Here is a 128,336-nt window from a genome sequence, read left to right as displayed (position 1 = left end):
CGCCGTCGACGGATGATGAGAAAAAAAAAGAAGCAATTACGTTCATTCTGTGAGAGTTCCATTAAAAGGATGAAGAATGGGGACATGGAATTTTCAACTATAATATAAAAGAAATTAAAATGTTATAAAACAAATAACTAAGAAAGCGAAATTCAGCTCTCTTCAACTTCCTACTATCTTGACTTCCTTCAGTGAGCTACGGGTATCCCTGTTTCTCATTCACCTGCGAACAACTAGGGACAGCGGGGCCGTATACTGTGGAGCTCCGTCCCTATCTCTGCTTTCCTGTCTTCCTATCTTTCTGCCTATCTGTCTTTCCTCTTTCTGCTTTGTCTTTCTCGCTGTCGGTAGAGAGTAGTATTTCCTAAGTTGTCTGAGGCTGAGCTTCCCTACTTCTGTACTTGGTTGCCTGTCTCTAAGCTGTACTTCCTTGCCTGTATCTAAGTAGGTACGTCTCGCTTCGCTCCTCATTTCCTTGCCGTCTTTCTTTCAATTCTGACTATTGAGAAAGATCCATGAGTCTGTCCCCCCTAGCCCGAAGCGAGTAAATAAGCTAACCTTGGCTCCCCCTTCGACTGAGACGGACTTGAGCATTTACTTCTAGTCCCTGAACCTTAAACAAGTTATCAAAGAAGTGGATGCCCCGTGTTATATTTATGCAGAGTACGTTGTTTTAAATAAAAGAATTTATTTCATTATCAGATCATTTTACACGGCTGACTGCTAAGGAATACATGAAAGGTCGGATTGTAGCACATACAACTTCCTAAGAAAGAAGCAGCATGGAGGTACTTGCTAGTAGCGACGCACGCAGAGGCTCTATGCGAAGACACCAGCCCTAGGGCATCACTGCTTTATTGACTCGAGTCACATCTACTATGAGTTGTCTTTACTGGCTTCAGTCACGTACAAAAGGTACTGCAGTGGTTTTTCCTTTCTATAGATATGTTTAGTCGTTCACTCGTCTCTCTCTCTCTCTCTCTCTCTCTCTCTCTCTCTCTCTCTCTCTCTCTCTCTCCATTGTTACGTTTAGCGATTCAAACGATATATTTTCTTTAATATTATTTCGTTGATTTTCGTGGGAAAAATGTGCAAATATCCTTTTTTTTTTAAAAAGAAAATCTTAAAAATTTGTCGTATTATATTCGCCACATCGATCTATCGTTATATAAAATATATAATACACATATGCGTGTCTCTCCGCCTCTATTTTTGGTTCAAAGTTAACCAATGTAAAAATAAATTGAAGATGATGTATACGAAGGACATAAAGAAATAGATTTTGCACATAATACCGTACATTAGTTTTCGGCGTATTATTTTGGTCTGGGAGATGATAAGGCCGTACGTGGAAATGGGCAGATATGTGAATTGAGGTGCATATTAAATGCGGCTCGGATGATCGTGCATGGTTCCAAATTAATATTATATATATATATATATATGTATATGTACGCATGATATGACTCTTTCTTAAAATATGGACGGACGGGTACTGGTGGTGGCCGGTCATGACCAATTTGTCATTCTCAATTGCGAGGCTCTATCAAGTCGGACAAACTAACCTCTTTTAATTTGAAGAGGGCTGGGGAACAGAATGCAGGTGGGGAAAACGAAAACTTCACATTACTGATTTCCTGTAGCTAGCTAGATGGGAAATGGAGGTTTTTGGGGTCCCCCCCCTCTCTCTCTGCAGCTTTAGTTGGTGGGGATTAGCATATCTATGGTCGCTCTGGACATGTCATTGCCAATATTTAATATCTTTTCGATTTTCAAAAGAGAGGTAGAAAGGTCATGCGACTGGTTATTTTCACGGCTAACAAACAATTTCGATGATCAGCAGCTGAACCTAGCTGCAGGGAGATTTATTAAGGAAAGAAAAAATTTATAAATCTTATGATTTGATGTGATATGTTAAATTATAAAAATATTTTTATTATAAAATATATTTAACATATTATTGAAATCATATCAATTTATAAGATTTATTTGTGGTTATATGAGAAACGTTTCTCATTAAATAATACCTACTGCATACATGTATATTTGTATATACATTTGCGTGTTATTATCAGTTTTAATTAGTACTGTATACGTACATATGTGTGTGTATATATATATACACGGTCTTTCTATTAATAATTTTTATTCATACCTAGCTAATATAAAGAAAATTGTATAAACAAATTGAAGTTACTTTCATTTTGTTATATGGATGCATATGTTCATTTAGATCGGTAGGTAACTTATATTACTGCATATGTTTTAATTGCCTCCATATGTTTTTACCACGTACGATTGACAAGAAAAGAATTCACCGTACTTTTTTTTAACCTCATGAAGTCAATATTGATGAATTTAAACAGTTTAATTCTTTTTTTTTTTTTTTCCTCTCTCTCTCGGTATTAGTACGTATCTATTTTACTCAGTTTAATTTTGGAGTACGTAAGAGCTAAATATACGGCCGTGAATTGAATCATTGTCCATTGATTTATTGGTCGCAAGCCATTTTAGGTAGGGAAAATGCTTTGTCTCCCGAGAGAGAGTACTGAGAAAGTCTCCTGACACATTCTTTAATTTAGTGATTAAGAAAGTATTTTTTAATGATGTTAATGTGATCATTTTTTTTAATTAATGTTTAAGGTTATTAAAAAATGCAGGAAAAATGGATAAAAAAGAAGAAGATGAATTACACTAATCGGGACCCAAAATGGGTGACGGCAGTACTACCACCCTTTTTAGTATATATCAGTCTTAATATCTCAATTAGAACTTTTTTCCTTTTTAGGTTCAATTGCACCACATGGGGAAAGAATTCCTTGTACGTAGTACAAACAGTAGTTAATGATCGAAAATGCAAATCTTTTGAAGCGCACCACATACCAACATATATAAATTAAGATGTCACAGTATAAATGATGGGATTTTTGGTTAGCTTCGTTTTAAATCTAGGCACAATATATAAATTCATGTGAAAAAATGCAGCGAGCCTACTAGCGCCTGCAATTAAGCAGCTTCATATAACAGTTAGGCATGCAGGCTTTTAATCACGTACATACACATATTAAATGACACGTGATTTGAAACAGATATATTCATCATGTGATGTGTATCCATTTATATTATATAACGTACTTCTGCAAGTGATCAAGATGTATACTTTCTTGATGATCTCGAGATAACAAAATACGTACGTACATGTTCATGATCCAAACATAAAAGAGACGCTTTTCCTTTCTTCTACTCGTACATGCATTACCCTTTTAATTTCTTCCCGAGAAAGGCTAGGGCCAGGCCGCGAATATCACCAATATTTGATGTTAATTAATGGCATTAATTAACACCAATATTCAGATCATCAAATAATGAATGACGACCTGATCAAATTAATTCCAGGTCATGATGCATGGTACAACTTATAATCCAATTAGTTGTTATGATTACCGATCGAGTTTCGATATGTTTGTTTGAATTATATATATAGATTTGGATTTAAAAGAAAAGAGTTTTCCATACATAACGTATTATATACACATGATCTCTTCGATCTTGGTAGTTTGGGATCCAATATTATTGAGAGGGGATTTAGGAGGCTGCAGCCATGTATATATATACACACTGACCGACACGCGCGTACAAGTTGCAACACACATGATACATATATATGATACATGATCTCTTCGATCTTGGCATTGCTGTCATTTTCCATGTAATATTAAATGGCTGCTTCTTTGCACAAGGCATCATCATATATATATATATATATATATATATATATATATATATATATATATATATGCAGAGACATGAAGTACATATATAACCTAGGAATAGAATCCAAAGTTACACGATAGTGGGACAAAACCAAGCCATTGTTTGCTCTCGGAAAGACTAGGTATTAATTTGCAACAAAAAAATAAAATAAAATAATATATATATATATCTATATGAGTTGTACTAGGTTGCCGCCCAACTTTGACCGCTGGGGTGCCGCCTAGCATAAATGTGAGTTTTTATTTTATTCTCATTTTTCTTGTCATATTTTTTTAACATATTTAAATATTTTAAAACAAATACACTAATACACTAAAAATTATTTTCTTAATAATTAAGTAAAAAATAAAATAAAATAAAATATACAAGTGGTTAGAGTGAGTGGGCAAAGTGAGGGGCAAATTAGCATTTAATTCCTATATATATATATATATATGTAGGCATGATATTGTTCTCTACTTGTCAAAACATAAGCTATGTTTGGTTGGTTGAGTAATATTTTTAAATCCTCAAATCAATTGTTGGTGAAATTTAGTATTTTTTTAACTTTCTATAAAAAAAAGTTAAATTCATCTCAACTTATTTCATATATTCAAACACATATCTCAATTTATTTATATTCAAACACTTAATGAGACCCACAAAATATTACTATTTATAGATCAATTCAAATCATTTGAAATCACCTCAGCATCCCAGCACAGCCTAACTCCATAGAGGAAGATGCTCAATTTTATGTTGATTTTTTAGTAGCTCATCAGAAGTTAACAATGTCAGCCTGTCAGACATTTGGATATTTTTTAATTAGGTTTGGCGAAAGAAAAATAAAATTTTTATTGGATTGAAATTTTTGAGATGTGCTTTGTATTGATATTTGTGAAAATTGGTAGGTTGATTAATTTCAAAGGTTGTTTTGGATAAAAAAATTTAGAACAATATTGTTTGACTTTTGCGAAAAATATTTTTTTTTGTGTTTTTTTTTTCATGAAAAATATAGATAAATGGTTAGATGAGAAGTTTTGGTTTAGAAATTGGAAACTTTTTTTAAAAATTGGATTTTTTTTTTTTTAACTGGAGATCTTTTGAAATAAAAAACCATACAAGGCTGTGACGCAATTCTAGGCACCACGCCGACGATCATGCACGCGCTGGCTTGTCTACCCGACAATGAACTACTCCACTTTCATTTGGCATTTATGCAGCCATCCTACTAGGCACGTGAGATCCACACGTGATACGTGTTTTTGTTAACTTTTTCATCCGTGGAGGAGTGTTTGGCAACAATCACTCGTCAGAAAACTTGCTTCATGACGAAGATTACAGTACTGTCACTGCTGTCTCGCAGATTCCTGCTGATCCCCATATCAAGATTATCTTTTTCTTTTCTTTTTTTCACTCGTATTCTCGTTCATAACTTCATATCAGGATCGTTTACTTTAGGTCGTTAATTAGCTCATTAAAAAAACTAGCTAGGTTATAAGGAAAAGTTAGACACTTCAGAGATAGTTTTGGTTACAACTAGTTTTTGCACTAATATTACAACATCAGCATGCTGTACGTAGAGGAAAATTAAACCCAAACACGGGCTAAATTCATTCATGTTATTGGTTGTTTTTGTAATTCAATAATTGCTAAAACAGCTGCTAGAATACTAGTATTTGGTCATACACATCCCATATTAAAGCATGATTACAATATTTAAGAAAAGAGGAAGAATATTCGTAAATTAGGAAGCTTTTCCTTAAAAGTAAATTGGATACATCAGTACTGTATCTGATCAGACACAGAGCGAACATCTCGAACAATTCGGCCTACAGCGTAGGGATTGAACAAGAACAAATCACCCACTACTCAAACTCTACCATTAATTAAACTCAATTTCCCAAAACTATTGCATAATCACTATTCTAATAACGTACCCACAGATCAGAAGAAAACGATTATATATATAAATAATATGGTGTAGTACTAGCTAGAGACTTAAAAACCAAGAGAACCACATATATATATATATATATATATATTAATGTTATATATGGTGTTAACTTTAAGGAGCGGGGGGTTCTTCTTGGCTAGATTGTGCTTGTTGTTGTGCATCCAAACCTTGAGGACTCTTCTCTTGACTCCAATCTCTTGGCAGAACTGTTGCACCGCAGCCTCTTCCTGCTTCTGGATTTTCCACCCGACTTTCTCAGCGAAGTTCAGCATTTTCTCCTTCTGTTCCTGTGTGAACTTCGTCCTGAACCTCTTCTTTGCAAGCTGCGGAGGCCTGACCACGACTGCACCTCCGCCATCTTCCTGCTCATCAGACTCCGACGGGAGGGATCCTATGTTGTAGGGCATTATCATTTGGTGGGGCGCTCCTGGTCTTGAAGATATAAAGGTACCTGTAGCTGTAGGGTACCCTAGGGCCTCAGGCGGTAGTATATTTTTGTGATGGCCAAAGATGAATTTCCTTCCAACCCTGTTGAGATGTGGGCTATGGTGGTAGTCACACGAAGAGGGCTCACCCTCAACTTCTTTTCTGTGGAAGTTTCTGTGGCAGTTGCAGGCAGAACAATTGAGTGCTTCTATAGTACCCTCTTCACCATTGGGCATGAATTCACCACACCCATCAGTGGCATTCCCTCCCATTGCTGCTGCATGGTTCTTGAGGCATTCTTTGTACCTCACCACTTTCTTGTAGGGCATATGTTCCTCCAGGCTTGTGGGTAATGGGGGGCCATTGGAGGAGATCTGTGGTGCTGACGAAGGAATGATGTGAATATTGTGGGGTGCAGGATTATGGTGGATCATGTGCCCATGCCCATGTCCCCCACCATATGCACTGTTTATCGGGATTGGGATTTCTCCCTCATGACTTGAAAGTTCCATTTCTTGTTTTCTATCTTCTTTTTTGGTTGTTATTTTAGTTTGTCTGGCTGTTTTTTCGCTGACAAAAGAAGAAGGAACAAGACAGGATAATTAGGGAGACTAAATGATTGGTGTTTAAAGTGGTTGCTTTCTTGAACTCAGGAGTTTTCTCGACAGTTGTCCACGTTTAAGAACAAATAGAAACTATAACCTATTTATCTAAGAAACCCAAAAAGAAAAAAAAAAAAAAGAGAAAAAAAAAATCCACTGTGAGGAATTGCAAACGAAGTAACTAAATTGCAGTAGCTTTGAGAGAGAGAGGGAGAGTGAGTGACTCTGAGAAAGATGGTCAAACACCACGAGAGAGAAAATGGTGGATGGAGGTAGATGACTAGTAAGCTTTCTGTGTTCTTCTTTTCACTAGTAATGGAAACCGCAAGAAATGTTGGAGAAACTAAATGGCATACCCATATCAATCAATCTCTCTGTGATCCAAATCTGGAGCTTTAAGCACCTTCCATTTGTATTGAAGGTAAGGTTTTAGGATAGGACAGAAGTTTTGTCTCACAAGGTAGACTTAGGAGGATTTGGAATGTAAACTAGAGAGAGGGGGGGGGGGTGTTGAGAGAGAGAGAGAGAGAGAGAGAGAGAGAGAGAGAAGCTGTGTTTTTTTTGGAGGTGGGTTTTGCTAGCAAAGCACTAAACAAGGGCTTATAGAAATAGCGTGGAGGCAAGAAAGAAAAAAGACAGCATATAGAGAAAAGAAAGCAGATTTCTTACAGAAAGAGAGGAAAAGACAATGGATTACTTAAAAAAAAAAAAAAAAAAAAGCGAGAGAGAGAGATCAGAGAGAGAGGAAAACACAGCGAGTTTGGGGGAGGAAGATAAAAGAAAAGTGGGGTGCTTGCTTTGCTTGCACTGTCAGGCATCAAGTTTACGCCATATGGAGAGCAGTGTGTCAGAGAGTGGAGAGGACACAGAGAGAGAGAGAGAGAGCTAGCGATCAAAAGAAATGTTCTTCAAAAGAAAATAAGGAAAATCTGCTTTCTATAAGTTGGACTTGAAGCCTTCAGAAAGATATTTTGGGTCGACATGTTCGCCCGTACGTGCATGCTTAATTAGATGACTCTCATACCCCTAATTCCTAGTCTATTGTGAGTACTGTGTTGAGGGGAGGGGTTGCATATGCATGTACATTTGCTAATTGCTTATATATCATGTTATCGATACAATATTGCTTCATCGATCGCAACATTAATTTATTGGCTTGGTTTGTAAAATTCATACATGGACGTTGCACTTAATTTGCACTACGTGCTAGCTTAACATGCATATATAATTAAAGAACATGAGTACTATAGACTGCAACAATACCACCCATATATATAGTTGGTGGGGGGAGAGGGTGGAGCTTAACATGATAATGGAATTAAGACTTGTGAAATGTAGGAAATCTTTTATATGAACAGTACAGTAACATGAGTTAGTTTTGGTGCATGGTCAAAGCTGGGGGCAAGATCAGTGATTATTATTTAGGTCTTTAATTGGCAGAAATAGAAAGCTTTGTTAATTAGTGGATTCTTGCTTTAAGCGACAGAGTTACATGATGATTACTACTACTCGTGCTGGCCGGAGAATGCAACTTATATATTGTTTAATTACAAATTGACGCCCTCGATCCATTATTTCCTTGTGGTTCTGCTTCATCGATCAGAAAGACGTACTCAATTTGACAATGATGTCCCCTTGGAATTAATACTACGACTGACAATGCCATTCCAATTCATTCACACTCACCACATGATGAAAGGTTGGACAGAGAAAAATTAAAGGGACTACTTCGGGATGGATCAGTATATATATATATATATATATATATATATAGTTGAGACCTCATAATTATAATTAGAATAGTTCAACTTTCTAATTAATTAATCAAGTAGTAGAGCTAGCTAGCTAGCGATTGATAACATATATATAAATGACCATCAGAATCAATAACTGCATGCATGCATGGTACTTTTACGGAATAAAACAGTAAACCTTGTCAAGCCAAAGGTTTATTATATATAATTGATCTGATCTGCACGTTCGTTGGCTAAAACTGATCATCATGATCAACATCTGATCAAGTACTACTCATCCTGCATGTATGCATGATGCTCTCTCTCTGATCTCTCTCTCCCTATATATATATATATATTAATTGGTGTTTAATTTACTTAATTATAATATGCATGCATGCTAAGACTTAATTTAATTTGCAATATATATATATATATATATATTAAGGTTTAATTTCCTATATATATATATGTGTATATGTATCATGTAGATCATGCAGTCGCGTAGCAAGCAATTAATATGATTTGGGGCCAATATGACTTGCAACCGATGGCAGTCGCAGAAATTCATAAAGACTGATCATGTCATGGTCATTGCTTTTACGTACGTAGCTTTGTTTAAATTTCATGAGAAGCCAAGTATTTACTATATTCATCAATTTTGCGAGTGTTACAGTACGTACTACTGCGCGCTTAATTAATTAGCTAGGAAAATCATGTTACGTACTATATATATATATATGCTTAATTAATTAGAAACGAATTAATTAATTATTAGCGCATTTAATTATTTCAAACTGCATAATAATCATGTGTGATATATCCGCGGCTAGCTGGCTATGAATTTCTGGCCTTCACATGGTGATTTTATACATGCAGGCCGCCTGGCTGGTGGAGAAAAAGAATTAGACGTCCCTGGCCTTTATTAAATTATCCAAATCACTTTATTCTTTATTATCTTTGCCTTTATTCCTTCCTGACCCCCACATTTTAAAAGCAGCTCTCTCCATCTTTAGACCTTTGTTTTTATCTACGTTGTCTCTTCTTCGAGTAATTCTCTGCGTACGACGACTCTACTTTTCGCTTTGTTGCTTTTCTTTCACTTTTGAAGCTGTTTCACATGATGACTATATATATATTAATTAATTTCCTTTAATTTCTATATATTATAAAAAAGTTTCAGTAAAAAATTGCTTGAAAAGCAGAAACAATATAAATTAACTAATTAATTGCAAATTCTATATATAGGTACTTTTTATATATAATTATATATGATCATTATTGACATATATACAAAATTTACAACAAATAGATCGATCCAGACTCTGTTCATGCGCATATATATATATATATATATATAGTTATAATTCGGCCTGCATAATATATATATATATATAGATATTATTTCATATTTTTCAAGAAGACTTATATATATATATTAATTATGTAAAAGAAAGTTCACGAAATTAAACTGATCTGACAGACAGAGAGGAGAGCTAGAAATATATATAATTATGTTACTGCATGTGGTGGAAGCTAGCTAGCTAGCTAGGGCCACAAGAATAATAAATGTCGTTGATGACACATGACCCGCCCTTGAATCTTGATCACAATTAATTTTCAAAGATGCATCATGTTTCAGATCTAGCACAAAATTTTCTTCTAATTTATTTCCTTCCTGTAAATTAACAGTACGTACATGATATATATAGATCGCGGCATCCATCCCAATCACTGCCAACCCAAATTTTCTCTACTTTTAGGGTTTCGTGAAGCGTTACGTACAGACTTAATTTTGAGTTCTATTTTATTTTTGTTTTTAAAAAACACTACAGCTTATACCTTGATCGGCCAAATTAATATGCGCGCATGCAGTAAATTAAATGGACGGTAAAGGTAAAGCTTGTCCTGAACCTGCACTACTTAAATTACAAGAGAATATTGACTTAAACCAATTTTTTAATTTAAAATATCTTATCTTCATCAATCGATCACTGTATTATTACAAATTAATAGAAATAATATATATGACGTGTAATTAATGTTTATAAGGGCAAGCCATTGGCCCTGAGCACAAATTAAACGGGATGAAATATATATATATATATATATATATATATATATATGCATGCATGCATGAGAATTGATGGGAAGTGTAGTACGTACGTGCGTTTACTGCATGCAAACATAAAATAACAGTACATGACTTATCGATCCTAGAGATCATCGCGGGGAGGTGTGCAATATTACTACTTATTAAGTGAATTAAAACACGTAGTAGCTTGCAGTACTACGTACTCGAACGTCCAGACTTACGAAACATTGCCCTCTTTATAAGTTTAGTTAGGAGATCATGCATGTCAAGGAGTGGAGCCAGAGATTTCACGGAAAAATCTCCTCTTCCCAAGGAAGAGAGAAATGTTTTTTAATCTTTATTTATTTTTTTTTTTTGTAAAAAGAAAAGAAAAGAAAAGATCAGAGGTACGTATATAATATATATCTCTGTTTAGGCTTCCATAAAGTGGGACCCGATTAGGAACAATTACCAAAAAGCGTGAAATAAGCATAGGAGATCATGGCTTTAGTTGCCATAAGTTCCTCATTTTAGGGAAGGAAAAGCTAGCTAGCAACGTACTGATCTGGAATAACACGTGAACAAATGATTCAAGTTTTTTATTTAACTTCCAGCTTTTCCCAGCTTGTCTTTGTAGCAACCAGAGAAAGAGCTGAAATCATAAAGAGATTCATGATTCTATTATATATTCACTTATATATAATATTTTTCTCAACAGTAAACCTTTTGCATTCTTCAGTAGTACTAAAGGCAAGGCAAATTATTAATCTTGGTCAACTACATTTTGTCCTCAAACTGGTTAATCAACAGGCTGTCCCGCACATTTTACTTTTCCAGACACCGACTTTCTTATAATAATCACCAATCTCTTCCAAGGTGCCTTGTCTTAGGAAACCATAACTTCCTTTGAGGTGCCAATCATTTTCCCATTTACAACGTCTAAAAATTGCCTGAGTCAATCAGATTTTTGGGATCCCGGCTTTTCGATCGGTTCTATCTTAGACAGCTTGCTCCTCATCAAGATAACAACCCCTCCAATTATTAATTTTCAATTTAGAATATGATCAGGTACGTGTAAGATAATAGGAGTTCTTTTTCCTTTCCGTCTTTTTGTGTTTTTCTTTTTAATAATAACAATTGCTTATAACCCAAAAGATCAAGCTTTGGCTTTTTGTTTCAGAGGCACTTAATTCAGCTTATGTATATATGTTCCATGTAATGGAAATCAAATGAATCAGTACTAGCAAGGGTGGTCACCACCAAATACCACTGGTATCATTCTTGCCAACTTCGTACTCATGATGTTGCTTCTCTCTCTCTCTCTCTCTCTCTCTCTCTCTCTCTCTCTCTCTCGGGATAAGATCATTTTATTTCTTCTCAAGGTGTAGCAGCTCTCCAATGCTTTTGGTTCCTTCGGCTTCAATTTTGCAGAGTATAGAAATTTATCTTCTTGCGATTTTAGGATCTGAAACTGGCAGACTAACATGCTGCCTTATCCCACACTGATCATTATATTTGGATGATTTACTTTTTTTTCTTTCATGCGTATACCATATTGCCTGGAAATTAACCTTAATTTTCTTAATAAATTTCTTAAACATTAATATTTATTATGCATATCTTCTGTACTTCGATAAATGACATAGATTTCTACCCCCACACGCTTAAATGACTGTAGTAAATGTCATCCCCTTGAGATTTTTCCAACTGACACACATAAATGAAAAAATCGCTACATGTTCATGCCCTTACTATAATTTTTGATTATAAAGTTTCTGCTGCCATTTCTAGGTTTCACCATAGCCACTGATTTGACATCAGGTGGGCAATTAATGCTTTCTGTCCTTGGGCCCCTCCCTCCTTTAAATTTTCAAAATGCAAAGCAAATAAGTAGCCGTTGGAACATTCTACCCACTTTAAAGTTTTTGTCTGGACTAGAACCCAACATTCTCCTACGGCATGGCATTAGATTCAAAGCAAGGAAACTGATGAAAAGAAAAACGAAAAAGAAAAAGAACAGGAAAAGAAAAGACTGCCTTTCCTTTTGATACAAACCGTTGGTATATATCCATCCCCTTGCCTCCCTACCCCACCAGTACCACCTTCTAATGTAAGATCGCGAATGTGGGATCGATAAGGAAATTTTGGAAAAAGTAGAAAAGCAAATTGCTTTGCATTCATGACGTTTGTCACTCCTAGTTACTTTATTTTCTTGTATTAATATTCCTTACTATGCTGAAGATATAGTCAAGTTAATTATATGTAGTATCTATTACTCAAAATTTGATCACCTAATTGCATGGTAAGGTGTCCGTTGATGCATTTCACCATTTGGCAATAAACTTGCCAATAATATTGGGTTTCTTCAAATGGGAAGTCTTGTGTGATATCCCAGCCAAGCTAGGATCTTGAAGATAAGATGAGATTTGAAAAGTGAGTTGAGATGAGATGAGATAAAAATTGAAAGTTGAATAAAATGTTATTATAATATTATTTTTGTTTTGAGATTTGAAAATGTTGAATTGCTTATTGTATTTTGTTTGAAAATTTAAAAAAGTTATAATTTTTAGATGAGATGATATAAGATAAGGCCCTAAATGAATAAGAGCCTTAGAATTAATTAGAATCTGGTAAGGTAGGGTCAGTTTTTGCCCTTGCTACTTAGTAAAATAGGCGCCCAAGCCCAAAAGGAAGTCTTGGGTCATGTAATTTTCGGTTACTTAAGGAATTAAGGTTAGAAGAAACTCATTAGGGTTATGGGAATAAGAAGGAGGTGTCACATAGAGCCTGGTAAGAAGGAAAACTTTTGAGTTTCTAAAGCACAATCAAGAGGCACTAGGAAATGTGAGTTTCAGTTTTGCCAAGGGATTTGCCACTTGGCAAGCATGCAATGAACCATTAAGCTTCTAGAAAGTCATAAGAAGGAAGATGAAAGGGCAATAGGGTTTCAGCTGCTAGGGCACATGCCAACCCCATGCCACTTGGCAGTCATGCACTTCAATTCGATAGGTTCATTGTATGATCTATACCAAAAATGGAAGGAGAAAGGCTTAGGGTTTCGAATTCAAGGAGAGGGGGTGCACGTCAACCTCATGGAAGTCATCTTCCATGTTGCCTCTTGTCACACATGCATAAGGTTCTTAGAGTTTCTAGAGATACAATCATGAGGGAGAAGCGAATGGTCAGTTTGGACTAGAATCACACGTCACTTGTCCTTCATGCATGATAGTATCAGGCTTCTAGAAGATTTCAATAATGAATAGAAAGGAGTGAGGTTTTTGGCAATTGACATTTGGCAATCATGCATGTGATTTTAGGGTTTCGGCCATGGTAAGAGGCACCACTTGTCCTTCATGCATGAGAGTTCCTTAGGTTTCCAAGGGAAGCAATAATACGAGGAAGACAAATGGGTGTTTCGACTAGGGCAAGAAGAAAGGGATGCCACCCATGGATGGAAGGAGACAACAACTCTTCAAATTTTGCAGCAGAATAATGACGAAAGAGAGAAAATGAGTGGAATCAAGAGGACCTTTAAGTAAGGGCATTTATGGTCGGCGCCCACACAATTACTAGAGGAGAAATCAAAGGCCATTTGGTATTTTTTCAGATTTCTTCTCTCTTTTCCTCTCTATCTCACCCACCCTAAGAATAACCAAACATCATTTTCTCTCCATCCAAAAGCAAATTTCATGCAAGGACAAAAGGAAGATTCAAGAAAACTTTGTTGGAAACTATTAGCACACTTGCTTGAACATTGGAAAAATACTTTTTGGAGTCTTGTAAGTCAGCGCTTTGTAAGTTAGCCTCTAACTTACTCTTGGATAATATATTTATGTTTTCATGTAAACTTTGTGTTTGGTTACTTGTTTTAGTTATTGAAATATTATTTTTATTACATGCCATGATTGGTTTATACCTTGTATGTTCATATGATACTTGCTGGAATTTTTAGTTGAAATAACGTATTTGGAGCTTTCTTTGAGAAAGATACATATGTCATACTAAAGTCTTCACGTGTTATGTTCATATTATATATCTAAATGTTCTAATTATTTCAAGTCGTTCATGCGATGCATTTTTTGCATAAGTACATGACATTGTTATATGAAAAACTACATGGTTTTATCACAAGTACATGTCACATGATTTCAGGTTGTGTATTAAAAGAAAATGGTTTTGTCACTACCTCAAATGCTAGGATTGAGGAATATCCTAGTTGAATTCCTCTATCCACTCTGGAGTGCCTAAATTAGAGTGGTAACTCCTGAGTTGATGAAGTATAGTCAGCGGATTTTGAACGGATTCTTTTTAAAGAATTCTGGAGCGAAGTAGCCGTACCTAACGCTAGTGCGTGCAACATATTGAAAATATGGTGAATGTGAATTGTAAATGCGGTGAAGGTGAATTGCAAACTGCCGCATCATATATTTGAATTGAACGTACTTATACTCAGTCAGAGGGTCGATAATATGATGCAGTACCTAGTAGGGAGCCGTGAGGTGTCTACCCACATTGTTATACTGAAAATATTACAAGAGATTACTAAGAAATGGTACTTGGTTATATTGTTACTTTGTTACAAGGTTACAAGTTCTGTATTCTTTTGAAAAAGAATCTAGATAGGAGAAAAATGGGTTTTGTCAAAATTCATATCCATGCTCATGCATCATGTTCATGGTTTACCTTACACATGTTTATGTTATCTTTGTGTATATTTTTTGTTTAACTTGCTAAGATTTTTTGAAATCTCATTGTTGCAGTTTTCATTATCATTCCCCCAGAAATAATAGAAGTTGTTACAGGTCAATAATGTCATAATGGGGAAGCGCAAGGATCCCTTGATAATTAAGGAAGAATTTAGGGACGAGGATCCCCAAAGGGCTCAAGGGAGCTCGACCATGATAGTAGGAATATTAAAACGAGTCAAGGAACTCCAAAGGATACTAAGTCAGAAGGAAAAATGGAATGAAACAATGTTAGATGGTTCTTTTGAGATGATGGTCGAGGTTTAGACCCCTTTGCATTGCATTAGAAGATTTTTGAACTAATTTACTTTGGGATTATTAGTATTTTTTTTTTTTTTTTGGTACCATATTCAAATTGCTTAAACATTTGATTAGTTTGAACTTTTCTGTTACGATTATTGTATACTACTAGACACATGTTAAGTGCATTGTATATTAACTGTCATGAACGAGGAGTATGTTACCTTGTGTTACATGTCCTAACGTTTCAGTCTCTATCAAATTCCAAGCGGGGTCTGGGAGTGTCACATTTTGATTATATGGATTGGACTTCTTAGATAAAGAGTCAATTAATAGCTAACAAAGAATTAATTGAGATCAAGTTTTTGATAGACAAGCATGCCAATTCTACAGTTCTTACTTCTTAAATGTCGAAATTCTTTTGATAATGTACTCATGAAATTATATTAAATATTTAATAATGTTAACTGATCAAGTCCAATTCCCTAGATGCAATGGTAATTTTATTTCACTTTTCTGATAGTAAGTATATATAAAGAGGATAAGAAGTGATAGATCATGTAGATATCATTTTTAATTTTGCAGTATATTCAAGTATATATATGAATTCACAATAAAAGGATAATTTCATTATTATCGATCTTAGCTAAATAAATGGAAAATTAGTAAGGATCACGTACGCGAGAGAGAGAGAGAGAGAGAGAGAGAGAGAGAGAGAGGGGGGTTGGCCAATTGGTTTGGGTTTGGGACATTTAACCATATATGCATGTTGATACAACAGGCCGGGACCATACCGCTCGTGATAACCCAACACTTGAATGACCTCATTCTTCATCCTTATTATTCTATATATATAAAAATATATATATATATATATATATATATATCCAATAAAATATATAATATGACATTTGTAAAGAATGAGTACTGAAGTTGTAATATGCTTTGCTTGATCACTTCATTTCTCGAAAGTTAAAAAAACCCTCCTCTAGCAGAGTACTCATGAACATACATCTCAACCCTTAGTTCTCTGCTTGCCTTCTAGCTTCCAATTACAGTTTAAAGAAAGGATTTTGGTTTTGAAAGCCCCAAATTATGAAAAAAAAGTCGGCTATGTTTTGAAATGTACGTACACGCTTGCTAACTAATTCTGTGAACACTAATTTTTTTTTTTTTTTTAGATTTAAATATTATTGTATTAACCAAAGAGAATCTCACCAATATTAGAAACATGCATGAGAGAAAATTGTGCTTCAAACTAACACTACCCGTATGTATAAATTTGCAGCTTTTAAATATTAGTATAATTAATTGGTGTGTACGTTTGGGGACATAGATGGAGCATATATATATATATATATATATATATATATATATATACACGTAATTAACAATATTTATTGCAGGGCAAAAAGTTGATGATACGCGTTCCATTGTATGTCGTGGTTGGGTGTGTATATATTTTCTGCTTAATTGCCGGGAAGCAGTACTTACGTACGCAAAATGCAACACATGATATATGATGCTGCATGCTCAAGAATACATGATTAAAGAGGCCGGCCAGTAGCAGGGAAAATCAGATCAGTAGGGTAAATTGAGCTCACATACTGCATATATAATTAAATGCGTGTTCCAAAGAGTTTACACGAAAAATAAAAAAGACACTGATGTCAGACCGCATGCTATAAGCCCCCCGCCCCACCCCGCATGGTCATGAGCATGCAGTAGTAGTCTTAAAAAACCTTTTTGTCTCCTTCTCTCTCTCTCTCTCTCTCTCTCTCTCTCTCTCTCTCTCATCTTTAATTTGCTTCTTAATTTGTTGGTGTTTTCTTTTCTTCTCTCCACGTACGTACGGCTCTAATTTGCAACACTCGCGCGACCTTCTATATATCCTTTTCATTTGTGTTTGTGTTTAATTATATATGGTTTATCTTTTTCGGAAGACGAGCTTGCTGCATGCAATGAACAGGTCATTTGGAGATCAATTCGATGCGATTAATTTCACGATTTCTGTGGCCGCCAGAGCCGTGCTCGAGGGAGTTGTTAAGATTTCTCAAGTTGTCCACATATATAATTGAAGATTGCCGTCACCGCAATTAATTTTATCAAAACATGTTGTTGGACGTTGTTTCGAAATATATAGGTAAAGCCTGTAATAAACCATAGAAGGGCATGCAATTTGGTATAAAGTACCAATTAGCTAGCTAGGGAGAATAGATCAGAAATGTTACAATTTATGAGTTAATTAATTTATTTATTTTGGCTAATCATAAAGCTCGTGGCATAACTTGTCGTCCAGGTGTAAATCCCAATGTGTATGCATCACAACAATGCTACCAACACACAACTCTCTCTCTCTCTCTCTCTCTCTCTCTCTATATATATATATATATATATATATTGGGTTTTGCGTTTTAGCAATGGTTGTAGGGCAACCAAATTGTTTTTTTTTTTTTTTAATTTTAACTATTCAGTGGTGGGGGTGCATGAGTTAATTGTGGACGAGGAATTGAGGTGGCGTGTAAGAAAAGGCGAAATGAAGGTAGCTAAGCTAGGTACATGTATGATCTGCGAAAAGAAAGGAAGTTGCATTGTTTATGGATAGAGTAATGCTACATCTATATATATATATATATATATGTGTGTGTGTGTACACGTATATATAAAGCTTTTATCCAGTACTCCAGTACTGTTCGTTCACCCAGTTGACATGATCCCTTCCACAGACTATACTGTTCTCTCTCGCCTTTGCATGAGTTTTTGTTTTGGAAAATGCTAACTTTCAATTTCAAACGTGTCTATTCATATATTTAAATTTTTTCTTAATAGTTAGTGAATCTGTATTTTTTTTAAATTTTTTCTTAATAGTTAAGGATGTTTAAAAAATGCTTAAAAGAAGAAAAAAAAAGTCATTTACACTGATGTGCATGTAATTTAGAATGCATATTTGATATACACCCTAGTATTAATGTCCGTTTGTTTTTGTTGTTGGAGCATTGGTAACCAAAAGTCATCCGGTATATATATAGACGTAGCTTTCAGAGTTTGCATACACAATTTCAGAGCGTGCAAAGGAATAAGAAGAAGCCATCAAAATCAACAGTACCACTAACCAAACAAAAATGAAGCCACGCACACATGTATGTGTTGTTTTGGTTGGATATAACTAAGGTACATGCCAATTGATTGGGTTTCAGCAACCTACTGGCTACTTGTGCATCATCCAACCAACAGTACCTAAAATATCTTTTTCACCAAACGAGTGGGTCTCTCTGCACTATAAACGTAAGGTAATTATTTTACAAAAACATCAAAAGATTTTGTGTTTATTATTTAGTCATTGATCAAAAACTAATTTCATGATCTATTATTTCATTCACGCTACAAGCTGTGAACCACTTTATTATCATCACCTGGCCTGTTGGTCCGGATACTTGTTTTAATTAATTTTCCTTTCCTTATTACTTCTGTTGGGTCACTGACTCACTGGACTTCCTAAAAATTTATTAAATATAAACAATTATTAAAAGCAACTTATTTTTTAATGCTCAGACAACCTTTGTTTTATTCGTATTTATATAAGTTTAATTTAATAAAAAAAATTTGGTGAGATAGTTGATGATGTGGCTTCGCGAGAACAAAGTTTTATGTTTTGAAAATTATATAGATGTTGCTTCTCTCTAGTTGGAGGTTTCTTTCACGATTTTGCTATTGTACCCTTGGAGGAAGACATGGACAACAATTTCATGCCCTCGCTAATTCCATTGTGCAACTGCAGAAAGTGGTAAGAAGACGAATTGTCCATAGAACAAACACTTAACACAGTTAGTTATGCTCTGTTTCATCCTATAAAGAGAATTGTCATTCACTAAGTTAAATTTGTGATGTGACGCCAAGAACAAACCCTAGTTTTTAATGAACATTTTCCTGAACTCGTCATTGGACTTGGGCTTTCCATCTCCCTCAGTTTCTTGTTTGTTTGCAGACCAACCGAGTGGTTTAACATTTCTTGGCACTGCAAATGTGTTCTTCCCCATAATCTCGATATTGACATTTCCACGTCTACGATTAGCAGATTGTGGTGCCCGACTAGCTTCCTTGGATGTTTCAACAGATGCATTCAAGGCAGATCCCCAGTCGCATCGACTGCCATTTTTTAGCTCACAGAAGTCAGGGGAGGAAAAAAAAAAAAAAAAAAAAAAAAAAAAAAACAGCAGCTATAAAAAAAGGAGCATAGCGAATAATAGCATAGAAGTAAATATTAAGGCCAAACTAAATCAAAGGGAGACCCAACAATCAGATCATCACAACAATTCTAAGAAACAGAAAAAAGTCCGAACTGTAGTGTACAGATGCAATTTTTGTTTGACAAGTACAGAGATGCAAAAACATTTACCTAATTTTTTGGTGAGGGCACGTACATAAGCCATAAATTATAGTTATGTAAGTTAAAGAGGTTTAACAAAAATTATAAGAATTGGAGGCCAAGTTCGACATCAAAGTTCAAACAACAAAATAAAGTTCACAAAACATATTAACTTTAACACGATATGTGAACATCATATGTCTCCAAATGTTAAAATATACTCATCATCTGGAGTTAAAAGAACTTTAATAACCCTCCTTCCCAGATATACTACAAACTCTATTCATCCCTGTTCTCAACCCCTCTATAATTTTCTCCATCTTTCATAATTTTTCAATTAAAAATAATTTGATATGCTACTACTTTTACCATCTTAACATAAACATCTTTTGCCCCACTGGTCCATCTGATATTGGATAGTTGAACGTTTCTACAATAAAGCAACTAATGCAGGCAATACACAACCTTTGTTACGAAGAATAAAAAACTGGGCAACTATTGAAATTGGCACAAAGGTATGTGAGCACTGCAAGACACCTGAAATTTTTAATCTGTATTACGGACCAACCGCTTGGACAACCATAGAAATTCACGCAACATATTGCAAGCACACCACACAAGTCCACACACACAAGCATATTTTCCCTAACATGCATGCACAAAGTCAAGAAAAATACAATCCATTAGCCTACCATGCTCCATTTGACAATCATGGCCAGATAAATCTTTTCTGCTTTTCCTTGGATTTGATCGAGCAATGCTCAGCCTCTTTCCAAGTAACATCTGTTTGCTCTTTGCCACAGCTGCAGCAAGGTGTGCATCATCGGAGAAATCCACGTACGCTAGTCCCTTTACAAATAAAAAATTTAAACGCCACACTAAAATTTAAAGATCACCATGCAATGTTGTGGATAGAAGTTAAAAAAAAGTATGCTAAATGTGCACCACCATTAAAGAGATCTTAATCCGAACTTATACAGCATATTAAGTCTCGTATTCTGCACCAGCAGCAAAGCCCTTAAGCGGGGCAGGCCGGGGGTTGTTATTAAGAGAGGGCAGGCACCCAAAACTACATTCACGTTCCTGGTTACGTGGGACTAAGCACATTGCGCATACTTAGGGGGACAACCCCCCCCCCCCCCCCCCAAAAAAAAAAATAGACATCTGGCCAACTCAAGCTGGCTTGTACAGTCCATGAATTTGATTCTATCACCACAAATTCATATGACAAGATAGTTTTAATAAGCCCATTCACTGAAACTGGACCAACCACTGTGGATGAAAAGCCACCGATTTACTCGATCCATGTGATGTGGACGCATTACATGGGTCTGGGGTTTAAAAGGGTATAAGACATATTGTGTTTGCATGGTCCCCGGGTTTCCTTGTCATAAAAAATAGAAAGAATATATCCTATATACTTGGGCTACACCCTTGGCATTTTCTTAATGAAGTATTTGATTACTTATGAAAACAAGAGCAAATTTTTATCCCAAAACCTTTATATTCTAAAGCATCCACCCTAACCTTCCAACTTACCATTTATGATCACTTCAGCCTTGTGAAAAAATATTAAAAGCATACGCAAAGAACTTCATGCTTGCTTGATGGAGTAAACTCAGCCACAACCAATGCAAAAAGATCATGCATTAATACTAATTTTTTTGCCAATGCATGATGAAAGTAAACTTGCTTGTGATACCGCTGTAACCAAAACCACTAGATTGAAAGGTGCATTTGAAGATTCAAAGTGCATAATGCCATACATGAAGATTGAAAGAAACAAAAAGGTATAACAATGAGAGACAAACCCTTGATTTTCCAGTGAACTTGTCATGCAGTATACGGATATCATGTACTCCACCAACATCACCGAAGAAGTTGTGCAGATCTTCAGAGTTTGCCTGCAAAAGTTTAACCATTAATGGCAGTGCACTGGTCCAAGATTAAGAAGGAAAGGAGGGGGAGAGTTTGTACTTGCCTTAAGGTTAATGTTTGATATGAATGCAGTGCACTGGTCCTTGTATACTTTAGTTTTTCCAGTCATAGCATCTTTCATCTGTTGTTCGTTTTTGCTATTTTCGTTCTCAACCTCGGCATTGATTTCTTTCACTTTATTTGGCTCGACTAAGTTTGAGTCTTGGGCTTTATCCTTCCCATACAATTTCTTTGAAGTTTGAGCTGCATCTTTTTGCCTCTTTGCCAGAGACTGTTCTTGAATTAAGTCTGAACCTGGCTTTCTCTTTTCACGAGCATTCTTCTTAAGAGGATTTTCCCTTTCAACTATTGATTTGGATTCCTGCTGTAACCTAAATAACTGTAGCTCTTCCAGGCGAGGGGTAACCTAAAACGGCAAATTAGAGAAGATTGTATAGCAAGAAGGGAACTCCACACAGAGACCTATAATTTATATCGATAGAGAATTGATATGTGGGCGGGCGCTTCAGATATAGCACAGATCCAAAGAACCCAAACACAAAACAGGATCCATTTTGCAAAAAATGGTAGTGTTTAAAAACAAAGTAACCAAGGGAAGGAGAAACTCTTCAAACAGTTCTCTTCAATGAAGAAAGAATCAAAATATTATGATGATCATACTTTTCAGTTTTTTAACACATCCAGTTACCTTCAATATGCCTAAGCTAAAGGTACTAAGATGTTCCAGTTTCAACCCAATAAAGGATAATTGCTGTTTCAACCAACTGAAGTGGAAAATCCCATTCAGAAGGCTTAGGCACAATATTCAACTCGTTCAAGTGAAGGTGGCATCTGTCAATCTGTTAGTCATAAAGAATCAAGAGATTCTTTATTCTATCAGAATAAAGTAATGTGCCCTCATGACAATTTATGTGTGTAATTTGCTTTTCTTCAAGGCATTTGGAACTTTATATACACTAATAACACTACTTCCTAATCCAAAAACAATGGCAACACCATGGATAACACGGTACCAATAAACAGCAGCAGAAAGGAATTTACCTTTTGTACAGCATGGTCAAAATCTTCCAGTGTACCGAATTGCCTTTCAAAGCGTAACCATGAACGGCAGATGTCCTGAACGATTCTGTTTTTTAGGAAGGGGAGATATCATCTAATCCAAAATATATATATATATATATATATATATATATATAGAGAGAGAGAGAGAGAGAGAGAGAGAGAGAGAGAGAGAGAGATGAGTAGCAGAGTGCAAGAAAAGCTACCCTACGAGAGTTGGCAAACACCAAAGCATTATTCTTTGAATACTGCTTACTACTAGATTTATGAATATTTATGTAAAAATCTGCTACTGCTATTCATGAAGATCAAAATCCCTATTTAATTAAAGGAGTTAGCAAGCAAACTAAGCAAAAAAGTTATGCAAATGGTTTCTATAAAAGAAAAAATGATACCTCTGAACCAGTCCCAGGGAATCTTTTACTGTAGCATCTCTTATAGAGGGACCTAGCTTCATTAATATGACTCAATTCAATCTCCATTGCTATATAACCCTGCCAGGCTTCCAACATTGAACCGCTGTGAAAGCAAGCAGTAGGTTGACAGAAATGTTCAGAAAAACAGGAGGAAAAAAAGGATGACAGAAATTATATGGTAGAAAAAGATATGGTCAAACCAGATCCTGAGCAAATCCTCCCACACTCCACGAGCTGCAACTAAATCTGTACCCAGGCTTAGCTCTAAACGGGCCCAATAACCATGCAAATGCACCAAACCATTCGTGTTTTTCAAGTGTTGTAACAAGTACTCCGACGCATTCTGGAAGTAAAAAAACAAAAGAACTTTCTTTATAAGTAATAAACCAAAAGGATTTAAGGAAATTTCGATGAAAAATTCAAGCTTATTACTTCTAAAAATATCGATAACCATAATTGAAAATCTCACACTTCAAAATATCTGGTTATCTATATATCTACACACACACGCACGCACACACACACACTCTTAAAGTTTCATGAAGGCCAAAACAGCAATACCTTTTTTTTTATTAGTAAGAAAGTCTATCAAAACAACAATACTTTTGTCGCTTAATCATACAAACTACAATGAGAACCAACAGCGAAACCAAGAAGATGTACTAATATTTTTTTTATCGGTAAATAAGATTTTATTGATCATAAGAATAGGCAAGAGCCCAAGTATACGGGGCATATACAAGGGCAACGCCTAAGCGTGCTAGTTTAGTGATACAAGGAATTCATGAAAAGTCATGCCATGAAAATCAATTACAATTGACCAATAGAGTAAAGTATTGAAAAATAAATTTCTAAGCTCATCCATTTACCGCACTTGATCTTCAAAACTTCGTTTGCTCCTCTAACTTGAAATACACCACCATAAACATATTGGAACCATCTTCCATATTGATGCAATCTAAGGCCTGGTTTGTTTTCAAGACTAAAACCCAAAACTTTGAAAATGTTGAAAACCTCCCATCTTATCATTAGAACTTTCACAAATTCTCACACAAAATAAAATAAACGGTTTAACTTTTTCAAATCCCAAAACAAAAATAATATTAAAAAATATATTCTAACAATATTGCATTCAACTTTTTAACTTTAATCTCAACTCAACTCATCTCATCTCATCTCTGAAAACAAACAAGGCCTAAGAGTTAACCCGAATTTCTCTCCAAGAAGCTAGGAGGTCAATTACCTATCTTGGCATCACCCAAGCTAATCCCATTTGAACAAAGACTTCATTCCACAATGTCTTGGCAATCTTACAATGAAGTGGTAGATGGTTAACAGAGTCTCCACTCTTTTTTCACATACAACAATCCATGATTATGATTTGGCGTTTCCTTAAGTTCTTTAGAGTGAAAATCTTCCCAAAGAAGCCATCCATAGCAAAAATGTTGCCTTTAGGAGTGCCTTTGTGTTCCATATACTCTTCCATGGGAATGGATTATATTGTGTATTGTCATGGCTTGGTAGAAAGAGCGGACTATGAACTTCCCTTTCTTATAGAGGCACCAAAAGATCTTGTCTTCGACTCCCCCCAACAAAAGGGAGGACTACACTAGGTCATATACTCCGAGAATGCGTTAATTTTCCAATATTGTGCATCTCTGAGGAATGTAAAATTCCATTGGGGAATACCATTAGGGAGTATGAAGAGGTCCGTAATCGAGGTTCCTTTCATTCTTGTTATACCATAAACTTGTGGATAAGTTTCCTTGAGTGCCCTATTGCCACACCATACATCGTGCCAAAATTTAATTTTGGATCCATCGCCCATTTTAAAGCGGATATATCTTAAATATGTATCCCAACCTTTTCCTATATGCTTTCATTGCCCTACACCATAAGGCCTACTCACCTCATTGGAACACCATCGTCCCCATGGTTCACCATGCTTCAGTTTGATGATTCTCCACAAGCCCCCCTTTCACTATGGTATCTCCATAGCCACTTGCCAAGCAAGGTTTTGCTTAAAAATTGCAAGTTCTTCTAGGTGTACTCACTTGTATACATCTTGTGTACTTGGGTTATGCCTATTTACTTGAAATAAATTCTATTATTACCTATAAATAAAATAAAATTGCAAGTTTTGAATACGCAAAACTCCTTGAATAGGAGAGCATATTGTGGCCAATTTCGAAAAGTGAAATTTGAACTCTTCATGACGTTGAAATCACCGCCAATACACCAAGGTAAGTCCCATCTGCTGATTGGTCTTGCCAACTCATCCCATAAAAGACTTCTAGTACGGTCTAGATTTGGACCCTAGACTCCAGCAACATCCCAACGATATCCATCCACAACATTCTTAAACGAGCAAGCCACCATAAAGTCCCTCGAGTAATCCTCCATCATTTCCACCACTCTTTTATCCCACATCAGTAAGATGCCACCCGATGCTCCTTTGGATGGTAAGTAATGCCACCCCACATGATTACAACCCCATGTAGTAATATAAATGCAGCAAAGTAAATATGGTGACCACCTCAAAGTCAAAAACCAAACACTTTAGTTTAGCTAATGATCCTTTAGTTTAGTTTATCTCCCCTAAACGTGGTCACAAATAAAAGTGACATAATCAAAACTGAAAAAGGTTTACACCAAAAGCCATATGTCACTCTAACTGGAAAAGTGGGAGAGGGTGGGGGGGGTGGGGATAAACTTCTTCAAATTCATATAAATGACTTTATAGGATATAGCTGGTTGATTTGCGTAATTATTAACTTTATGCTTAATTACCCAGGGTTGTGTCTAATAAAAAATATTCCTCCTGTTCAAGTAAAGAAAATAACAAAAATTAATAGGTCGAGTCAACTTCAGCAACTCTTCAATCAATTACTCTCAAATATGTATTTAGAAAAATGATATTCGTAAACCTTTTAAAAAATGACATGAAAAGATTGGAACCTTTTTTTTTTATAAGTAAATGAAATTTTATGAAAACAAGTAAATAGGCGTAGCCCAAGTACCCAGGGAGTATACAAAAGAGTACACTTAAACAAATGATGGGAACCTTTTAATCATTACCCTTCCAATATTTGATGCCACACCAGACTGTGATGAAAGGACTGTTCCTTTGGGCAACCACTATAGATTTTAACTAGCTAAGCTTTCATGGTTTTTTTTATCTTTTCCTATTTCCATTTAGGAGTTCTTCTTGCACAAGTCTTGTAAACTTGGTCTATGTCCTTTGCGTTTTCTAATAATAAAATTTATAGTACTTATAAAACACTCATAAATAGCATTTTCTCATCATATTATTGTCTTGTATAAATAATCGGATGATTACTAAGTGATTGAGTACAAACAGATTACAACATAGATAAAAACCCATCACATAATATTTGTAAGTCTTTTTTTCTCAGTAGTGACCATCAAACAACAAAGATTCGAACTCTTAACACCATCCTACTGCATCAGGCCCACCCTCACTCAGCAGACCAAGAGATACCAACGGTCATCAAGGCAACTAGAACTCCCAACATTCAAATTTTACCAAATCAGGTGTGAAAAAAACTGAAAGGCAAAAAAATATAAAAATACCTGAAAGGTTTCCCTTATTAATGAATAATTCAATACATCCTCTACTTCAGCAGTAAATGAAAGTCTTCGTCTTAGGCCATCTACTCGAGTGAGGAACAGATCCAGGTACTGAATAAAACGTCCAGTAAATAGAATAGTCAGCACACACAGATGTATGTATGCATGTATGAATATGTAAATGTAAATGTAAATGTAGTGATCCATGAACAACAAATTACAAGAAAATGTGGAGGTTACGTATAATAAATAATTAGAGGTTACCCACACCTCGTCAATGGTAGAAAACGTGCATTGCAGCGACTTCCCAAATACCTGAAACCAATGAGAAAATTGCCTGAGATTGTTTATTCCCCTGATAAGTAAGTTCCCCCGAATAACTTGAGAACAGGATGTGGAAACCCTACATCGGTAAGACGGCATAATGGACTTGAGGGTACTATGATTTTTAAAATCTACTGTTAAGCTTAAATTTTTTTAGGGCCTCTTTGTTTTTTTATCAGTAAATACAAATTTTATTGATGAGACCCAGGCATAGCCCAAGTACATGGGACATATACAAGAGCAACTCCTAAGCCTGATTAATTAGGGATGCAAGGAATTCATGGATATTCAGGCCATTGAAGTCCATTACAATCAAGTATCAACCAATGGAGTAAAGAGTTAAGAAAGAAAACTCCAAGCACATCAACTGACCGCTCATGGTCTCTCTTTGTAATAAGAATAGAGACAATAACAATACTAAAGTTAATGACCCATGGAGAAATAGGCATGGGAAAAGAAGAAAGAATAGGAAGAAATATCTTCATATACTTATTGGGAATATTCAGCTTATCAAAGTAACCAAAAGGCAAAGAGAAAGCAAAAGCAATACAATAACATTGCATGATGAGGAAAGCTAACTCTGCATAAATGTGCAGGGAAAAAAAATCCTTGTAGGTGGGAAATTCATTCTTTGGACTCTCATTAGGGGAAGTTTTAAGAGTTAAGCCAAAGTTTTAACAACAATGAGTTATGCTTACAATGACTCAAAATTGCCATAGTATTGAGGCATACCTTGGAGTTACAACTATTAAAAAGCTCCATCAACACTAGGCTGGTTACACAGCCCACATGCGCACACACACTCTCTCAGTAACATTTTGAGACATAAAAACCTTACCGGAATAGACTAATTGCAGACCTAAACATGGGAGCCTATAGTGACATTAGACCTATAAAAGTTACATACAAATCTCGTATTAGAGGGCCATAAGAGTCACCAAAAACACAAGTGCATGGTTGCTGGAAATATTTGCCCATGCACCCTCCATTATTCATGAGGCTAAATGTGAAGAAAAAGGCAGCAGTTCTAATGACTCAAGTCAGTGATATTTGGTGACTTTTCTAAAAAGACTTACCAATCATAGAAGGAATGAGAATAAGTGAAGTTATGTTTAGAACATTAAGATGCACAGAAACAAGTCAAGCATTTACTACATAGGTAGCAAGTCAACCTACTAGGTATTATGTGAATAGTTATGAATAAAAACATTATCTTCTTTAAAAATGAAAGTCAAGCAAAGGGAAATCAGATCTGTATCTATTTACAAAACCATGATAAAAAGACTCAAAACATTAGCATGAGTGAAAAGGAATATTGGTAATGGATATAAGCTTTTTCCTTGAGTTGCGAAAGAAGTCTTAATATTTTTCAAGCTAAGGAAATAAGGTAAGTAATAATGTTATGCCTTTAACAATTATTGAAAAATATTACATTTTGGAAAGAGTTCTTCAACTTATATGCTATATTGACCTTTGGTCATCAAAAGATATTTTTACCTTTGAAGTAAACCCATTTTTATGCACCTTCTATATGATGTCATGAAAACCGAGTTTCCAAAGGATTTAATATATGCATGTGCTATTTGAAAGTAATGAAAATGTTTATGTTGCAAATGCTTTTGATGTGAAAGGTATAATTATTCTCATGTTATGAAAAAGCTCATGTTACAAAAATTATGAGAAAATAAATGATGAGTGATTTTTTTTTTTGATAGGTAAATGATTATATTATATTGAAACGAATAGGCATAGGTACAGCCCAAGTACACGGGGGGTATACAAGAGATTACACCTATTTAGGAAGAAATAAATGATGAGTGAATTAGTGTTTAATGTTTTAATTTGGCAAGATGATGATGCTTGGTACCGATTCTATGGGTAGATGTGCAAGCTACACTAAAGGACGGTGAGAATGTGTGGTCCATCAAGATGTTTACATTGAAGGCTGTAGGATTAATGCACAACCATGCACACAAGGGTTAGAGTTGTGGGCCACTACACATGTAAAAAGTGTAAAATAGATGCTTTATGATATGTATGCAATACTTAAATGTATTTAATAATTTTCTCATAAGGAAAAACCTTATTCAAGAATATTTTACTGTCTAATGTATGATTTACTGAGTATTTGATTCACTTTTGTATTTATGTTTTAAATGTCCCAAGTAATGATGATGAGGATGAGTTGGCAAGCCAGAACCAGAAGTGAAGCCCATGACCTAGTCGAGCGTATAAAAAGTGTTCAACACATAGTTGTTAGGTTTTGGCTTATGTTGGCATGGTGACATTGAGGATATTTGTTTACTTTGAGTATATTTAATTTTGTTACATTCTGCACTATTGTAAAAGGATATTTTAAGTTAGGTCTTGGGTTACTAATGTTATAGATCTCTTAATACCTTGCACCATGTAATGGTATGACATGGCATTCCTTGCACTATGGGAAGGAGGTGCTACAACTAAGAGTATTTATACTATATTATCAATCCCAGAGAAAAGAGAAGAACCTCAAAAGAATTATGCTTAATTAATCTCACAGGCCAAAATGAGTTTTCTTGAATTAACTAATCTTCTTCTATTTAAAGCATTGAGGCAAAACCTGACAGTTCATAAAAATTTCAAGGATTTCAAATGTATGATTGAATTGCATTTAAGAACTTATGCATTCCAATCTAAGGTATGTATAAAAGGCATGTCACTTTTCCCCTAAAGGTGAAAAAAGGATAACAAAAACAAAAAAACTATAGAAATTAGAATTCACTCTGGCCCTACTTTTTTTTTTTGTTTTTGGCTAGGATGCCCTAGCAGATTAAATCCATTAACTTTGAAGTCGTTATTTCCTTGGTCTGTAGCTTTTAGAAAATGGAAAATAAGGAAAATCTGTGATTGAGGCTTGGAAAGACAAATGCAACACTTGATGTTAAGGTTTGATTACAACACTTGTTAATCATAATAGGTCAAAAAGTTAAAAAGAATTCCAATCAAAGAACAACCGCACCTATTAAAGGTACCAACTGATACATACAGCGGCTAATTCTTTCTCAGAAGCATGGCCACGTTCCAAGCAGAGCAAATATCGAACCCAAAGTTCCCCAACCCAGGGACAATTCTTTGTGGCCCTGCAATAAACCTCTCTAACAATATTGCCTCCCTGAAGAAAAAGAATACATAAGGGCTTGGATTGCAAGTAAGTATCTTGGGGAAAACCTGAGAGTAAGAAATTACGATGGAAAACCTTAAAGGTTTTGTCCAAATAGCGAGTATAATCAAGCCAGAGGTCACTTGATATAGGGAAGTCAGCAATAGCACGTTCATACAGAACCTGTGCCCGGGCTGGGTCTCCAGAAGACCGTTCAAATTTCAAGTAGATCTGCAAAATCATCTGTTTAGGACCAACTAAAAATATGATACCACTGTAGCACAAACAATAAAAGGCTAAAAATGACAGTAAGTTAAAATAAGAAATCTAAAGAATACTCTAAACTCATGGAGAAGGTACCAGAAGAACATAATTTCAAAACTATATATTACTTCATCACATAATGCAAGTAAAATGCTGATTTTGAATGACATATACCATATATTGTTGAAGTTTTTCTGACTCAGGCATATCCTGCCTCAAAATCTGTTCTTCAAGATGAACACGAGCATTATACCCCTCTAAGGCTCTCTGGTAGGCTGAGACAATGTGAGAAGGAACCCCATCCAGGTCACTAGATTCAACAGCAAGATCATTTCTTTGTTCCATCTCCCAAGCCCTATATGCCTGAAGCGTTGACCTCATGTTAACAAGAGGAACAGATAACTGACGGTGGAATAGAGTTCGTATGCGCTGAATCTGCTTTTCTTTTGCCTAGACATAAGAAAACCTGTTACGTATAGATCTCAGTGCAAAAAATAATGTTATTTCTTGCAATACAGTAGACTTTCTAGTCAATGCCACTGATAAGTAGATTTATCAAATCGATAGAAAAGACTATTGTCATTTGAGCATTTAGATCGACCCACAATTTAAACTTTTGTTGTAAAATTCTCCAAAAAGATTGCAAGTACTCAAGTAAATAGAGTTGGAGCATCAAAGTACGGTAACTTATCTAAACCAAGAAAGTGACATAACACATATTAGGGGATTACACAGGAATCATGTTCAATCACGAACAACTCATTTGTAGGCCAAGTCTGAAGATAGATAATTACAAGTTTAAGTCATTTTACATAAACGTGGGGGTCTAAAAATCACAAGAAATGAGGCGTACTATAAAATTTTGTCAACAGGATCGTACTCTGTTTCCTTGGAAGAATATTTGGAGGTCTCATGCGCCTTCTAAAGTAGCCTTTTTTGTATGGGATGCCGCTCTTGGAAAGATATTGACCACGGACAATCTGAGGAAGAGGGGATGCGTAGTGATGGATTGGTGTTATATGTGTAAAAAGAATGGAGAATCTGTGGATCATCTTTTACTGCATTGTGAGGTAACAAGGGTGTTGTGGGATGAGATCTTTCAAATGGTTGATGTTGCTTGGGTTATGCCTTTGAGGGTGGTGGATTTGTTGGGTTGTTGGAGGAAGATGCAAGGCTGTCGTCAAGTCGCAGCAGTGTGGAAGATGATCCCGTTGTGTATCATGTGGTGTATTTGGTCGAAAAGGAATGCGCGTTACTTTGAAGATAAGGAACGCACAATGGCGGAGCTGAAGAATTTTTTTCTCCACACTTTACTGCTTTGGTTTTTTGCTATTGTACTAAATGGAGACAATGTTCATGATTTCTTGTCTTTAATTTATCGCTCTTAGAATGTTTTTAGGTGTTCTTCTGTATACTTCTTGTGTACACGGGCTATGTCTATTTCATTCCTATCAATAATATTTATCTCTTACTTATAAGAAAAAAAAAATAAAACATAACCATGGGAGTCCATGGTGGGCCTTCCCTCCTAAGATTGCCCGAATCCTTATGTGCCTTCAAAAATATGCTTCTTCTATGGCAACACCAGTTAGGATCATGACTACAACCTTCGCCATTTCCCCCTTTTTTGTGCAAGTAACCTTTCACTACTACTTCCTTGGCATCTTTTAGTATAATTTTTTCTAGGAGTCATCATTTGGTCATATATTGAATGTGTATGAAAAGTGGGAACATGATAAACAATAAAAATGATATATTATCAAGGGTTAAAATATTTAAATTATGAGTTACAGAATTACAGTTTTGATCACAGAGTTTTTATCACCTCATGATCAAAACTCCATTTCCCTCAATAATACTCAGAAATTACAGATATTCCTCAATTAATTCTTATTTCTGATAAAAGAAATTACAGAATTTATATTCCATGCAATAAATCCTCCAAATTATTTGAGGGCCTTCAAATTTTATTATCCGACATTTTTCCGACCAAAAACTCTATTCATGCTTCTAATTTCTACTAATTTCATCAGAAAAGAAAGCTTTTTACATTAATAACATTATCGACTACTTATTTTATTTTATTTTTTGGTAAGTATTATTGACTACTTATCAAAAAAGAAAGAAAAGAAGGGTTTTTATAAAATCTTCTCCTAACATATTTCAGCATAACAAATTAACATACAATACGAAAAACAAATTAAAATACCTAATAATTACATTTGATGCAACACAATTTGTCAATTCTCAAAACCAGCCCACCATGATCACAAATTTCACCTTCAAATATCAATGCCACTAATCATACACTATAAATATCCTTAAGCATTCTCTTTTGCTGGGTTGAGTATTAGAAAGTTGAGGATTTTCAATCGAGCCTTGCCTGGGAAGTGGTTGTGGAGATATAATAAGGGACCGGAAGCCCTATGGAAGTCGGTGATTGAATTTAAATATGGAGGTATGTGGGGGGTGGTGCACTAGGGAGGTTCATGGGGCTTATGGAGTGGGTATTAGGAAACACATTAGAGGAGGGTGGGGGATTTTTATTCGGCACACTCAGCTGGTGTTGGATGATGGGTCTAGAATAAAATTCTGGACTGACTTGTGGTGTGGAGATCGAGCCCTAAAAGATTCATTCCCTTCAATTTTTAGGATTGCATGTGAGAAAGATGCATCAGTGGCTAATTGTATGGAGTTCTTTGGGGACCTAGTCCAATGGAACGTGAATTTCACTCGAGCGGCCCAAGATTGGGATGTTGGCAGTATTGAGGAGTTCTTTGGTCTTCTATACACCATGATACCGAGAACACAAGGAGCTGACATGATGTGGTGGATACCCACCGATAAAGGTACATTCTTAGTCCATTTTGTTTACAAGTCCCTCACACATCCACAGAATACTCAATTCCCATGGAGAAGGATTTGGCGAAATAAGGCGCCTCCCAAAGCGGCATTTTTTGTATGGGCAACAACATTGGGTAAGATCTTCATGATGGATAACCTATAGAAGCGCAAGGTGATCATAGTAGATTGGTATTGTATGTGTAAGAAAAGTGGTGAAACTGTGGATCATCTGCTGTTGAACTGTGAGGTTGCTAGAACGTTATGGAAGGAAGTGTTCAGCAGGTTAGAACTAGCTTGGGTTATGCCTGCCACAGTGATTGAGCTCATGGCCAATTGGACAAATCTACAAGGTCTCCCACAAATCTTAGCAGTGTGGAAAATGGTTTCGATTTGTATCATGTGGTGCCTATGGAAGGAGCGAAATGACCGACCATTTGAAGACAATGAGCATTCATTAGAAGAACTTAGATTATTTTTTGTCAGCACTCTTTTTCTATGGGCCACAGCTGTAGATTTTCATGGTCTCAATTTTCATGAATTTCTTGTTTCCATTTCTTCTCCCTCAATAGGTCTTACCTTTTGTATACCATCTTGTGTACTTAAGCTATGCCTATTCGTATCAATATAATCGTTTACTTATAAAAAAAAAAAAAAACATCCTTATGCATGCAATATAAGTACTAAATATTAGTAGCCTAGAAACGATATTTCTACATATTTTTTTTTTTGGATTAGTAAAAAGTAAGTTTTATTAATATGAATGAGTATAGGCATAGCCCATGTACACAGTGAGTATACAATAGAAAACACCTAAATACATTCTCAAAATGCTAAATTAGACACAAGAACTCATGTACGCTATTTCCATTAAGAACAATGGCTGAAAACCATAGGAGTAAAGTGTGTATGAAAAAATTCTGAAACTCCGTCATTGTGCGCTCCCTATCTTTAAAGCACCATGCATTCCTTTCCATCCAAGTACACCACATAATGCACAATGGAATCATCTTCCAAGCTGCTGCTACCTGAGAACAACCTTGTAGACCCTTCCAACATGCAAGCAGGTCAGCCACATATGCCAACATAACCCACGCGACATCCACTCTACTAAGTATCCCGTTCCACAGCTCTCTCGTCACCTCACAATGCAATAATAGATGTTCCACTGATTCTCCATGCTTGTTGCACAAACAACACCAATCCATCACAATGAGGCCCCTCTTCCTTAAATTATACATGGGTAGAATTTTTCCAAGTGCCGCAATCCACACAAAAAAAAAGCAAGGATAGAAGGTACGCGAGACCTCCATATACTTTTCCATGGGAAATGTACATTATCTTGAGATGCCAGAACAAAATAATATTTCTTCAGCTGTGTAATGGCTGTGTCACGAGGAAATACCACCAGGACGTAAAACATTTTACTTCTAAAAGCAAGGATAACACATAACATAAAAACTCCACAAAGTTTACAAGAACCGAAGATGAAGGGCTAGAGCATTGCCACTTAGATATTGAACAACATATTTAAAATGCTAATTAGATTGTTCTGCTCAATAAGAATATAAACAAACAACATAAAACAGGTTACCCAACAAGTTCTGACCTGAATGTCAGACGGATCAATAGTTTGAAAAATAGCTTGTTCAAATTCCCTATATGCTTCCCATAGTTTAATGCCTTCAGCAACATGCAAACCAGCTGCTGTGAGAGCACTCTCAAACAGATTTCTTGCCTTTGAAATATCAGCAGACGAGCAGTCACACACCATTTCATCAGATTTGAGAACAAAACTCAAGTAGTCACACCATAGAGAGACAGACTGCATAAGAAAACATTATAGGCAATTGTCTTAATCTTCAAGCAATACCTCCATCCACATGGACGCAAAATATGGGTTAATAATTCTTCCATCAGAATCTAGGGAAACTGCCAAAACAAAATCAGTATTCTAAATGTTCACATGTAAAATCTTAAACTAATTTTTTCCACAAAAAAGAATCATTTTCAAACTTACTGAATTTTTTGATGACAAGGAATCTCAAAGACCATGCAAATGCATCATGTTTTTTAAGCAGTTAAACCCTGGACCCATGTAAATGCGTCCTCATCACAAGGATGAGGTCAATCATCGGTTCTTCACCATTGGGACATGGTCCCTAGAAATTGTTTGCACCAAAGTTTTGAACCTTAGACCTGGAGGCAGCATACTGCCAAGACCAAGGCCCTTACCACTTGAGTCAACACCTAGGGGTTGTTTTAAAATTTATTCAATTAAAATGCAGAAGTGCCAAAGCCTTGATACTAGGCAAGGAAAATTTTAGTTGTACATTGGCTCATGACCATACAGACAAAAGCAAGATAAATGCATCAGACTACAAACATAAATTGCTATCCAATATCATGCTTTTGTCATCGATACTAGCATTTGTTTGCCCCTTTGGGGCTCCCCTCCCTCAATAAAAATAAGAATCATGAAGAAGATTTGCTCTCTTGTAAGAATATACTTCTGTCACTAATGCAAGAGAATGAGATTCATACTTTATTGCAGAACATTCTGCATCAAGTAAGTTGACAGGAGCATTAGCAGAACATTGCTTCTATTGTGAAGAAGATTTCTTCTGAATCTTATTACTTTATTCAAAGAAGTATTTCTTCTACTTTCATTCTATTATTAAAAGTTATCTATACTCTCAGGAAGTCTTCAGAACAAGGAGAAAAGAGCCAACCGAGTAGTTCTAGTTTGATTCGTCGCCCGTCTAGAACAAGGAAAGCTTAGCTCTGTATGCTCTCTCTATGAGGTTCTCACTACTCAAGCTAGTAATCACTTTCCTTGGAAGAGCATTTGGAGGAGTAAAGCACCTCTTAAGTTTTTTGTCTGGACTGCATTCTTAGGGAATATCTTGACCATTGACAACCTAAGGAAATGTGGGTTTACCCTTATTGAATGGTGTTGTATGTGCAGAAATAGTGGCGAAACAGTGGATCATTTACTTCTACTTTGTGAATTTGCAAGGGCCTCATGGAATTACTTCTTCAACAAAATGGGATTAGCATGGGTTATGCCGGGGAGAGTGGTTGACCTATTAGCTAGTTGGAGAGGGATCAAGGGATTACCACATATTGCAGATGTGTGGAAGATGGCTCCCATTTGTCTACTTTGGTGCATTTTGAGTGAAAGGAATGACCGAGATTTTGAGGATCGAGAGCGCTCCTTGGAAGAGTTTAAGAGTTTTTTCTGGAAGAATTTATTTAGGTAGGCCATTGTTATAGACTTTAATGGTCTCAACTTTCATGATTTTCTTGTATCCGTTTCTAGTTCCTAACTAGGTGTAATCACATGTATACTTCTTGTGTACTTGGGCTATGCCTATTTCAATATCAATAAAATATCCTTACTTATTAAAAAAAATAAAAATTTAGCGGTGGTCGTAGATCAGCTGAAGCGAGGTCTCGGACAAAGTGTAAACTAAAGAGCTAAGCTTAACAGTTACATCACATCAGAAACTACACTAAAGTTGACCAAATGGGAAGTCCCCTCTTATAAGGAAGCCGTTAAGGAGAGTTCCAGCTAAGGTCAATTTAGCTACTCCCTATGTGTAGAAAATCAGGCTTAGGAGTTCCTGCATCGGTTATTTGCCTAGTAGCTAATTTTCCTAGAGTTAATAGTTATGAGCTAGGGCTTCCAAACATAAATTTTAGTTGTACATTGGCTCATGACCATACAGACAAAAGCCAAGATAAATGCATCAGACTACAAACATAAATTGCTATCCAATATCATGCTCTTGTCATTTCAGATAATTGAATTTTCTTTTCCCCTTTTCAGGGGAAGTGAACAAGTTTTAATATGGTTCAGAAATATGAGTATCAGAGTTTTGGAAAGACAACTAACATCCCAGAAAACAACTTTCAAGCCATCAAAGCAACATTACAAATGTGCTACATGTTCCTATGTAATGCAGCTTAATATAACTAAGAAAACTTATGGCATATGATGTTACTAACAGTCAACTTTTCTCACTGAGAGCAGTCGCACCCATGGGGCTATAAACATAATAGATATAACAAGTTCATTATCATGAGGCCACTATGCATTTAACCTATGAATGATGCATAACAAAAATTTTGGTAAGTTTTTCTTTTTGTAGTAAATGTAGAATTTATTCATAATAACAATAGGCGAAGCCCACATACATGGCCATGATAAGCTTTTTATAATATCAAAGAAAAAAATGTAAACAAGGAAATAGTAAAAGGCAATGAGAAATTGGGCTCAGTGTGTCGCAAGACCTGTAAATAAAATGTTCAAATAATGATGCAGAACAAAATAAGAGGGGAAAAGACTCTGTTATTAAGAACCAAAACAAACCAGATAATCGAGCACCCCTCGCTCGTAAAGCTTCTCAATTGCATGAACAGCCTCCGGCCTGCAAACTCAGTATATAGAATTGCAACAAATTCAACTAAGAGTTATACTAAAGAGTAAAATCATGTGAAATTGTAAATAAGAAGGAAACTGAACTATTGAGCTGTCAACTGCTGCTGCAAAAAGCTCCACCACCTCAGCTTCCTCAAGCAAATCTACCACGTCAGATGCCTCTCAAGAAGATCCTTCAGGAATCAGCTAGACTAGGATGGTGCCTACCCTCTGGGTATGGCTTGTGAATTGTTTTGTAAAGTGGCCAACACTCTTGTAACAACCTCTGTCATATGGTTGTTTTCTGTAATGCACAGCAGGTGCTAGAGAATAATCCTAGGAGAAGATTTTGTTGAACCTCTGTGTGTATATATATATATATATATATATATATTTATAAGTATCCTCTGTATATGTATTCATTGCTGTACACAAAAATATTTATCAATGAGAATCGTATATGTTTTCCTCTCCCTTTGAACTTTCATCATGGTACCAGAGCTAAAATTCGACTAATGTCCTTCTTCTTTCTTCTCCTTTTTTCTTTTTCTTTCCTCTATTCTTGCTTACTCCCTTCAATGGCTGCCGATAAATCCTTTTCTGAAAAAGAACTTTCCCATACCTCTACCTTCCAACTCCCTAGCAATTTCTCTCACATCGTGTCTGTTAAGCTTGGTTCCGATAATTATTTACTTTGGCGTGCACAAATCATTCCCTACCTCCATGGTCAAGAGCTTTTCCACTTCATTGATGGCTCCAATCCTCCCCCTCCTCCTATCCTTCCAGTCGCATCTCCTTCTATGTCTAGACCCTCTCCTCCTCAAGCAAATCCTGCTTATTTACAGTGGCACCGCATTGACCAAATGCTCCTCAGTGCTCTCCTTTACTCTCTCACCGAACCAATCCTTGCCTAGGCCATAGCTTCTTGCACCTCCCGTGAACTATGGGTTACTCTAGACGCTATGTTCACCTCACAATCTTAGGCCAAAATCTTCCAAATTCGTCATCAACTCACAAACCTCAAAAAAGGTTCTCTCTCGGTGATTGACTATTATCGCAAAGTCCGCCTTCTCTTAGACACGATGACTGCTGTTGGTGAGCCCCTCCGTGACTCTGAAGTTGTTTCTTACCTTCTCAATGGTCTAAACTCAGAATATGAATCCTTTGTCATTATGGTGACAACAAGAGCCACCCCTATTAGCTCAACCAAACTTTTCAACCTCCTACTTACATTTGAAAGTCGTGCCTCTCTCACAACAACCATTCAACATGGTCTTCTACCTACACCATATGCTAATATAACTACCTCTCTTCCCTACCAAAACTCAGCTCGTGGTCGCAACACCTATCGTGGGGGCAGAAACAACACTTGCGGTGGCCGCTCTTGAGGAGGTTGTTTCTCTCCATCTCATTCACTCTCACCCCAACAAACAAACAAGCCCACCTGCTAGGTCTGCAACAAAGTTGGCCATGTCGCACTTCAGTGCTATCACCGTTTCGACCAGGCTTATCAATTTGAACCACCCCGTTCTCTATCTGCTCATTATACAAGTTCACAACCCCTCTCCGATAGACAGTGGTACCTGTACTCTGCTGCTTCAAATTACATAACTTCGGACCTCAACAATCTCAGTCTATCCAGTGAACCTTACCTTGGACATGAGCAGATCCAAGTTGGCAATGGCGTTGCCCTCCCAATCACTCACATCGGTGACTCTCAATTTTCTTCCTCAAACTCTATTTTCTCTCGTCATGAATTATTTCGTGTTCCCCAAATCACCAAAAACTTAGTTTAAGTTCAAAAATTTTGTCATGAGAACTTTGTTTTCTTTGAGATTCATGAATCTTACTTTTTTGTGAAGGACAAACGGACGGAAAAATTGCTTCTCCAGGGACCAACGTATGATGGCCTCTACGTACTTCCTCCTCCAGCTTTCTCAAAATCTGCCCCAGTTGTTTTCATTGGTGAATGTACTACTGTTGAAAAATGGCACAATTGGCTTGTCCATCCCAACCTTGAACTTGTTTTTACACACCAAATGTTTACCTTTTATTCCGTCTCAACATGATTTTTATTGTTCTACTTGTCCTCTTGCCAAGTGTAGGCAATTATCTTTTAAATCTTCTAGTACTTAGTCTTTAAGACCTTTGTATTTAATTTTTGTGGATGTTTGGGGTCCATCCCCTTATATATCAAGAGATGGCTTTCGTTATTATATCTCATTTGTTGATGATTTTAACCGTTATACTAGGTTCTATCCTTTAGCCTCAAAGGGTGATGCTACTTCCATTTTTCTCATTTTTCAACAATATGTTGAACGTCTTTTTAACACCAAAAAAAAAAAAAAGTTCAAAGTGATTGGGGTGGGGAATTTAGATCCCTCACCCGTGTCCTTAATTCTCAAGGAATTTCTCATCGCCTCTCTTGTCCTCACACACACCAACAAAATGGTGTGGTTGAACGTAAGCATCATCATATAGTTGAGACGGGATTTGCCCTTCTTGCAATGGCCTCTCTTCCTTATAAGTTTTGGGCCAATGCTTTCCAAACCGCGGCTTTCCTTATAAATTTTCTCCCCTCTCCGTCTCTCAAAAATAAATCTCCTCATCAACTTCTTTACAAAAAAGAGCGCGATTACTCTTTTCTCAAAGTTTTTGGATCCGAGTGTTGGCCCAATCTTCGGCCTTATAATAACCATAAAATTCATTTACGTTCTTTACCCTGCCTTTTTCTTGGTTACAGCCCCATACATAAAGGATACAAGTGTCTTCATCTACATTCTAACCGAATATACATTTCATGTGATGTGTTGTTTAACGAAAATTCCTTTCCGTATATAAAATCACAATTAACATCGACCTCCACAAATTCCCAGTCCTCACATGTTTTTCTACCCATTTTATCGCCTAACTCCCTCGGCCCATCTCCTACCCACACAACAAACAGCCCATCCTCATCACCAAGCCCATCTTCCCCTCATACAACAATTGGCCCACTCTCAACACAAAACCCATCATCTTTGACTTTTCATCCTTCTTCAACCTCAATCCCTTCAACCAGACCCTCCTTCCCCATACCAATAGCCCCTAATCCTCACCCCCTTGCTTCAACCAACACTCAACCTCCTCTCCCTCGATCGCCCATCGTTACCCGATCTAAAACAAATTCCTCCTATCCCAAAAAATATCTCGGTCACATCCCATATCCTCCACCACGCCATGCCCTAACCTCATCTCTTGAAATACCTGAAGAACCAAGTTGTTTCACTATGGCTTCCCGCTTTTCTAAATGGCGAAATGCAATGACCACTGAGTTTCAAGCTCTCATCCAAAACCACACCTGGACCCTTATTCCCCTCCCCCTTTATCTACTGTTGTTGGTTGCAGGTGAGTCTTCTGGGCAAAGCATTGTGCCAATAGCACCATTGAACGCCGAAAGGTGCATCTAGTTGCTAAGGGTTTCCATCAACAAGAGGGCGTCAACTACTCAGAGACTTTCAGCCCCGTTGTTAAACCCACTACCATTCGGTTAGTCATCTCTCTTGTTGTCTCCCTTGGTTGGTCTCTTAAGACAACTAGACATCCAAAATGCTTTTCTCCATGGTGACTTAACCAAAACTGTGTATATGTCCCAACCCGTTGATTTTGTTTACCCTGACCATCCCCACTATGTATGTCGCTTGCTAAAGGCTATTTATGGCCTCAAGCAAGCACCCCGTGCATGGTTTGCACAACTCAGTTCCAAACTTTGTAAATATGGTTTTCTTCCATCCAAGTCCGATCCTTCCTTATTTGTCTACTCCTATAAATCGGAGCTTGTTTATGCTTGTTTCTCTAACCCCACCCTTTACAGAAGCATTGTGGGCAACCTACAATATTTATCATTAACTTGCCCAGACCTTGCTTTTTCAGTAAATAAAATTTCTCAGTTCATGCATGATCCAAAAGCATCCCATTGGCAAGCTGACAAGAGATTACTTCGGTATCTCAAGCACACATTAAATTTTGGACTTTTTTTCAAAAAATCTACCTCCCTTCAGCTGCAAACATTTTTTGACGCTAATTGGGCGGGTTGCCCGGATAACCGCCACTCTACCGGTGGCTTTTGTATTCTCCTTGGCCCCAATCTAGTATCCTAGAGTTCCTGAAAGCAACAAATTGTTGCTCAATCAAGCACTGAGGCCGAATACAAGGCCCTTGCAAATGTCACAGCCGAATTACTCTGGGTTCAGTCCATCCTCAAGAACTCTGTATTTTCCTTCCAAAACCACCAAATCTTTGGTGTGACAACCCTGGTGCTACTTATCTTTCCGTTAATCCCATCCTCCATTCAAGAAATAAACACATGGAAATAGATTTCCATTTTGTGCGTGATAGAGTCGCGGCCAAAACACTTCAAGTGGCCTTTCTTCCTTCCAAAGATCAATTAGCTGATGTTTTAACAAAACCAATTGTTTCATCTCGGTTTCACTTGCTATGAACAAGCCTCACGGTTGTTGATACACCGTTAAACTTGCAGGGGCATATTGAGCTGTCTACTGCTGCTGCAAAAAGCCCCACCACCTCAGCTTCCTCAAGCAAATCCACCACATCAGATGCCTCTCAAGAAGATCCTTCTGGAATCAGCTAGACTAGGATGGTGCCTACCCTCTGGGTATGGCTTGTGAATTGTTTTGCAAGTGGCCGACACTCTTGTAACAACCTCTGTTATATGGTTGCTTTCTGAAATGCACAGCAGGTGCTAGAGAATATTACTAGGAGAAGATTTTGTTGAGCCTCAGTATATATATTCATTACTGTACACAGAAATATTTATCAATGAGAATCGTATATGTTTTCCACTTCTTTTGAACTTTCATCATGAACTAATCTAATTTCATGATTTCCGCTAAACTAACACTCAATGACAATGTTGATACTTATTTGTCCAAACACACGCGGAACACTTCAAAAGCCAGCATTTGATACAGCATAAATTGTTCTTTTCCTCACTTCTTCTCCAAGAGAAAACCACAATAAACTTGAAGATGCACTAAAAGCAAAAGTAATTCCTGAAATGAAACGTATAGAATGATACCCAGAGTCAATAGATGCTTCATCTTTAGCCCATTCCCGCCACATAGTAGGAGTCAACGGAAAGAGCTCGCTCATAGCTTCCCTTGCTAGTCTTAGCTTCTCAATGCCACCCATTTTCCGCAGAAGCCTTATGTACTGAGAAGAAACAAAATTAGAGAATATACATATTCGCTTTCTTTTGGTGGGTTTTCTGAGAAACAAAACAGACTATTCATACCTGTACATGAGCTTCGTAGTTGGAAGGGTTGCAGGAAAGCTCCGCCTCCAAAGTTTGAAGCTGAAGGTTCTGCTCGGCATCGTCTTCGGAGTCAGAATCGGACCCCGACTCGCCCTCGGAGTCAGGCCCATCTGAACCGGTAGAGGTAGGGTTTTGGGCCGACCCCGGTATTGGTGGGTCTCCGTTGACAATGATTTCTTGAAGTTGTTCAGAAGTTGGTGGTATTGAATTGATTTCTCCTTCTTGGCTTAGGGTTTCCTCCATTGGAATTACGCCACAAACTGTCCTCCCTATTGTCTAGGAAATGCGATTCTTCTTTCGGGCTCTTTTACAGCAAATCATATTTTTAAAATTATTACGTTTTTAAGAATAACATATATATATATATATATATATATATATATATATTTGGTCAAAATTCACCTTTTAATATTTTGTAATGATTCAATTTTAGAAATTAGTAAAAAATTGAAATATATAATTAAATTAAGAATAAAAAAAATCTAAAAATATATAATTATTAGGGAATTGAAATCATACATAACATTGTAAAAATATTCATTAAGAATTCATTGATTCAGATTTTCAACAAAAATTTTCTATTTCCAAAGAGAAATAAGTAGATTAAGAACTTGAGGGAACACCACCGGGACCACCCTGAGAGCCCTCTGGCTTAAATGGGCTGACCATCGGTTTTTCTTGACTTACCAACACAAGCTTCCCAATATACATTTTTCTCTCTAGTTATGGGTTATCTTTGTAAAATTTGTATCAATGATTCTTTACTCTTTTTTTTTTTTTTTTTTTTTTTTTTTTTTTTTTATAAAGCAAGTAATTTTAGATGGTTTCTTATGGCATTAATTTCTTTTCTAAGGAAAGTGCAATCAGCTTCATAGTATTCTATTGCAGACTGCCTACTTTGATATACATGGTATTTAGTCATCATTAATGTATAATTTTGCCTCATTAATTGTTGTTATCTTTTAAGATCTTTTATATTATCCATCAAGATTTGTAGATCCATTCTTAAATTATATTCTGTACATTTTAACTCATACAAATCGCGAAATCCAGTACTATGAGCATAATAAAAATCCATCGTAAATATCAGGAAAATAAGATAGAAATATCAATAGCAATAAAATAAGCAATAAAATAAAATAGTAATAACAATACTATCACCAATGGCTCTGATACCAAAGGCGTGTCCCAGATATAAAATAATAAGGTATTAGTAGAATATTATGTATTATTTAAGAATTAAAGGCGGTAAGTCCGGCCATATGCATGATAGCAAAGTAGGCAGGCGGTATAACCGACCATATGCATGAGGAAAATTAAAGAAAAGAGATATGAAATAAACTTCTTCATTAAAAATATAATACTTACAAGGAGATTAATTCTCAAAGGAGTTGGGAGCTGAAGACATGAGGGAAGGATGATTGAAGATTTACAAAGAGAGGAGGACAGGACTTGGACTGGAGAGGTTTGGGCGAGAGAGGAAGGGATATCAGATTAGAATTCTGAATGCCCTTCTTGCCTCGTGAACCCCCCTTATATAGACACTAAAACAGTAACTTTAATAATACATGAATAGTACCGACCGTTATAATAACAGTATTAGCCGACGCTAAAGACAAACACAGTACCGGCTGACATTAAAGACAAGAACAGTGTCAGCCGACGCTAAAAACAAACATAGTACATAACACGTAATCTAGTACAGAATTATTTGTCGCTTTGCTGGGCAATAATCTGTCGCGAATAACTTTTTAGAGGGATAATATCTGCATGTCATGCTAGTTAGTCAGATAATAATAAATTTTTTTTTTTTTTTTTGTAGTCACAAATTCTGAGGATCATAATTTGCTAATTCCAGTTCAAACGGGTCTTGAGAATCCATCAGTTGTACCGGATGGTAAGGTGAATAATTTTGAGAAGGAGATGCAGCTTGGTTGCCTTGAAATTGAGAGGCCTGTTGAGAAGGAGAGGCCTGATGGGCTGGTGATAATGCGGGTTGCTGTGGTGGAGTTAATCTAGGTTGTGCTTCTTCTTCATCGTCACTGTCTGATATTTGTGACATTACTTCAGCTAATTTTTTCAAATCCTTTTTGTTTGTAATGGATGCCAATTATGCTTGGAATCTGCTTCGCTGGACTAGGACTTCCGGAGCTTTGGTAACTTTTGAAAACATCTTCAGTACATGATCATAATTGTATTTTTCCCACCATTTGATGGAAACTTGACGGGCTAGGAACATAATGGTTTTGAGAGAGGGATGAGGTTTGATAACGTATTCCCATTTCATAATCCAATTTAATTTTGTTTTGAGAAAGAAGAGCAAGAGGGGTGAGCAATGGTTTAATGCTGGTGGGCTGTCATTCTGTGAGATGAAATTTTGGAGACTTTCCTGAAGGGGAAGAGGAAGGAGAAGAGGTTCAGGTCCATAATATTCCCACCATAGTGAGAACCATTTCGGGAGTGTTTTAATTTCCTGTAGTTTATCAAAATGAAGGAACCATGAATGACGCAAATTTTTGTTTTGTTTTAAAAACATTTTTGTCCATGCTTGCTGGTAATCGTAATAATCATAATAAGGAGGATCATAGGGATGAGAGAATTTTCTTGTCAAGTAGGGATTTTTTCTCCATTGTTCCAGGGTGAGAACTTGCTTAATAGTGACTTTATGAAAGGCAATAATTGGAGACGCTGGTGGAGAAGGTTGAGTTTGAAGGGAACAAGAAATTTCTGAGAGAATAATTGAGTCAGTATCTACTAATATAAATTCATAAAAATGCTGGGTTTTCTTAATGTTTTGTGGAACATAATGCCAGTCAGGTAGGAGAAAGGCATCAAGTAATTTCTGAGGGTCAGACAGATGTTGTATTTCAGATTCAATAGGAAAGACCGGATGCCAATGAGATTTGATAATAATAGGAGATGAAGAAGGTTGAGATAATAATGGAGGATTAATAATTTGGGAAGGAGAAGGAGGAGAAACAGCTTTGGAATAGGTTGGTAATTTTGGAGAGGCTAATGGTGAAAATGGATTGTAAGAGGGTCTAATATTTTGTGGTAATGATCCCAATACCGTATAAGGTCTTGGAGTTGCAGAAGGACAAGGTGAAGGATAGGGAGGAGATGGCGGCCGTGCGTATGAAGATTTGGACTTTATTTTGGATTTTGAAGATGACATGATTTTTCCTGTAAGAATTCTCGGGATAGAAAATCAGGAAGAGAATTAGATTCTCCTTTAATATGCTCAATATCAAAATAAAAAATACTTAATATAGCTTGCCATCTGGCAAATATTTGTTTGGCAGCCAGGTTTTTCACATCTTTAATTAAAACTTCCTTGGCTGATTTGCAATCTATTCTAAGCAAAAACTTTTGATTCAACAAATCATCTTGAAATTTAGAAATACATAATACAATAGCTAAAATTTCTTTTTTAATAGTACTATAATTCTTTTGAGTAGGATTCCAACATCCTGAATGGAATCGAACTATTTGTTCCGAGTTGGATGATAATTTTTGTTTCATAATTCCTCCGTAACCTATATCAGAGGCATCTGTTTCAACAATTTTAAAAGTATGAGGAGATGGAAGCCCTAAACATGGTAATTTCTTAATATGAGCTTTAATCTGTTTTATAATACTAGTATGTTTTTCTGTCCAAGGAGGTGGATTCTTTTTTAATCTTTTAAATAATGGTTTGCATAATGGTCTGAGAGATTGGTAAAAGTCTGCAACATAGTTGAGACTTCCTAGAAATCTCTGTAATTGATTTTTATCTTTTATTTCATCTGAAAATTTATCAGCAAATTCTATTGCTCTACTAATTGGTGTAATAGTTCCTTGATAAATTTCATGTCCAAGGAATCTAATTTTCTCTTGGAATAGTTTTATTTTTGATCAGGAGACAACTAATCCATTTTGTTTGATAACTTGAACAAAGATATTTAAATGTTTCCAATGTTGTTCAATAGATGAAGAAAATATTAATACATCGTCTATATATACTATTGAAAAATAAGTGAATGGAGTAAAGATTTCGTTCATAATATTTTGAAATTCACTAGGGGCGTTTTTTAATCCAAAGGGCATAACATTCCATTCAAAATGTCCAAAGGGGACTGTGAAAGCTGTTTTATACCGATCTTTTTCAGCGATTTGGATTTGCCAAAACCCACTTTTCATGTCGAATTTTGAAAATATTGTAGCATTATATAATCGGGATAATAAATCTTTTTTATTAGGAATTGGGTATCTAATCCATTGTAATACCTTATTTAAAGGTTTATAATTTATTACTAAACGAGGAACTCCTCTTTCTAATTTTGCCTGTTTTTGGACATAAAAGGCAGCACAACTCCATGGTGATTTACTTTTCCTTATTAATCCTTTTGTTTTTAAATCATTAATTTCTTTTTTACAATATTCTAGTAATTCATTATTCATTTGGATAGGTCTAGCCTTAGTTGGAATGTTTTTCTCAGAAAATTCTTTTTCATAGGGTAATTCAACTATGTGTTGTTTTCTATTCCAGAAGGCATTGGGTAGGTTAGCACATATTTCATTTTCAATTGTAATTTTGAAATTATCAATTTTTTAGGTTAATAATGGGTCTTTTAACTGTTCTCGAATTCTTTTATATTTTAATTCTTGTTTTAAGAAGTTTATTTGGTTTTCCTTTCTTCTAATTTTATTTTTTGTTAAGAAATTAATTTCTCTGGTTAATGAAATTTTCTTTAAAGAGTTAATTTCTTTTGGTACTGGGGGAAATATGAACTTAAATTGTATTTCTTGTCCAAGTATTTTAGTAGAGATTCCTTCTTCTGTTACAGAGAAAGGGTAAAGTAGTGCAAGAAAGGGATTTTCCAAGATTACTTTGGTATTAATATTTTTTACTAAGATGAATGTTGTTTTAAAGCAGAGTCCGTTATTACATATATGTGCATTGGATAATTTATAATTTATATTTAATTTTGTTCCATTGGCTTGGGATAATGTTTCTCTTGTTTTTTCAAAATATTTAAAAGGTATTAATCCCTCTTGTATACAATTTAAGTCTGCTCCTGTATCTAATAGAGCAATTGTAGTAAAAGAGAATTCTTGATTAATTGAAACTGTTACTTCAACATACCATTTTTGAAAATTTATCTTATTAAGAATATTAATGAAATTGTCCGTTTCATCTAATGTTGAACATTCTCCTTGTTCAATATTATGTTTTTCTTCATGGAAGTTTTTCCCATTTTTCTCTATTTTTAATAATATAATTTCTTGTAATAGTTGTTCGTTTGAAACTTCTAATTTAAGATTGGATGTTTTTAAATTTCTAATTTCCTGTTTTATCTCATTGATTTCTTGTTGTATATCTTGAATCGTAATTTTCTGTTTGTCAGTTTTAAATCTACTTATTATTTCTGAAAAATTGTAAGGTGTTGAGGATGAAGTTATTGCAGTATTTTGATTATTAAATGTATCTTTTAATTTTTCTAAATAATCTTTTCTTTCTTGAGGGTTGTTGATTTTGTCTATTAATTCTAATATAATGTCTTCTTGTTTTGAAAGTACATTAATGGTTTTGTTACAAATACAATTATCCTTACTTAGACAATTACAGATATGTACTTCATCTTCTTCTAATTCACTATCGGAAGATTGTTCTGAAAAGCTTGATTCTTTTAATTGATAAATTTCTTCTTCTTCTGAAGAACTAACCTCATCTTCACTTGATTTTATTATAAAAATGTCTATTAATTTATCTTTTAATGTTTCGGGTATATCTAATTCATTAATTTGTTGTTTAACTTTACAGTTTGATTTGTAATGTCCTATTTTTCCGCATTTATAACAAACAATCTGCTTTTTCTTTTTATTAGTCTTTTTAGGATTTTTTAGTGGCTTATTATATATTTGTTTTTCTTTTGTCTTTTTATAAGGTTTTCTGTATTTTCGTTTTTTATTGGAATAATTGTTATAAACTCTTTTTCCCTTTTTGTGTCTTCTTGAGGGGGCTAATAAAGGGGTGTAACCAAATTGTTCACAAAAAGTACCTAATTCTTTTCTAGCAAACTTCTTTTCTTTCTCCATTTGCTTTTTTAATCTTAAATCATTGCACATAGTTAATCCAGTTCTATTAATCTTACTTATTATATCACCATATGTAAGATTATGAAAATCAATAGTACCGTCTGATCTTAATAATGATTCTCGTACCTTTTGGGCGAAGTAATATGGAAGTCTGGCTATGAACTTTTCCTTCCAGTATGGCTGTTGACAATCATTTCTGATCATAACTTTAGTTAGAAATACATCTTTATACCAACGGAAATCAGATAATTGAGGGCATTTAAGATTAATCAATAAATCACTAGTTCTTTCTTTAAATTGAACGGGATCACCTACAAAGTGTTTAGTTAATGCATATATTAATGTATTGAGAGCATCTTCTAGGGGTAAATCATTTTCCGTTTTAATTATTTGCATATTTTCATCATATTTATAGGCTGTTAATATACGTGACCTTTCATCATATGAAAGATAATGATCCCACCAACCCTTTAGTTGGCCAGTAAATCCTGTAACAATAATGTGTGCTACCTGATGATCAGTTTTTCTGTTACTTTTATAGACGTTGGCTACCATAATCATTTCTTGAAAATGATTTAGTATTTCGTATTCAGATAATCCGTCTATATTCCATTTGTATAATACATCTGGTGCGAAGGCTGATCTTACTATATGTTCTCTTTCCTCGAATTGCATATCCGGTGGAGTAGGTCTGGGATACCAATTACGAGTAATAGAGACATGATGTTTTGAATCTCTAGCCGAAAAGTTATTAACATGATCTCCTCTAATCTTGTTTATCTGTAAATCTAGATTTTTAAATTGGTTTTCAATATTACTAATTTCAGAGTCAGATATTACGGGTGAGTCTATTTTGCTTAATACATTAATATGTGGTTGTTTTGAGGTGGTGGCAGTGTTGCTAATAGTTAATTTTTCTAATTTACTAGATATCTGTTCCAATAAATTATTTTTGTTTTTGGAAAATATTGATTTTAAATGGGATGGAATTTCGTGGGGAACAAATAAGGGAGTTTCCTCTATTTCTTTAATAGTGGGTTTTATGGGAGATATTTGGGTTTCAATCCTTTCTAATTGCTTACCCATGATTTTTAAATATAAATTAGTATAATTGTTTTGTTGTATTATATTATCAATGTTTTTTTCAGTATTTGCAATATTATGTTTTTTTATTGGTGTAGCCAGAATTTGAGTATTCCTTTGATTGTACTTGATGGCTTCAAAAGGGGGATATTCTTCATAAATAATTTGGTTATTTTCTCCTTTAATCCATTGATTAGTAGTCCTGTTTATGGTAGATAATTGGTTTGATTTATATATCTCAAACCATGTAAAGAAAGAAATATTGATCTGTATTTTCTCTAAATCTTCGTAATATCTTTCTTGAATATAATCTCTTTCTATTTTTGTAAAGGTTGAGAAAAATATTATTCTTTTGTGACTATTTTCTTTTTTCATATAATCTTGTTTGAGATATTCTTTGTTAATTTTAAATTCTTCTTTATTCAGGGTATATATTTGGGCATCATCTCCAACTACTTGAGAATACGTTGGAGAAGAGGGTTCTTTTTCAGAATTTTGGGAGGTAGATGCTCTATCAGGATTCCTAATAGCATATACTGGTGTATCAATAATGATTCCAGGAATGATCCCTCGAATCTGGGTGTCAAGATTTTGGGATCTAGTATCAAAAGATCTGGTGTCAAAATTTTGAGATTTATTTCTAGAAATTGATGTAAGAATAGATCTGGGTGTATGATAACTGGAAGGTGCTGGAGAGAAATAATGTGAGAAAGATCTTCTGAAAGGCTGAAAAGCTATTTGAACCGCCCTATCCGTTTTTTGATCTATATATTCAAGATTATCTTTAGAATTATTTTCTATTTTGGGTGTTGGAGTGATATTTTCTAATTGCCATTCATTAGGAAGTGTGACTTGATTCCAATTGATTTGTTTAGGAATTTGTATACTAGAATTTTGTGTGCTAGATTGTAATAATAATGTATATCCTTTAGGGCTAGTAATTAAAGCTTGTGGTTCTAATGTTGTTTTCATTAATTTATAATGAATCCTGTAAACTACTGTTAAAGCATGTGACCCTTTCATCATTTGATAGCCATTTGTTTTAATATTTAGTATTAAGGCATGTAAAATGTTACCATCAAATAATGATAAAGAATAATTGGGATAACAGTTAAAATAGACCGGTCCTTGAAACAAGCTGGATTCTACCATTCCAAGTAATGAATCATGAAAGTTATAATATCTTCCGTCTCTTAGACAAAGCAATACTGAGGTATTTAAGCCGTTTCGAGTGAGTGGCTTTATAGCTACTTGTACTAATCCAATATGAATAAAAGAATAATTTTGCTTTTTGTATTGATCAATAGCCTTTTTTGTTAAGAGATGTAATGATTCATAGTCATTATTTAAACTAATAGTTTTCTCTACTGTTTTAATTGTGTAATTTGTAAGGAATGAAAATTTAGAAGAAAAAGTTGAGATTTTATATATTTGATTGTTTGGGACATCGGGAATTGTCCAATCTTGTAGATTTCTTTCTATATCTAATATACTATAGTCTTCTTGATTAATATTATCAGATTCTAAGAATAACATATATATATATATATATTTTTGGTCAAAATTCACCTTTTAATATTTTGTAATGATTCAATTTTAGAAATTAGTAAAAAATTGAAATATATAATTAAATTAAGAATAAAAAAAATCTAAAAATATATAATTATTAGGGAATTGAAATCATACATAACATTGTAAAAATGTATGTTTGTTAATAAAAATGATTTTATTTAATATTATTAAAAGATATAAAACTATTATCTACCTCGTATTAACAAAAATAAGAAAATTTGATTTTTATGATATAGTTTATAGTTTGGAAAAAATAGTAGAAGTAAAAGATATATCTAAATAAATTGAAATTCAGAATAGAAAAATGAAATCAAAATCAAAAACTATTTTAGGGAATGGGATGTAGCTCACATCTTTTTCACTTTTCATGTTTTTTCCCTAAAATTTGGTTAAGGATCGGTTATAGGGAGACGGATGGTGATGCTATAAAATACCCTTCGTGCTTATTATACTCTAGATGATACTATTGCCCACACCGCCCCGAGATTCCTTACTTTTCGGGTCAAGGCCGAGCAACCGCGTTCGAGAACGCCCATATATCTTTCAACATAACCATTTGGAATCCGGACAAACATGTCAACATCTACCACAATTCTATGGATGGATCAAAAATCGAGTCAAATCAGTTGTTGTTTCTATTTTACTAGGAATCAAAGAATATTACAGTAGTGGCGGAGCTATTAAGTGGGGAAGCATTGATAGTGAATAGTGAGCTCCAATAGAGTTCTTGAATGATCGTGCAGCTGGAATGGTGGTGTTCCGTTTGGAAATACAAAAATTCTACTTACAACCGGTTTGGGGAATCTCGGCGTCACCGTGTCCTACGTGGAACGTTTCAAAAACGGTGTCATTCTAAATTAATCTAAAGCAACGGTTGAATCCCCTCCAACATCCCCCTCCATCCCCCGAATTTGAATCCCCCTCCATCTTAGTCGAAATCCTCATCCACATTCTCTTTGTCTTCTCCATTCCCATCGTCTTCCCCACGAAGCCAGCCTCTTTGTCTTCAATTTCGCTCCTAAGAGCCACGAACCCAGCAACCGACGAACCCACCCGTCGGCTTCGTCTTCGTGTGTCTTCGTCTTCTCCACAAAGTGGGTCTTCATCTTCAATTTCGCTCCCAAGAGCCACGAACCCCTTTCGTCTTCCCACAGAGCACTGAAACCCTAACCCTAAAAAATAAGGTTAGTTTTCTACTTTTTATGTGTTTTGATTTTAGTTTCCAACATACATTCTATCGGTATAGTATAAAGGACTTAGCAATCTATTTTTTATCTCAGTTCTCGGTATCAACTTTTTTATCTCTTGCTCTGTTGTATTGTTGGAGTTCCCCTCCTCTGCTGTATTATTCTTTAGTTAATATAATTATTATCATTTTATCATCCACACCATTGTCATCCTTTCCATTGTTGTCATCACTAGTTACTATCTAACAAAAATAAAGAATTACTTCCTTCTTTAGACATATGAAAACGGCAAAAAATATATGCTTGGTTTGAGATCTCCCCTTTGGAATTTACATATGCCAGAGCCTATTATTTGCCTTACCTCTCTACGCGAGTATAAATATGACAGTTTTTGTAATAGGTTGCCTAAGAGAACTAGAATCGTTGAGTTGTGTAATTTTAAGCCACTAATGAATTCATATTGGACCTCTTCTTTGCCAATTCATTGTTGGATTAGATAGACATCACTTCTTTGCATGCAGTCTACACTCTATATACTAAATTGAGGTCACGGCTATCATATTTTTTCCTAAAATAATGTGTGAATACATATATATGTATAACATGAGATTATGCATATGTTTGTCTTAGAGAGTTGGACGTGCTAAAAAATTCATGCCAACATTTGAGTATGTTGTAATTCTTAAGCGGTGTCTAGTTCGAATTTATAGTCTCCCTGAGTTTTCCTTTAGTAACTCATGATCCATATCGCATAATTTGCCTTTGGGTGTGGCTCAACCTCGAAGGAGAATTCCTTTACTGCTTTTCCTGATACGGCACTAATAGAACACTGAGTGTTTGTCTCCTACTAAAATAATTGTCGTTCCTGCGGAAATAAGTGTTTTTTTCAAAGGAAATGGGCATTGAGAATTTGCTTGGTGATGCCAAATTATCTCTCCTCTTGCATTGAAAAACTTTGCTTTTCTGGCATTTGGACTTGTGCTTGTGGTAAAGGTTAAGACCAATATTCCTGCTTAAAACAGTATTTTGATGCATTGAACCACTATTAGTATAGATGGTAAACAGGTATTATCAATTCCATTTTCTGTGAAAATTGAATAGACATAGCAGTGTTGTGAAAATTGAATAATCTTGATGTGATTTGAGATGATTCTTTTTTTTTTCTTTTGACACTAAGAGTTAGCACTTTTAATTTTTTTCGTATATTAATTGGCATTTATAGGCTTAATATCACTTACATTTATAGAAGTGTCTCAACAAAAGACTTTGAACGTTTTTGTCGTTAGTACTAGTTCCCCTTTTTCAGTATATTTACTTTCTTAAATTTGACTAATGCTCTTAGTATTTTTGCTACAGTTGATCCATATTGTCTAGTAGTCTGCTACTTGTCATTTTAGGCTACGTCTTACCTTTTATTTTCCTAACAAATTGACATTAATTTCTAATTTGCTTTATTAATTTATCTCAATGTCTAATTTGTTTTATTATGCCTACAGACAAACACCATGCGATGTGTACGACACCGGCCAACTCCTTCTGCTCCCGACCAATCACTGTTCCATAATGCTCGGGCTCAGCAACTATACACTGAAAATTTTTCCAAGCGCAATCTCATTATTGAGCGTGAGGTCAATCAAGGTGAGCTTGAAGAGACTATACTGCCACATATCTTTTAGTCTCGCCAATGGGTATCATTAACCACTGGTCTTCCCCCTCCGTCTGTGGAGTTGGTCCGGGAGTTTTACTCCAACATTCATGCCATGACACCTGATGGTTCCTTTGACGTCACTCTCCGGAATATCCAAATCCGAGTCAGTCCGGGCATGTTAGCTGATTTGCTTAATGCCCCTCGTGTTACCGAGGCCCCCATATCCGTATGCTAGCACCTCTGGTCCTAGCAACCCTACTATCTATGCCAAGTTGTGTGGAGATGAATGGGCTTGGGATGGTCGGACACCCATTCCTATAAAAAATTTCTCACCTGACTATCTCCTTCTTAGTAGGGTCGTCCTTAGTAACCTTTACCCAACCAACCATCATAGTGATGTCGGCATTGATAGAGCCACCTTGCTTTATGCACTGATCAATGATGTTCCCATCGATCTGAGAAGTCATCTTTGTAATGTCATTTTAGAGACTTATCAGTCTAATAAAACTCGGTTGGGATTGTCTTTTGCGAGTCTTGTCACTTGAATTGCTTTGTTTTACTCTGTTCCTATTCCAGAGACAGAGCCTAGAATCCCTCTGAAGACTCCAATTGGTCGTCAGACCATTCAGCTTAGTCGTGCACACATTCGCCAATGGCCTTTTGATGATGAGGATCCTGCACCCAGTTCACAGCCATCCCGTGCAACGCCATCAGGTTCTCAGCCATCTAGCTCAAGACCATCCACCCTTGCACCAGAGCTGAATCAACCGGGAATACAAATGGTGCTTGATTGTTTGAGCCGCATCCAGACTCGTCTTGACCACATCAATAGTTGCATCGATAGTCGTCTTGATCACATCGTTGCTGGTCTTGAGCACATCGATAGTCGGCTCGATAATTTGGAAGGCCATCTACATCGCATTGAGGATCATCTAGGTACTCGCATTGATAGCGTGGATGGTCGTGTAGATGGCTTACATACTCATCTTGATCTCATGGATGCTCGATGTGAGAGTCTGCTATATAATTTCGATTTCATGGCTGGTCGATTTGTTGACCTCCAACACACGGTCCTACAATGCTTGAACCAAATGGAGGAAGCTTTACTAACAGACAATTCTGAGGATGATGATGGGAATGCGAGTACCATTGGGAACGCTGCGCAACCTCCTCCAGATGCAAATCATTGATGTTTTTATTTATTTATCTATCATAGGATACAAGTGGGTGGGATATGTTGTACAGGTCATGAAAATTGTATTTTTCTTTTTACTATCTTCCATGTAAGTACCCCTTGAAGAACTTCAAGTTATTCAGAAAGTTAAAATCATTATCACTGTTGATGGTTTTATCTCATGTCCATTTTGCAACAGCTTTTTTATCATGTGAGAGTGAGCTCCTTTTGCTCCAAATTATTGTATTTCTTCAATTAGCCTCCACAAGCCCTTGCCCCTTCTGAAAAATTTAATAATAATGGTAATTGTCAAGTTAACTATGATAGTATCAAGAAAAAGCTCATAATATAAAGGAAAAGAAACAACACATGAGGGGAGGGAGATAGTTATTTTAACCATTAAAAAGACATTTTTCTTACTAAGATAATTATGCACATGAACATGGACAACACAAAATCAGAGAGTTTCGAGTGAACCTGGATATAACCAAGTCAGAGATTCAAGCTCGACCTTCGCTAACTCGAGCAACGATCGAGCGAAGGTCGAGCGTGAGTCTCTGGGACTTCTCAAGTCGAATTGAACCAGGATAAACCAAGTCAGAGACTCACGCTCGACTTTCGCTCGATAGTCGCTCGAGCTCGAGCGAAAGTCGAGCGTGAGTCTCTGACTTGGTTTATCATGGTTCAATTTGACTTGAGATGTCCCAGAGACTCACGCTCGAGCGAAGACGCTCGAGTGTGGATATAACCAAGTCAGAGAGCTAAACCTGCTAAAAAGTCTCATTTGCTTTAAAAACAACTCGTTCAATGACACAAAACTCCAACCTACTATATATATATGCCCATCCAATATAAGCATTCTCATATCTAATAGTCTCATTTGCTAAAAAAAAAAAGTCAAATTTAATTACACAACTCCAACCTGCTATATTTGGCCACTCAAAGACTGCCACAATTCTATATACATCAGAATAAAGGTCGTATACATAGACATAATTCTTGAAAGTTTTGATACATATTGGATCCTTAAAACTGCTTCTAACTCCCAGCTGTATGAGACTTCGAAAATACAGTCAAAACTCAAATATGCTTGTAACTCCCAGAATGATAGCATTAGTTTCCATAATTCCTGTCAAGCCAAAGCCAATTTAGCCTGTCGTTCCAATTGATATAAATATACATTAGACAAAATTGAATATTTCCAAAACGAAATGGAAGGACATTTCCATTTTTTTTTTTTTTGTTTTGATTAATTACAAAAGCATACCCACGATAATCATATCATTGCCTTAATTGTGAGTCATCAAACTCAACGTGCTGTAGTTGTAATCCATCCAACCCAAATTGCATCTGTAAAAAATATTAACTCATATATTAATACTTAGCTCGACTAATGTCATTAAAACACCAATAAAGTGTGAATCCACTTACACTTTCTTGACTTTGAATTACTGTTTCTCGGGACTGGGTTCCACTAATGTCAGCAGCTGGTACGTTTTCTAGGATAGCCTAATGATAAATACTCGTAAAAAACACTGCAATAAATCATAAAAATAAGTATAAATTAAATATATACTTATTATATTATCTGGACGTGTCCAACATTGGAAACGTCCAAATTGGACAGGCCAAATAGCATCCTGCACGTGTCCACGATTGGTGTATCTTCCTCATCTCGCTAATAGAATAGAAACCAATTTGTCAGATAGCATTTATATGAAAATTTAAATAAACTATTTAATATTACAAAGCTACACCTGTTTGCGTTTTCCCTTTCCTTGGCTTTCTTCATCTTTTCCTTAACTTTCTGCAGGTCTTTCTCCATCCTGGATGCTTTTCTCAAAGATGGGGGTCTACCTTTTCCTCGCACAACACGTGGACTAAGTACTTTTGTTGAACTACCAATTGTAGTTGTGTCCTTTATCGTGCCATCAACATTTAAACACTTTTCAATCATCGATGCAAGTTCTTGGTTCGCTTCATATAGGTCAATCATTGCATTTAACTTAGTCATTGCATCCTCAGTATACTTTTTCGAACTCGCCGCACAAGTAATCATCTTATAACAGATATTTAACAGACTTGAATATCTATTAGCATCTTCCCGTTGATCCCCTGCATCATAGCTGCTGTAGATTAACGTGTATCTTCTTTTGATGTCATTCCTCTATCGATCCAAAATATACCTATCTGGGATTGTCTTAATCCCGTTACATTTGAAGACGGTGAAGATGTGTAGGCACACTATCCCCCTCATTTCAAATAAACCACAAGTACACTTGGCGACTGCATCGTCCTCACTAAAATCCACTGAATGTGTAACCAACTTAGTGAAATCTTCAACATGAACTTCATCCTTTACCAGATAGGTCTTGACTATAGCATTCGCTTTCAGTAAAACTGAGTCCAAGTCGATAATGCCGGTAAGTTGCTGTTGAACTTCCCTGAATTTAGCATTTGTGTACAAATCTTGATATCTCTTTTCAATTGGAGATCTATAGATGCAGGAAATTGTGACGTTAAATGACTGGAAGTCCGCACAATTTTCGTTCTCAATCTTCTTTTTCAAGGCATTATCATACTGATCGACAAACTCTTTCAAGTTTGTTTTAGCATGAACATACCCATCAAAAAAGGCATTCATGCTCTCGCTCCGCTGCGTTGTACTCATTCAAGCCCAAAAAACATTCTTCAAGAATGCTGGTATCCAATGTTCACGCTCAGTGTATAAACTCCGCAACCAGACATTCTCATGCAAGCTGTACGTGCTAATCAACTGATCCCAACATTTTTCAAACTCATCCGGCGTTTGGATTTCATATACACATTTCATTGGTGCAGTTTTCATTTCAGTTTTGTAAGAACCATAACAGCCAAGCTTTTCAGGGACTTTCTTCAAGATATGCCACAGGCAAAATCCACACGAAGGTCTCAGTATCCTTAGAGGAAATCAAGCCAGCTCCCAATAAAATTGACTGCTCATGGTGGTTTACACCAACAAATGGCGCAAAGGGCATCCCATATCGATTCGTCAAGTATGTGGTATCGAATGTTACGACATCTCTGAAATATTGGTAGGCTGCTCTACTACGGGGGTCTGCCTAGAATATATTTTTTAACCTCCCTTCATCATCCAAGTTCATTAGTGCAAAGAACCCCAGATTTTTAAACTGCATCCGTAAAAAGTAGTCTCAAAGCGCTCCAGCACCACCTGCGCCCAATTGTAGATGTCGTGCCTTGTCGATGTAGTTACGGCAATCCTTTTCCAAAAGCGGGAGGTTTTCAAAACCTCCCGCGCCAACAACAAGAGACCCAAAACTCTTATTCATTTGGATGCCGGCCAAATCATTCGTATCTAGAACCTTTTTAACAGATTCACTCACTTCTCTATTACATCGAAAGAAGCGCGATTTCTTTGGACTGAGCCCGTGGTTGTGGATATTGTGAACTGTAGTCAGCCAAAACTTTCCATCAACAACTTTTAAGGCATTAATTTTTGCCTTACATTCCGTCTTTCCTGTCGGACGTGGGTTGGTGACATTTATAGTCCTATTCCGGGCCTTCCCTCTATGGGCACAGGCAAGGGTGACATATCTAACAGTTTGATCCTCTCCCCTCTCACTCCTTTTTGTCATCACCCCAAATCCGCGTTTCTTACCATATTCCTTATAATAACCCATTAAATATTATAAGGAATTAAACTCCATCCCCGAAACTGGTTCATCATCACCATCCATTTGCACTTTCTCTGATGTTCCGGCACTACCACACTCGATTTCTTCTGCATCTGGTCTATCAGGATGAATTTCTTCAACTCTAGAAGATGTAACTGGCGATTCAGTTTCCCCAACTGAGGGTCTATTATCCTCCGTACCCAGAAATCTGCTTGTAACGGAGGTATTGCTGAGAGACAACTGGCCTTCCATGTCATGTTGAAATGTGTAACTAGCATTCTGGCAAAAAGGAAAAAAAAAATGCAATTCAACTCTTAAAAAAAACCAACTTATTAAAATTAAACGGAAAACATGACATCACTACCTGTACACTGCTTGGATATTGGTTGATAGCGGGAAATGGGAGAAAACCCGGTGACCACGCAGGCACTGGTCCATAGTAACCGTGCATTAGGATGTTTGGAGAAGTTGATGGTATATCCTGAAATGTTATTGGATAAATTATTGATGTGTTGAGAAAATAAATATCAACTTATCTCGAATCTAATGTTATTGATATATTAAATAAAATAACATACCGCAGATGGGGGTCCATAATAACCGTGCATTGGGATGTTTGAAGAAGTTGATGGTATGTCCTGAAATGTGTTTGGATAAATTATTGATGTGTTGAGAAAATAAGTATCCACTAATCTCGAATCGAATGTTATTGATATATTGCAAATAAAATAACATACCGCAGATGGAGGATTTGAGCTAAATGGTCTTAACGTAGATGGATGTTCTTTTCCTTTTTCCATGCTGTGAGGGAGACAAATGCATATTGTCAATAGTAATATTGTATAACTCCAACCACATTAAAATTTATGAACTGGTACAATAGATCTCATTTCAAATCAAATGTTTTATATTTATTTCATTCATGAGCATGTGGCGATGCAAAGTTTAATATCTATATACTTTATATTATGATTCTAGATTGAAAATGTTGACGTTTTTATGCTCTTTTCAAGTTCTTTTCAGTTTGGGTTTTTATTTTTCTTTTCCTTCTTTTATTTCCTTTTTGAAAATTGCTTATTATAATCTTATCATATTTACTCTCCTATTCTTTGAAAATGAAAATAATTTTATCAAATTGGGGTAGTTAAGTATTTTTCCTACCAAGCCATACCCACGGTCAAATGTTAATGTGGCCTGTATTTTCAAGTTAGTGAAATGTGATATAAGCTATAAAATGCACAAAAATAAGGAAATCTTGTTGTCTACAATATAAAGTTTTTTCATGCTCTATACATTTACATGCCAATTGTTTGCCAAGAATCTGTTAAAAAGAATAGAACAAAAACTGTAAAGATTGCATTTATTGTCCTCTGCTATACCTGTTATCTTAATAACCGAAATACCTTTTCTGGGAAATAAAACACTTTTCTGTTGTTGCAAGTAGTGATCATAGGACTTTATTGTTGATTAAAATTTTGCACCAGCCCAATTTGTAGGATATCTATGCTGATGGCAGATATAAGAAGCATAACTGGTACAATCGTATCATGATGATCCATAATCATTTGAAATCAGACCTCCCAATTCAATCACCCAAGATAAACTAGAGAATCACCATTCAGCAGATTGATAAATGGTATTTCTAAAGTGAATATGCACATTATTGACTTTTAGGGAAAGGGCATCCACGTAACCATGAGTTATAATTATAAGGTTCAATAAGGAATATGATGTTATTTAATCATAAGGAAAGAACTTCAATACAGTAGAACAATGTCTCTGCCCATAAATGAAAAGATAACAATGCCATGACATGGTAGAATGAGTTGCATGGTTAACTTTGAGGTAGTAAGTATGGTTGTTGAAAAGACCAGAATAATGGAGGACTCCAGGAAACTTAAGAAGGAGTATTAAATGGAATGAAAATATAAAGAGATTCTCAATATCTTGCTAGATTTCCCCTGTTTCTCATTATTTTCTGAAAAATCCTCTATTTACAGATAAAGAGCAAAATAAGAGAAACAACAAAAAATCAAATCTAAAACAAGAGAAACAAATAGCAAAACAACAAAAACAACAGAAAATCAAATCTAAAACAAGAGAAAATCAAATCTAAAGCAAAAGAAACAAATACTTTGTCGTTATGCAGTGGAAGAAGCAGACGGCGAAATCAAGAGCAGACCCACGTCGACGCTGGCTCAGATCCGGAATATTTGACAGACAGCGACCGCAACAACCGGTTCTTCAGTCCACGTGGTGACAACGACAGACGAAATCCTTTCGAGGGTCTCTGAGGGTTCAGCTCGAGCAAGGAGCTTCGGGCTTCTTTTGTTTCATTTCCCTCCCTTTCTGCCATTTCATTCGTTCCCCTCCCCCCCCCCCGGCAATTTTTTTTAATTAAATAAATATCAGCTAACGTGCCACGTCAGCCGGTTCGGCGTTGGTTTCGCACCGGCGGTTGTATATAGAAGTATTGTTAGAAATAATCTCAATCATCCGATTTAAGATCTCCACGTGGACTAGCAAGCACCATCAAGCTCACGCCAACTGTGATGGTTTTATGGGACCTGACGGAATGATTGTTGTTGTTAGAGTTTTGAGAAAAATAAATAAAAATAAAAATATTTAAATTTTAAAACTTTTTTGTATTTAAGATCAAACTTGAGATATCCCTCCATTCTATTTCAGATCCCTTCTCTATGAGACCCTCTTTATTACCATACATCCATTAGCCATTGCTCGCCGGTCTCCATCATGCTCATAATGTGTACGGCATTACGAGTTTAAAAAAGTCTCCAACATCAAATTTTCTCTTCGATTTCGCCATTACTCATCACCAATTTTGTGATCGTCATTTCTACCCACGAAAGCATGGTTGTTTGCTATTGTCAAACATTATGTAGGCCTGGTCACACATTTCAACTTGCCCCATACCATCCAAAAACATCTTTTTCCCCGCTTGCCATTGGAAAACATTTTCTTCTTCCCACCTACAATAGAACCAAATGCAATGAATCAGAGCCTAGGACGGAAAAATAAAAATAGGCCGAAAAATAAAGTTTGGTAGGAAAATGAAAGTAGGACCGAAAACTAAATGTAGGCTAGAAAATGAAGATATGGTGGAAAAATGAAGGTAGGCAGAAAAACGAAACTTGGTCGAAAGGGTCCGGCTTGCCTCATGTTGCAAAAGTAACAAGATATCTCCTATTAACTAAACTAACGTTGAGTTTTGTTTTTTGCACGAGAATGGCCATATACGATGGCCACTAAACTCAGTTGGAACTCTCTGGTTTGATAAATACTCATAAAAATCGATTTTTTTTCCCTCGTAAACCACTTGCTTACACGAATAAGGAGAACTGGTAACAAAAAGGTGGATTGGTAAATGTGAATCTACTTTATTTTTCATTTTTCTTTCTTTTATTCCATATGTTATTTAAAATCTTTTCTTTTTATTTATTTTCCTTACCATTGTGTTACGCTCCTAAGGATTCTTCCATTTTTTTCTGTATATTGTTTCCTTAAATCACTAATTTGTTCTTCTAGTCTCAACGATTAAGCCATTGTTTGCTCTTCTTGTGGCTTATGTTTGCCCTTTTTGGTTGATTGTATTTTTGTCACTTGTGTTTGCCAATAAGCCATTCTAATGTATAGACATTTTTTGCTAGTTTCAATTGCTTCTGTTTTGTTTTTGTTTTTATTTTTTTTTTGGACAAAGTATTTTCCACTTTTAAGGACTTGATATGACTCTAAAAGTTCATGTGCTTGTTGTAATTTTCCAGAGACCACAATACACATAGAAGAGATAATCAAGAATAACGATAAAACTATGGTTATTGATCATACACTAAAGCTAAGTTGAGTTTGATTCTCAACAGGAGGCATACGACTTTTGTAATGAGTATGATGGAACTGAGAATTTAACATTTGAAGAGTGGTATAGTAAAAGAAAAATAGATGGTTTTGTGACTTCAAAAAACAAAGATGGGTTTCGAGCCCAATAGGAGAGAGACAAAAAGATACGAGCTAGCTGAAACAAGTACAAATTGTAAAGCACATATGATAGTTCGACATGATGAAGAAAAATAAAAATATTACATACATAGTATTGAGCTCAATCATAATCATGCTCTCCATATTCCGTAATGTGCCATCACAACGAAATATCTCAAAAGCACAAATATGGAAAATTGATTTGACAAATGATAATGGTATAAAATTGAAGGACTCCTATGAGTTCATAGGCAAGCAAATTAGTGGGAAAGATGCTCTTGGTTACACCAAGCAAAATCAGAAAATTACCTTCACAACAAACGACAATTAGAGCTAAAATATGGTGTTGTAGGGAGTTTATTGAGATGCTTTCAAAAGAAAAAAAATGAAAGAATCTTTCCTTTTATAATGTTGTACAATTAGATGCTACAGAGCAGATAACAAATAGTTTTTGGAGAAACGTCTAAATGATTGTTGATTCTAATTTATTTGGTAATGTAGTTTCTTTCGATACGACATATAGGACTAACAAGGAGTATCAACCACTTCAATGTTTGTTGAGTTTAGCCATTATAGAGCAATTGTGATATTTGGTATTACACTTCTTTATGGCAAGACCATAGAGTCATTTAAATGATTTTTTGAAACTTTCTCTGAAGCAATGCCTTGGAAGAGACAAAAGACTATCTTTACTAATCAAGATCCAACAATGGTGAAAGCTATCTCAATGATAATGCTTCCTATTTAGGCTATTTTTGACCGTGTAAACGACATTTAATGCAAAATGCTATGAAACATGTTGGTCATTTATTAAGAGGTGAGAGTAGCTTTAGAATTGATCTCAATGCATGTTTTAAAATTTTGAAAGAGGAAGAAGAGTTATCCAGTGCTTGGGATTCTATGCTTCATAAGTACAATATATGTGACAATTCTTGGCTACAACATTTGTTTGAATTGAAAGAAAAATGGACAAATGCACATGTGAAGATGTCATTTTCTGTAGGAATGACTTCCATATAATTAAGTGAAAGTTTGAACTCTGACCTAAATTATTATTTATAGTCAAATTATAATATTGTAAAATTTTTCACATATTTTGAAAGGTTACTCAATGTTAAGAGCTACAAATAGTTGCAAACAAAGTGCAATTTCAGGCAAAAGTTACAAAAAGTTAAGATTGCATCACTTATGTTGATTCAAGTAGCAAATATATATACTTCTCAATTATTTTTGAAATTTCAAAAGCAATATGAAGAATTTCAATGAGTTTTTGTTGAAGAGCATAGTGAAAGAAACTCATCTCATGAATATGTAGTGTCAATATATAGGAAGCTTAGAGATCGTAGAGTCATATGAAATTATTTGGAAATCAATGTTTCATGCAGTTATAGGAAGTTTGAGATGTGTGAAATTTTGTGTAGTCATGCTTTGCAAACTCTAGATGTTATGGATATTAAGATACTTCCAACAAAATACATCCTTAAGAGATGGACAAAAGAAGCTAAAAATGAGATTGTGCAAGACTTCAACGAACATGATATCATAACGAACACCAATCTGGAAGTCACAACTCAATATAAGTCTTTATGCCCCATGTATGTCAAGTTTATTAGTCGGACGAGTGAATGTGAAGAAGCATACATCTTACCATTGGAAAACTATAATGAGTTGAGCGGAAAGATTGAAGATATACTGAGAAGAAAATTTGATCTTTTCCAAGTTGATGATTCTTAACAATATCCATTAGAGGACATTACAACTATAAGTGTTAAAGATCTCAAGAAGAAGCATGGTTGTAAAGGAAGATGTCGATACAAAAGTTGCATCGAGAGAGATAAAAGAACAAAAAAATTAGTAGCCATCACCCCTTACAAGAAAGTTATTGTACCCTTTATGCTAAAAATAAAAAAAGTAGCAACGACCAACCTCTACAAGAAAATAAACAATTTATTAACACTCTTCTTTAAATTTAATAACAGCCAAACCTTACAGCATGCAGCTGAGTTTGGTGATCAAGGTGAACACACGCCTTAGAGACCATAGAGATCGAGGAAGCCTCCCACACCAATATACCTAGCAACATGCAAGTTAAGCTTCGATGACTAAGGCTAACATATGCCTTGGTGACCATATTGGTCGAGCAAGCCCCCTAAATAGCCAAACCTAGCAACATGCAGGCTGAGCTCTAGAGGCCAAGGCTAACACACGATTTGTGACCATAACAGTCGAGCAAGCCTCCCACCACAATAGTGGTCAAACAAACCTCCCGCTGCAACCCAACTAGCGAGTTACCTCTTGGAATGAGCCACTAGGCTCCATAATCACCACGTGTGGATTGCCTTCGGGAATGAGTCGATGGTTAAGAGCTTTAATCCCATGGGAACAAACAAAGAGTACATGAAGCCTAAGGGTCAATAACAACCCAGAATGCAAGCAACAATGCTCAGTTCCAAGGAAAACAAACAAAGAGTGTTTGCATTCGAGACGAGCAAAGAATGCTCGGACATTGGGGTGAGCAATGAGTAGTTGAACCTCGAAGCGAGCCAAGCGAGCCCATGGTTCTCATTGAGGTGGTGAGCACTTTGCTTCCTGCCGAGGTTGCTCACCTCTTTGTACTCATCTAGTCTTTTCATCTTTCTTGTTTGGTGATTTTGTGTGCTAGTCGCTGGGTTTGAGTACGTTACCCTCCTTTGTACTCGCTCGAGGGCGAGCACATTGCTTGACTTTGTACTCCCTCAGCCCTGAACACATTGTTCACCTTATTCTCATGCACTTTTAGACTTGTGGTTGCCGAGCAACGAAGGTGAACGTTTGTCCTCAAACTCTAGGGTCCCAAGCACTTTGGCTTCCCTTGCAACCATCCTACTTCATTTTTAGTCTTTTCATCTTTTGTGTGTTGGTTGCGTCTCGGTTGGAGTGCGATTATTTCAGTCTTTTCATCTTTTGTGTGTTAGTGGCGTCTCGATTGTTGTGCTTGTGTCTTTTTATCTTTCGTGTATTTGCTGTGATTATTTCGGCCACATAAAAATGCACATTGTCGCTATAGCATTATTTCCATTCGTGACAATGTCATGAAGATCAAGAACTATTATTTATTTTGGTTTTGGCGGGTCCTTTTAGACAATAATTTTTTTTTAGTAAGTAGGCCATCAAAAAATTTGGACTTAAAGATCTGTGACTAAACATCTATGCCTATTTCCCTTCCTGGCACGTGTTGTTAGACCATTTTTATTGTTTAATTGTCTCTTACTACATTATGGTTTTCACTTTGACATGGGTTATTGTTAGACTGTCACAAACGTGCATACTATGATTTTTTAGCATGGGTGGGGAATCAATCACGTGCTTTGCACGATTCTCAACTAGTAAACATGCATGTCACTTCAGTTTGTAAATCTACTTTTATCAAATCTTTTTGTGCATTAAGCATTTCTCAAAAGAATTCCATGAAGCTTGCGCTGGTAGAAGCTCTTTCATTAAATCAGAACTTTTTTTTTTTTTTTTTTTTGACATTGAACAAACTTTCATTAAATCAACGATACATTGACTCAGCTAGTATAAGCTCCAGGAATAGGATCGGGGACCAGAGAGGCTAAGAACACAGAAAAAGCATATAATTTATTGTATTCGGTTTTCACATTCAGCAGTGAAAGTTCACTCCCAAGACTGGTATTATAAACCACCTCGGCCAAATCAAATAAGAAAACTTGAACCCTTGCATTTTTCATATGGACAAGAGAGCCTCTGACTTGAGGCTGACTCAGACAAAAGAATGCTCAAATTATATGTAGGCTCAGTTGAAGCTTTACTCCAATGAAGAAAGCTAAACTCTCTGTCTCTCTCTCTCTCTGTCTCTCTCTCTCTCAGTTTCTGGTAACTGACCATAAGAATGGTTTATTTCACACCAACCGAATTTGTGAAAAGAATGAAATCAGATAGCACATGACAATATCAGAGCAATTCAGGTATTGATGAGGTCGTTGAATTTAACAATGCGTTCCAACGCCCGTTCAAATTCACTTTCTTCTAAAGCAATCGTGAACCGACAGTAGCCAGGAATTCCAGTCCATAAGCTACTATTGATGCATAAACCCGTGGCCCAACGAATAGCTTCCCTTATATTTTTGTCATCGAGCTTGACTTCATAAGTCGCATCATTTTCCATGCTGCCTCCATCTTTAGGCGACTTCTTGAGCTTCACAATCTTGTTGAGATAGGCAGAGGGCTTGGCTACCATGGAAACACCGGCGCTGGATTCAAGCACATCCCACCCACACTTCTCAAGTGTCTATAGCAAATAGATGATGGGAAAGGAAATTAAGATAAAGAAGTGATCAAGGTAATAAATGAATCTAGGACCAAAGAAAGCCACTTCAAAAAAAGTATTTTCAGGTAATTAAAGTGTAAAAGAAAAAAGGTCCTGAAGTAAAACATCAATATGAATTGCTTCGTTTTAACTGATAAGAGTAGTGAAACCAATAGTTCGAAGTGATTCTCAGGCTTGGCATTAGGAACTGTACCCAGAAAATTTAAAAAGAAATGAAACCTTAATAGAAAAAGTAATTACCTCCTTTAAACGTTTCGATCTATGACTCAAACTCCTTATCCGTTCAGCAAGAGCATCCAATAGGTCTCCTGATTTCCGCTCTCTCAAACCCAACAGCTTCTTTGTAGCGTACTTCACAGTGCTATGGGGTTTGCATAATCCAGGAAAGCTATAAAATGTGTCAACTAAGTGAGATTGGTTTAGAACCAGGAACCCAAATTTGAGCGCTCCACTCAGCATCTTAAGAGACAGTCCTCCAAGAAGTGAGACCCCAAAAGATGGGCTTCCAGAAGAATTGAGCTTTGACAAGCTCCCTTCTAAATCCCAGCCACTCCAACTCTCAGAGTCAAATTCCAAACCTGAAAATGATGTATCGATCACAACTTGTGCCCCAAATTTAGCACAAGTGGATAAAATACATTCTATCTCTGTGTTGCTGTAAAGCAAGCCAGTTGGGTTAATTGTTGGACCAGAAATGTATATCCACGGATTATTCACAGTCTCAAGTACATCAGAAAGTATCTTCTCTGTCAGCTTAAAACCTTCTCCAGACTTGGTAGGGACATTTACAATGCTTGCTTTTAAAAATTTAGCAGCAGAAACATAGGTCCCATTTGAGCCAGCTGGGAAGCACAAAGTTCCACCTTCTTGGATGCAGCATAGGACCACCTTATTAAACAGAGCCAGCGAGCTGTCAGCATATATCAATTCTGTGCCACTATCAGTTGGAAACCCATAATTGCTCTTGATGTAGTTTCTGATGCTAGAATTGACATCTATTTCCGATTCAGCCAAGTTCTGTCTTGCAAAACTTTCAAAGATTGCAGTCTTTACAGGAGATGGTAAGGGCAAAAAGCTCTGGTCAACATCCATGTAAATCAGGGATGTGTTCTTGGCCTCATTAATTGACAACTCTGAGCTATTTAGGACTGAGATGGCTGAACTGGCAAAGCCAATCATCTCCACTGAGTTGTCTTTTGGGCTTTCCCTCTGAAGGACAAGTATCAAACATTAATTTGTTGAGAAAAAATCCCATGATCAAAATAATGCACATCTACGTAGCATTCAGGTAACCATTCAAGACAGCCAACAAGCAACAAACAACTTGACATTCATGGCACTTAAAGAAAAGGCTTAATGCTTTTTCATTGAGTCCTGCGTCTCCAGAGGATTTCATGTCCAAGCTAAGCAGTCTGGAAAATAAGGTGAGCTCTAATTGAAATCATGGCACATTAGATCATGACATGATGCGCAAGAAGTACATAAATTTACAATTTTCCTGGCACCTGGCATGTTACGAGGCAGGACTGCTCTTATTAAGAGTTCCTTTTTCCTTTAAAGAGGCCAGGACTACAAAAGTATAGCTCTTCGGTTGGTTTTTTGCCTTTTTTTTATTTTAATGTGTTTTTTTTTTGGGGGGGGGGGGGGGGGGGGGGGGGGGGGGGGGGGGGGGGTTGGGTTTCACATCACTGCTAAAACTTTTTTTTTTTTTTTTTATAAGTAAATCAGTGCTAAAACTATCAACTTGAACTCATTAAATGTGACATTATCTGATTAACATTCAAGACAACTTGTGTTTCAAATGGGAAATCGTTTTTTATAGGTAGGAAGTGAATTTATCAAAGACTGAAGACTGAATGCCTTAACAAAATACAATATTCCAATGCATCCCATGAAAAATAATGCAATAATTGGAACCTTCGCAAGTGCATGTCGGTCAGCAAGTTGGAAAGCCAGAAGCTCATGGAAAACACAACCATAGTAATATTGACTAATTGGTGCAGTAATTCCCTGTAGTAGTTCTACAGTCTTGGATAATGCCTTAAAGATGGCCTCTTCTTCTGAAATGATGAAAGCTACTTCCAGATCTGAATAAACCTGAAAAAGTGAGTTGGCTTCCATCACTAAAGAGCAGTTGAAATACAACAAACAATAAACTGATCAGAATGGATCTGAAAGTTCAATATTATGGTTACACAGCTTGGTTAGGTTACTTTAAACTTTCCTCTATGAAAGCTAGACTAATATAATCAGTTGATTAAATGATTCATTTTTTGATAAGTAGTTGATTAAATGATTCATATACCTGATTTTTTACCAGGCCGCATATAATTGCTGCATGTGAGGGCAGCCGAGTTCCTGCAAGATATTTTAGGACCCCACTGGAACCTGGGAGACTGGATAACTCAAAATGATCAGATATGTCTAAGAAAAGACGAGATCCAATTTCTCTCGTAATACCTAAAAGGTGCTCAAAAGCTGCACTAGTAACAGCCTCAAATTGAGCCATCCCAGTCACCACCACCTGCGGCTTTAACTTCTTAATCAGCTCTATCATCAAATCTGACTGACGTGGTGCTTCTATGACAGTAAGTATATCCTCCGATAGGTTATCACTTCCTGTACTCTAACATAAACAAAATATGTATAGTTATTAGCATGCTCCATACAACAAATGGTATTTCCAACGCCATAGACAGGAATAGACTTTAGATTCCCTGAGCATATGGAAGCACAAGTCATTAGAGAACCAGAAATGGCATCGTCAACAAAAAGTGGAGCAACCGATTAATAGAGAAATAATTTTTTTCTTTGATCTTTTTTCTAGAAAATCTAAAAACTGTCATAATTTATTATATCAAATAAACTAAATAATGCATAAGTAATGATCTTCAAAACATTGTGATGTCACTACTTCGTGATGGCAAATGTGCCGGCAGTATCTCTATCGACAGGTACAGCAAATGAAAATATTCGACAACTGTATTGATGACAACAATGTCAAGTAAATAGAACATGGTGAAGAGTTAAAATAAAAGACTTATAATGGGTTTACATGATCGAGCTATAATTTGTGATTATCATTTCTGGTTTTGTCTGTTAAATCTTGTATTCTTTCCAAATATTAGCGAATACTTTAGAACAACAACATAGATGGTTAATATGATTACATAAACAAGTATGTTCTTTGCAGTCCAAAAAGATAGTAATTCATCGCTGAAGATAAAAATGATGGCGATGGCATTGATAAAGGTGGATATTTTTTTTTATAAGTAAAAATATATTAATATCAATAGGTGTAACCAAGTACACTTTGTGTGTATACAAGAGAGAAGATCTAGCCCATAATAGAGAGCTCCTAAATGAACATCACCCAAAAAGGGAGAAATAAGAAACCTATCCAATATACACCAAGCACTATTGGGACAAAACACGCATTCCCAAAACAAAACAAGTCACTGTAACTACCCCAACCCTTTGTCTCCCACACAAATAATACTCCACCCGAATTATCCTGCGAGGACCGAGGAAGGCTTTATGCCTGCCCTCTAGTCCTCCCTCGACTTGTACTACCTCCCTTTGGGTCGTAGTAGATTTCTCAAGTAAGATGCTTTAACTCCCTGCTCTTCTTAAATCTTGATTTTGTTTCAAGCGAGTGACCCGCCTCAATTGCAGTGAGTAGTGCTGTGAATTGGTCGTCAAGTCCTCCACAAATAATCCCCACACACTGTTGTATCTCATTAACCTTTTGCAAAACCCAATCCAATGATGATCCAACTATACTGTTTAATGGAGGAAGAGATAACAAGGAGACAACATCTTCCTCAGACATAGTTCCCAACTGAACACCAGGTCCTAAACATTCATCCTCGCAAGGCACTAACGACAAGGCACTAACGACAAACCATATTCAAATCCCGTACCTCCTCAACAACTCCATTGGTTCTCTCCAATGGTAAGGTCATGGTCACCATTGGAGATTTTGGGTTGGCAGCAAGTCCCTTCACCTCTGGCGACCCTTTATGTGCCACTTCGACGGACCCTACATCACTTTCAGACCTCGGCGTTACACCATTTTCCTTCAACTTCGACGTGGGAGCCCTAGTTTTTTCTGGGAGAACACTGACCAAGGATGTAACACTGACTATCAGTCTTTCCTGTGTCCCCGATGGTGAAGGGCATTCCATTACGGATGTCTCTACGCAGATACCCGACGTAGAACCTACTTCAAATAACCCAATTTCCTTTTGACCCGCCACCTTCTCCTGGATTTGGTTATAGGGACAGGGCCGAATTCGATTTTTCGTTTTCTTTTATCTGAGTTTAAAGGATTCGGGCCTATCTTAGGCTTGTTTCTTACGACCTTGTTGCCTCTAGCTGAAAGCAACTCTATTTTAGTAGACAAGAAAGTGATCGTTGCCTTCAACTCGACAAGCTGAGTTTCCATCTCCTTTAATGTATTGTGCACCACGACAAGCTGGTTTTGAGCTTGTGTGATCTGTAGGCCACTTTCACAGTTCCCCTCACTCTGAGTCAGCAAAGCATGACCCGTATTGATAAAGGTGGATGTGCACAGATTTCTTTCAATTAAAGAGTAAATTTGACTACATCTGACAGATGTCGTCTACCTTGCCAAGATAAAAGTTACAAAGCTAAATATATAAAGCCCTGCACTTCAAGCCTTCTAATTTGAAGCAATGGCATTATCAATTGGTTGGCCATAAATGGAATTTCAATTGCCCCACCGCCTTCTCAAGGAAAAAGGAATAGAAAAGAATGTTAATTAGCATAGGTATTGTTGCTCTGACATGCAAATCTCAAAAAAACTCCTTTGGATATGTGTCGGTGAGTTCCTAATGCATTAGATTAGAGCAAGCTATATATTTAGGTATAAAACTTCTTATCAGTCAGAAAAATTAAATAAAAAACAGAAGGAAAAAAGTGGTTCCAATATTTTTGTCTGTCAAAAAGACATCTAGGTACAAGATGAGATTAATCTATAATTGGCCATATCTAGCATTCATATCATCACCGATTCACCCATGAGGCATTGGTAGCGAGCTCTTAGATTAATTTTACATTGATTGGTGAGTATTCCCATGCATGTGTGCAGTAAGGGTGGCCAAATCCAATCATACGAGTGCATAGTATTACAAAGAATGAAATCGACATTTGAATTTGTGACAGCACCAAAAAGTTCAATGTGCTCTAGCTCAAATGTTGCTTCCTGCCCCAGTAAGAATGACATGGAAAGAGTGGTCATGTGATCATACCATTGGGTGACACATATAACAAAAAAAAAAAAAACACCTTCATAAGTTAGCATACCTCAATTGCCAAAGATGTTAGCCATTGCCTAGGTAGGTGTCGGGTCAGATGTTCATCAACAATTGCAAGGCGGGGGGAGAACAATCGAAGAGAATTCTCAATTGCCACAGCCCTCGAAGGAAAGACAACAATGTTCTGTGCCAGAATCGAGGAGAAAAACAAGTTAGGAAGAATGTTACATTGAACGATACTAGAAAGAGAAAAATATCACATGCTGCTGTTTTGTTTTATTTTTCCAGCCTGAAAGTGAGCAGTATAAATATAATTTTTTTTATAAGTAAAAAGACATTTTATTGATAGTAGTAAATAGGCATAGCCTAACTATGCGGGAGGTACACAAACAGCATACTCCTAGTTACATAGAAAGGAGCTAGAAAGTAATAGTATGACTAAATATAATAACCGGGTTAAAGTTTTATTTTTCATAAGTACAGAGTTAAAAGTTTTCTTACGTCAGCATTCAGTGGAATGTGGTGATATGTTTTCATAAAGCCTGCAATGAGATCACGGAATCGCTTGTTTCCAGCCGGTGGCTCGTAGGGGAAAAAGGAACTCTCTTTCAAGACAGTAGCAAGATAAGCCAGCATTGGAATCTTCTCATCAGCAACAGAATCATCTTCAAAAGATAAATCTAAAGAACTGCTGATCTCATGGGAGCCGTTTTTAAGAAACTCAAAAATTGTCTTGACCTGTCAAATTTATTCGAACCATTTTCCTTATTATTGCCCTTTCCAAAATGGTGCAATGAACTTCCACTTGGTTAAAATACAGACTAAACTGAACTGAGCACCTGATTTGGTTGACGAAGCTGACAACTGTAAACTGATAATGCATGAGAAATACTACCCCCAGCCTTCCCATAGGCCCATGCTGTTCGAGCACAAATAGGCTGATCTCCAGAAAGCCCCATGAAGAACTCAAAACGGTGTGGACTGTTCTTCTCAATTTCAACCAAGGCTGAAATATCTGTATCCGTGGCCTGTGGCAGAAAACTTAAAGAGGCACATTTTGGATTGGAAAAATAATTTTGAACGGAAACGGGGGCTTACTTGCCTGAATAACTTTAGTCTGCCAAATCTTGGAGATCCGGAAACCACGGCGCTCAAACAAGCGTTTACAAACTGCCTGTCCTGGACGGCCTCCCATATTGAAGATCATGATCCCCTGAGGTTTGATGACAGCTATTCCTTCCTCAACTGCCCTCGCAATTAGGCCTAATCCAAACTGGTCCTCAACAAAACCCTATAGAGAAAATAACACAAATAAATTATAAGAAGGTAAAATAATCAAATAATCACTGAAGTTTTTCGATCATCTATCAATGACTTTCAAACGAGGGGCATACAAACTAGACATGCAATGCTAACGTGAAAACATTTTTTAAATGCACACTGACACTAAAAGTATTAAAGATCTCCCAGTAACCTGAAGTGCACAATAATTACTCAGCGAATGCAGAAATTCCTCGCTCGCATTTTCTGTAATCATCTTAGACATTGCATCAGGATTTGGGTTAAGAATCTGCAAGAAGAACACAAATAAGGGCAACCCAACCCAGGAGTAACAACGATTATAAATCGAAATAGACATTCTTTAAATCAAATTGTGTAAGAAACAATACCTGAGGTATGCATCCAACAATTCGTTCAAGTTGAATGCCATGATCTCTACAGTGAGAGAGTAGATCGGATTCATGAAACTCCACCCTGTCAAGCAAAGTTTTATTCTCTGCATCATATATGGGCTGACCTTTCTCATCTAAGGCATTCAAGTATAAGTTTATCCGTGAAATCTTGACGGCTCTAGGATTAATATCAAGCCCATACACCTGCAAAGAGGTTACTTGAGAGAAGTACCAACCATATATGCAGATAGATATGAAAATGAAATATGTGAGAGAGATGAAAAGAGGAGAAAAAGAAAAAGAAACCTTAGAGGGCAACCACTTGTCAGCAATGGCAATGGATATCCATCCATTCCCACAACCAAGCTCAGCGACCGTCTTGTCCTTGAAGATAGAGTCCGGGTGTCTATTCAGTCCTTCGTAGAAAGTGAAGGACCAGTCTTCGGGAACAAATATGCTAGGGATCACCATCGTTGTCAGTTTCTTCCTACCCTGGTATCCTGCACGCGCAGTGGTTGGTATGAGAGAGAGAGAGTAAAATCCAAAAAGGGAGAAAATAATCCGGAAAAAAGCACGCGCGTGGTCGACAAATTTGGAAATGTAATTACACGTGATAAACTTTGTTTGGCGGCCGGGGGGGGGGGGGGGGGGGGGGGGGGGGGGGGGGGGGGGGGGATTACCTTGGTATTGATCGAGGAGAATGTCATCGATACGAAAATGGAAAGTGTGGAAGAACTGATCGGCGGCGAGTTTGGAAGGGGAGGAGGCGAAGCGATTCTGGAGAAGGGAGAGGAAGATGCGGGCGTCAACGCCGGTGGTGGGATTCTCGAGGCGATCGAGCAAGGATCGGAAGGCAGCGTAGGCCGCATCACCAGACTGCTGGCACTCGTTCAAGAAGTCCTCCACAGTAAGCCCCATAAAGTCACTCGACCACTCAAAGCAGCAGCAGCAGCTAAGGGGAAATGTGGTTGTTTTTGCAGTGCAGAAGAAATGGGGGATGAGATGGGAGGAAGGATGGATGGATTACCGACGTTGACGCTTAAAAAGGCGTTTCTTTCATTTTTTTTTCATTTTTTAATGCTCGCACTCGCTAGTATGATAGCCGGCGTGGAAAAGGCTACTCTTCCCGGCGTTGCCGCTGTTAGCTACCGCTGGAGATTTTTTTTTAATTTTTTTTTGTTTAATGTTTAAGTAAGCATTTTTAATAATATTATAATTTTTTAAAAAAAATTAAAAACATTAAAAACATATAAAAAAAACAAAAAACAATCAAAATGTACTAGGAAGAGCCCAGCGAGAGTTCCAGCTGGCTGTAGACCCATCCTAATTTTTTTAGAATTTATTAATATCATTGTGATATTTTATTAAATTTTAATTTTAATTTTATATAAATATTTTTTATTTTTAAAATGGAGTGATAGAATAGTTATAAATTAATCGAACATCATTTTTCATACCCAGTACACACACCACAGATCTCTCAACTCCTCCTAGCAATGTTTGATATAATTTGGATTATATAAGCGTCGTATATTTTTTTTTTTTAAGTGTAAAATTTATAATTAAAAAATTAATTTTTTTATATAAATTCTATATTTACTTAATTTTTTTAATAAAATTACTTACACTATAATTATAAATATCATTTCCTATTATATTAAGAGGACATATTGCAAAATGTGATGGCCCTTTGCAAATCTCATTTTTTATGGATGCTAACAAATACTAATATTCTTCATTCTATGTCACTAAAAAATAGAAATTATTTGTACAAGTTTTAAATAAATAAGTCTCATATAAATCTTTATAAAAAAGTAAAATTCACCTAAAAAAATATAAAAAAAAAAAACTATTTTTTATTAGCAAGATCCATTTTTTTATAAATAATTTATATAAGATTTATCTATTTGAAATTTGTACTCAACATTACTCCTAAAAAAAATATCAACGGTGTAACTAAAAATGATCACAAACAATATTTCTCTAAAAATTACTGATCTGTCGGGTTCTTCCCATGCCAATTGCAGCTCTTTAACCATAGCGATGACCCTGTCCCTAGTAATGGATTCTATTGTATATCATGTTGAATATTAACCATTCCATAAATTAGATAAGAAAGTAAACTGTTTTTAACTTGAGCAACGCTTTTAGGGGATTGACTTGGGGTCTAGTTTACTTGATCCACGTAACACATCTATTATTGTGAGGTGTCCAATAATATATTGAATAAGAACATATGTAATTGTTGCAAAATGGTAGTTCGTGCAAAAAGGTATATTGTTACAAGTTCAATGATTTTGAAAGAAAAAAGTCTGAAAGAGTGAAAAATATAGTTATGAAATTGCACGTTCATGCTCATTCATCCATGTTCATATTTGCCTTATGCATGTTTATGTTATCTCTATGTTTGTTCTTAGCATAATTTGTTGAGATTTCTCACTGTGATAGTTTCTACTACTATTCTCTCCAAAATGATAGAAGCGGTGGCATGATTAGAGGATAGCACGCAGGATGAGGAAACGTAAGCGCTACAAGCCCCCAATAGTTAAAGAGAGTCCTTTGGTCGAGAGTCGTCTCAAAGCAGCTGAGAAGTTTATAAGAAATATTTTGAAGTTAATAAAGGACATCCAAAAGATCCAAGAGAAGAAACGATAATGTTTTTAACTATGTTGCGTAAGACTATATTTTGATAATCATGAAAGGTCGAAGTTTTGGAACCCTATTTTTGCATGGTTGTTAAAACTACTTATTCTGGGATTAATAGAACATGTTTTTGTACCATGATATATTGTTCAAACATTTGCCATTTTATTTTTTCATTGTGATTATTTCATACTGTTATAAACATGTCAAGTACATTGCATGTTCTTTGTCATGTACGATAAGTATTTAACTTTATGTTGTATGTCCCGACGCTTCTACCACCACCAAATTCCAAGCGGGAGTTGGGAGCATACAAAAGATAGAATTTACTTTTGTGTAATCTCTAAGTATTTGTAACAATTCTCCAATTTGCATTGCCAGTAACTTGTTGCTTTTTTTCGTTCAATAAACCATCACTAGATCATCTTGTTGACAGGCGATTGACCGATGAAGTGCCATTAGATCACATTCCCGACGTCACATATTTCTTTATTTTATCAAATAGTTAAGATCCTCTTCTTATTTGGGAATCTTTTGTTTAGGATTTCCGACATTTCTTTATTTAAATTTAACGATGGAGTTTGCGATTTTGCAGATCTCACAGTATTCAGTGGATGAGTGCTACCAATACAAGTATTTTGAATGTATTAAGTAAATACTGTGAAATCAATATATAGATCTTATCTCTAATTCCATACGTGGAGTCTTGGACACAAGATAAAGAGCTGTCAATCCCAATCTTTTCCTAAAATATTCCCTAAAATAAATTAAGATGGAGGGGCAGAAGAAGTTCTAGGTATACGCCCTATTACCGTCATTACAAGTATTAAGGACCCAAATAAAGTTCAATCTCATCTAAACTTATATCCCAATAAGTCTAGTCAATACCATATTTAAGCTTCTAAAAACCTTTTTTTTCTTTTTTAATAAATAGCTAAGCTCCTTAAAATTATAGGAGTCATCGTGAGACTTGACATCTCATTGTCTCCCAAACTAAATAAATCAATTAGACAGCCCAAAGAAGCCCTCTTCTTCTTTCCAGGCTCACCATGCAAGAGGAACCCCACCAAAGAAAGACAAATGTATATTATGAAAAGAAAGAGAAAACATATACTGAGCCATATGCATGCATGGTGAATAGAAATAGAAAGACAGTAATTAAAACTTCCATATTGTGGCTTTGCTAGAAGTTCCACATTCCAGCTTATGAAACACATCCATAATTGCATGCTTTAAGTTTCATGTCCATTGAGAATTTTCTACTTTATTAACAACAAATCAGAGGGAGGAATGCTCAAATACGAGATGGCCCAAGCTTTTCCTTCCACCAATAACTCATCTGCAAGATTAGCTATTTGTCAAAAAATCAATTTGCAGAGACCATAAATACTTTTGCAAAGTGAGAGAGAAAAAGAAAGAGCAGATGGAGGGAGAATAGGATTTTTTTCCCCAAATATGCTACTCATCATTCTTTTAATCACCCATCCTTCATCATCATATTCTGATGTGGTATCAAATGATTGGCAAATAAGATAAAGATAACAATAGTTTTCCAATTAGTTTTTTTTTTTATAAGTAATAATATTATATATATATATATATATATATATCAATAGGAGTAACCAAATACACTGGACGTATACAAAAAAAACACCTAGCCCATACAAGAAAGCCCCTAATGACCCAAAAACCCATGAAAACCTACCCAAAATACATCAAGCCCGAATTGGAAAACTATCGATACACCTCCCCGACCCCATCCCCTACATCCCACTATGGGAACGTCTTCACAAAGCCTTCCCTTTAGCCTTTCCTCGACTTAGCTAGCTCCCTTGGTATCGTAATTAATTGCCCAAGAAAGATTCTTTAACTCCCTACTTTTCTTAAACATAGATTTGGTTTCAAGCGTGTGGCTCGCCTCAATTGCAGTTAGTGTTTTCCAATTATTTAGGGTGTGTTTGGCAAATGAGAGTACTTGAGGTACTCTCACTACTATTCTTTACTTTATTATTACTTTTTACCTACTTTTCTACTATTCATTACTTTTTACCTACTTTTTAATATTTTATTATTATTTTTTCATTATTTTTTTACTACTATTCACAAACATTCTCAACACTTCTCAGGTATTCTCACTAGTGTAAATAATGCACATATTTTCTTAAAAATGCAAAGGAACTTGCACGCAACCAAGTACACAAAAAGTATACAAAATGAACTTGCACATTCATATCGGATGATGAAAGAATGATGGTAAAAATGATGAGATATATCACCCCTTCTTTTTCCTTTTTTTTTTTTTTTAAATAATGCACATATTTTCTTAAAAATGCAAAGGTGAGAGCACGCAACCAAGTACACAAAAAGTTTTTTCTTTTTTCTTTTTATAAATAACCCAAGTACACAAAAAGTATACAAAAGAACTGTCTAGCTAGAGGAAGAAAAAGAGCAAAATTCCTTAGACCCCCAACAGATTGGAGACTTGGAAACTAGTGTAAGCATTCAACCAAGCTAAAGGGTCTTAGAGCATAAGATTGGCTGGAAAAACTAAAGATATGCTCGAAAAAAATGAGAACTGCCTCTGATTGGAGTTGGAATGTGGACTTCACTAGTGCAGCCCAAGATTGGGAGTTGGAGGTTATTTCAGACTTCTATGCAGCTTTGTATTCAGTACATATGACCGAGGGTATGATGGATAGGATGTTTTGGAGCCCTTCCAAAAGAAGGTAAATTTACGGTCCGATCATTTCACAGAGTTTTATCGAACCCGGGTAGGCTCTCATTCCCATGGAAGCATCTGGCAGACCAAAGCTCCTTCAAAAGCAGTTTTTTTTGTTTGGACAGCAGTTTTGGACAAAATTCTCACCACGAATAATCTCAGGAGACGTCAATTAATGGTATTAGACTGGTGTTATATGTGTAAGAAAGATGGTGAATCTGTTGATCATTTGTTTCTACATTGCGAGGTGGCTAGGACCCTGTGGGATGATTTTTTTACAGGACTTGGTTTATCATGGGTTATGCCCAGCAGATTGTTAGACTTTCTAGCATGCTGGAGAGGCCTTCAAGGAAATACACAAGTTGCAGCAATATGGAAAATAGTCCCTATATGAATGTGTTAGTGTATTTGGCGGGAGCGAAATGATAGAAGCTTTGAAAACCAAGAGAGAACAATGGAGGAGCTGAAAGTTTTTTTCTTTAAAAAATTGTTTTCTTGAGTGGGGGCTATTGTTTGTAATGGACTCAATGTCCATGACTTTCTTCTTTCAATTGTACATTATAGATAGGTATTTCTCATGTATACTTCCTGTGTACTTGGATTTTACCTATTATTATGAATAAAACTTCTTGATTACTTATATAAAAAAAAATGCTTGCTTGTATAAGGAACTTGACAGATTCAGCATTTGCAAACCACAGGTCACAGCCATAAATAATAAACTCATTCCGTTTCACCCTTATTTTTTCTTAAACTTCCAATCTATAATAATTCCTTTCATGAGTTAGCAACAGGTGGTCTATGTAAAAGATGTAAAAGATAGGCAAGCAGATCAACTATTAGACTTGACAAAAGCGAATCGCAACCACATGGTAGAAGTTCATTTACATAGAGCAAAAAAATGAGAGGATATACTAACTCCCCACAAAACTGCTTGAGGTAGATGATAATAACGAAAGAAAGGCAGAATAAAAAGAACAAATACAACATTCTTGATGATTAGAATGTTCACATATAACGACATTTCACTTATTTGTGGCCACACCACCATATGATATGCAGACCAGAAACAATTAGTAGAGTTATTTAGAACCATGAAAATTGGAACATTATACAATTCTTTTGTCAAGAGAGTTGGGTCAGCCAGTAGACAATCAGTTTTTCGTTTGAAGACTCAATAACCCAACTCAAGCTTATGGGTGCTCTTCCCCGTTATACTATCATATCGAAATTTCAAAAATAGGAACATTAAGTTCAATAATACAGTCTTGAAATTCAATCCCATACACACATCATTTTAAACTTTGAACCTAAGTATATATTGATGGTTGAGAGCTTCGCTTATGGCTCTATTCCCCATCACCATGGTCAACCGAACCCTGCCCGCCCGCAAGCAAAATCCCCAAACTCAATTAATAATAATAAAAAAAAAACCCCGCACTATTTTTTCACCAAACGTAATTTCAGTCTGTCATTCTACATGAAGAAATACGGATTCTCTCACCAATCGCTGATTCCCAAAATACGGCATTCAGTTACTAATTATTGATATAACTACCTTAACTAGAAAACGATTTATAGAAACACAAGACTAGGGCGCAAATAAATAGTGAAGGACGATATCAAACAAGATCGAATCGAAAAGCAGAGGAAAGCGTTAAAGTTGAAATTTATGACCTTCAGTGAGAAGCAGAGGAAACAGTTGGAGAAGAGTGGTGGGAGTGGGAAGAAGAGGGAGCGTGGAGGCTGTTGTAAACTTGCTCGCCGACGATGTAGATGCCAAAGGCAACGAGAGCAATGCCGAGGCCAGGAGTGGCGTGGCGGAGCTGGTTCGTCAGCATCGGGTGATTCCTCCACTGGTCCCTCCTCCTGAAGAACTCTCCTGTGGGTCGCAGGGCCTTATTCGCCATTTCCGCCTCTTTTCACTGCTGCTTCTTCCTGATAGAGAATGCTCGATAATGTGGGAAAATTTTAGAATCTGTATTTCATCATACGGAAAAAGTAAAATACGAGAATATATAATACAGTAACTAATGAACATCCTAACTAAGGTGCACGTGATACATGTGATTAAAAATAATCTAATCTTTATACAATAATAGCCCCTCAAGCTGAAATATGTAAGTTAAGAAGAGTGTAAAATCGATCTCACCCTAAAGGCTTGGTGAAAAAAATACCCAATTGAAGTTTAGAAGAAACATGGAAAGTGACTACAGTCCCAACTTGAATCATATCTCTAATTAATGACAATCAATGTTAATATGCTTAATTCTTTCACAAAAAACAAGATTAGCAACAATACGAAAAGCTGCGTGACTATCACAATACAATATAGAAGGAGAGGAAAAAGAAAATCCAAAATCAGCAAGCAAAGCAATAAGCCATTTGATTTCACAACAAGTAGAAGTCATTGAACGATACTTAGTTTCAGCAGATAATCTGGAAATGGTCACTTGCTTCTTAGACTTACATGATATCAAGGGATCTCCAATGAAAAGACAGAATCCACTAACAGATCTTCGGGAATTAGGACATGTGACCCAGTTTGAATCGTAAAAACCTCTCAGCTGCAAAGAAGATGAACTGGGAAAGAACAACCCTTGACTAGCAGTAGCTTTAATATATCTGATCACTTTAATAGCAGCATTATAGTGTGATTGTCAAGGTTGATCCAAAAACTCACTCAAAGTATTAACAGAATAAGAAATGCCAGGTCGAGTAATTATCAAATAAAGAAGACGACCAATTAACCTTCTATAAGAAGTTGGATCATCAAGTAAAAGACCAGCAAAATTTGTTTTTAACAACTGTAAGTTCTGATCCATAGGACAAGTAGCAGGCTTACCAGCTAAAAGACCAGAATCAGATACAATTTCAAGGGCATATTTCCTTTGAGAAAGAGAAAAGCCTTTTACAAACCTTGTCACTTCAAAACCCAAAAAATACCTCAAAGTTCCAAGATCTTTCAACTTAAAGTGCAAATGAAGAAAAGCCTTAAGATCAGCAACAATTTGTGAGTTGTTAGAGGCAATAACAATATCATCAACGTACACCAATAGTGCTACAAAAGAATCAACAGAATGCATTGTAAACAAAGAATAGTTAGATTTAGACTGATTAAAGTCATAAGCAATCAAAGTGGAAGAGAACTTAGAAAATCATTGGCGAAAGGCTTGCTTTAAGCCATATAAAGACTTGAGCAGCTTGCATACTCAAGAATCTCTAGGTTTAGAAAAACCAGGTAGCAATCTCATGTAAACTTCTTCATCTAAATTCCCATAAAAAAAAATGCATTGTTTACATATAATTGATGTAATTTCTAGTTATAAATGGCAACCAAAACAAGAAAATAGCGAACAGTAGTAAGCTTTGCAATAGGAGAAAAAAGTATCAATATAGTCAATTCCCTCACGTTGAGTATAACTTTTTGCAAACAATCAAGCCTATATCTCTCTAAAGTGTCATCAGATTTTAACTTGCACTTGTAAACCCATTTATAGCCAATAGGCTGCTTGCCAGGAGGTAAATAAGTTAAAACCCAAGTTTTATTAGCTTCAAGAGTACTGATTTCAGCTGCCATTACATCCCTCCAATGAGGATGTTTGATGGCTTGATCGAAAAATTAGGTTCATAGAGAGAGTCAATAGATGAACAGAAATGTTTGTACGAGGAAGAAAATTTGGAATATGACAAATATGAAAATATAGAATAAAGGGTACCTAAACTGGAAGAACCATCAACCAGATGAGAAGTGGGAGTATCTTTATTATTGGAAAGCAAGGAATAATGATAATACCGCAAGTAATTAGGTGGCCTCCTATTTCTTGTAGACTTTCGAGTGGGAATTGGATTTGGGACATTTTTTGGTGCATCATGATTATGAGGCAAAGAAATATGTGAGGGAGAATTAAGTGCAACACTTGAGAGAGGGGTTGGCAAGACAAGATTAGGTTGAGATGATGAAAGATTTTGAGGCTCAAATGAAGAATGTATAGAATTAGAATCTGTTTTTAAGGAAAAATTGTCTCATGAAAGATGACATCTTTGAAAATGATGAATTTGTGAGTATGAATATTATACATCTTATATCCTTTTAGACCAATTGGATAACCTAGAAATATACATGCTCGAGCTCAAGCAAAAAATTTTGTAGATGAATTACCAAGAATGGATGCATAACAAAGACAATAAAAAATTGTAAGATGATTATATTGGAGTTTAACAGAAAATAATATCTCATATGATGATTTGTTTGTAAGAACAGGTGCTGGTATTCTATTGATGAGATAAATAGCAATTAAAATGCAATCACTCCAAAAATTTATAAGAATATGAGATTAGAAACGAAGAGCTCGAGCAATATTTAATATGTGTTGTATTTTCTTTCAACAATGACATTCTGTTGAGGAGTATAAACACAACTGTGTTGATGTATAACTCCTCTGTTAGCAAAAAAAGATTTCATGTCAAATTCTAAAGCATTATCAGTGCGAATGATCTTTATTTTTGAATTAAATTGAATCTCAACAAAAGTGAATAATGATTGTATATAAGAACGTGTTTCAGATTTAGATTTAAGTAAATACACCCAAGTACATCTACTAAAATCATCTACTATGGTTAAAAAATATTTGAAACCATTATAAGAGGGTATAGAGAAATGACTCCATACATCACAATGAATGAGCTCAAACACAAATGTTGAAATGGATGTGCTTAAAGGAAAGGGAAGTCGTTTCTGTTTGGCAAGAGGACAAACATCACAAGGATTATTATTCTGATATGTGAAGTTGGACAAGTCTGAAGCCCAAGTCATGCAATCGAGAAGCAGAAATATGTCCTAGGCGGCAATGTCATATGTGAGAATTGTTTCTAACAGAATTACAGTAAGGAAATGAATCAAATGAAACAAATTTACAAGAAGCAGGAGTGCTTGGCACTTGCAATAAATGATATAATCATTGTGATTACTTAGTTACTCCAATCGTCTTCCAATTGAAGATGTCATGAATATAACATAAATCATGTAAGAATAGCAAGGAACATGATAACCATGAAATTAATTTGCTAACTGAAATGAGATTAAATGTAAAAATTGGAACATACAAAATATCAGTTAGAACAAAGGAATCATAGAATCTAACCGTGCCAAAATGTGTGACTTGAGTATAAGATCCATTAGGTAATTTCACAGAAATGTTGACAGAGGATTTTATGGAAGAGAAAAAAGATAGAGAACCAACCATGTGATCAGTTGCTCCAAAATCAAGGATCCAAGATTGGGGTTGAACGATATTTCTATTGTTATTGGAAAAAATGGAAGAAGCAATAATAGAAATACCTGAAAATGAAGGAGGAGATGAAGTAGATTGGTATAGATGAATTAGATGGTGCGGAGATTGTACATGCTTGATTCACAAAAGAAATGTTAGGTTGATTTTGAAGAAATGTAATGAGCTGTTGACATTGCTCTTGAGAAAAGAGAAATTTTTTAGTTAAAACTGAATCAGAAACAGATTGGCTAGCAGTGGCCTGATTGATAGTAGGGTTCTGAGGCTTTGGTTTGTATCCAGGTTGATATCCATGAATCTTGTAACACTTATCACTAGTATGACCTGATAAGCCATAATATGTACAATATGCTCAATCTTTTCGAGGAACAAAAGTCTTGCCATTTCTCGATCCAGTAGATCCACAATTAAAATCACGATTGGAATCACAATTAGAAAACATAACAATAGATTCATTTGAAGGCAAAGACTCATAAACTATTTCTCTCTATTTTTTTTCTTGAATAATGGGAGAAAAAACCTTATTAATTAGGGGAAATGAGTCAGAAAGCAAGATTTGACACCGTAAATGAGCACACGTCTCATTGAGACCCATAAAAAAACTGTAGAACATAATTTTCCTATTGAAAATCAACTATTTTCTTGATAGCTCCACACGAACATGGAGGCAGAGGACGAAAATGAACCTCTCTTCCCAAAAAATTTTCAGTCGTGTAAAATAAGAACTTACAGATGAGTTTTCTTGAGTCAAAGAAGCAATATTCTTCCAGATCTGAAAAATACAAGGTTATTTGCTTTGAGCAAACCTCTCCTTCAGATCGTTCCACATCTCCTCGATAGAGTCAATTTAAATGATAGAAGCAGCAATTTCCTTCGACATGGCATTGAGCAACCATGACAGAACAACCGTATTACACCTAATCCACGTATTGTGCATTGGATCTGTGGTGGCAGGTGGGGGCAAAGCACCATTAACAAAACAAAGTTTGTTCATGGCAATGAGTTTGTTCTTGTCATCACTTTTGAGATAGAATGGATTAGAATAATCCTCAGAGGTATGGCAATGAACTGCAAAAGGGGAAGATGAATCGTCGGAGGCAACGACCTTGAGAAACAGCACTTAGGGTTAGGGTTTTCACTTACTCCTGATACCATGATAGAGAGAATGCTCGATAATGTGGGAAAATTCTAGAATTTGTGTTTCATCATGCGGTAAAAGTAAAATACAAGAATATATAGTACAATAACTAATGTACATCCTAACTAAGGTGCATGTGATACATGTGATTAAAAATAATCTAATCTATATACAGTAATACTTCCCCTACTTGCCTTTCTATGGAAATGTGAGAGCGAAGTGTTTGTTTGTTTGTTTGGTTCTGTCTTGAGGTTGTGTATATTTTGGGTGGGCTGGCAGTTGGCCATTCAACATAGCCCATTTTTTTTCTCTTTTAAAGTATTATTATTGTTGCTGTTTGAAATATTCCCTATTGTAAGTATGTTGGAAATTAAATAATTAAATTGAAGAGTAATGTTATTATACTTGTTATCTTCGTGTTTCGCACGCCTTTGGGTTAAGTTTCAGCAACTCAAGTCTTTAGAGTTGGGCCTCGGTTGGTACTGTGTGGAGCTCCTGGCAATGGTCTGGTGTGACTATACGGTGTCGGTGCGTACATCCATGAAGATAAACAATATTTACATACCGAGAAAATAAAGAGAAATGCACACATAGATTTACGTAGTTCGACACCAATCTTACGTCCACAGGGGTTTGAGAAGGGGAGTTTCCACTATAATATGCTTATTTTCAGTCTCTCATAACTCATCATTTCTCGTTGTACAATGAAAATCTACTTGCTAGAATAGATGTTCTCTCTTAAAATGTTGAAGACGAAGTCGAAGAAGAAAAACCCTAGAAGCCTCTCAAACCGTCCCCCAAAAGTCGTCCCCAATTCGTAAGTTCCTCTTACCTTTTATCTCCTACCCCTTATTTACTTTAAGTTACTTCCTTATTTTTCTCTGCTGACACCTTACACCTTACTTATATTTACTTTGTGTCAGATCACCAATTTTTCTATCCTAACACATTTACTCCTTAATCTCTTGTCCCCTCTTCTTCTTTCATATTTTATCTTTTAGTGCATCCCTTTAATGGAGTGGGCTTAAAAAACTCTATGGCTGCGGGAAAAATCCCGTCACAATACTTATTGATTTATATAATTTATTTTACCTCTTGATGTCATACTGTGTTTAAAAAAATTAAAATATAAATTTAAAATAAAATAATGATAAAAAATATAGAATGAGAAAAATTAAAATCCTATATTTCTTTTATCCTTTTACATTTATCTTTTTAATTTTTTTAATGAATCAAGATCATCACGTTATCACATAGTGATACGAAATCGAGGCATACATTACTCTAAATTTAATAGTTCAAGTTTTAGTGAGAAGTTATAATTAAAATAATACTATATATAGTTGTGAAGTATGGTATAATTATTTTGAAAACAATATGATACATAATTAAAAAATTAATTTTTTTCATATAAATTTTATATTTATTTATTTTTTTAAAAAATAATTATACAACACTTCCGCAACTATCACTTCTCAATGACTAATGGCCTAATATGAAACAAAAAGAAGAGACGTGACTCGCATTGAGTGTCCCTCTCCTTTATTGAGAAGCAGATGGAGAAGAGTGGTGGGAGTGGGAAGAAGAGGGAGCGTAGAGGCTGTTGTGAACTTGCTCGCCGAAGAGGTAGATGCCCAAGTCAACGAGTGCGATTCCGAGGCCAGAAGTGGCGTGGCGGATCTGATTCAATTAACTGAGAATTAATCTAGTTTTCTTTTTTCCGTGAAGAAATCAGCTTGGAAAACAGAGGATCTTCACAGTGAGAGTCTATCTCGTGTATAAGAGCGGTTTCAAGTCTTCAGCACACCCTATTTCTGGACCTATGTTCGTTGGTAGGATTGTTTTAGTTTAGGAATAGTAGACCGAGGAGACTCCATTATAGTCCAATGGGGAATATTTGGAGGCAGAGCATATCAACGTCGCTGTAATGTCACATTTAGTCAACATAGCATTAGCATGCAGAATTAGCTGTCTAAAGCATCTAACCCAGCTCCATGCAATCCTCATTCGTAACTCCCACCACCACCACAACTACTGGGTGGCACTACTCCTCAATCACTGCACCCGCATCGACGCCCCACTGACCTACACCCGTCTCATTTTTACTTCCGTCCAGTTCCCAGATGGCCGTGTCTTTACCTCCATGCTTAGATACTACTCTCATCAGGGTACTCACAATGAAGTGCTTTCTTTGTTTCGGCATATGCAGCGTTCTGGTATCAGGCCCGGTATATTTGTGTACCCAATGCTGATTAAATTGGCCGGCAAGGCTGGCTTTGTGTTTCGTGCCCATCTATTGAAATTGGGTCTTAGTCTGGATCGTTACGCACGCAATGCAATCATGGAGACGTATGTGAAATATGGCGCAGTTGAAGTTGCCCGGGAGTTATTTGATGAAATTCCTGAAAAGACTCTCGCGGATTGGAACTCAATGATTTCTGGGTACTGGAAGTGGGGGGATGAAGTCGAAGCAACTAGACTTTTCAATATTATGTCCGAGAGGAATATTATTACGTGGACAACTATGGTTACCGGGTATTCTAGGATAATGGATTTGAAGAGTGCAAGGAGGTATTTCAATGAGATGCCGGAGAAAAGTGTTGTCTCTTGGAATGCAATGCTATCAGGTTATGCTCAGAATGGATTTCCCATGGAGGCTTTAAGATTGTTTGATGATATGCTGGATGTGGAGGTTCAACCAAATGCAACGACGTGGGTTATTGTTATTTCATTATTGTCATTGGGTGGTGATCCTTCCCATGCGGATTCACTTGTCAGAAAACTCGATCAGAAGAAGATGCAGCTAAATTGCTTTGTCCAGACTGCTCTGCTTGATATGCATGCAAAGTGTGGGAGTCTAGAAACTGCCCGAAAAATTTTTGATGGATTGGATACGTATAGGAACTCTGTAACATGGAATGCAATGATTTCTGCATATACAAGGGCAGGGAATTTGATTTCAGCTAGAGAGCTATTTGATAATATGCCAGAAAAGAATGTTGTATCCTGGAACTCAATGATTTCAGGTTATGCTCAAAATGGGCAGCCAGCTATGGCAATTGAACTATTCAAAGATATGATTACTTCTAAAGACTCGAAACCAGATGAGGTGACTATGGTGAGTGTTTTCTCAGCTTGTGGACATCTTGGGGCGTTGAAATTAGGTAATTGGGTTGTGAACATCCTTGATGAAAACCACATTAATCTCAGCATCTCAGGTTACAACTCTTTGATATTCATGTACTCTAGATGTGGGAGCATGGAAGATGCCAAGAGGATATTCCACAAAATGGTGACAAAAGATGTTGTTTCCTACAATACGTTGATTGCAGGACTTGCAGCTCATGGTCATGGAATGGAAGCCATTGAACTAATTTCAAAGATGAAACAAGAAGGTACTGAACCAGACCGTGTAACATATATTGGTCTCCTGATGGCATGCAGCCATGCAGGATTAATGAAAGAGGGTTGGAAGTTGTTCAGATTAATCCAATCTCCTGCTGTAGATCACTATGCATGTATGGTGGATTTGCTTGGTCGACTAGGTGAGCTGGATGAAGCCAAAAAGTTGATTGAAAGCATGCCAATGGAACCACATGCAGGAGTTTATGGGTCTCTTTTAAATGCTAGTCGGATTCACAAAAGAGTCGAACTTGGGGAGCTGGCTGCAAAGAAACTCTTTGAGCTTGAACCATACAATTCGGGAAATTATATTTTGCTTTCCAACATATATGCTTCAGCAGGTAGGTGGGAAGATGTTGAGAGGGTCAGGGGTACAATGAGAAAAGTGGGAGTGAGGAAGACAACTGGATGGAGTTGGGTAGAAGATAAGGGTAAAATGCACAAGTTCATAGCAGGAGATAGATTGCATGAAAGATCAGACGACATCTATAGGATCTTGTCGGAATTGGGAATGAAGATGAGGAGGGATGGGTATACGGCTGATAAAAGCTGCGTGTTGAGAGATGTTGAAGAGGAAGAGAAAGAAGAGATGGTGGGAACTCATAGTGAGAAGTTGGCCATTTGTTTTGCTCTTCTTGTTAGTGAAGCAGGGGCAGTAATTAGGGTGGTAAAGAATTTAAGGGTTTGTTTGGACTGCCATGCAGCCATTAAGATGATCTCCAAGTCAGAGGGAAGGGAGATCATCGTGAGGGATAATAATAGGTTTCATTGTTTCAGCAATGGAATATGTTCTTGCAAGGACTACTGGTAATGCGAGACAGCACATCTGGTACCCATCATCCCTAATGGACTTGAGTCGTGCGTTGCTGTGGTTGGTTTGTGTATTGGCTAGCGTAACAAAAATGTAAGCATGAGATGGTGTGTTTAGGTCATTCGTTAGTATTGATGTCGCTACTGTTTCCGAGTATTTACGGATATTTGCTGCGGAAGGAGAATGCAAAAATGAAGATCGGGAGTCCTTGCAAAACCACAAGGGAACAGTACATTTACCATTGTAATTGACGACTTTGACAGGAAGGGAAGGGGTTTCAGACAAATAAAGATCAAGGTGTATTAAGTTTTTCCTTTATGCTTGGCCCCTTTTTATGCTACTAGCCATTCCGTTGATTCTTCTCCAAGCAAGAACCATCAAATTTAGGAAAAATTCATTAACCAAAGCATTTAGTTAGTGACATGACATCAAATCCTTCTATGGATTGGTTACTTGTTAACCGTTCATATTTGGTCACCAAAGCTTGTGTGGAGGCACCTTTGGCAATAGCATCCGAGCAAAAACTAAATACAAATATAATTTAATAGCTAATCTCTCCATTTTTTTAAAGCTTTCCTCGAATAAGGAACTTCTTTCTGACCTGCTGCTTAAGTACTTTCTATTCATTTTGACAGTACATATCTTAGGTCAACTAGCAAGAACCTGGCAAGATATCATTCAATAGGATGCCGTCCTGATCATGCTTTCAGTTTCATGCAATGCGCTTCCTCTGAGAAGATCTAAAATCCATAAAATTCATGTACAATGAGATTCTAAAAAAAAAAAAAAAATTGGCTGCCAATTGCCACACTGAAGCAAGAAGGTACAAAGAAACAAGATGGTATGCGCCAACTACCAGGATCCAACCAGAAAATTGCAGATATAATATTCCTTGTTGCCATTACCCATCTAAAAACATAATTCCTGTTTAAATGAGACAGATCGGGTACCAAAAGTAGCAAACACTTCAAATCCGAAATTCATCTGCAGTCATCCAAATTCATCAACTAAAACAAGATACCGACTGTCTTTCAGCAAAGTCTAATGGCATAGGTCTAAACCTTTTCAGCTTTGATGAGTATTAGTCTGGAAATTCAGAACCTAGATTTAAACTCTAGCCCTCTTGTTACTGCAACTTGGGCACTTGTACTGCTTGATATGCTCAGCCTTTGCAGGTGTAATTTTTACACATTTTCCATGGAACCATCTCTCGCACACATCACAGCAAATCCAGAACTCGTCAGTACCATAGTTATCCCCGCAGGCCCCGCAAGTTGCACCCTGTTCATCATCTTCTTCTTCTTCCCCACTCTCATCTTCTTCTTTGTTGGGTGGAGGAGATGTCTTCGCTCCCTTGGCCTGGGGCTCAGATTGCCGGGACTGTTTAGAGGCAACATCAAAACATAAGCAACAAGAACTTTACACAAAGGGAACCATTGAAAGAGAACCATGTTGACAATAACTGTCAAATCAGCAGATTCTTACCATCTTCCCACTTGATTTGCTTTTGCTACTGTTATGAGTAGCAGACTGGTCCTTTGGTTGCTTGACATTGCCTGTCACAACTTCGAATATGGTAGGGAGATCATTTATCATTTGAAAAAGCCTCTTCCTGTAAGTTCCATTCCGAGCAATATTATAACCAAGCCACCTCCTTAACTTAATCTACACTATTAACTGTAGATGAAATGTACCACTGATTTTTGGCTTTATAGCACAAAGGGCTTCCTAACATCTACAGGACTATACTAACAGTCAAACCTTTTTTCTTAGTAAACAATAGTAGCACTTTTTAATCAGTCCAAACACTCTTTTCTTCTACATATTCAAAATAATTTACATTCAAATTTTAATATCAAGTACACAGGAGCCATTGAACAAAAAACTGAACAAGCCTAGAATCATGACATTTTTTACCTGCAAAAATTCAACACTACACGATGGGATAAGTTCTTACAACACATTTTTCCAGGAAAATAAAAGAAAGCTTTTATTTGTTACTGAAGTTAAAGAGTCATAAATAAAAGGACTGAACAGGTACAATTGAAGTCGCTTGGAAGACCCAAGTCACGTCTAGGTCCATACTCCAAAAGCCCTTGGAATCATTATAAAGGGCATAAACTTCTCTTTCCTAAATAATGTGGGATTCCCAATCATCACCTTCCTACATGCATTCACACCATACAAATTCACAAATCAGGAGTATTACAATCTGCCCCCTTAAATCCCCGACGTCCTTGTTGAGCCAGGTTTGTCAGAGGAAGCATGGCTCAAGTTCCACTCTTCTAGTTGGGATTGTCTCTAACATCATTTGTAACAACTCAAGGAAGATCCAAGCCACATCTAAGCCTATACTCCAAAATGACTAGTCAATGTTATAATTGGAATCCTTTGGAATCATTATCAGGGAATGAACTTCTCCCTCCTAAGCAATGTGGGATCTCATTCACCGCCTTCTTACACATAATCACACAAAAAGACAATAAAGGCCCAAACACCCTCCTAAGCTCACGCTGCAAACTGCATTAATCTCTAATTGCAAACTAACTAACACCATAACCCTTTTCTTGTAGATCTGACTGCATGACTACAGGTTTGAAAATAATTGTTATGGATAAATCCAATTGTGGATTTATCCATAACAACTTCATCCTAACATCCTGTATTGAAAGAGAAAGGAAAGATGCCTGTCTTTTCTTTATAAGTAAAAAGATGCCTAACTTTAATCTAGATCATATACCTATTCTAAAGGAGGAAATAAGAGGTTGGGGTAGGGTTTTCGGATAGCGTTTCGGGAAACAAGGGGTTGGGGTCGGGCTTAGTGTATTTTGGGTTGTTTTTCACAGGTTTTTTGGGTCATTGGTGTCAATGGGCAAGGTGTTTTATTGTATACCTCAGTGTACTTGGTTATTCCTTTTTGATATATATATATATATAATATTTTTACTTATAAAAAAAAAGATCATATACCTGTAGCTTCATTACTACATTTTCCAACCTTGTGTGAAGAATGGGGGCAAGGAAAATCAAAATATACATACAATACCTCTCACCAACAACAAATGTTCATGAAAAGGATCCAATTTTCACTAGCAAATTACTTCTACAGCAAAAGAGAGAATGTACAGAGAAGAGAGAAGCAAAGGGAAATGTGGAAGCAATATTACAGAAAATAAGAAATGAACCTTCATGAATTATGTAATGTGGTGTCAATTAAAATACACAACATAGGGCATATACACACAAAAACTTCTATTCTTTAAAATAAAGCTCCTTCCAAGACACCTCATCTAAACAATAATGCTTCCCCAATCATGTTATTTACTTTTCTTTTTATAAGAATAAATTTTATTGAATCAAGTAAATAGGCATAGCCCAAGTCCACAGTAAACCTTCATACACCAACAGTGTATATACTTTTTTTGGAAAGTCATACGCCACCAGTGTAAATATAACATATAAAAACATGGCATTAGGCAGATCAGAAATGGCTTAAAAAGTGACTAAAGCAATGCAACAAAGAGAGATGGTACAACAAGAAGTAATACAGGGATCTTCATACACCAACAGTGTATATACTTTTTTTGGAAAGTCATACGCCACCAGTGTAAATATAACATATAAAAACATGGCATTAGGCAGATCACAAATGGCTTAAAAAGTGACTAAAGCAATGCAACAAAGAGAGATGGTACAACAAGAAGTAATACAGGGATAAACACAGTACAAGCTCAACTTTTTGTGTCGAATATGAGGAACAGTTCACAAGAAACAACTCTTCCTCACTTGCATATGGACATGCAAATAGGCATGAGTATTGAAACACCTCTGACATATCAACTGCCCAAAACCAAGTTGAAGAACATAGCCATACATGCATTGATGACATGCATATATACCAACCAAATATGTACGCACATTCATGTATTTTTATTTTTCTTTTTTTTTTTTGGGCCCCACGGGGGGGGGGGGGGCGAGGATTTAGCATTGTATTTTTATTATACCAACTCTGTTTGCTAAATAATTAAATAATCCCTCTTATTTAAACTAGTCCTTTACATTATTAATATATTCGCAGTGGTCAAGGCCAGAATTAATAGATAATATTTAAATTAAGAAGAGAAATATATTTTAACGATGAAGAACCCCGAACGTGTGTAATGCACCCACATCACACAGATTAAGAAAACCATTTGCTTTTCACTGCTCGTGGTCCCTAGAAATTGTTTGCACCCAAGGGTTAGAACCTTAGAACTAGGGGGAACATATTCCCAAGATCAAGACCCTTACCACTTGAGCCAACCACTAGATGTTTAGGAAAGAAGTATTAAGTAATATAAAAAATATCATTAAACTATCCAGTGATAGGGCTAGTAAAAAAGCCAGAACAAACAAAAGGTAAATGTTCAATAATCTAGAAAGAAACATATTTTCTCTCATTTTTGTCAAATTAAAGTTAAATCACCATTTGTCCCAAAAGTTTAAGCTTATAAGAAGAGATAACTTTAATTTTTTAAAGTAAAACCCTTAACACTCTTCCTCGTGAGTAGGCCAGACTCCCCCTTAATAAGAGGCTCAACATGTGGAATATTTAATTAAATGGGTGAATTGTAGAGTCAAGGTTTGAAATCAAGGCCTCTATTATGATACCAAGTTAAACCACCACTTATCAAAAGCTTAAGCTTATGGGAATAGGTAAATTTCATTTTTAAAGTATATCTTAACAAAAGAAAACCAGAACAAACCAAAGCTAAAAACAGGACGCATGTGCTGATTAAAGTTCAACACTGGCTCAAAGAAAAGTGGCATAATTATGCACAGAAATAGGTGACAAACTGTCCAACAGCTTTATCACTCATCTCTATTGTGAGAAAAACCATAGGCGCCCTTTTCACTAATCCCTTCTTTTTCTCTTACATGGACTCCTTTCCCCTTAGACTTCTTTAGATTCTTCTTTACAGCAACTGAATTGGGACTTGGGTTCTCTCTTCCCTTTCTTCCCAATAGACCACCATACATGCCATATCAAATGTTGATACAAGTGCTTTAGCAAGTATTGCATGCCCTTCCATAGAGGGGCCACATTTTACATATCACAAAAGAAGATGATAACTTAAAAAAACAGGAGAGAACTCATGCTTCTTGTGTGGATAAGCTGTGAGAGAGCTCTGTATATTTTACATCTGCTAAGCCATTGCTAAATACCACTATCAGCCACTGTTACAATAGAATTGATGAATATGGGAGAACACAACTGAAAATGTTCACTGACCTTGCATAATCATGAAGAATGGAAAAAGGTAACAATTTCATAAAGAAATAAAATGATACAAATATTATTACATAAAGCTGGGATGTCTCGACAATAAAAAAACAGAGGCAGGAAGTCTCAGGTCAGTATTAAATAGAACTAGAGTGTTTGATTGCTCCTACAAATGATTAGCGCTATCATAAAGTAAGAGACAGCAACTACGTACCTTTCGTTCTTACCAAACCCAAAGCGTGCACCAAAATAGAATGCAACAGCAAGCAACCATGAATCACTGTGAACTGCAACCAGTGATAACCAGTCCTTCTCTTGCATTCCATCTCTAGCAAAGTTTATACCTAATGCTGGCTCAGGAAGCTCAGGAGGCACTTCCTCAACAGGCAGATTAACTTCCCATGTCTCATTTGGAAGTCCATATAGACACAAGTTCTCCTTCTCTGAAAGCACAATATTAGTACCTTGACAACCATAAATCAACCCATGAAGAGATTTTTATTCGATTACAACAAAGGAAATAGTGAATAACTGTGCATAATGCATGACTACAGCGTAAAATGACAGTGATACTTTCTAATAGAATGTGATGATTCTAGGGCCACTTCATGGAATTAATAAAAGTGATCAAATTTACCACGTAAGAACATTTACGGTATTTGTTGTTACAGCTTAACTACTCATAAGATGGAAGAGGCAAGAGTACATGATGTCACAATATTATGTCTGGATTGAAGCGATAAAATAAGAATCAAAATTGGCATGCCCCAAACATTTGACAATAAGTACCCAGAACTCATATGACATAATTAAAAATGACATTTTTTTTCTGCACACTAGCTACTGAAAGTGCAGTAGAAAGCATAAAATACATACAGATTGCGTAGAGCAATCAGAGGAGAAAAGAATGTATTAAAGGATACCAAGCTAAATAATATTTCACCCATAAGAACCTAATCCATCTATAAATTGAAAATTCGAGTTCAATGTTATTGATTGCAAGTGAGTTCACAAACAACGTGGCAGCAAAGGTCAGTCCAGAAATGTAAGAAATGACGTTTATCAATCCCTAAAAGAACAATTCCTAGTGAACTAACTGACAACACTTGCAGATACAAAGAAATGCCTATAAGTTGTTACCAGTCAAAAGGGACAGTGAGCACAGTACATCATTAATTGCAGAGTTGAATATGAGAATAGAAAACGAAAATTCGTCAAAATCCTAAGTCGCACATAACGAAATATATTCCGAAAAACGAAACCGAAGGAGAAGAGAGCAAAATTTCAAACCCACCGGGATCGCACTGCTGGTAAAACTTGTCAACATCTGCAACATCAAAACCCCCAAAGAATAGAATTAACAAAAGAAAAAACTAAATACGAACAAGAACATTTATGATTTCGAAGAATTACGCGCAAAGAAGAAGAAAGAAAAGAAACTGAGTACCAATGGTGAGGGCCTTGATCAAACCGGCACGTCTGCCCTTAAAGTCTTGAAAGACCTCCTCCACTGTTCTGGGTATCGGATGCGTTATTCCCTCCATTAACTGTTTCCGTCTCAAAGTTGAATTTCCCCAATAGAATAATATTAAATGCAGCAATTCTTCTATAAAAATTGCAAATTCAAACGAATTTAGGTATTCAATGGCCTATCCAATCCCTGGGGTTTCTTCTGCTCTACCATATTCCAATTTGGGAAAAAACGCAGGAGCCGCAGAAGGAGGGTACAATTTTGGGTCTCTGAGTCTGGGGGAATAACGAATTGCAAAGACTCCGTCAGTTTCCGTTTATAAACAACTATAATACGATAGCGTAACGCGTGCGTAACTCGTGCAATAGTTTTGGAAGGGGGAAGAGTTTATTATTAAAAAATTAAATTTTTTTATATAAATTTTATACATATTATGATAAGTTGCGGTTATTATGCCGCCCTGACCGCTGGGCAGCGTAATTTTTTTTTTTTTTTTATATTTTTTAACATATTTAAATATATTTAAAAAATAAAAATAAATAAATCAATATATTTAAAATCACTTCTTTAATTATTGAATAAAAAAATAAAAAATAAAAAAATAAAATTTGACTAGCAATTAAATAGAAGTGTCAAAATGAATGAATATAATAGTATTTTCCATTATGATAGGTCGCTGCCCCAATAGTATAATAACAATTTAAGGTCTTTGGTCTTTTACTCTTTTTCTTAATACAAAGTAAATAAAAAACAGAATTAAAAAAAAGTCACAAGATATAACACAACTAATTCTTCAAGAACAGAAAAACAAAAAGCAAAAAATGGAGATAAAAAACTTAAGGAAAACAAAAAAATAACCTAGACACAGCAGCCACTCCTGGTGCTGGTGGATAGGGTTGAAAGAAAAAATCGATGAATCGACGAACTAGCCCGAAGTATTTGATTTGGTCTGATTTTGGATCAGTTCAGTTTGGGGCCGGTTTCAATATTTTAAAAACTGGCCTGGTTCCATTTTTTAATTTTTAACATTGGACCGGATTAGTTCCTGTAGATATATATTTTAATTAATTTTTAATATTTATATAAAATAATTTTTATATAAAGTAATTTTTATATATAATTATATATAAAATATAAGATTTTTATAATTTTATAATATAATTTTTTTATATTATATATAATTTTATAATTTATATGCTAAATTGCTAATTAATATAAGATTAATTTTAAATTATATAATTATATAAAATATAAGATTTTTATAATTTTATAATATAATTTTTTTATATTATATATAATTTTATAATTTATATGCTAAATTGCTAATTAATATAAGATTAATTTTTAAAATCCTATTACTCATAATAATCAAATAATATAAAATTAATATAACATTTGATATAACATAAAATTAATCTTATAAACCTTAATATAACATTTTAATATAAAAATTATAATTTTATAACATAAAAATTTAATCTTAAACATGAATATATGTTTGATCATATGTTATTAATATAAATTATATATATAAAGGATAAATATATTTTATAGCCTAATAAATTATTATATGTATTTATTTTGATAAATACATTTTTATACATTTTATCATATACACCCGTATAAAAGAATGTATGTAACCATGATATAATATATATAATAGGCCATAATGGCGTGGATTACTAATAGTATCTATTAGTAATCCACTATATACTAATATTATTACTAATATTTATATATATATCATAGTATAAGATACTATATATAGTTGATATTTATATATATCATAGTATATTATATGTATATAATATGCAGTGCATTACATAAGTATTAAAAAAAAAAGAAGCTCAGAGGGCCAGAAAGCCCAGAACGAATTAAGAAGCCCAGCTACCCAAAACAACGTCGTTTAATGGAATTAACATTAAACCCAACAACAACTAATCGAAATGGCGTTGTTTTTAGGTGAATAAACGACGTTGTTTCAACGTGTTTAGGGTTACACTGACTTAACCCTACCCTGCGTGATTCCTTATCTCCCATTTCACTCTTAGCCCCTTACCCTCTCTCACGAAGCCGGCAGACGCAACCCTCCCCTCTCTCACGCAGCCCCTCTCTCACTCTGTGCAGCCATCAACAACCCCTTGCCGTCAACATTTCCTACAATTTTCTCCGATGTCTCCCATTTCATGACCTCTCGGTATGTTTATTGTTTAGGGTTTTAACTTTAGGGATTTTTCATTGTTTAGGGTTTACGACGTTTTTCTATGTTTATTTTGTTTCATTATATTGATTTCATAGATATTACTTTGTGCCAGTTATTTGATTTGTGGTATTCGAGGGTTGTCTCTTATGTGCCATTTCGTGGTCCATAAATACAAGTTGAGTCCTGGCTTGTTGAATACTTGAATTGGTCTGTCATGCAAAACATGGGGTCAATATTAATATGTTATTAATCTGTTTGAACCATAATGTAAGTAAGATGTTGTGAAAATGTAGGGTTTGTTTAGGGTTCTCGATTCAAACGACAGATTTAGAGTTTATAACACATGGACAAATTTAGATTTATTTAGGGTTTATGATTTATTTAGGGAACATATTTAGGGTTTAGGGTTACAGATTTAGTTGTTTAGTTGTTTTGTTCAGCATAATTAATATTAATATACACTATTAGTTATTTTTTTGTTGTTTAGTTAATATATAATCTGGAATTTCCAGGTTTTGTATGTATTGTGACAGATTTTGTAATGTATGGTTTTGTTTATGGCAGATTTTTTTATGGAAGATGATTTTTTTATGCCATATGATTTTTCTATAGCAGTAGATTTTATAGCAGCAGATTTTATAAAGAAAATCATTTTATAGAAGATTCTAATATTCTATAGCAGAATGTATAGTTGATTTTATAGCAGATTTTTTTTACAGCAGATTTTCTGTTTTTATAGTAGTTTTTTTTTTTATATCGTATTTTTTTTTACAGCAGATTTTAAAGCATATTTTTTATAGCAGTTTTTTTTTATGGCACATTGGCACATGATTAAAACTAAAAAACCGAACCAAATTGGTCTGGAATCGGTAAAATCGGAAGTACTGGTTTAGGAGTGTAACCGGTGCGATATCGGTTTCTTGGAATCTCAAAATGGATTTATACCAATTCGGTTCTAAAATATGTTCAATATCGGACTAAATCGAACCGGTTACACCTCTATTGGTGGATGAAATGCCTAAAGGGCATGGTTCAGACCCCACCACTCCATTAGCATGGTGTATCCTTGAGCATTTTTATTTTATTTTTTAATTTGTATTAGTTTTTTTCTTTTTTTTTTTCTTTTTGTCACTCATATGATATTACATAAAATGTAGAGGTGTTTTAATTATTTATAGAAGGGATGGGGCCCTACCATGGGTCTGGGCGTGTGCGACCCGTCCAACCTATGTGATGATTGGCTGCAGGTGTAATACATATACCTATTCGGAACATATTACAGAAAAATAAAAAGTTAATGTTTCATTCGCATCCTTTGACCCTCTATAAATAGAACCATTGGCCTACAAATTGTAAGATTATAGAATCATAGAGTTCAAGAAGGCAATTTTGAAATTCTCTCCCAAAAGTTTTCATTTTTTCAAAACTTATCATTAGGATCTGTTCATTATGTAGAGAATAAATTTCTGATCTCTTGGTTGAATAGCAAAATTTGAGAGTATTCGGGATCTAATTTCATATTTGCATAACGCAGTTAAACAAACAAACTTGTTATGGGCTTCATTGTATATTCGAGACAAATTCGCTTATAACCCATGTGCATACGGTTATTGGCGGGGGAGAATATTGTCTTAAGGAAAATGACATTTGTAACGCATCTTGAAGCAAACTTTTCTCTCACTATTTTTTGTTTTGCAGCCCCTTTTACACCAACATAATATATCTCACACATGGGCAATAAGTGTAGCGAGCAATTAGCTTGCCCGCATGCTAAAGTTCGAGCAAATAACGAATCACTTTCCAAACTCCCCTCTAGCAATAATGAATGTGAGCGAGTAGTGAACCTCACCCCCAAGCAACAAAGAGTGCTGGCGGGCAATAAAGCTAAGCCCAACTCAACAAGAAATAAGCCAGAATATTTATTGACCGTTATTTATTAGTATTATCTGACAACTGAGGTTAAAATACATTATCAGTAGTAATAACCTATTTTTAACTACTGAAAACTGCTCAATCCACAATAACGATCATGAACTGCTATTCAAAAGTGACATATCTTGTTTTGAATATGTGCTTTAATGTCTTTATAAAGACACGTCTAATTGAAAATAAAAATAAGTAGTTAGTGGTCATTAGAATTTGCCAGAATCATAAAACTTGGTTTAATTTCATTGAGTGCATAACGTAATCAAACAACAAACATTTCATGGGCTTCATTGTATATTCACATAAGTTTTGGTGTTCTGGTTTGGTTTCGTTGAGTGCATAACACAATCAAACAATAAAATCTTGTTGTGAATCATGGAGACAATTTTGCCTTAGCCCCTTGCATACCAATTGATCTAAAACTATCTTAAGGGAAGATGTAAATGTATGCACCTTTGAAGCAAAGATTCAAATTCAAAATATTGAATTTTGAAGAGTTTGCGTATGGTTTGTTTCTTTTTCTCTTGTCGGAAGAAAATAAAAATTCAAAATATTTCATATTCAAAAGCTTAATTTAAACTTTCTGGCTTGTAAATATAGGAAATGGACACATGATGCCCTCTTCCACATGTTGCTGAATCTCTAGGAGCTTTCAAGGCAGTTTCATTGTGTTTGGAGTTGGGTTTTAATAGAATTGTTTTTGAAGGTGATGCCAAGATAGTGGAGTTGATTTAAGAGTGCAGATGGATTGTTTGGCACCAGTGAGCATATCCTTCATGACATTCAGATCCTGCTTTCTAGCCTACAGAATTGGGAGTTCCACTTTGTGCCAAGGGATGCTAATCAACTGGCACACAACTTAGCTAAAGCTGCTATTAGTTTAAGTAATGCATCTATGTTCATTTGTGTGAGCATCCACATTGGTTTATGTATATGCAAAATCACCTCTTTTAAAGATCCACTTTACCATTCAAGCAAAATTCACATTGACTTATACATATTTGAGGTAAAATAATAATAAAATATTATTATTTTATTATTATTACTTTTTTACCTAGTTTTTTTTTTTTTAATTTTTTTTTAGAGTTTCCAATTAGCATGTACTGTTTTAATACATGCTATTAGCACCTAGTACATATATTAATACAATTTCATGCATCCAAATTTAGCAATTCCATATATAATAAAGTATATCAAATTTATATGCACAAAAAATGAATCCCATGTGCTCATAAATAACACATTAACATGTACTCAGAACTTACATGTGACTAATATCAACTTCATAATTCTGTGCTAAAAAACAGTTTGTACTGTCAACTTAATACAAATTTCATGTATTAAAATTAACTTGGTACAAGTTTCAAAAAGTTGATTTTGATACAAATTCATTACAATACAAATTTCTCCAAGATCATTACAATACAAATTTCCAGCAATAGTATAGAATGAAAACAATCTAGAATACACCAAAGCAGCAAACAAGGACCTTTGGCTTAAAGATGAGGCCACCAAGGAGTAAAACAGCAACAATATCGCAACTACCAATAAGTCCTCCAGCGGCTCCACCACCAGCAAGTAGCAACAAAAATCAAACTCCACCAACAATTAAATTCATCGAATCGATTGGTACCCACCCACTACCAACCACTAACAAAATACAATTCCATATTGAGGTACAACAAATGATTTCCATTTCATAGCAACCAGAAATATAACAATACCCAAAACATGTCTGTAACACCCCGCATTTTAGTATTTTTTACTAAAGATTATTTTTATTTATTTAAAATTTTATTCTCGTATTTTAAAATTGGTTGAATTTTTAATGAGTTTATTTCTATGATTTTAATTGGTAAAAATTAATTTTTATGTACTTTCTTAATATTTATTTATTGTTGTGCATTTAAATTGTTTTTCATATTTAATTAATTACTGTGGGATTTAATTATTTCAATTTGAATTTACCATTACGTTTAAATTATTTTATTTAACTTGTGGTTTTAAAATCGTTTCCGTTGGATCATTTTCGTGACCCAAGTTATGAGGATTGGACCTCATTTCTTTTTCCTTTATTTTTCTTTTCATTTTCTTTTTATTTTCTTCTTTTCTTTTTTCTTTTCTTTTCTTTTTTTTCCTCCTGGTTTTCCTTCTCTCGCGCGCGAGTTCTTCTCTCTCTCTCTCTCTCTTTCTCTCTCTCTCTCTCTCTCTCTCTCTCTCTCCGTGCGTTGGTCTCTTCCCCAGCCCGTCGCCGTGCGCCGGCGGTGGTCGACACCGCCCGGCTCCTTCGCTCCCCCTGCCGCCGGCGACCAACCCCCATCAATTCCAGCTTCCCTCGAGCCGCCGTGAGCCTCTACGCACGGCTGGAAGCCGCGGCACTCTTTCCGCCGCTGCGCCGCCGTCGCGCCACCATTGGCCACCATCTTCCTACCACATCATCCTCGACCTCTTAGCAACCCATTGGACCCAACCCCACCTCCGATCTGTCACCGGTGAAGCACATCCAACTCCATTTCCGTTTTGGGCTTTTTGGTCTTCTACCGCCGCCCATGCCGCCACCTACGGCCAACCTTCACCACCACTAGCTTCACCGACCTCCCTAGGCCCTACCCTATCAATTTTGGGTCTTCGTTTGCCTCCGTTTGAAAGTTGGTATTGTGACCCACGGCCACAATGTATTTTACACTGTGGTGTTGCTCAAACGTCACCTTTTTCAACTTCGTGATCCTTCGAAAATTGTTATATTGCACTGTAAGTATTTCTCCAAAGAACTTTCGTAATTTAAATGTATTTTTGCACTAACCCATTTCACTGTATTTTTGACATGCCGGACTGAGTCCGAGGAGTTCGGGGGTCGGATGGAATTGTGATTGGAGTTGTTTGGTTGGTTTGGTTCATTTGGTTTGGTTATTGATGAGTTGTTTTGATTGGATTTGTTGGGATTGGTTCTGGATGGATGTTGGATCAGTGTTGGTGCATGTTCATACCATTATTTCATGCATGATCATATTTGTAAAGAAAACTGGATTTTCGTGTATTGCATTCATGTTCATGTGTTTATGAAAACTGGGTTTTCATGTGAGAATGGATTTTTGGTGCGTGTGTATCACGACCCCAAGCCGAGATGAGGCATTAACTCGGTGGAGCTCCTCTGGTTACTCGGGAGCGGAATATACTGAGTAACGTCCCCTGGATTGTCGCCGGGCGACAATCGGATCGGACGAGATGGTCTCGTGCCGACTCCGTGGTCCTTCTGCTGGCGGGGACTAAAGGATGTCTGGCCACGTACGCGCTGGGCGCGGAACTGGGCATCGCTCGTTGCGTAGTGTGGGTGCTTGGCCATGTACGCGCTGGGCGCGGAACTGAGCACCGCTACGAAGCCAGGATGTGCGGATGGTCCATAGGGGAGGCCATGGTGCATATGAAAATAATGTATGGTGCATTTGGAATTAATGCACTATTTTCTAGGAAAATAGTGCGAGTTGGTTTTTGGGTAAATCATTTTCTGGGAAAATGTTTTACGGATATTTTGGGCCAAAATGGGATTTTGGCGTATGTTGGAAAATTATCATTTTCGGGGAAAATGATGTTTTGTGGAAAAATGCATATTTCATTATGTGCATGCATGTTAGTTGCATTTAATACATTTTATAGTACGTTGTTATTTGAGGTCATACTTACCTGCGATACCATTTTGTGGTAACGCAGATTTTGATGCAGATGAGGAGGAGGAGGGCGAGCCTGAGGAGACGGCTCCGCCTGAGGAGTGATCTGGGATCACTCGTTTGTTTATTTCAAAACTATTGTAAAATTATTTTATGGATGACTGTATAAATGCTATTTAAATTTTTATTGATGTTTAATTGTAAATAAATTCTGGTACTTAGTTGACTATCCGCCGCATTATTTTATTTGTACACTGTTGCATGTACACACACTGGCACTTCGTTGGGATGTGTGATCGTGTTGTCACCATCCTGACGTCTCGATCCCTGTGTATTTATATAAGGGGGATTGGGGGCGCCACAATGTCACCACAATTATTTCCATTAGAAGATTACAATTATTTACAACAATATCAAAAATTGCACAAAACAAAGCATACAACTACGTATGAGATATGACCTTATTCATTTGTTCCTCAATTATTTCCATTTGAAGATTATGGAAATACTCTTGTTACACAGAATTCATGGAACCAATATCTAATTTCATAATTTTCATATCAGTTTTCCTTTTTTTTTGAGCTAATATTATAGATCTTTCTTCTTGAGCCTTAATTTCGATTTCAACCTTTCTCTTCTTAACAACCAGTAACTTAGAATTGTGATTGTCTAACCTCATTGTTGATTCTTTTCTCTCCAACATATGAATCTTCCTATCATCAGTCATTTCTCATAAGGCGTCAATGAATTCATTATCTTCTATTTCCTTACATTTTCTTTGTTTTTTTTCTCTCTTGCTTTTTTAGCTTTTTTGCCCGAATGTCTCTTACACTCCATGGGCGCATTTTCCATCTCTTCCCCTAATCATATTGAGTTTGGAGTACTACCTAAATGTGAGACATTGTCTCTTCTTATTATGCTCTCCATGTGTGTTTGCCATTTCAGTTGGTGCCTTAAAAGATTTCAACAATAATCCATGGTGAAGTTGGTTTTTTTGTGTTTCTTGATACAAAATTTTTGTCTTATCAATCTACAAAATAGTGGAACAATAAGTGGGACAAATCATTATTAATTAGAACAATAACAATTTTTAAATGTAACAATTTTTTTAAACAATTATACCTTATCTAGCTTGGTTGCATCGCTTGGATGCATTCCTTCTACTTGGACCATAGAACCACAAAATTTATTGATATATTTTTGAATGGTTGACCACCGATTGGTCAAAGAGAGTACAAATCGTTCTTGACCATTAGACTTTTTATAGGTGGAGTAGTAATAATAAATTCTAGGGGTGGGTAGCGGGGCCCCGCCCCCGCTGCCCCACCTCGCTTCTGCTTCGCCCCCGCATGGCGGGGCGGGCAATCCCGCTCCGCATCTAGGCCCCTAGCGGAGGCAGGTGGCGGGGAGGGCCTAACCCCGCCCCGCATTTCCCCCACCCCGCCCCCACTTACATTTATATATATATATTATATATATATATATATAAACATAAATATATATTTATATTTTACAAATTGTGTATATATAAATATATATTACAATTTGTTAGACTTGTTCACAAAATATGCATTGATAAATTTAAAAACTACATAGTTTAAAAATTAATACACTACAATTTACACAAAATATGTACTAACTAATTTAAAAATTACATAATTTTTAAATTATAGTCATATTTACAAAATTTAAATTTATAATTTGGATCTAAAAATGTATTTTTAATTACTTTTACACTTAGAAATAATTTTTAAATCAAATAAATGTAGTGTTTTTTTTAAATGAAAAGAGGCGGGATGGATTGGGAATCTGCCCCGCCCACCGGGGCGGGATACCCCACCCCTGCATCTCGGGGGCACACCCCCTGTCCCCCATGCGGGGCAGGGTGAGGGGAAGGGGTGCCCCCACCCCGTAGGGGGCGGGCAGCACCCCTAATAAATTCTACACCACAATTGTGTGGAGGTTTGGTCAGTCCCCTGTATGGAATCTATGCTAACATTAAGCCAAGCTGAAATGATGAGAGTATCTTCCTCAACAGTAAATGACACACCCTGTTGGGATTTTTGTTTAGGTGCCATTCTTTTTATAAAAGTAAGAGATAAATATGATATATATGAATGAAATAGGCATGCCCATGTACACATGAAGTATACAAAAGAACACCTAAATACTTTCTACATGCGTTAAATTAAAGACAAGAAATCATGAACATTGTCCCTGCAATACAATAGCAAAAAGCTAAGACAATAAAGTGTGGAACAAAAAATTCTTCAACTCAACCAATGTGCGTTCTTTATCTTCAAAGCAGCATGCATTTCTTTTTGTTCTAATACAGCACATGATACACAACAGAATCATCTTCCACACCGCTGCTATTTGATGACAACCTTGCATCTTCCTCCAACAACTTAACAGATCCACCACCCTCATAGGCATAACCCAAGCAACATTAACCCTTTGAAAGATCTCATCCCACAACACCCTTGTTACCTCACAGTGTAGTAAGAGATGGTCTACCGATTCTCCATTCCTTTTACACATGTAGCACCAATTCATGACTACACATCCTCTCTTCCTCAAGTTGTCTGTGGTCAAGATCTTCCCAAAGGTGGCACTCCAAACAAAAAATGTTACTTTAGAAGGCACACGAGACCTCCAAATATTTTTCCAGGGAAACGGAGCATGATCTTGTGTTGTCAAGATGTTATAATACAGCTTCACTATGCATAATTTGTGATTATTATACCTCCACTTCAATCGATCTCGTTCTGTTATAGGGGTCCCCGTAGAATATAGTGAGCTGGAAAATTCTACAACAATAAATAATTCTCAATTATGAAAATCCATACTAAAGAGAATGTCCCATTGATACAAGCCATGAGAAAATAACCGCACATCTGCCACTTATGCCTCTTTGTTAATTACAATACGATATAGTGCCGGAAAAGCCATTTCCAAAGCTTGCTCTCCACACCACATGTCTTGCTAAAAACTTATTAGATTGCCCTCACCAACAACAAAACGGATTTGATTTGCAAAATATGGTCACCCCTTTCTTATAAACTTCCATAAACCCACACCATCCCCCTATCTCACTTCGTTAGAACACCAACCACCCCTAGCGGCACCATATCTAGCGTCAATAATTTCCTTCCACAATGATTCCTCCTCCAAGTGATATTTCCAAAGCCATTTTCTCAATAGAGTTTTATTAAAATTTCTCAAGTTACACACTCTCAATCCCCCATTCATAACTGAGGCACAAACTATTTTCCATTTAACCAGATGGAATTTCTCCTCCTCCCCCATGCCTCCCCATAAGAATGCCTCTATATAGTTTTTCTCATTCTATTCACCATCCCCGCAGGCATAGGAAATAAAGATAAAATGTATGTGGGGAGGTTAGTGAGAGTACTCTTAATAAGAGTGAGACGATCTCCTTTTAATAAATACACCCGTTTCCAATCAGCCAACATTTTCTCTATCTTCTCCACCACCCCATCCCAAATAGCTCTATTTTTAAAAGTTGCTTCTAATGGAAGGCCCCGATATTTCATTGGGAAAGAAGACACCTTACATTCCATAAGGTTTGCTAAACTGAGAATATTAGGAACCACACCCACATGAACCATCTCAAACTTGCCAATGTTCACTTTGAGCTTTGACACTACTTCAAAGCAAAGTAACAATGCTTGTAGAGTTTGGATTTGGCTATTATCTATTTCACAAAAGACTAAAGTATCATTTGCAAAAAGAAGATGTGAGATGATAGTAGGGCCACTAGAGCCATTGCCCACCTGAAAACCAGCTAAAAACTCTCCCTCAACGACAACCTGCACCATCATACTTAGAGCCTCCATAACTATAACAAATAAAAGTGGAGATAAATGATCTCCTTGCCGCAATCCCAGTGAACTATCAAAAAAACAAACAGGTGTGCCATTGACTAGAACTGAGAACCGGGCCATTGAAATACAATGTCGCATCCATGAAATCCACCTAACCCCAAAGCCACACCTCTCAAGTAGGTATAAAAGGAATTCTCAGTTCACATGATCATACGTCTTCTCCATGTCTAGCTTGCAAAGAACATCTGAGCCTCCCTCCTGAAGTCTGTGGTCTAAGCACTCATTTGCAATTAGTACTGAATCAAGAATTTATCTCCCCCGAATAAATGCATTTTGAGACTTGGAAATAATATGCTCCAACACCGGGCTAAGCCGGTTGGCAAGGACCTTAGCAATAATCTTATACATGCTACTAGCTAGGCTTATTGGACGAAAGTCCTCAATAGTTGAAGCCCCATGTTTCTTAGGAATGAGAGCAATGAAGGTTGCATTAAATGATTTTTCAAACTTTTGGAAAAAGTGAAATTCACTAAAAATCTGCATTACATCACTTTTCACAATGTCCCAATAAGTTTGAAAGAAACCCATAGAGAAATCATTCGGACCCAGTGCTTTATCCTTAGCCATACCAAAGATGACCTTGTAAATCTTTTCTTCAGCAAAAGGTCTCTCCAGAACACTAACACTTTGGGAATTAATTGCCTCAAAAGGCAAGGCGTCAAGCTTCGGCCTCCAAGAAGCCGATTTTGTGAGAATGGTCTCATAATAGTGTACTATATAGTTTTCTAGCTCGGGAGGAGAAGAAATCACTTGAGAGCCTAATTGAAGCTCCTTAATAACATTGTTACGCCGATGTGAATTAACTACTTTGTGAAAGAACTTAGTACACTTATCTCCTTCTTTCAACTAAAAGGCCTTGAATTTTTAACGCCATGAAGTCTCATCTGACAATAGAACTCTTTCCAAGTTTGCCATAACCATGTCCTTCCTCAAAACCACCTCCTCCAAGGTATCTCCCAATAATTCTTTGCCCTCTAGCTCTTGTAATTCCTCCAATAGTGTAGACTTCTAATTATCAATGTGACCAAAAACTTTCAGTTCCACTTCTTCAGGTCTTGTTTCAATGTCTTTAACTTGCCCGCAAGAATGAAACTTGGAGTACCAAGGAACTGATATGATGACCACCAAGCACTCACCATCTCTACTAACCCATCCGCTAATAGCCATATGTTTTCGAACTTGAAATACCGGCGACCCCTGTGAATACCCCTACAATCTAACAGAACAAGGAAGTTATCTAAGCTGACTCGAGCTAACCGTTTTTGGCTTACTTTCGGATAGTGGGCTTTCCACGAAGGAGAGACAATGAATCTATCCAATCTCGACCAAACCCTCCCGTTTGACCAAGTGTACTCTCCTCCTATTAGGGGGAGATCCATGAGATCCAGATCAAAGACAAACTCGAAAAATTCTTCCATAGCTATAGAATTTCGATAATGCCTTGATCATTCACTAGGAAAGCGAGTAATGTTAAAATCACCCCCCAAACACCATGACACTTCCCATAGTGAGTATAAGCCCGCTAACTCCTCCCACAACCTTCTCATGTCCTTGTCCACGTTAGGATCATAGGAACCTGCAAATGCGCATTCCCATCCATCAATCATTTTAAAACAAAGTTGCAACCGAGAAATCTCCAATACACTCCTCAATTGCCTCTTCCACTCTTTTATCCCACATTAGTAATACTCCACCTGAAGCTCCCAAAGAAGCCAAATAAGCCCAACCCACATACAAGCACCCCTATAAACTTCGCACAATTCTTCTATCAATGAATTGCAACTTTGTTTCTTGAAAACAAACCACATCACCCTTCCACATCCGCAATAAAGATTTGATACGAAGACGTTTATTGTGATCATTAAGCCCCCATAGATTCCATGATAAAATCTTAGGCTTTATAAAAACCTAGATTGCCCTTTCCTTTCGATTTATCCCTTCCTCTACTCCCTTCCTTCACATTATAGTTAATTGAATAAGTTAGCCGTCTAAGTTCCCTATACTGCTTTGAAACTGATTTCGAATGGCTAGCTTCGAGTGCTGCAAGAAGGGCCTTGAATTGTTCTTCATAACCTCCAAAAGAAACCCCAACAATAGCTTGAATCTCCTCTACCTTCTTGAAAACCCAATTTGACGGACAACTCCCATACTTAGAGCTGGGAATGAGTGTACATAGAAGAGTTAGAAATGCCCCTCCTCACTAGGACTATCAAGGGCAAATAAGGCCATTTCTGAGCTACAAACTAAGTCTGGCTCACTATTGGATTCGACCAAATTTAATTGGTTCACCGCTAGTACATCACATAATAAAGCTAGTTTCTTTATCTCTCCAAACTTGCTCCCACTAACATACTCCATCTCTAGTGGTAAAAAGCCTAACGGAGACTCTTGTAATGACAATCCATGCTCCGACATGTCTGACTGCATAGGCAACGCATCTGGGCCTCCCACCACCACGAGCGATTGGGTCGATGGGAGATCAACACATGAAGACCCATCCTCTACCGACTCCTCTATCAACTCGCCAACCTTTGTGCCGGTGTGTAGTGACTGTGTAGACTCACCGTGATGGTCGACAGTGACCGGCGGAAGTTTCTGTGCCGGTGTGGAGTCTGGCAAGACACTTATCGGTGCCACAGGAGGAAGGCACACTGCCTGGACCGAAATATCGGTTTGCACCCAAGTTGATGCTTGCCAGGCTTTCTTTGGGCCTAACTCTTGGCTCGGCCTAGGGCCCTTTACCAACCCAGCCTGCATAGAGTGAGCTCTCCCCACCCTTGAGCCCATCACCCTCTGATCCAAGACTGCAGTCCTTCCCTTCCTTTCATTAAACCCCAAATCATGGCCCAAGCCCATCTTCATTATTTTTTTTTCCTTTAATGCAATGTTTAAGGTAGGGTATATCTTCCAAAAGAACCCCAACTTTTTCCTCCATATCAACCAACGCCCTTAGCAATTTATCCTCATTTAGCCCTAACAACACACTACCATCTCCCTCGTTTCTGCACATGATCTCTGAGATGGACACGTCTGGCACCACTGCACTCACGCAAGGCAGTACCTTCTGCACCACCTCACAGTGCAACCGTGAACCATCAATTGTTGACGATGGAGCACCACCATCTCCCTTATGCCCATTCGGCCTGCCTGCCTGAAGAGAGCATAGAACACAAGCCCCTCTGTTTCTCCCACTCAAAACAGAGGAGGAAAAAGTAAGCTCCTTAATAGTGTCTCCAAATTTCCTCCACCCCTCACCCTTCCGCCCTTCCAGTACCACTATCATACCCCTCCTCTTATCATGCCCAAACTCCGAAAGGGAGAAGAAACTGCTATTGTGGTTGCATCCCCTCTGCACCATTAACACGGAGTTTCCTTTTCTATGTGTTCTTAGAAACTCAGAAGAAACCAAAGACGCAACACATTCCCTCACCGTAAAGCCCAACCACCCCAAAGCTTCATGATCCAAGGAAATATATTTCACCACAAGACGACTACTCTCAGTGATACTCCACCACCTATCATTCTCATTCCTAAACGCAAACAACTTATGATCAATGAATACATCTTTGCACATTCCCATCGAAGCCAACCAATAACACTGGTGCCCTTTTTTTCCCTTTAGGGTTGTGTTGCTTGAACATCAACGAAAGCAACATCTATAGTAGGGTTGTTAATACCATTCTCACCACTTTCCAATAGTGTGATGAAGAAGGGATCCTTATCAATTAAAGTGTTCATCCTTCAACAAAATATTGAAGGACAAAATGTTACTAAAACAACACATATTAAGCAAAACAGGGCCAACATGTTTACAAAAATCATTAAACTCATATATATACATGTTTTGAGGTAAAGTAAGGCCAACATGTAATTAAAATCTTGTGACTCATATACATGTTTTGAGTCAAAATAGGGTCATATACATGATATTATGCAAAACTTGGCCATAAAATCTTGCTTACAAAATTCAGATTAAGTAAGGGAATTGCTCATGGATCAAGGACACTTAGCCCAAATTTCCTGGTACACCAAGTTTTACAGAAACCATGGCAGATCATCTAAGAAAAATCAACTACATCACAAAAGAAATATCCAAAAAACATTCAAAACAATAATATTATGAGATCATACGACCAAAAATCAAACACATACCTTCTTGATTCAAAACCCTCACTCTTAAGGAATTCAAAAGAAAATGATGACGAGACAACCCAGAAGTTTATAAAAACATGAAAGAGCACCAAATCAGAACGTAAATAGAAACAAAAACAAAAATTTTGAACAAAAAAATGAAACGTACCTCTCATCTCTCCTTTCTTCTCTCAACTCAATGAACAGTGTCTGCAACAACCAAAGATTTGGATAGATGTTGGGGGTTATATATAGCCTATGACTATAGGATTGAATAGATAGAATTTAGTATTCGTGTGTTTTCTCTGTATGATATCAAATGGTGGATGGGGGCATAACTTATGTTTTCTTGATTGGAATGGACGGTAATATGGGAAACAGAGGCAGAAAATCATACTTGAAATAAAGAGAGCCTGCAGAAAACCAATCAACTGTGACGAGTCCAAAGCCTTTGATTTCGTTGTGAGAGAGAGGTGCATGGGTTTGATTATGATAGGGTTGTTTGAGTCAAAAGAGGGATGGAGAAGAGGAATCCGTGTGGAGGAGAAGTGGATACGTTAGGGATGAAAATAATATTGTTGTGGGGTCGGAGGGAGAAAGAATTAGTAAAATATATTTTGTGGAGTGAGCAGTAGATCTCCAAATTTGTATAGCTACTGTTCATAGCTATGCAAATATTTGGATATGCATAATTCAGTGTAGAGAAATTTAGGCTCATATTATGTAAATATGATTTTACATATGCAGATGCATAAACCAATGTAAATGCTCTGATGTTCCAGTTTGTATTCAGGATCTTGTATATCCTTCTATTTAATAATGCATTGAAGCCTGTCTTGTTCCAACAAAAAAAAAAAAAAAAAAAAAACCTTTCAGTGACACTACATGTAACAACCCGACTGGCTCATAGGCCAAGCCCAAGACCCATTGTTCTTGAACCCAACCCAGCCTGTTTAAAAAAAAAAAGTCCACAACTACATATTTGGTTTCACAAACATTTCAAATCATCTTATTTTATCTCATCTCAACATTTACACACTATTTAAATACAAATATTTTTCAATTTTAAATTTCAACTTTTTCATCTAATCATTACCTAATCATTACAACTTTCCCAAACTTATGAATAAAACATAAAAATAATTCTTTTTTTTTCAAATTTTACAATAAAAATAATATTAAAAAAAATAGTTTAACCCTCTTTTACTTTTATAATTTTTTATTCAACTCTTCTCACTAACATCTCAAAATTCTATAAAAATCTCTCTTTGAATAAGCAAACTAGTCCTAAAATATGTGATATACTTCTTTTGTGGAAATTTCTCTGGAATATACTTCCAACTAGAGGAAGGTTAAAGAACTTCATACCATCTATGTCTTCCTTTAGTTGTCCTTTATGTAATGAACAAGAAGAAACGCTACTGTATCTTTTTCTGGAATGTCTTATATCAAGAATCCTATGGAGCCAAAGTAAGTGGCCACTAAATCTGTCTTCCTTGGCAATTATTACAAAGCAAGATTGAATATCTTTCATTCTTAATCCAGAGCAAAAGTTGGGACTAAGCTCACAAGAAGTGCACCCTTTTTTGCTGTTTGCAGTTCTGATATTAGATTTCACTTGGAGATTGAGAAATGATATAGTCCATAATCAAACAGTTTTATCTATTAGGAAGGCTATAGATCAGTTGGGCTTCCTCTATCAAGAATATCTATTTGCATGACAAATGAAACTGAAAGAAAAGCAACCACAACTATGGCAAAACCCTCATCTCAACAATGTAAGCATTTCTTTTGATGCGGTAGTTAGGACTACTTCATCTTTCGCCTCTGCAGTAAGTCGTAATTCTGGAGGAAGTGTAATTGAAGTATGGACAGAAGAAATTGGAACAACAAATCTAGTAGTAGCAGAAGCAATTGCGGCAAGACTTGTAGTTAATATGGCTAAACTTTTAAAGTTCCCAGATGTCACAATTGAATGGGATTCTCTACTTGTAATCTCAACAATTCAAGGGTCATCATCAGTTTGGCAAATTTCTACAATCTCTGAAGATATTGCTCTTACCATGCTCTCTCATAAAGGATGGTGTTTTAAAAAAATAGATCGATATCAAAATCGATTTGCACATTCTTTGGCGCAATGGGCCGCAACCAACAATATGATTAGTCGCATACCATTAGCTATCTTACCTTCTAGTATTGTACTTATTGATAGTGGCAAAGACCTCCCTTGTTCTGTAATTTAAACTTCTTATTTATATAGAATAAATATAGATAAAAGTCACTATTGAGAGCATCCATTTTACACACATGATGTGGCATCATTTAGACCACACATCTTCCCAAATGAGTGTTGGGAACAATCAACTAGAAGTAGCCATGCAGTGAGTATAAAGTGTGTACTGTTACAATAACTTCTCTCTAGCATTACTCATTTATATATATGCAAGTTTGATTAGAAAAAAAAAAAAACTAGTCCTAAAATCCCCCCCTCTCTCTCTCTCTCTCTCACTCTCACTCACTCGCAGCGCCCCATTTTCAGAGCAACCCTCTGCCCCGGTCTCTCTCTGTCCTCCCTCCTACGTCTAGCGCCCCGGATCAAACTCCTCCCTCTGCAGCGTCCACCCGCCCCCCCCCCCCCCCTCTTCCGTTTTCGTTCTCGTCGACGCCTCGCCACGTTGTTCCTCTCCGTCCATCTCTCTTTCTCTCTCTCGGTATCCCCCTGTCTGAGAACTTTCAGCGGCCGATTTTTAGCTAACAGGAACTAACTCCCTGATCCTCTGGGTACAGGGCGTTAAACAACACGTCATCCCCTCGACCGCCAACGCAAACAAAATATCTACCTTGCAAATGATTGACTAAGAACCATGAATGTACAGGAAACTTTCCGCTGTTTGTGAAACTCTGGTTTTCATTTTGCATTTTCGAGCTCCCATGATTTGGTTCTGTGACATCAAAATCATCTTCTTCCTCTTCTACACGAAGAGGGGTACAAAACACTCGTGGAAACAAGCTAAACAGGTTATTTTTAGCGAGGCACACCTTCTATTTGATATAAAGCGTTCTGCAATTTGCACGATTAGAAACTTTCGGGTATTTAGATTTTCGAGTAGGCAAGTTGATTTTTAACACTTACCTTCTCTTACACTAATTGATTTTCATTTTTCATTTTACGTTGTAGTTTGAATGTATAGTGGCTTCTCAAGGAGTGGAAGTTTGTTGTCTTTCTGTATGAAGTGTTGGTGGTTATTATAACAGCCAATATTCGGGAATGTCTTACTCATGGGTTCGAGACATTTCAGTCCGGAAGAGGCATTATGGTCTTGCTTGTCTTCTTCATGCAAGGACTTTTCTACCCAACCGTGTGACTGGTCCAATCCAAAATTTCTTGAAACGTAATGACCACCTTCATTCTATAGCTCATTCTGGTCAAGCCATCAAGATGGCAACAGGTACAAGTTCAAGTGCTTGCTTCATTTCGGTGACAATAAACTTGACAAGGAGACTCTGTGTTTGTTGATGATTTTGTTGATTTCCAGAATCACTATGTAGTGGCGCCGTTATCAATGACAACCAAAGCACATCTTCCGTTTCGGATTTCTCCAAGATGATCTTGAGCATGCGTCCACCTAGTGTGGTTCAGCCTAAGGCGGGACTTTGCATGCTGGCTGAAAATGAACGGTTGGATCCTGATTCGTGTAATCATGCAAGTGGTCTTTCAGAAGAGTCATGTGTGGATGTGGATTTCAGATCTGATGATGAGGATGGCGATACCGGAAATGAAGTAAAAGGCATGTTCAAAAAACCCGTGGATTTCACCAAGATTGACATTAACTTGCTTCCAACTGTAATAATAGTTGGGCGCCCAAATGTGGGCAAGTCAGCGCTGTTTAACCGGTCAGCTTCAGTTTTACATGTTTATATCTCTATAAAGTGTGGTAGAAATGTAAATTAGTATCATTTGGATGATTTTGATTTTATATTTATTGTTGATCAATTTTTCTCTCTTTCTTTTTTTTATTTTTTTATTTTTGTGGTGAAATGTTAGTTTAATTCGGAGGAGGGAGGCTCTTGTTTATAATACACCGGATGATCATGTTACTCGGGATATAAGAGAAGGTGTTGCCAAGTTGGGTGATCTGCGATTTAGAGTGTTGGATTCGGCTGGCTTAGAAACAGCATCATCTTTGGGGTCTATTCTTGACCGAACTTCAAGAATGACAGCAAATGTGATAGCAAGGTCTCAGTTTGCAGTATTCCTCATAGACATGAGGTTGTTTTCATGGATGACTTTTTGGAATTATTTTTTGGTTTTTTAGTTTTATTTTATATACTGAAACTCATTTGAATATGAAAACATAATTTGAGTCGGGGGAATGCGAAGATGAATATGAGGAAAAATAATTCAAAGAGATTTATGTTAAAGAAAGAAGATGATTTATATTTTTCTAATTACAATTGGTCAATTGTAATGTGCATATACCTCTCGGTTATTTGCTGTTTATGGGGTCAATATGAATGAATAGTGCAATTTAAACTTTTCGTAGAAATGGGGTTACTTCTGATTGATGGAATTGTTGACATAGATTCCACCCTCCCCCCCCCCCCCCCCCAACGTTGAAAGAAAATTGTATCTGAAGTACATGCTAGTGTGCATAATTTTGTTGTATTTTGGTTTCTTTTGTTTTGATTTAAATTATTTTCGGTCTTTATCTTGTGAATCTGTGATTAGAGCTGGACTTCACCCTTGATGTGGAGGTTGGAAAGTGGCTACGTCGACATGCCTCCGGAATCAAGCTTATAGTAGCAATGATAAGTGCGAATCAGTTTTTGATGGTAGTAGATCTCTTAAGGCGCTGCTGATGAAGCCTATAGGTTAGGATTTGGGGATCCTATTGCTATATCTGCTGAGACTGGACTGGGTATGACAGAACTTTATGAAGTTCTTAAACCTATGCTCGAGGATTATATGCTTCCAGTCTTAAATGGTGAGAAAGCCTCATTTTCAAATAGGATTTGTCATCCAACCTTGAAAATTTTGCTCTTGCCATATCAGTTATATTTTTAACACATTTTACTTGTACAAAAAAAATTAATTTTTTTTTTTTTAGATTCCAACATCCTTAGAATTTGCTTCTAATATACATTCATGACATGAAAAACGTTCATATAGTTTTTTTTTTTGGTATCTTGCCTATAGTTCACAACTTCAATTGATTTTTGACAAAAAAGAGGGAACGGTGAGGTCATCCCATCAATTGTTTGTTTTCTTTTTCCTGTTAAATACCTACTTTGCACTTTTACTACTCCTAGATGGAGCTAATCAAGGCAATGGTGAGGACAATGAGTCTAGTGAAGTTGAGGAAAGTAAGCTGCCATTACAGTTAGCAATTGTAGGACGGCCTAATGTTGGAAAGTCAACCTTGCTGAATACATTGTTAGAAGAAGATCGTGTTTTGGTGGGTCCAGAAGCTGGCTTGACAAGAGATTCAATTAGGGAACATTTTGAATTTCAAGGAAGAACAATATATCTGGTAAACATCGTATTTCCTTGGTGTCCTGTTTTTAATTTGTGAAATTTTTTCAGTGTTGGTGCATCTGGAGGGAGAGAAACGATAGAAGTTTTGAATATCATGAGTGGACAATGGATGAGTTGAAAGCTTTATTATTTAAAACCTTGTTCCTTTGGGCACGAACTAAGGGCCCATGATTTTCTTATTTCGGTAGTAAATCCTAGTTATGTGTTACTCATGTATACGTCCTGTAGAAAGAGATTTTTATACAGATCGTTATGAGTTATACTCATGTATACGTTATGAGTTTTTTCTTTGCTGTTTGTTCTTTAGTTTTGTTTTTCTTGTTCTTTCTGTTTTGACTTATTATTTTGCCCTCTCTTTTTGGTTGAGTTATTGCCACTCTCAATACTCAGAATTAATGGAGTTCCTTCATGCATGGTCATTATTAATGTTCTTTTCACAAGCCATTTGTAAACTTGGCAATCTAAAAGCTCACCTTTCCTTATAGCATTGTCCTAAACCAACTCTTTTTTTCTTTTTATAAGTAAGAGATAAATATTATTGATATGAATGAAGTAGGCGTAGCCCTTGTACATAGGAAGTATACAGAAAGAACCCAAGTACATTCTAAGAGCGATAAATTAAAGACAAGAAATCATAGACATTGTTCCCATTTAGTAAAACAGCAGAAAACCAAAGCATTAAAGTGTGAAAGAAAAAATTCTTCAGCTCCGCCATAGTGCTTTCCTTGTCTTCAAGTTTGACAGCGTTCTTGAAGTTCATACACTGATGGTGACTCCTGATTTATCCTATCTTCTTTAGCTTAAATTGTTCTGGAATTGTTTTCTTTGATGTTTTTCCAGTAAGGTTGTTTTATTATCAAATGTGAGATGTTGAATAGCTGGCTTTCTTGGTCTTGATAATACTTGAACACGGTGTGTTCTATAGAGCCTGGTGACTATAATTGTTATTAGCTATACTTTCTAAATTGAAATTTAATTTCTATGGTTGTTGAAGATTCTTATCTTCAATTTGTGATTATGCTGGTTGACATTGGTGCCTCTTTTGCAGGTTGATACAGCAGGTTGGTTGCAAAGGACAAAACAGGAGAAAGGACCATCATCTTTGAGCATTGTCCAGTCCAGAAAGAGTCTAATGAGGGCTCATGTAGTTGCTTTGGTCCTTGATGCAGATGAGGTGTGTCATTGCATGATGTCGATCTTTCACCTATGACTGTCCTATGATGTTTTAGGTTCCTGTTAAGACACCAAATTGCAGTTTCACCAGAAATTTGATCATTTGTATGGTTCTGGAACTCACATTCCAAAATGTGGTATGCTAGTTTGAGAACCCAAATAAAGTGATTCTATCATTATTTTCATTTAGTTTTCATTAAACTTACATGAAAAATAAAAATTATAAGTCTGATAAATATCCAGATGATCTTTCCATTTTTGAAAAGGAATCAAAGGCAAAGGCCAAGCAGATCAACACTTGACATATACTTTGTTATTTTAGTTCTGTGCTTTTGAATGCTTAGTTCCTCTTTGACAGATTTGCTTAGCTACTTAGAAAATAAGTTCATTTTAAAGATATTTCATTAATAAGTTATTAGCGGTGACGGTTGCTCCTCTTGGAAGTGGCTCATTATGCTCCAACTGAATTATTTTTGTTAACTTCTCCCATCATAAAAACATTGCAGAGTATGGGGCGTGCTGTATTTAGTTGCTGATTTCTGAACCACAATGATCTGTGAATCAGAAAACGTAATGCTATAATTCATGATGTTGTATCTTGCTAAGGGTGTCCCACCAAGTGGGATTACAACTTGCTAGCCCAGTGATGGCTTTTGATTACAGAATGACTATTTTAATGACATGAATATACCAGAAGCATATCTGAGTTCTTCTTGGGTTTTCTATCACTTGGGGGACATTTCTTTGCTATATCTCAAACATATTTTGCTTATTTTTGATACAATCAATGATCAGATTGTAAAAGCTAGACGAAGTATGAAGCATGATGAAGTGGTTATAGCAAGAAGAGCAGTGGAAGAAGGGCGTGGTTTGGTCGTGATCGTGAACAAGATGGATCTTCTAAGCGGGAAACAAAATAAGAATTTATATGCAAAGGTTATGGAAGCTGTCCCTCTAGAAATCCAGACAAACATACCCCAGGTTGGCCGGTTTATGATAAAGCTACATAACTTATTTCTCTAGGTGCCTGGTATTATATCTAGGGAAGTACTAGTTCACAAACGTAAACTCACTAATTGATGTGACTTGTTAGGGTACATGAGATTGTAAAGTTCTTTTCCTATAAAATAGATCTAATGTGCCAAGCAACCCACATCAATTTGTAAGTTTAATTTTGTGAAATCCCTTTGTGAAACAAATATTTCTCTTTCATCTATGTATGTCTTCTACTTGTATATGTTTGGATGGCGGCGCAGAGTAGCTCTGACTGCTGTAGTTATATTGATTGTCTTTTTGTATTCCATCTCCCTAATCAGAGCTATTCAGGTATACTATCCATGTACTTGGGTTGTGCCTCTCTGCTCTCTTACTAAAAGATAGACTTGTTTAGAAAAAAATGTGTGTATGTTCAGCAGCCCATTATTGACCTGTTATGATTGCAATCCATTCGGTTTCATTCTAAAGTAACTTTCAAATATCTAAGTGTGAATTAGCTACGTGTAAATATCATTCAGTTGTGGGAAATGGAGGAAAATGTCTGGTTTGGATAACATCCTTTACGGACTTAAACAGTGTGCGGGAGCTTGATTTAAGATTTACTGCAGTGCTAATTAGCATCATGCCACTCTAGGGCTTCCACCCTGGTTTTTTGGTGGTCCATCCAATGTCAACTGCTTCCGCAGCCTTCATATTTTAATTCAATTCTTAAATGCACTACAAATAAGTTCTCGGACACCTGATGCCAAAAAATAAAAGTAAAATAGGACACATGGTAAGTGCTAGCTAGATATTGGACGATGAACTTCTGTTCTCTTGGTATCATTATACAGAAACATAAATGTCCATTCTCTCTGTGCATGCGTGTCAGTGTGCGTTTTCTACTATTTTTTCTTTTGCAGGATATATATTGACCATGGGCTCCAAATGACAATGAATTCTGTAATTTAGCTGTGGCACCACTTTGTCAGCAGGTTACAGGAATACCCGTTGTGTTCATTTCAGCATTGGAGGGAAGGGGCCGGATAGCTGTCATACGCCAGGTTATTGATACATATGAAAAATGGTGTCTAAGATTGTCTACAGCTCGTCTCAATCGTTGGTTGCGCAAGGTAAGTAAAAAAGGCCTTTTTTTTATTTTTTACTTTTAGTCCTGAAGAGAAATTCTATTTGCAAATTTTAAGGAAAATTTGAGGACTGTACGTAGCATTGCTCTAGTCTGAAAGCCTGCATACTCTTTTAAGGAAAATTATAGACATACAATCATTTTTACAACCTTTTATACAACTATATTTTAAATTAGGGGCATTTTTATAAATTAACTTATAAAAAGTAACATCACTTTACATAAATACCCTCATTTTTAAAACATGGTTGTATAAAAAGTTGTAAAAAGATTGTACATATATCATTACTCAACTTTTAATATGGGCCAAGATCCTTTGGGTCAATTGACAATACTTTGATTTCTCATTAAGAGAATCAAGAATCGAATCCCCCCTCTCCATGTAAAAAAAAAAACTTTTAATATGGAAGAAATATCTCTCTCTCTCTCTTGTTTGAGCAGGTTATGAGCAGGCATTCTTGGAAAGATCAGGCTGCACAGCCCAAGATCAAATACTTCACCCAGGTGAAGGCCCGACCACCCACTTTTGTTACCTTTGTGAGTGGGAAGAAACAACTCTTGGATACAGACCTCAGGTTCCTAACAAAATCATTGAAGGAAGACTTTGATTTGGGTGGAATTCCCATCCGGATCATGCAGCGGTCTGTTTCAAGAAAAGATACAGGTAGTGCTAGCAAGAGCGGTCAGTCCTCTGGCAGATCGTCTTGAAAGATATGGTCTGGCAAGAGAGTTGTCTCTTCTTAAGTGCAATTTTAATTTGCATTGGGCACGAGTTAGTTTGATCCCCCATTTTAATCTATCCGCTTGATTACAATTTCTTTGCGCAAATTTGGCTTGTACGGGTGAAAATATTGCAATTTCATTTGTTCAAGCGGCGTGTTTCTGTTTTTTTTTTTTTAACTCAAAATACAGAACTGGATTGCCTTGAATCAGTATGAATTTCTTATTGCTACCGAAAACCATCATAATGGATGTTCAAATACATGGTCTAGGGGTGAGCTCCGACTCGGATTTGTGTAGGCTTTGATCCGACTTCGACTTGTTGGAATTGGATTTGAGCTTTTTTCGGAATTTTTATTATTATTCATATTTAATCCATTTGAAAAAAAAATTGTGGGTTTTTAAATTTTAGTTTTTTCAAAAATTAAAAATTAAAAACTAAAACTAAATCATTGATTTACTTCTATACTAATATCTAACTTATTTTTATATTAGACTTATACAATAATGTTTAATTACATGTTATCATACTATGGTACTATTAAATATTATTTCTAGTGTCTAATTACATGTTATTATACTCTAGTATTGTGTTATTAATTTTTTATATTAGACTTATTTCTATGCAAATGTTTAACATTTTTCGATACTAAACTTATATTATATTGTCTAATTACATGTTATTATACTATAATATTACATATTATTATATTATACTAGTGTCTGATTTATTTATAACTTATTTTTACACTAGATTTATTTCTAATATCTAACTACATGTTATTATACTTTAGTATAAACATATTATTTTATAATAATTAGTCCATATTAGTATATTATTGAATTTAACTATCAAAGTTATAGTTATATAACTATATATCTATACTAGTATATGTAACAAATATATAAATAAATACATATTTATATAACATATGTACAATATCGAAATCTGAGTTAGATTTGGAGGGCAAAGTCGGAGTCAGTCCAACGACACCTCCACTCCGACTCTGACTGAAAAATTAAAAAACAAATTTGACCCCGACTCCATTTTATCAGAGTCAGAACTGAGTCAGTTCTCTTAGTCCTAACATGGTCTTTCCTTAAAGTAAATGGTGTTGTGCACTTGCAAAAAACAAAAGAGAGAAGGTAATGTTGTTGAGGAGGATTTTGATTATTGACAAATGACGCGTGAAACTATGTTCATAGACCATTGACAATGCTTGGTCTAGCGGGCAAACTAACTAATGGATCAATGCAAACTCAATAATCAGATAACGCAAAAGGAAACAAAAATAACAAACTAGATCCAGATGACAGCCAACGTGAAGATAAGTATCAAGGAGAAAATCTAGGAGACAATAACTCTTGTATACTTTCAGATAACTATTGTACACTTTCAGTTAAACTTTCATAACATATTCACTAGCACCAACACTTCTATAAATAATAGACGTTGATCCTCATTTGAATTATTGAGGAAAACTTTTTTTATATAATCTGTCTTTCATATTTCTTTATGGTAACAAGAGCCACAAAAACATACGTCGTATATCCATGGCCTCCACTCTTTCTTCCTCTAGTAATTCCTCCACCTCCGCGGCCAATTCTCTCTTTCCCACCCAACTTCATCACTATTAAATTATCTTGTAACAATTATCTTCTATGGTGGGCTCAACTAATCCTGTACCTCTATGGTCAAGATCTTTTTGGCTACCTTGATGGCTCCCTTCCTTGCCCACTTGTCACTATCCCTTCCTCCCCCACCTCCTCCATCCACATCCCAAATACCAAATACTCTCACTGGTCACAACAGGATCAGATTATACTAAGTGTCATTCTATCCTTTCTCACTGAATCCCTACTCACCCAAGTCGTTGGACTCACCAACTCTAGAGATGTCTGGCTCACATTAGAAAAAATGTTCTCTTCCACTTCCTCTGCACGTATTCTCAGTACTCGATTCCAAATCTTTACTCTCAAGAAAGGGTCTCTATTTATCTCAGATTATTTCACCAAAGTCAAACATCTCTATGATATTTTATCTGCCATAAGCCACCCTTTCAGCACTTCTGAAATTACATCCTATCTCCTAGTTGGTCTTCCCTCATCCTATGACTCCTTAGTCACCTCTGTCACTACTCGATTAGATCCCATGCCCCTTGATGACTTATATGGCCATCTTCTCAATCATGAAACTCGCCTTGATAAGCAAAACACTTCCTCTGAATTCAGTCTACCCCCAGCTCACTTTGTAACTTCTTCAATTGGATGTGGCCATTGAGGTTCTCCATCAACCAATCATGGTACATCTCAGTTTGACAATCGCTCCAGAGGCAGGGGCATGGCTCCAGTACTTACTCAGCCCAACAAAATTCCTTTTCTTGCAAACCCCAGTGTTAAATATGCTAAAAACAGGCCATACAGCTGCAACATGTTGGCACAAGTTTGACCAACAATTCCAAGCCTCACCATCTGCTCAAGCATATGTAGCACATCCTCAAACACCTCCCACTTCCTAGATAGCACCACAATATGACCAAAATTGGTATCCTGATACTGGTGCCACCACCTACATTACTTCCAATCTCAACAACCTTACCCTCAATGTTGACCAATACGCAGGTCCTAATCAAGTCCAAATTGGAAATGGACAAGGTTTGTGTATGCTCCACACTGGTTCCTCCCCCTTTACTCATCTACAAAATCATTTTTTCTCAATAATATCTTACATGCTCCTAAAATAAAAAAGAATTTATTTTCTGTTTATCAATTCACAAAAGATAACAATGTCTACTTTGAGTTTCATCCTTCCTTTTTTTTTTTTTTGGGTTAAGGATCCATCCTCGAGCGCTATCCTTCTCCAAGGTTTGAGTAACAATGGACTCCATCCTCTACACACTTTATCACCTTCCTCCACCAACCCAATTTCATACATTGGTAAAAGAGTCTTGGTTCCACAGTGGCATGCTCGCCTTGGGCACCTTGCCTTACACACAGTTTAAGCCATTATTTCTAAACATCCTCTTGCAGTCACCAAAAATAAAACTTTCTCAGTTTTTCATGCGTGTCAACTAGGGAAAAGTCATAAATTACCTTTCCATTTGTCTACTTCTATTTCGTCTAGTCCATTTGAGCTAGTATTCATTGATGTATGGGGTCCTGCACTCACAAAATCTGTTAATGGAAATAAATATTACTTAAGCATTATTGATGATTTTTCTAAATTCATATGGTTGTTTCCTATTGATTCCAAAGCACAAGTTGCACGTACCTTCATCAATTTCCAAACCAAAGTTGAGAGATACTTCCAATGCAAACCAAAGAGTGCCCAATTGGACTATGGAGGAGAATTTCAGGCCTTACGATTTCACTTTCTCACCTCTGGTATCACTCACTGTATATCATGCCCTTATACCCACGAGCAAAATGGCTCTGTTGAGCGTCGCAATTGACACATTATCGAGACCGGCCTCACTCTCATGGCCACTACTTATGTTCCACACCAGTATTGGGATGATGCCTTCACTACAACCACCCTATCTCATCAATCACATTCCTTTCCTAGTTACATATCAAAAATCCCCTCTCGAGCTTTTATTCAAACAGGTCCTGGACTACAAATTCTTGCGCACCTTTGGGTGTGCTTGTTGGCTCTACCTCCGCCCTTATCACTCTCATAAAATGGATTACAGATCTGACATTTGTGTTTTTCTTGGTTACAGCTCAAATCATAGGGGCTATCGCTACCTACAGCTCTCCTCCGGTCGCATCTACATCTCACGTAACGTGATCTTTGATGAATCATGATTCCCGTTTAACCTCTCCATCTTCTCGTCAGATACAACCTCCCCCCTCACCATGTTACCATCCTCTCTATGTCTTCCCCACCCTACCGCTACCTCACTCAGAGACCTTCAGTCCCCAGCCAAATCTCCATCTCCATCATCTGTTGAGCCTCTTCTAAATCCCAACCAACAATCAAGGCCTGAGCCCATATCCACACCTCTCAACCCACACCCAATGGTAACCCGAGCCAAAAATCACATACACAAGCACAAACACCTACCTCCTGATATGATTCCTACTCCACGGCCCTCTTAACTTCCACTGAGGCCTAATAAACTGAACCTACATCTTTTTCCATTGCATCTACAAGCTCAACCTGGAGAAATGCAATGACAGAAGAATTTCAGGCACTACTTGACAATGGTACATGCGTCTTAGTTCTTCCCAAGCCCAACATGAACCTAATGGGCTGCAAGTGGGTCTATCGCATCAAGAAACGAGCAGATGGTTCCATCGAACGCTACAAAGCCCACTTGCCGCAAAGGGTTTTCATCAGTTACTAGGCATTGATTATGAAGACACTTTTAGCCCAGTGGTAAAACCAACAACTATTCGAACAATGCTTTCTTTTGTAGTCTCTCAAAATTAGCCCATCAAGCAACTTGATGTTAAGAACGCAATTTTACATGGCAAACTACAAAAGGATGTTTACATGACTCAACTTCCTGGCTATTCCGACACATCTTGCTCCAATTATGTTTGTCATCTTCAGAAGTCTCTCTATGGGCTTAAACAGGCTCCACGAGCCTGGTTCTCAAGACTCAGCACTAAACTTTTAGAAATGGGCTTCACTGACTCAGAGGCTAACATTTCACTATTTATATTTAAGTCACAAAATAAAGTCATTTTCTTACTCATTTATGTTGATAACATCATCATCACTGGGCCTCACATCTCCTTTCTTCAATTTATTATTTTCAATCTTCAAGAAGATTTTGCACTCAAGGATCTTGGGCCACTCCATTATTTTCTAGGCATTGAGGCCTTACCTAATGCATGCGGCCTTTTTCTTTCCCAACAAAAGTACATCTGTGATTTACTGAAGAAAACGAATATGCTCCATGAAAAGCCAGTCAACTCTCCCATGTCGACAGCGGTTAACTTGTCATTCTTCAAAGGAGACCCCTTCAGTGATCCAACCCTCTACCGCAATATAGTTGGCTCATTACAGTGTTTATCATTCACCAAACCAGATTTAGCCTTTGCTGTGAGCAAAGTATGCCAATACATGAACCGCCCAACTACAGAACACTGGACTATAGTGAAGAGGATTTTCTATTACCTTCAGCAAACCATCCACCATGGCATCCTCATCTGCCGCAACTCCTCCACTGATATACATGCAATTTCAGACGCAGACTGGGCAGGCTGCCCCGATGAGCTAAGATTAGTCAGTGGGTACTGTGTATACCTCGACTCTAACCTGATATCATGGAGCCCACGCAAGTAGCCCATGGTATCCCGTTCTAGCACAA

At 36.4% G+C, this 128,336-nt stretch overlaps 9 protein-coding genes across 12 annotated transcripts; 2 read left to right on the top strand and 7 right to left on the bottom strand.

Annotated features, from left to right (window-relative positions):
- Positions 1–5,431: 5,431 nt before the first annotated feature.
- On the bottom strand, positions 5,432–7,630 carry LOC121256598 (zinc-finger homeodomain protein 4-like). The gene has a single exon (XM_041157441.1). It carries the CDS (start codon positions 6,646–6,648, stop codon positions 5,755–5,757), a length of 894 nt encoding a protein of 297 aa, XP_041013375.1. The 5' UTR covers positions 6,649–7,630; the 3' UTR covers positions 5,432–5,754.
- Positions 7,631–19,264: 11,634 nt separating this feature from the next.
- Positions 19,265–43,524, bottom strand: LOC121254463 (squamous cell carcinoma antigen recognized by T-cells 3-like). 4 transcript variants are annotated; one of them, XM_041154511.1, is made up of 17 exons: positions 43,185–43,524; positions 42,969–43,102; positions 37,844–37,901; positions 35,078–35,293; positions 30,802–31,077; positions 30,460–30,594; positions 30,250–30,375; positions 27,171–27,215; positions 26,904–27,011; positions 23,510–23,652; positions 23,289–23,412; positions 22,876–22,950; positions 21,878–22,240; positions 21,708–21,800; positions 20,589–20,745; positions 20,171–20,175; positions 19,265–19,690 (listed from the first exon to the last, which is right to left on the bottom strand). In XM_041154511.1, the coding sequence occupies exons 1-17, from the start codon at positions 43,446–43,448 to the stop codon at positions 19,436–19,438; spliced, it is 2,577 nt and encodes an 858-aa protein (XP_041010445.1). In that variant the 5' UTR covers positions 43,449–43,524; the 3' UTR covers positions 19,265–19,435. The 4 variants fall into 4 exon arrangements, with proteins under 4 accessions (XP_041010445.1, XP_041010443.1, XP_041010442.1 ...); XM_041154509.1 differs by lacking the exon at positions 20,171–20,175 and having other exon boundaries at positions 19,265–19,676; positions 30,802–30,990; XM_041154508.1 differs by lacking the exon at positions 20,171–20,175 and having other exon boundaries at positions 19,265–19,676; positions 43,185–43,523.
- A 13,704-nt stretch (positions 43,525–57,228) lies between these two features.
- On the bottom strand, positions 57,229–58,591 carry LOC121254126 (protein FAR-RED ELONGATED HYPOCOTYL 3-like). The gene is made up of 5 exons (XM_041154091.1): positions 58,225–58,591; positions 57,713–58,062; positions 57,551–57,625; positions 57,379–57,456; positions 57,229–57,297 (listed from the first exon to the last, which is right to left on the bottom strand). Exons 1-5 carry the CDS (start codon positions 58,589–58,591, stop codon positions 57,229–57,231), a joined length of 939 nt encoding a protein of 312 aa, XP_041010025.1.
- Positions 58,592–59,633: 1,042 nt separating this feature from the next.
- On the bottom strand, positions 59,634–61,977 carry LOC121254125. Its single transcript, XM_041154090.1, has 5 exons — positions 61,808–61,977; positions 60,359–60,422; positions 60,200–60,259; positions 59,986–60,102; positions 59,634–59,900 (listed from the first exon to the last, which is right to left on the bottom strand). The coding sequence occupies exons 1-5, from the start codon at positions 61,975–61,977 to the stop codon at positions 59,634–59,636; spliced, it is 678 nt and encodes a 225-aa protein (XP_041010024.1).
- A 5,234-nt stretch (positions 61,978–67,211) lies between these two features.
- LOC121254095 (methionine S-methyltransferase) lies at positions 67,212–75,920 on the bottom strand. Its single transcript, XM_041154059.1, has 12 exons — positions 75,574–75,920; positions 75,200–75,393; positions 74,891–75,097; positions 74,695–74,790; positions 74,323–74,511; positions 74,060–74,248; positions 73,722–73,958; positions 73,270–73,404; positions 70,247–70,567; positions 69,859–70,038; positions 68,182–69,150; positions 67,212–67,902 (listed from the first exon to the last, which is right to left on the bottom strand). The coding sequence occupies exons 1-12, from the start codon at positions 75,809–75,811 to the stop codon at positions 67,576–67,578; spliced, it is 3,282 nt and encodes a 1,093-aa protein (XP_041009993.1). The 5' UTR covers positions 75,812–75,920; the 3' UTR covers positions 67,212–67,575.
- Positions 75,921–78,686: 2,766 nt separating this feature from the next.
- Positions 78,687–82,248, bottom strand: LOC121254096 (NADH dehydrogenase [ubiquinone] 1 beta subcomplex subunit 3-A-like). The gene is made up of 2 exons (XM_041154061.1): positions 81,933–82,248; positions 78,687–78,875 (listed from the first exon to the last, which is right to left on the bottom strand). Exon 1 carries the CDS (start codon positions 82,163–82,165, stop codon positions 81,935–81,937), a length of 231 nt encoding a protein of 76 aa, XP_041009995.1. The 5' UTR covers positions 82,166–82,248; the 3' UTR covers positions 78,687–78,875; positions 81,933–81,934.
- A 5,946-nt stretch (positions 82,249–88,194) lies between these two features.
- Positions 88,195–91,707, top strand: LOC121254790 (pentatricopeptide repeat-containing protein At1g14470). Its single transcript, XM_041154944.1, has one exon. It carries the CDS (start codon positions 88,612–88,614, stop codon positions 90,895–90,897), a length of 2,286 nt encoding a protein of 761 aa, XP_041010878.1. The 5' UTR covers positions 88,195–88,611; the 3' UTR covers positions 90,898–91,707.
- A 64-nt stretch (positions 91,708–91,771) lies between these two features.
- Positions 91,772–97,972, bottom strand: LOC121254791 (PHD finger protein ALFIN-LIKE 7-like). The gene is made up of 5 exons (XM_041154945.1): positions 97,608–97,972; positions 97,455–97,487; positions 96,375–96,603; positions 92,383–92,509; positions 91,772–92,277 (listed from the first exon to the last, which is right to left on the bottom strand). Exons 1-5 carry the CDS (start codon positions 97,702–97,704, stop codon positions 92,005–92,007), a joined length of 759 nt encoding a protein of 252 aa, XP_041010879.1. The 5' UTR covers positions 97,705–97,972; the 3' UTR covers positions 91,772–92,004.
- A 17,967-nt stretch (positions 97,973–115,939) lies between these two features.
- On the top strand, positions 115,940–123,166 carry LOC121255738 (GTPase Der). The gene is given in 13 exon segments (XM_041156227.1): positions 115,940–116,554; positions 116,643–116,913; positions 117,001–117,358; positions 117,510–117,734; positions 118,194–118,208; positions 118,210–118,271; positions 118,274–118,309; positions 118,312–118,449; positions 118,775–118,995; positions 120,049–120,174; positions 120,969–121,154; positions 122,144–122,281; positions 122,737–123,166. Coding segments are annotated over 12 exon segments (1,953 nt in total). The 5' UTR covers positions 115,940–116,554; positions 116,643–116,732; the 3' UTR covers positions 123,004–123,166.
- Positions 123,167–128,336: the final 5,170 nt, after the last annotated feature.

The sequence above is a fragment of the Juglans microcarpa x Juglans regia genome, chromosome 3D (assembly GCF_004785595.1).
Source record: "Juglans microcarpa x Juglans regia isolate MS1-56 chromosome 3D, Jm3101_v1.0, whole genome shotgun sequence".
Taxonomy (NCBI): domain Eukaryota; kingdom Viridiplantae; phylum Streptophyta; class Magnoliopsida; order Fagales; family Juglandaceae; genus Juglans; species Juglans microcarpa x Juglans regia.
This window is presented reverse-complemented; position numbering and strand designations above follow the sequence as displayed.

Excerpts from the sequence above, each read along its gene's own strand:
- LOC121256598 (XM_041157441.1), bottom strand. The coding sequence starts at position 6,648 with ATGGAACTTTCAAGTCATGAGGGAGAAATCCCAATCCCGATAAACAGT.
- LOC121254463 (XM_041154511.1), bottom strand. The coding sequence starts at position 43,448 with ATGGAGGAAACCCTAAGCCAAGAAGGAGAAATCAATTCAATACCACCA. Across the intron at positions 30,376-30,459 it reads ATTTGGACAAAACCTTTAAG|GGAGGCAATATTGTTAGAGA; the intron begins GTTTTCCATCGT and ends CTTTTTCTTCAG. Across the intron at positions 22,951-23,288 it reads TCCCTGGGACTGGTTCAGAG|GACATCTGCCGTTCATGGTT; the intron begins GTATCATTTTTT and ends AGAATCGTTCAG.
- LOC121254126 (XM_041154091.1), bottom strand. The coding sequence starts at position 58,591 with ATGAATGCCTTTTTTGATGGGTATGTTCATGCTAAAACAAACTTGAAA. Across the intron at positions 57,626-57,712 it reads AAGCCAAGGAAAGGGAAAAC|CGAGATGAGGAAGATACACC; the intron begins GCAAACAGGTGT and ends CTATTCTATTAG. Across the intron at positions 57,298-57,378 it reads TAATTCAAAGTCAAGAAAGT|ATGCAATTTGGGTTGGATGG; the intron begins GTAAGTGGATTC and ends TATTTTTTACAG.
- LOC121254125 (XM_041154090.1), bottom strand. The coding sequence starts at position 61,977 with ATGGCAGAAAGGGAGGGAAATGAAACAAAAGAAGCCCGAAGCTCCTTG. Across the intron at positions 60,260-60,358 it reads GCTCAAATCCTCCATCTGCG|GACATACCATCAACTTCTTC; the intron begins GTATGTTATTTT and ends AACACATTTCAG. Across the intron at positions 59,901-59,985 it reads AATATCCAAGCAGTGTACAG|AATGCTAGTTACACATTTCA; the intron begins GTAGTGATGTCA and ends CCTTTTTGCCAG.
- LOC121254095 (XM_041154059.1), bottom strand. The coding sequence starts at position 75,811 with ATGGGGCTTACTGTGGAGGACTTCTTGAACGAGTGCCAGCAGTCTGGT. Across the intron at positions 69,151-69,858 it reads ACCGACATGCACTTGCGAAG|AGGGAAAGCCCAAAAGACAA; the intron begins GTTCCAATTATT and ends CTTGTCCTTCAG. Across the intron at positions 67,903-68,181 it reads GATCGAAACGTTTAAAGGAG|ACACTTGAGAAGTGTGGGTG; the intron begins GTAATTACTTTT and ends TATTTGCTATAG.
- LOC121254096 (XM_041154061.1), bottom strand. The coding sequence starts at position 82,165 with ATGGCGAATAAGGCCCTGCGACCCACAGGAGAGTTCTTCAGGAGGAGG.
- LOC121254790 (XM_041154944.1), top strand. The coding sequence starts at position 88,612 with ATGTCACATTTAGTCAACATAGCATTAGCATGCAGAATTAGCTGTCTA.
- LOC121254791 (XM_041154945.1), bottom strand. The coding sequence starts at position 97,704 with ATGGAGGGAATAACGCATCCGATACCCAGAACAGTGGAGGAGGTCTTT. Across the intron at positions 97,488-97,607 it reads GATCAAGGCCCTCACCATTG|ATGTTGACAAGTTTTACCAG; the intron begins GTACTCAGTTTC and ends TTGATGTTGCAG. Across the intron at positions 92,278-92,382 it reads GCAAATCAAGTGGGAAGATG|TCCCGGCAATCTGAGCCCCA; the intron begins GTAAGAATCTGC and ends GCCTCTAAACAG.